General features: G+C 40.7%; 2 protein-coding genes across 2 annotated transcripts; both read left to right on the top strand.

Moving 5' to 3' along the window:
* Positions 1–34,001: 34,001 nt before the first annotated feature.
* On the top strand, positions 34,002–83,782 carry dlg4a (discs, large homolog 4a (Drosophila)). Its single transcript, XM_073479318.1, has 22 exons — positions 34,002–34,103; positions 47,812–47,973; positions 54,950–55,006; positions 65,719–65,772; positions 67,289–67,339; positions 67,521–67,645; positions 70,773–70,942; positions 71,108–71,244; positions 72,733–72,877; positions 73,412–73,547; positions 73,717–73,873; positions 73,983–74,085; positions 74,551–74,665; positions 78,704–78,880; positions 79,520–79,562; positions 79,653–79,683; positions 80,284–80,331; positions 80,419–80,520; positions 80,732–80,904; positions 81,527–81,639; positions 81,765–81,856; positions 83,676–83,782. The coding sequence occupies exons 1-22, from the start codon at positions 34,002–34,004 to the stop codon at positions 83,780–83,782; spliced, it is 2,400 nt and encodes a 799-aa protein (XP_073335419.1).
* Positions 83,783–96,310: 12,528 nt separating this feature from the next.
* LOC141006940 (ephrin type-B receptor 4a-like) lies at positions 96,311–136,116 on the top strand. Its single transcript, XM_073479249.1, has 17 exons — positions 96,311–97,256; positions 117,307–117,377; positions 120,210–120,494; positions 121,869–122,259; positions 124,997–125,149; positions 126,610–126,945; positions 127,030–127,154; positions 127,827–127,992; positions 128,351–128,450; positions 129,684–129,748; positions 129,907–130,020; positions 130,419–130,666; positions 130,758–130,973; positions 131,166–131,315; positions 131,980–132,173; positions 132,639–132,797; positions 133,047–136,116. Exons 1-17 carry the CDS (start codon positions 97,175–97,177, stop codon positions 133,153–133,155), a joined length of 2,964 nt encoding a protein of 987 aa, XP_073335350.1. The 5' UTR covers positions 96,311–97,174; the 3' UTR covers positions 133,156–136,116.
* The last annotated feature ends 8,063 nt before the right edge of the window (positions 136,117–144,179 follow it).

Below are 144,179 nucleotides of genomic sequence, written 5' to 3'. Positions count from 1 at the left end.
AGAAAGGGATACTCTGGAATACTTTTCATTATATAATATGTTTTCAGTGTCAATGCAGTCAAAGCAGTCAGGCTGCCACTCATGCCCACCTGGCAGCAGAAGTAGAACTAGATTGGCCTTGATGGTGCAGACCTATTCTTGTGAATGAGTTAGTCAGAGTCTCACCAATTCAATCAAGGTGACGATGAAGTGGCATTTCAAGCACCTGGCTCAACACATGATTGGATGGCTGGGGGGCAGACGTGTCATCGTCACAATGTGAGCTCTCTTTTCCTTTATTAGTTCCAAGAAGCCATTCAAAAGAATTGGAAGATGTACAACTGACTAATCATGAATGTGCGAAGCATGCTGGTACATGTAGGCGCTGTGAGACAGGCTCTCTGAGCTAGAGAATAATAATTTCTCTGTCAGCATGAGTGGCAAAGAGGCAGTTATATTATACCCTCAATAGACTGCAAAGACTAATGGCACAGTCTGTACGCCGTCCACAGAATTAGCAGCAATCTGTTCCTTTAATCATCAGCTTTAAAAGGCCCAGAAAAACTCAGTTTCACAATCAGCTTCTTACTGTGAGCATTAGGAACCTACGTCAACACATTTTTTGCCAAAGTTAGTTTGGATTTTTTTTCTCCTGAGATGCCTCTAATGTGGTGCTTTTGTCTGTGCTCTTCTCACAGATTTGAAGTGGGAGGGGCTCCGTTTGAAAACAGATCTCACGTCACATCATCATTCATGTATGCACCAATCAGGATTCTGAAATATTTGAATCAAAATGTGACGGCCGAGGCGTTGTCTGTTGATGTTTCCAGGCCACCACAAGTCAAATTTGATCAGCACACACATATTGTACTAACGAACGAGATGGGCTGTGGTTTCCAGAGTGGAAGTCTTCACAAATAAGATTCTCTTCCAAACTTTAACGTACACTTTTTGCACATTGAATATCTGCATAGGGATGGAAAGATATAAGATATTATTGCCAATCCAACAGGATAAGTTGATTGTGGCAAATTTCCATTATTGGGATAATCATAAATATCCTCACATGAGTAACTTGAAAAGCTGTCTCGCCTGATAACATACAGCTTACCCGTTGTATCCCCCACAAAAGTGGAAATACTGTGGATTCCAAACTAATGTCCCCCATTTACTTATCCTTTATTTACGCAGCGGGGCCTAATGATTTATGATTACCTTAGATAAGATTGTTTGATTGTTTTTCACAAAAAGATGTGGGTCCTCTCTTTGATGCCGTAAAAATTCTTGTCTCTGAACAAAAATATAACGTAAAGTGGTTCCAGTATGTTTTAGTGCCATTTTAGGATTCTTAAGCATATTTTGATGACCAGGATAACATTGTGAAGCCAAATTATTTTGGCCAGGATAACCGTGACATGAAATTCTCATATATAACCAAGCCTATATCTACCAATATATAAGTAATACCCAGAGTTTTTAAAAAAAAATATACAAAAATGAAGTTTAAATGTATTCCAAAGCATTGGAAATGGGAAATGGGAACGGGAACATAGACAATCAATCGGACTATGGAATCCTCATTGGTACGTGGATTGGTGACGTCAATCCTATATCCAATGAGTGAATTACATTAGTATCAGCGCCTGATACAGATACTGGATCGGAGCTATTAAAAGCAGCAGAGAAAGAAACTGTACATCCTGTTTATAAAGTGACTGCGAGTAAAGACTAGAGGTAGCCTACAGTAATCCACATTATTAGGGGAATAAGCAGCTAGAAACACACAGTTGTATGGTTCTTGTGAGTGCAGGATTATGATCTCCTATTTTCACCTCCTGTAGCAGCTGAGCAGATGTACAGCACCACCACAGCATTTAACAAACCCCAAATCCCGCTTCGATGCATGTACACAGACCATGCAAAGGCAATCTGGTGGTGATATTTCCTTCATATTGCTTGGAAACAAATGTTACATACATCAGTGAACATCCGCCTTGGGAGACACAAAAATCCCAGAATCCAAATTGTGGCCTGTTTCTTGAGGAGCTCACACATGGTGCGTCGCAATCATCACCTGCACCAAGGATAGTTTAGTTTCAGGGACGCTGCAGTGATGTCCTGGCTACAGCACTGCGAGCAGACAGGCCCAGCAAGCAGCCGCCAAAATCTTCTCGTTACCCCTAAACAACACAGAAAAAGTGACACTTCCTCGAGTGAGCGTGCAGACACCTGCAGGTGTCTCTTGGCCTTGACAACTCAGAAATGGTCTCTCGGTCTTGGATGCCAGCTGAATATTTTTGTACCACTGGGAAAGGAAGATTCTGCTAGGTAGAAGCCAACAAGACGAGTGATATTTTTAATATTCGAATCATACCAAAAATAATTCAGTACCAACTGAAACCAACATTTTCAAGGATTTTAATCTTCTCTTCTGATTCAAAATACCACTTTCTTTATGTATTTTACTGACTAATTTAAAAATGATCATTAGAAAAATTCCATAAATAATATATCGTCATTTGAATGAAGCAGTACCAATGAAAATTGTGGCATTGGCCCCCTGCTAAAGATAAATCTGGCCACTTTTCAGTCAGCAGCCCCATGATCTGGATGTTCTGCTTCACTTTAGCCTGTTTAGATGACCAGCGCTTGTCCTTGGCCTACTTTTTGGTCAGCGGCATACCATACAGCCAAAAGACTATAGTCTTTAAGCAAAGCAGCACAGGAGGATGGAGACAACATATTTTTGGGTGAGTGCTCTTAACATCTAAGAAAGATTTATTATAATCAAGGATTGTAGATGTACATCAATGTAAAAGCTCTCAGTATTTCGTCCACGGGGAAAGGGTTTTGTCGTTGCTACCTCTAGCATGTTATATTTTTAACACCATGTGCATGTGTAGGTGTGTGCCTGTGTGGGTGGAAGGTTTGTGTGTTTCCCTCATTTACATAATTATCTTCAGTATTAAGCTGTTTTCCAGTAGCTCATTTCTTGTGACAGTTAAGTAACTTTAGAGAATACTCAAGCTTTGGCAAAGGAAATGTGAGTGCAGATCTTCTTGCTCACTCGAGAGCTGAATTATATAATCTTGTATACAGGTCAGCCATATTAGGATCATCTTCTGAGAGATGTGGTACGTACAGTATATGGCCCATAATGCAACAAACAATCCCTTTCATATTCATGCAAACTCTCATATTTGCCACTTCCTCTCTGAAATACATACACATACATAAACAGCTGTCATAGTCACCAGATTACCTCACACACATGCTGGCACACACATTAATTTCTAAAGTGTTCACATAAACATGATTTGCTCCCCAGATTCCCACTGAAATATTTACGTGGGCATGGAATGTTCTTGAATCTGTTTCTGCAATACACTGAAAATGTTTCCACCTTCATATAAGGACACTTCTGCTGACAGAGGTTTTTCATTTTGCATTTCAGTTTATGAGTTTAGTGGTTTAGAGGAGGAATAAGTCAGCTATGAAGGCTAAGGGTACATCAAGTGCTGCTGTACCAATGAACAAATAAAAAATAGAAACCCCACATCATCAGAGCTGTGATAAGTGGGTATACTTAATTGTCTGTGACATTTGCAGGTGTTTTTTAAAACCAATTTCTGTCGCATTTAGTCAAGACAAGTGTAGTACAACAGTACACAGTAAACTGCAGAGTGGAGCACTGATTATAGTGGAGTTTGTCGATTTTTCAGATTTGTGAGTGATTAATTTATAGACAGAAAATTAATTGGCAACCATTTTAAAGGGTAGGTCCACACTTTTCTTATCTCTGTCTTAAATCAGTATTCACATGCTCACTTGTACATTGAAACAGTTTTTGCTTCCTGTAATCATTCCTCTCGTCCACACTGGCCATGAAGAGAATCTTTTCCTGATGAGCTTTTTGGTAGAAGTGATGGGGATAAAATCCTGGTTCTGCCCAAAAATACATGACAAAGTTTATGTGAAGTTAATATGAGCCTTTAACAGTCTTAAATCAAATGAGTATCTTCCTCTTCTTTGAATTTTTTAATTTGAAATTCCCTTTTTGTGCTAGTATCCCAGAAAAAATTGTGGTAAATCATATTACTGTCATTTTAAGACCATTTTATACCACTGATATAATCATGATATGATAGCATAATAATGCCAGTCCACCCTGAGAAATGCTTTGAAACTGCTTTGAACTTTTAATGCTTATTATTTTGACATTGGAATTGGAATTAGAGCCAGTTGAATACTCAATTGTTGGGGCCAGTGCCAATATATGGTAGTAAAGCATTTTGATATCAATATTTTGGTACTGAAACAGTAAACTTCACTGGGAATTTAATGGATGTAAGAAAATATTAGAACATCTTAATGAATAAAACATAAATAGAATAATACCCCACAACAGAAACAATAAATAAAATGTACCATTTTAAGTAACTAGTAAGATTAGCAAATATTTGTGGATTCTAGTTTTCCAAATACAAGGGTTTGTATATTTTCTCACTCTCATAATGATAAAAATTACCTTTTGATTTTAATTACTGACAAAATAAGCAGTTGGAAGCAACAGCTTGGGGTCTGAGAACCAGTATTATAACCCAACGGACTCTGGATTTTTCAGGCCAATATCTATATTGGAAATGATATTGGGAGTTTAAAAATATGATAACAATATATTCACCAATAGTACTTTTCTAACATGAAAAACAAATAAATCTTGACACAGATCCCTTAGATTTTTTGTTTTCAAGTGGGACATTCTCCAGTTGAAAACACAACTAGTCAGTGCTCTCTGGTGGTCAAACAATGCCATGGTGACACTGCATCTGTACTGCCATTTCTTGTTACTTATTGGCCAGCATACACTGACACGGACGTATCTGCAATACGCTGATATCAGCTGTTTTATCCGTCTCGCTCTACTTATGATTGACATTTGTCCCTATTGGAATGAAAAAAACTATTAGTTGCATATTTCGAAACAGATAACTCCTGAAGCAAAAATACATTTAGAAAGACATAGTTAGTGTTTGAAGGAACATTAAATTACTAGTAACTGCAAATAAACAAAGCAGCAAAAAGTAAATCTTTCTTTACCTTTTCAAACAGGCCTATGTCCTGAGATATTCAGTCCACGTTTAGACACGTGCATTTCCTAAAACAGGTTGTATAGGTTTTCATGTAAAATGTTTTCTGTGAGGTTTAGCCTTTCCACAGCCACTCAATATTATCAGTAAAAAACAAGACACGACGTACACTTGCTTATTATATTGTTAATTGGATTGAAAAAAAAAATCACATTCTAAACACTTACTTCCTGAGAGGTAAAGATCATCTGGTTCTTTTAAGGGATTCCCTGCAATCACATTTTCTTTTTCTCCCTCTATTCATTCATTTAAACAGAAAAGTACTCTCTTAAAAGATCAATCTTCTCAGAAAAAAAAAACCCTTGGTTACAGCCCTTTAGTCTAAATGTATAATAAATAGAGTTGTCGGAAGGCATCAAGAGCTAGTGGGAGTTATTAAATGTTATATGATGGCAGTGAAATATTGCTTAACTACCTCTGCTGGATATCTCATTAAACTACTGTCACATTAAGCTGCTGTCTCTACCAAGTTAGGTTTGTAGTTAACCAGTTCAGTATGAGTCAGATAATGGTGATGATAAAGTGCCAGCAACACAGCAACAGCTACTCTGAGTGTAGACAGGTATGTAATTGAGTCGAAGTGGAGTTATTAAGGTAGCCCATCTTTGCATTTAATTACACAGCTTGAGTGAAAGCATGACTGCGAGTGTATTTATAACAGCGGCCATCTGTAGGATGTGGCCATCTGTGGATGTTAAGTGTGTGTGTTTGTTGTACTGCGCTGTACATTTCGATCAAAGCCTCCACTCTTCACCCAGGGCTATAAATGTGTGTTCATCATTTCGAATTGCTTTATTGCTGCACCATTGCTCCAGCATTGTGGGGAGCTGGAAAGTGGGGTGAGGGGTGGATTTGTACAATTATAGAACTGATGATGCAAAGACACTGAAGCACACATTCCCCCTTACACAACCCTGAGTGGTACGGTCCAGAGTCTTAAAGGCAGAGTGTACAGCTGAGATGGGTGCATAACTTTCTTATTTTTTTATTTTACATTTATTCAACCAAACAAAATAGTTGACATGATGATAAAGTGTACAAGAAGATGAAGATGATGATTACTTATCTAATTATCACTGTCCTTCATGCTTCTCAGCCCTATATTACTCAATGTAAAATCAATGAACACAAATGCACACATAGCCACACAACTACACACACATAAGATTTCAGGAGGTAAAGCAAGGGAAATGTCATCCTCAGTGCATTTGTCACCCCCAATTAAAACATAAAAGATTGTTGACTCATAGACTCAACAATTCCTCCAGTATATTAGGTGATGGCAGCATTCAACTTCAAATACAATGATTGCAATCTACCATTAATAGAAAGGAAGAAGAAAAAGAAGAAGCTATCCACAGGCTATAACCATGGAGAAGCCAGGAGGAGGTCTGATTTTAGGACATTGTTCTCAAAAAGTTGAGAGGTGTGATGGCAGCTAATGAGCTACTAGAAGAAGACGTTTATTTTTAGAGGTTTTGTTTGCTAGTTTGCAAAGTTATCTCAAGATGATGTTGCCTGTCTGTAATTGAAGGTTGCTAGCTAGTTAAGCTCGTGGCAAAAAGGCTCGAAAGCTTAGCAGTAGCTACACAACAGCTGTGAAAAGACAGCCAAAAGAACAGCAGCATGTGATTTGATGACAGTGTGGGAGTTTTGAATTTTAATTTCTTCGATTGGAGTTTACATGTAGCCTGAAAATTCATACGACAGCGTTAAATCATATATGTTAGGAGAATAAATATTTAAAGGCAATGCAGAATGCTTGAGAGGCTCACTGCTCGATATTCCATTATATTTTAAAACCTGAAATTTTTGATTTTCTACCATAGATTCAGAAAAGGTACATGTGAGTGCAGAAAATTCAAAAGAATGTCGAGTTTTTGATGCTCAAAACGTCCTGAAAGAGGACCCACAGCCTAATATGCATCCTCCCCAACGTTGAAGTGAAACCTACGCCCCTGTATACACACATAGACACACAGATTTTGATGCACCGGTCCTACTTAGTCCTCAGCACTACAACGGTGATCATATGACAACAACAAGCCCCCCTATTGCCATGGCAACAACTGCACCATTGCTAAGGCAACAGCTGCAGAGGGTTACAACAAGCAGAAAAACCTTCATGCATTTTCAGTCTCATTATTTCATCCGGTTAATGCAAACTCCTGTTTCCTTTGTGTGTGTGTGTGTGTGTGTGTGTGTGTGTGTGTGTGTGTGTGTATGAATCTGTGCGTGTGTGTGTCTGTGTGTGTGTGTGTGTGAGAGAGAGAGAGAGAGATTTGGTCTTCTTTAAGTCGCTCTCGCGGTGCTTCGTGTTTTCTTTTTCTGTGATGCATATGTAATTCACACTCTCCTCCTCAACACATTTTCTTTCGGTCTAATTCCTTCTGTCTTAACACACACACGCACACACTCACACACACACACACACACACACACACACTCATACACGTACACACACGCACTCACCCACTCTCCCTCTCCGTTTCTCTCTCCTTCACTGTCCCCTCCCTCAGTTCTTCCTCTCCATCCTCTGCTGTTTCGCTGTCTTATTCTCTGTTTCTCTTTTTCCCTTTCTTTCCACAGTGTGAACCTCCCTCCCTCCCCCTTTTTATTTTAATCCCCACCACCTCTGCTTTCCATCTCCATCCTCCCCCTTCCTCCATCTCCTTTCATATTCACCCCATCTTTTCGCTTTCTTTTCCGCTGTTTTTTTCTCTTGCCTCGGACAAAAAGGAAAACGGATGTACTCTCACCTTCCCCTTTTCTCTCTGCTCTTTTTCTCTCTAATACTAAATTCCGAGACCACCCTCTCTCCTCTCCTCTCTCTTTCTTTGCTCACTCTCTCTATTTCCCTGTGGCCCTCCCCCTCCCTTTTCATGTTTCCCCCTCCCTCCATCCTCTCTTTCCCTCGCTGGTTCAGTTAGTCAAAGAACAGATTCACGGAAGGAGAGAAAAGGGGGGAAAGGCAGGACGAGAGTGAGAGCGCAGGAGTGGGGCAGGCTGGGGAGAGGGGTGTGGGGTCTCAGCCCTCTGTTGTGGGGGGTTGGGGGGGTTGAGATACACCCCAATATTTTGTTCTAAGTACCATGGACTGCCTCTGCATTGTGACTACAAAGGTAAGCCAATCTGTTGTTCCTTACTTTAGCTCTGTGTGTGTGTGAGAGAGAGAGAGAGAGAGTGAGAGGTGCCACAACTGTATCTGGACACACGAAGAAGCTCTCACCCATACATTTATAAAAGCATACATGCCATTTCCTCTCCTGTAAGACACAAACATGTTTCTATCTTTGGTGTCTTTTTTCGAGATTTGAAGATGTCAGAAAAACCTGAGGGTGAGCTGGGCTACCTGAGCGAGCGGTGTGTGGACAGAATACTCTTTGATATTTCCCTCTCTGGATGACCCTCTCTCCCACTCTCTCTGCATCTCCTACTCTGTGTCATGCATTGCGAGCGTATTAACAGGGGCTGGCTGACCTGCATGGATGTAGTAAAAAAGCGGGAGAGAGGGTTACTTGTGTGGGGCTTTGTGTCATGCCGGAGCTGCAGAATATGTCAGGGAGAGACCATGGGAGGGCATCGTGCATGCTAATCTCCTCCGATTCTCAGCTGCTTTATCTTAACCTCGACCGTATAGCTGCCCAATGTGCATCTGCGCACATCTGCCTCTCTCACACACAGGATGTGAGCGATGCGTTATATCATACACATGTGCTCAACGTCAGCAGCACTCAGCCCCGGCGCTCCACAGAGGCAGCCCCCTGTCATGAAATTGGCTGATAAAATGAGAAAGAGCTTTAATGCAGTCAGGACTCCAGACACACTCTTGTTTGTTCAGACGGCTACAATCTGTTCCTTCAGAAATCCTTGTGGACACACTTACAGGTGAGCAATATACTGGAGCAGCTGCACCTGGATGCAAGAAGTGGTGACAGAAAGTGGGGAAATACACAGACACACAAACACACACACACAGCAACTCTGAAGGTGGAGATCATTTGGAAATTAAACTCAGACTCAGTGTGAGTAGAGGAGAATCGAGTGCAGCTGGTCCTTTCAGATGTATTACATAAATTTGTGCTTAACTGTGGCACATTACATTCATTTGCTTATCAAGCTCTCAGTTTCCTTGGCAACTGAGATTATTGGTCAGTTAAACGTAGACAGGAGGTAGATGCAGACAGATGAGCAGTGAAACAGATTTTTACCCTGTGGAGGTTCACATTAAAGAACATTCAATATATTTACAGATAAAAATAAAAACTGATAAGTGCCTGTTGGTTCTACAAAGCCTGTTGTTGTTTCCTATCACGACGCAGTGTGACAAACTCTCCAAAATGAAAATGTCAAGGTACCTCTCTTTGAACATCAGCCCCTCATGCGTCTTATTTGTCCTGAGTGTGACTCATTGAGTTACTTAAGAAGAAAAAAGACAGTGTAAGTGAAAGACTACAGTTGGTAACAGTAGATATTTCACCAAACTTGTTCCTGCATCGCTATCAAAGTGAGAAAAGACGTACTGTAAAGCTGGCAAAGAAAACACGACTATTGCCAAGAGACTGTGAGACAGATGGTCAGTTTATAAAAGGGAAAGTTATAATAATATAATATAATGGCTGGTTGGCAAGTCCTCGATCAACCAATGAGATGTTTGGTTGCATGTTCATTGCTTTGCTTACATGTGACTTCAAACACACTAGGATAGAAATTCACTAAACCTTTGGTATCCAATAATATCAATGCAGCTATAGGTCGTTGGTTTGGCTAACTTCTTGTTTGTTTTACAATTAGCAACCCCTGCCCTCGTCTTTACGTCAACACATGATTGCGCAGGGGTAATTGCCAGACATAGCAGCAAACAGGAGGATCCTGCTCTCTAGACAGGACCACCTCTTAATGGAGTTCTCTGTCCTGATTGGATAAAGTGGACAGGGATACCAGAACATTTACTGCATGAGCAGGGAGTGGAGAGACATGGGTTTCTGACCACTCTACAACACTGATTACTGTTGGACTATAGAGCTATTTAACACTTATTTTAATAAAAATATATTGCTTACAGCAGCTTTAAGTGAAATAAATATAACTGTACAATTATCGCAATATAACTGAAATCACAATATGGTTAAGTGCAATATCCAAATCGCAAGGTAAAATGTCTGACAAAACAGCTTTATAATGAAGTGCTGTAGTGCTCAGATGCCTACAAGTCTTATTCTACAGATGTAAGACAACATGTTTGTTTGGTCCCCACAAATCATGATCTTAGTTTTCTCAGTGAAAATGAAAATTGTGATGCAAAGTGATCATTCCCACTAATCGTGAATCACATCACAATCATATTATCTGTCAAAATAATCTTGAATAAAAACTGGACATTGTTTCCACTGTGCAAATTTAACTTGATTGATCAAAAACCTTGGTGTGTCCCTTTAAATGTGTGATTAAACATTAATGGAGGCTGGCTGCATTGCAGGTGAGGACTGTGGCTTGCCATCATGTAGCAGATGATGGGTGAGCAGCTCCCTGGGCGAGCTGTTCCCTGGGAGACACCCACATACTGTAGAGCAGGTTATGTGAACAATGTTGCTTCCTCATGCAGGTCTGTGCACGAAGTTTTGCTGTGTGGGTGAAGCCACAGTAAGCCAGCGAGTGACAAATATCTGATAACACACCGGGTTGAACTTAAACACCACCGTGCTGCTCAATGCTGCCTTTAGTTTGAAGAGTAGCAGCCTGGGCAATACCTAACATTGTAATTCAAGCTTCTCGCAGCCATCTTTCAGACTGATCGGCCACCGAAACCCTGAATATCCAATGAAATATAATAAATGGACCTATTTTGAAAGCAATGGAGGAAGATTTATTGCAATTCTGTGATAAAATAAAATAAAGCACTTACAGCAAGTTCCTTTGTACTAAAGAGGAAGTTATTATCGTTATTATTTGAATAGTAGTTTTTGCCCTTTTCAAGTATTTCTTTTTCTTTTACAATACTAGTATTGTCTTTACACATCTATCTAATACTGACAATCTCCAACATTGGAGCCTCTTGGATAATAAGTAGCTTCTAGCTACAAAAGCCTCCAAAACACCTCAGAGACATGTTATGTGGAACATAATGTTTTGTCTGTATGCTACGTTGGCATCAATCGTTTAAAAAATAAGCTTTGAGAGGAGACTAACTCTGAAAACACTCAAAGTAATTATGAAGTGATATCTTCAAGGCTGGAATACAGTATAGGCTGCACTGATGCCACCTTGAACAGCTTACTGTTTTATCTAATTGATAAAAAAAAACACTTAAACACTAGACAAAAGCCAAAAAAACACCCACTAACATTTGGCTTTTGTCTCAAATTGGAAAGGGTACAATCAGTAGTACCAGGTATTTACTGGCTCCAGCTCCGATCAGCAGTGACAGAAATACAGTATAAGACCTGGGTGGACACCCTTTTAACCCCTTTTTTGGCTCAATGCTTTGAAGCATGTTGAAGTTAAGGATGTTGGCATGTAAATACTTTTCCATCCATCTCCGTTCAAGCAGTGCTCACACAACAGTCGGCGTTGAGTTTGACAAAGGGACTGATGTAAAAGATAGAAAATAGTACCAAAGAAACAGAAGTGAGGGCTACAGGTTGGGCTTAGCGCCTACACTCAGGCTTTTGAAATTTTGCAAAGCAGTATGCCTTGGTATTTTTTGGTTATGACTTATTGATCACAAAGCAAAGTACAAATCCAATCTCTGTTTTTTGGTTTCATGAAATGCCCTTGGATCCAAAGAGCACCTGTTTTTTAATACCTGCATTTGTGATGCAGCACTACTTGCCAATCTGACATTTGATCTTTTTATAACATAATAACAGATGTAACATTATCACTGGCTTGCAAGCTGCTTTCTACTGTTTCCTGTCTTCCAGCATGTTTGTAACGTCAAATGTTACATACCAAGAAAAAGATAAAGAAAGGTAAACTATGGCGACGGGAAAGGAATCAGCTATTTTTATCAGGTTAAGCCACGTTTAAAAAAAAAAAAAAAAAGACTTGCATATACGCACAAATGCTGGTGTAAAGATTGTAAAAGAGATGAGCCAGGAACACTTTCAGTTCCTACCAAGTAACAGATACTTTTTCCTCCTGAGCATTTCAATGGCTTATGTAATTTTCTTCTTCCTACACTCAAATCTCAGACAAAAATAAATAACAAATTGCAACATATGATAGCAGTGCATCATACAGAAGTGTCATTACATAACATTTAGAATATTAGGGCATATCAGCTCGAGGAGACGTCACAGGATTTATATTTGGTTGCGAGCTTGACAATACCTTTGACTCTCCCTCCCTGTATGGCACTGAGTCAGAGAAGGATGATGTTTGATGTTTGAGAGGCGAGAACAAAGATGGTGCACACAGTAAAAGGGATTTCAGCTCTGAAAGCAACTTATCTTATTGCAATCGTGATGTGTGATGGAAAATGATTGGGGTGAAGAATCACGTATGTATCTCCCGTGAGGAAAGGAGGACACACTTTATATTTCTGCTCGCTCTTACTGCCTTCCTCCTGCTTTGCTTGTCTTACACTCCTTTGATTATCACTCCTCTCCCTGTTGTCACCCTCGTTCCACTTCTCTGCTCTCACATTTCCAATTCCACATTTTTTTTGTCCTCTCTGCCTCCTTCACCTCTGTAATCCCTCACTCAGTCCTCTCTTCCAGCTTCCTCCTCCCTTTATCTCCTTTTACCCCCCCTCTACTTACTCTCCCCTTTCCTGCTCTCTACTCGCTAGCTTACCTTCTGCCCTCCTCTTCAGCACTTTCGAGGCTTCCCTAGTTAGTGCTCCTTCAAATAAATTATACATTTGACAAGATGTAGTCAAAGTCAGCAGCTCTGTGTGCACATTACTGGCTTCATGTATGGCTTCGTGCTCCAACATGAACATGCTCTTGCAGGGAATGGGTCTGAACACTCACATTTGTAATTTTTTTGTGCTGCCAGCTGTTCTTATGGTTCAATATAAATGAATATTTATGCGTGTGTGCATACAAGGATGAGGAGCTTATGGCTGCTGCATCCTGCTCTTGTCCACAGAGTCTCCAAAATGGAGTTAAGCTAAACCCCCCGCTCACAAATCAAACAGAGCCTCCTCAGTATCCACTCAGCTCGTCCGCAATTCTGCTCATCTTAACAAGTGTCCATTCACCCATACCCTGCGATGTGTGTCTGCACGAGTGTGTAACATACAGTGCAGTGTGCTGTGGGTAAGGATTAGTGATCCAGTGGAGAGCTAATATGATCTCCGCTCAAGGGCACGAGCTTCCATGAGGCCTTTGTATGCAGCCACAGAGACACTGATCCTGCCAAGTTGCTCCCAGGGCACAGTGAGCGAAGGAGCAGGGCTTGCCCCGGTGCAAGACTGATGCCATGACTGCACAGCACAGAGCATCTCTATTGTCCGATGGAGAGGACGGCAGTAGTTCTATACAGATGTTATTTTCTCCTTTTCCTCCTTAAATCGAATGGCATCGTGGTTTTTATGCTCATGAAGAAATCTATCGCAAATTCCGCCGTTCAGCTACGGTTTTGTTTCATCTTTAAGTACATATTGCAGCACTCACCCACACATTCCACCGCTTTCCCGAAAGAAAGCCACACACACCTACATGATCAGACAGAACCTCGCACAAACTGCAGAGCTTCCTGCTCCATGCACAAGTGGCTTTTGCACTGTGGATTGTTAACTGCAACCTTTGCTCGAGTGCGAGTTCATGTCTTAGAAAACTTGTCAGGTTTAATTAAACAGGAGGAGAGACTGGCTGTGCTGCTGGTGCTAAATCCAAGCAGCTGTAATTGGGAATGGTGTTGTTGCAGATCGAATCGTTTTATCTCTGATAAATATGGTCTTGACTCAGAACATCAAATCACTGCCTGTTTTCAACATATATGTTCGTCAATCACACTGTTTCAACCAAACTATGATAATACAATGCCACTGCAATGCTAACCTCCAGTCTCTCAACTACTTTATAATGCCCACCACCCCCACCAGGAGCCTTAGCCAGCAAGGAGGCTGCTAAGAGCTTCTCTTTGTCAAAAGCACACAACACAATCTGTGCTCCGCTCTTCAGGCTGTATTTCGCTTCCCTCGACTCTACAGTTTCACCACAGAGAGGATGAGCAATGCCTTATCATTTCTTTTGAATCTTACCTTGGATGTTTAAATGTTAAGGATGTTTCAGGATGCCCCAATGTAAAGAGGCCACAGGCTCAGTCAGTATCTTATTTGCTGTTTAGTTTGAATATATCTTTCTATCTATTAAATAAAAAGGCTAATTTCTTCTTTTGAATGAACAGGCTTTCATTGAGCTTTCATTTAAAACCCTTATCTATGGTGCCACAGATTGATCATCCTTTTGTTGCTTTGACATTAATGGAATGTAATCAAATCTTTTATTTTGGTCTTGATTTATTTAAAAAAAACACCCCACTTCCTGTCCACCAGCCTGCTTTACAGGCTGTGCTGCTTAATTTCAGTGTTTTGGCTGTCAGCATCGCTGTCCGTCCTGAAATTGTCCATATGACAGGTGACAGATTTGATCCATCATGGGTTGTTTGAACTGGAGACTTTGTCATCTCACATTGAGCGAGAAGGCTAATGGCGAAACATGAGCCTGCTAGGGTGGACAAGGAGGAGGGACTGCTGCTGATGGCTGTGCTACACTGTTGTATGCACTGACTGGACAAGAATCACAACAAATTGTGATGTAATTCAGTAAATATGACTGATAAAGTAACTAAATCAGTGGCGATGATGGTGATGTTAATTTAAACATGTGGGTAGATTCAACAGAAGAGGTCCTGTGGGCCTCATTAGGTAGGTCAAGGAGGGTCAACTTTTCACCAGGGCCTCTGTAATAAAACTACACTGTAATCACTTTAGTTAAAAGAGTCGACTAACTAGCTTATGTTATGTAATTAGAGTGTGTTTATCAATGTGTGGTGCTTGTGTGTGTGGAGAGTGGAACCGGGGTGTGACGAAAAGAGGAAGGTAGAAGAAAAATTACAGAAACAAGAATGAGAAGGATGGTAGTGCTGATATCATCGATATGAATAGAACTTGCATTAGCCTTGCAAATAGGATCAGATTTTCTTTCAGTGCCGTGATGATGTTTTTCAATATAGCACACAATGACACCTTGTGGCACGTTGGTAAACTACAGCACAGGAGTCCATGACAATCTGGCTCAGGTATGTCGTCAAATTTGAGCTGCTTGTGTCCATACTGGATGCTGAACGTTATGCAACCTGAGTCCTAGAGTACAAACGTGGTCTGCCTCCACTGAGGTCGAGGCCTTGTGTCGTTCCTCATATTTAATAGGAAACTGCAGGACCCTATATCAGCTATTCACGAGCAGTCTCTTGTCACAGACCTTTGTAATGTTCTCATCTAAAATTCAGGTCATGGATTCAGAGGCTTTTAACCTCCCCATTTGGCAAAATAACAGAAGACTGCCCCGAGTACCAGTCATACTTGAATTACATGCTTTTTTAACTCTGATAATCCACCTTGCTGCCAACATGTGTGGCTTTAGCACAGAAAAAAAAAAAAACATCTGAATGAAAATCACGACATGAGCTAATGACACAGTGAGAGTTCAAACACAAACGCACGTTCACACTCAACACAGTCATGTACAAGCGCACATATTTTGTGTGATTTGTTTGTCTCTGGCTCCGTATCTTCATGTTCCCCTTATAGGTGATGTCAGTTGCCTAGCAACCAAGCAATCAGGGCCCGATTGTTGCCATGACAACATGGCAGGGGTATCATCATCATGGAGAGAATAGAGATGAAAAGAGGAAGGGAGGGAGAGAGAGAAAGAGAGAGAGCGAGAGAGAGAGAAAGAGAGAGAGCCCTGCCATTGAAGGGTGTTGATAATGTGAAGCCCACAGTATCCAGGTAGGAGGATGACCTCTGTGTAGGCGGCGGCAGAGAATGCTCATGAATGCGGAGAATAGAAAATTAATGTTGGGTCTTATGCGGCTGAATCCACGGGTTACACAGCGTTTGACAACTGCTCTAACAACGCAAGCTTCATTCCAGATGGAAATGTCACGACGTGCTCCAGTTGTCTTTAGTCACAGACAGCGAGGCTGATGCAGAAGCCGCTGCTCAGTGTGTCGCTGGGGTCCAGAGGGCTTCAGGCCTAACCTCCGTAGGTGTCATAACCCATCCATCACCCGACAGCAGTCCACTGTAAAACAGCCCAATGGGGTCATGGTGCATTGACTCTGTTTATTCCCTCGCTCAACCCTTAATACAGCCATGTAGCAGAAAGTAACGGGGCCTGAGAAGGCAGGAGCAGGAACAAATACACCCATTATGATGCAGATTAAGCTACTGCATGGATCAGAGTGGACGCAGAATTACATTAGGTGTCAAAATGCTGACAACATTGATTTAATAAGTGGTGTGACCGAATGAAGACTGATCAAGCATCACTAAGCTAACATTAGTGAAGATAGTGTACTGAAAAGCTTTGACTTCTGAATCATTATAAAACTACATATTCTACGCTTGTGCTGTGTGACGTAATCGTCCACAAAATGTCTGTTTGTTGACTTCATAAAATAATTGACTGTTAACAACTGCTGTCATCCTCATTTGATAACTTTCACACTTGTTTTTATACATTTTTTATACATACATGAGAATTTCATGGGAATATCAACTTTCACGGTCGAGTCAGGGACTATATTGTTTCGCTTCAGGAGCACACGCCACAGAGGAGTGATTGAACTCCTTTGGTTAAAGAGTTATCATAAAACATGTAATGAAATGCCTAGTCTCAAATTATTGCTCAAACTGTAGACAGGGACTTATGTGGCCTTTTGTTGAGGATACAGAAATTATTATCATAGCAATTTAAGTATTATTGTCTTCATACAGGAATTCTATGTTAGCTGATACCTGTCTGATACAGTAAACCTCGATCATTGTAGTTTGAATTAAAAGAGTTTCTGAATATTTAAAAATAATCTAGACACACACTAGTTGAAGTGGTTTCTATCGACTCCAAGAATAGAAACTGTACTGTACATCTAGAGAAACAGCATATACTTTAATAGTGCACTGGGATGTTTTTGGAGAAATAAATATTCTCTTTAATTTTAAACCATGAATACCGATTGTAACACCTGATGTTTAAATCGTTTCACTGATACGACTGTGTTAGGCTGAAGTGAAGTGGTAAGGTACAGGAGGCTGTATAAAGATACTATCTGACACAATTTGAAGGTGCATTATATGTTAAAAAAAAAGGAAAATGACATGAAATATGAACTTCAAAAATACAGAGTGCAGTATGACTAATTCATGACCTTTAGAGACTGTTTGATGGATAGACAGAGGAGGCACACTGCCCAATTCACCATCGCTAAATTAGCTTAAGATAGCCTTAAAATAGTATTGTGATATTTTTAGGTTAAATATATATCTCGATATTTTGAAATCTCCTCAAAAGCACTTCATAAATTCTAGACCTGGGTGACAAAATCAACTATCATGATATTTTTTTACCAAATACGTCAATATTGTGAGGCATTTTGTCGGGATGACAATCGGTACTTCACAAAATATTAACACAATGAGATTTTTGATAAATAATCAGTAATATGAATATGGTGGCTAAGTGGGTAAAGTATTGGCGCAAGTACAGAACAGTCTGGTAAGCTCAGAAAATTACACCACTTTACTGTACTGAAGCCTTTAAAACCAGGAAAAGAAAACACTTTAACAACTTCTGAATATAATTTAAAAGGGCCTCAGGATTTGCTCATAAAACTACAAATGGGAAATAAGTTACTGTTAAAATAGTTGTGTAACAACGCAAAATGGACCAGAAATCGTTTCCATTGTTATGCTGTTTAAAGAAATTCAGGTCCTCTTTCCCACAGGACAGCCTTTCTGAACATTCTGCATCTACTGGGGCCTTTTTAATGAACAATCACTGACTGTGTGCAAAGTGTTGCTATTCGTTTCAAATCAATATTTTTTCTCTTTTCTGTGGTAAGATGACATAGTCCTCTTATAGTTGGCTATCTGCAGGGACAGATCTGTAAACGTATTAAAAAACATATTTCTTTAAATGTTTCATCAATAGAATATCACAAAAAAGTGAAAAATTCCTGGTATAAGTTTCCGGAGCCCATAACAAAGTCAAATTACCTGTTTTGTCTGCCCATGGAAATCAATTTAGAATTTAAAAATGAGAAAGAAAGCCAAACCTCACGTGTGTAAAAGCTAGAACCAACAAATGTTTGACAAGCGATCAATTTATTCTCAAAATTGTTGCCAGCAAATTGACCAATTAATCGTGTTAGTGATATATGGGCATGAAAGTTTCCAGAATCTGCGCTGACAGGATTATTATGGAGCATCATTGATAAACAATATTTTATACTCACAGTCTTCCAGTGAGAGAATTTGTAGGTCAAGACAGATGTGACGGCAATGACGTGAATTTGAACACTGGCAACAGTAAAAACACTAACGGAGGGGGATAACTATGTAATTATGTAATGGTTGCATAACAGAGATATCTGTGTCGAACTGTTACTTATTTTAAATCATCTTCATATTATTTAGCCTTTACTTGATGTGTGTGCTATGTACAGTAATGTGTGTGTGTGTGTGTGTGTGTGTGTGTGTGACGGACGGTGTGTCAATGAGGGAGCAAAGAGCAACATGGACGGACGCATATTGTTCTGTTTATTTCATAAAAGGAGACAGAAAAATGATATATAAGGTTTACTCTCCGTCCCTACGTCTTCCTCCTCTCCCCTCCCTCACTCACCAGCAGTGACAAACATATTTTATGAGTCACGGCTGGAGCAGGCTGCCGGTCCTCTCTATTCAGACCCTTGCCTTTAACATCAAGATATATCCAACACCAACAACTCTGGCTTCCAGGAAAACTCCCTCTCCTCGTCTGCTACGACAACCCCCCCTTCCCCTCCCCTCTCTCCCCCTCCCTCTTTTTTATTTCCCCTTACCCTTCCCCAGCCTCCCATCTCTCTCTCTCTCTTTCTCCCCATCCCTCTCCTCCTCTACTGCGGGTGTCTGGGAGGCTGTTTTTCCTCTGTCTCTCGCTCATGAAGGGCCGCACTAAGCTCCCTTCTCTCTGCCCGTGTGTGGTAGGTAAATTCACCTCTCTGTTCGTGTCGTTCTTCTCCTTCCATCTCTCTGTTGCTGCCTCTGTTTTGCATGTTAGCTCAAAGTCTGCTAGTCGCTCTGGCAGGCTGAGGGGAGGTCTGCATCTACATCTGTGCATATTGCATCGAACATGCTTGCATCCTCCTCCACTGTCCTAGAATATGTGTGTGAGGATTTTTTTTTGCTCTCCTTGTACATATGCTCTCCTGGGTAGGTTAATTCACGCACTTTGGCTATTACGTATGAATGTGGCCTGGCACATGTGGGTGTGTATGTGCCAGTGAGCATGTTTAGACACGCAGGGGGAGTCAAACTCAAGCAGACTTGTTGATTAAAGCGTCATAGATTTCACGTACGCAGTGGTGTTGAGCTATGCTTGGATGGGTTTTTTCTAAATATAAAATTCATATTTATCCTTGTAAGGACATTAGGACACAAGCCCAGTGGTCTAAGATTAGAAAAATCCTCCAGTTGACAGCAAAATGACGTTCGTCACTTTGAGAGAGGTCATTTCATTTTGAGGGTTAAAGGCTTAGGATCAACATGAGGGACGGAGATTAGGGTAAGAGAGAATGTTTTTTTTTGTCACACATCCAGCTCCAATATGTGAAATACAGTATATATATATATGCAGTTGTTCGTGTTTGTGAGAATGAAAACAGTGAGCAGGCGAGAGAAGTCCAGAGCTCCTCCAGCCTTAATTAGCCAAGCAGACATGATGAGCTTGTACTGGCCTGGTTGACTGTTGTGGCACCAAGATGCCACTTAATGCAGCTCCACAGCCAGAGAGAAATGCGTGTGTGCATGTGTGTGTGTGTGGTCTAACAAAGCTATGCACTGGTTATTATCTCGCAGTTCACTGTGCAACAGATGTATACAGTAAGTGGCTCTGACGGAGGAGAATCATTATTTTTGTTGACTGCATGATTGGAATATACAGTGCAGTCAATAATTTATAGGACATTGACACTTCATTGTTGTTTTGCCTCTGTGGACCAGCGTGCCGGATTTTCAAATGAAACAAAGATGGAAGTTAAAGTGCTCTGACTCTCGCCTTTAATTTAAGGGTATTTGTTCATGTCAGATGCGACTAACAAGCAATTTGTGTCTGTTATTGTCTTTCAACATGAAAACCAAAGATTTCAGTCAGTGCCAGTAAAGTAGACCAACATGAGGCAGGAAAAAAACAGAATAAATCAGTGTTGTAGCCAAAACATTTAACAAAAGTTGTGTTTACATTCTGTGCATCATTGACGTCTGGCACACTTGTCAAATGCATTTCCTTCCTCATAAAACACTTTATAAGTAAGCATGTTTACTAGCAGTCTTCTTCTTTCCCATCTATGTTGGTGCAATACAGCCGCCACCTGTAGATCAGGAAATGTGTGACATCATAGGAAGGATGCATCATGTAATATGTACACATATTAAAAAACACAGACCCACTCATAGAAAAACAGCTCTGTAGCACTACCAAACGGCTGAAAACTCCTACTGGATAAGAAAAGACCAGTGTGGTGGATGACAGAAGAATCACAGAAGTTTGAAGAAAAGCTCCCTTACAGCTGTCCAACAGATCAAGAAGACTCTCCACAGTGTAGGCGTATATATGTGTCAGAGATAACCATCAAGACAAGACTACACCAGTATAACCTCAACAGGTTCGCCACAGGATGCAACCCTCAGAAAGGCCAGGTTACAGTTTGCATCAAGTGCTCCAGGAAACCTGCAGAAATTTGGATCAAAGTGTTATGGACAGATGAGACAAAGATCGACCTGTGCCAGAGTGATGGAAAGATGAAAGTGTAAAAAAATGGAGGCACCTCATAATCCAAGGCATACCTCATCTGTCAAACACTGCGGAGGTGATGTCATGGCAGAGGAAGAAAGTGCTCGGATCCAAATGAATACATCAGAACTTCTTGAACAATGTGTCAGCAGCAGGACGACGATCCTCAACATACAACCACAGCAGGGAAGATTTTCAGTCTTGCTCTTGACTGGCCAAGTCAGTCACCTGAACTCAAGTTCACCTCACAATGTGTTTAATTTGCCGAGGATCAGAGTGAGGGCAAAACACCCAATACAAGCAAGAAGTAAAGATGGCTGCAATCCAGGACTGTCAGAGCAGCACCACCAGCGAAGAAACCAAGAGTGCGTTGAGGTCTGTGGGTCATAAACTTGAACCAGATATTGACTGTAAATGAATTTCAAATGATGCATTTAGTTAAATTTGTACATTTGGTCCCCTAAATTTGGAGGACTACGGAAAAATAGTTCCACAGTTCTTACACAGTTGATCTGATGTGGATTTAAAACGCCTGTTTAACCTCAGTGATTTCAAATCCAATGTGCTCACACACTCAAAAAATGAGTCTGATTAAAACAACTATTACGGCAACATGATCCTCCAATGATCTTGTGAGAAAGGCTAGAAATAGAGGTATTAGCTTTATATCTTGAACATTACTACTTGGCTGCACATAGTAGCAACAAAATAATAAAACCTTTCTTTTTGTCAGTTAAGGTGTGTGACATTATATACTCTCCTATAAAATACAAATAACTTGCGCTGTATTTGTGCCCCTGTTGTTTTTTGTTTGTCCTTTCTCCTTATGAGGAGCTGACTGTAAGCGATGTTTCAACGTCCTTCTTATTCCTTCAGCATTATAACAAGTTTCATGGGCCATGTGATTGGTTGATTGGTCTATCCTTTCACCAATTAGCTAAAAGGGGTGGTGATGAGAGGACAGATTAAAGTCTATCTCTTACTGCTCTACCTGATCAGCCAATAGGATGGGCTGATGGTATTAGCACCAATCAGGCTTCTGCAGAGGTCATTTTGAACATTTGCAGAGCTAAAATCGAGCTGGAAAACAGTCAAACCTTTGACATGACATGATATTCATCAGATCTGATGGAGTCATGGATCATGATGAAGTGCCAAGGTGTGTTCATTTGTTGAACACAAATTTAAGAAAACAGATAATGCCAGTTTAAAATGAGGCAATGCCTTTTATTGTGGGGCTCTCATCCTCTTTTATAATCAATCAGGCATTGCTTACTAGTTAGCACGCTGGGTAATTATGGTAAGCTGTTAATTACTACTCTTAAGTTAGTGCTACCCAGGCAGTGTTCAAGTGCCCAGTTCAGCGTATTCTAATGGTCCATGCTGTCCATTAAAACTAGACTTTACTGTCGTTCATATTATGAGAGGAATTAGTGTTTTCCTGTCAAAAGAGCCTGTACGTGCCAGTAGGCATGTGAAGTCCAATAATGAAACACCCTGTTTACTGCTGTCAGCTTTGCTATTTATGTTTAGCTATCACAACAGCAAAAGATACATAATATTTTGTTGGCTGTATAAAAACAGTGTTGCGTTACTGAAACATTTACTCAGTTGAGTCAACTGCATAAATACTGCCAGTCAGCTCTACCTGTTGGCACCTGGTGGCTCTGTTTTTATCATCTTGGCTAGAAGCTTTGCCGTGGCTGACCAGACTGGTAGCCCGCTGTGCTTGGTGTATGCCGAGCCAAACCCATCAGTGGTGGTCTGCGCCTCTCTCTCGCATTTCATCAGAGGTGGTTCCAAAAAAAAAAATTGCTTTTACTCCGTTAAAAGTGTGAGGAAATTTCTAAATTTGAGAGAGCGCACGCAGCGAGGTGCGGACCAGTTTGAGCTTCAATGCAAACCCATCACAATTAAAACACGTCACACAACTCTGCTCCAGCACGCAGCGCTTCATCCATCAAATGTTTTTGGCTATCTTGCCTTCATCAATGAAGCAATATTACTGGAGAGAAACAACATGGAGAAAGTCCCTCCCTTCTTCCTAAGTTTCAAACACAAGTAGTGTGAAATGTAGTGAAACTTGTTAAGCCATCCCTGAGGAGCAGTGGGCAGCCAATGTGCGGCGCCAAGGGACCAACTCCAGCTCTAAGCCAGAGCCTTGGTCAAGGACACTTCCCGGAGAATTAACCTAAGATACATGTTTTTGATGCTGGGGGAAACTGGAGCATGCAAGCACAGGGACAATACGGGCACAGAAAAGCCTTGCCCAGGAACTTATTCCAGTGAGGCAACAGTGCTAACTATTACACTACCATGCTGCAATCCTATCTTATCTTGTTGTGACATTTAGGATTTTTGGCATTACAGAAACACGTTTCCTAACAGCATTTAGGGGGAAAAAAGTTAGGATGGCATAGACACTGTCCTAAATTCAAAATAACTGCCAACAATTGCAGCACCACTGATGTTAGGTCTGTAAGGCAATGGCACTGAGGATGGGGAACAATATGAGCATCGTAGTATTATGACTGAAAAGCTGTTGGAGAAGCTAACATTGATGTTTGCCTGTAAAGCTAACATTGATGTTAGGGTATTGGAGAGGCAGGAATTGATATTAGCCTGATGGAGAAGCTAACACCAATGGTAGCCTGAAGAAGCCAACACTGTTTTATAGCCTGTTGGAGAAGCTAAGATTTGATGTTAGCCTGAAAAGCCTGTCCATTATAGTAGCCAGTGACAATCGAAGTGAGACAACCATGTACAAAGGATACAGGAAGTCTCGTGTACAGTACGTTCTAACCATACCGATACAGGCATGACCTGACGAGTACCAGTTTGAGTTCCATTTAGTCTGGTTCAGAGTTCTTACGTCAAGAAACAAGGTCTGAGCAGCAACTTAGAGCAGTGAGGATTTTTTTCTCTTACGAGGCCCCTGATCTATAGCTTAAGTGCTTCAAGTGTGTAGCACTTCTGTGACAACCAGTACCAAGAACTGGAGCTTTATGATACCAGTTCATAAGTGTGGCCCTAATGGAAGAAATATCATGGTTTGTATATAAATAAAGCCTAAATGTGAGGGGGCTCGCACCCATAGGTGAATATTATGTAATGATTAGAAGTGTAGTGCCCACGAAGTGAACTGAGTCCACACTGTGGTCATGCTGAAAAACTTACACAATCCCACAATGCAAATTTCATGTCTAATTATAGACTCAGCTGACCACCATCTACTGCTATCAGAGTATTTCAGTGGATGGTAGAAGTGAGCCTCACTGGCAGAAAACATGGCAAGGCTTGTCAACAACTCTACATGGAAAAATAGCTCCATTTACAGGACATTTGGCTGGCGCTAGCATCTTAGCCGAATCTGTCAAGATACACACAACAGATGCCTTGTTTTTTTAGCTAAGGTTCATGGAAGCAGTTATCAGATTTGGTAACCAGTCCATAAGGGTCAGGATCTACTAAATGCAGTCGCATAACAGTATAAACAGCAACATACAGTATTTTAAATGGGCCCATCCATAGAAAATCTGAACTCTTTTTGTATGAAAACCTGTCCCATATTTTAATCATGCTGCCCGATTATGTTTTTCATTATCGAAAAAAAGAAATGTGTTCAGACGCAGCTGTGTTTATAAAAGATAGTGGTATTTGAAGCTTTATTTCTTTTTGTTTATTCCATTGTGCTGTAAACTGAGTTCATTTAACCAGAGAAACCATCAAGAGTTGGAACTGAAATGAACGCATTTCAAGTACTGTTTATTCCAGTTTTGATTTGACGTTGAGCCAGTTAGACATGAAATAAGCTGAACACAATGCAAAAAATGAAGTACTTAGAGAATTGAAGTCAAGTGTCGTATTGTACAGCGATTGTACAATACATTACGGCATATACAGCACAGCCAGTCATTGTTATAGCATGTTCGAAGGTTAGACATGATCTGAGGCGCATGCTTTAGCTCAGAGAAAGCTCTTTAGCTCGTGGGTGGTTCTGGTTTACAATAGACAGATTTTGGAGATGGAGTCCACAGTCCCTGGCATCCACATTTTTTTCACTTCATACATGTTTAAGTGTTGGATGGAGGACAGCTGGCAGAGGATCGTCTCAGTACTGTGGACAGCACACTGCTGTTGTCTTTAGTGTGGGAGGAGGCACAGCAGAAGCACACTGTGATAGAGGAAGTGAGGTGATGGCTATACAGAATTAGAGCCGTAGTTGGTGTGAGACATTCATTCGCTTGTCACAGGAAGAAGATCATCTGTTAGGCTTTCATGATTATGGTGTAGATGTTCTCATCCCATTTGAGGGTAGTGCAGATAATTATCCCCAAGAGCGCAATTGAACCATTTATTAAGTGTCTCCAAGCATGTCTGCAGATAGCAAAAGCAGAAAAACAAGTGCATCCCAGGGCTAATCGATTTTATTTTTTCTTCTTTTGGCTTTTGAAGTGGGTTTAAGGTGTATCATGCACACCATACTTCATGCATAATGCATTGCTCCAAGTCATCACCGTTGGTTATGACTCCATTCTGGCATGTTAAATTTACACAGCTGGATGGTTTTGCAAGAGACAGAAGCAGGAATATCAGATGTGAAACGTTACAGTGTGCCTGTAGAGCAAACTCTGAGTGCTGCTGCTTCACCTGCAGCTGAGGTGAGCTCAGGCTCTAACACAGGATCCAGGGGACGTATTTGTGTATGCAGAAAAACCACACGTACGCCTTTTCCCACACATACACTGGTGTTCGTACAGAAGGACTGTGTGGTGGGAATATGCTTACACACAGTTGTCAAGAGATAGCTGAGGGTGAAATGATGAGATGGACATGAAACATAAGGTGAGAGATATTGTGAAGCACTTTGTAAAGTCTCTTTCAATAAGAGCTCCACAGATCATTGATCAGCCTGCAGACATTAAAGCTGCTGTAAGCGTTGTCGTCGTTTTAGCTAACTTCCTGTCTGATTTGCAGTTAGCGATCCCCTCCCTCGTTTCGACATCACCACATGTGAGATATATTGATTGCATTATATTTCAATCTGTGGTCCATTTTAATACTTTCACTTTCAATAGCCTGTATTTAACACATTGCTCAGCTACTGTGTTAAACTCTGCCCCCTTAACAAGCGTCTATCAGGCTAGGAATGACAACTCAAAGAAAGCTACTGGTTGCATGGCAACGAGAAGCTCCCGTTGATTGTCATGGAATGACGTTCCATCATCAATGCTAGTCCTGTTAGCTTAAGTGAGCAATTTCAGCAGTTTTATATGGATGTGAAAAAGGAAAAGGAGGTTTCCGAAAAAATGCATCAACTCATCCTTCACTGGACCGCGGTGGACAGATAAAGTGATGTGCCTTATCTGCAAACAGGGGGAATGCAGTACTGAAGTAATTTAATGGTTAAACACCATCACAAACCCCCCGAGAAGTTCATGGGGTTTCCTGTGCGGCCCTCAATCATATGCTGTCTCCCTAAATTGGCACTCAATCATTCAAAAATTTGAGAACCCCTGGTTCGCAGGCACATGTGATGAATTTGTGGTATGGGCTCTATAAATAGCCACAGCTGTGCACAATAGTTGCGCATAATGACAGCTGTTCTGATCCTGTTGGAGACACAGTGTGTTAAATTTCCCTTTTTCTTCTTTGCTGTTGTTCTCATTGACAGATCTAGTGAGTAGAGAAGCTGGCGCAAGTCTCAACATGCAAACAAATGTTGAAGGGCCTTTCTATCTCCATTTATGGAGAGAACTGTGGGAGTGGAAATGAAGCACATCCACCTGCACCTGTTTGCACAATGATTGAGGTTTTAAAACTAAATCAGGTGTGCATACACACAGTTTAAGTCATGAATCTACACATATTTTCTGCATCTGGCCAAAGGTTTTGGGTGTAACATAGTTTTGGAAGAGGTTAAGGTTGATCATAAAGACCAACTTATCTTTAGTATTACTTTGTTGCTAACATTCCCCTGAACAACAAATATTTAGCCAACCATGCCTTGTTTGACACACAAATATTTGCTCGTACTAACAGGTGAAATCAGATTCCAAGCTGAGAGAAATCAAATATAGCAGGTTCTGTGTAGGTGTGAATACTATAATTCTCACCTTGGGTGTTTTCCTAGTCAGTGGAGCTGAGGCAGCCTCAGAGCCTCAGGAGATTCCCAGTTGTGTTTGCACTTTAGTTCGACTATTTCAGTGTCAAAGCTGCTGGAGTGCTGGAGGTAATAGAAGGCTGAAGACTAGAGGCTTGTTGTGCAAGAGTTATCCATATTTGATCCTCACACCATTTACATAAATTTAGATACCCCACTTTCTTTACATGGCAGTAGTTATAAATGGCAATGAATACAATCACTGTAAAATGTTGCTCTCTGCAGGTTTGCCTACCAACACAGCGTGGGCTTACCTGGTTGTAGCTAAAGGGCACAGAAGCTTGAAATAAGGAAGACCATTCTGTGGGAAGCTTGAATGTGCTGTGCAGATTATAGGGTGAAGACATATAATTTAAACATCACAGTCATATGTGTACGTCAATTGTTTAGAGAAAGAGTGTGTCCAGAAAGCAAATGGCACCGTCCTCAACTGACATAGGGTCAGTCTAAAACTGCTTTGCCTGTTGTTTTATCATTTCTGTCAGGACTGGGATGAACCTTTAGTCTTAAGAAACACTGGAGGAGGTGGAAAAAATATGGGATTTGTAATCAATATCCTACTGTACAAAAACACAACTTTATATCTTTATTCACTGATATGGGTAGAACTTTGTGGCAAAATTCTGGTTTTCCATCTCATGTCCTCCGGCGGCTCTGCCTCAACTCTTGACAGATAGATGTACTTGTTGCTAAAGTAACTGGTAAGTCTGTCCCTGGCTGCCAGTTTTTACAGGAAACTTATAAATATGCTTCCAAATAGCACTCCACTAGACTTTTCATGGTTACTTTAAAAAAGCTCCATGAAGGTAGTAACAAACATTTCAGAATACAGTAACTACATCAATTTTGTGTTGCTTGATGCACGTAGGCATGGTATTGTCTGGGAGTGATCTTATCGTTTATTTCTACTTAAGCAGAGTTCAATAAAGAATGGCTAGTCTGACAAAAAGATGTTGTAATTCACACAGTGATAAAGAATATGTACAATCCGATCTAGCATGGGCAAAATGGCTTAATATGGTGTGCATATTTTGGAAAAAAAAGTAGGTCTAATTCTCTTAATAGCAAGGATATTCATTTATTTGTGACACGTTATATTATGAAATCACTGATGTTAAATACAGTGTAGTTTATTACTTTAGTAGCAGCTATTGATCCAACAGCTCTAAAATCATTGACATACAACATTCAAACTGCATGCAGAGGCGTAAGGGATGCATCAATTAATTTCTCTGACTCAATCTCACTCTGTAATCACATACTGCAGTTTGTGTACACTCAAATATGAAATCTTCAGTGTTGGGCCTTTGATAATTTCTTCATTCATCTTTTATGTAAAGATAAACCATCAATAGTTTGTGTTTTTCTCAACCACAGGATAAGAAAGAGGAAAAGTATGCCACATCTGGCTCAACCCACAATGTATTCAGCTTAGCACAATTTCTGGTAGTCATAGTGAGCTGCTACAACAGCCAGTGGTGAAAAACATGAGCACTAGCAGCTTGCTCTTAGAATCACAGCGCTCCTTTATATTTTCTGCATTTGGGAAAACACTGGCATGTAAGCACCTGCTTTTCTGTACACAATCACCCGTGACAGAAGCAGTCATCTTATAGATATGGTGACCAGGAAGCTGCTGGCAAGTGGACTATTTGTTAGGGATCTGCCACCCCCTGCAGATGTTGTCATGGAAACACTCCGGCTCTTTTGGGTCTCTCGCTCTCTCTCATACACACACACACACACACACACACACACAGACACGCACGCACAATGCAGCATTAGGATGTTAATGCTATACTCAACACTGGAACACCACAGTTCAGGTTTCCATGTGACTCCCACGCTTACATAACACTGTAGTGGAAGGGGGAAGCCACTTACAGTATAGATCACCATGGAAATTATACTGTGTATCTATGATGATTATAGAGGGCATTACAGTCATATCCATCATTATGTATAGCCAGCCTGAAAATGCTGCTTGAATCAAATCTGCTTAAGTACATAAAGATGTGCACATTTTAAATCTAGAATAACATCTGTTTCCACATGAGGAAACTGCGTATGAACGCATGTAATTCACATGTGAAAATGTACATTTTTTATGTATGAAAAAAACCTATCATGTTATTTTCACATGTTAAAATTTTAGTCTACATGTTTCACTAGTTTCACATGTGACATTGTCGTAAGGGTTGCATAAAGTACGATACAGTGCTAGATGCCAAAAATATACCAAAAAAAACTTTCAATGACATTTCTGTGAAAGGCATGGTTACACAGTCATGCCTGAGCTGACATGGCTTCCCTCCTGCTGTTCTAAATGCATGTCATAGCTCAGTGGACTGAGAAATGAAAGGGTTTTCTCTGTCAGCATTTATTCTAAAGGGTACATATTATGCTCATTTTCACATTCATAATTTTGTTTTGTGTTATAACTAGAATAGGTTTACATGCTTTAGTGCTCAAATAACACATTGGTTTTCTGATACTGTCCAGTGCTGCAGCACTGTATGCCCCATTTGCCTAAACGCTCTGTTTTAGCTCCCGTCTCTTTAAGGCCACCGTCCTGAATACCCAGTCTGCTCTGATTGGTCAGCTCACACACGCCTGAGCCAGCACCATTAACAACAGAGTGGCTATGCTAAATGTATTCTTATGCCATACTGGCCGCCGTTGCGTTACATTATACAAATTACAAATCACATTATACAAATGTGTGACATAGTGACATAGTGTGATGTCACAAAGTCACAGAATTAAAGACGGGTCTACTGACGAGGTGTTTCAGGAGTAGTGTTTTCTGTGGGAGAGAGGAGCTTCCAGGAAAAAAATTAAAAAGCATAATAGGTCTTCTTTAAGTCAAAGCAGAACTAAATGACTACAACTGAAAAATAAGGTACACATAGTAATTACTGTAGCAAAAAGATGAAAGTTACTTCATATACTTTATCTCGAAAATTTGAATGGTGACTTAATATTGAAGTTACTAAATTGTTTTTTCTTTACAAAACTTTCCTTTCTTCATTCCATTATTTTATAAAGGGTGAATCCTCTTTGTAAAAGCCACTTGAATTAAAGCAAACTGTTGATTAAATGATGCTATTTTTGATGGTCCTACTTTCAAGCCGAAGGAACTTGTATCAGGAGCTCAGTGAGTGGAGTTGGATGTGAGGGGAACAAACTGAGAAACTGAGTAGATGTAATTTAAAGAGTAGAGGAAAAATGTGTGAAACCACCCATGTGTGATTTTGAAGAGGCGGCCTACTGCAAGTCTGTTACTCATCGTTTTTCAGTGTACAGTCAATGCCAGTCCCTTGTTAAAACACATTCACTGCTGCATTCAAGGACAGAGTTATATTTTTTAGAAAGCAATATTCTTGTAAGTGGGTTTAAAAGGTCTTCTCAGCACTCTTACGTGATCAGAGACAAGAGTCAAAGTATAAAGTTAGGCCAACTGCAAAAAGAAACAACGTCATAGTTTTAGAGTACTAAAAGAAGAATGTGAGCCAGGCTGTGCCCACACACTGAAACACATACACACACACGCAATAGCTCAAATATTACGTGATCAAGATTGAGGGCTGTCTAGCAGTATAGATTATATCACATTACTGCACAGGGTGCTTTCTTACATGGTTTTACATTAGTTGTATTGATCTGTTGATTTATACACAGCTTTCTCTGGTCCAAAGACTATTCCTCCTTCTAAAGTGACACTAGTCTACTTCACACTGTGTTGAAATTCATGACCCCACTCTGAAGGCCTGTGATAATCCTGCTGATGTCTTTAGCACATTGCAGATTTCCCAGGATATCCCCTACTCTCTGGCAGGGTGATTGGGTTCTTAAGAGGAAGGGGGGAAAAAAAAACTATCAGCAGCACACTGGTGTATTTGGAAGGGCCTGTGTGTTCGATTTAACGCTGACGTCACCCGGGAGCGTTGAGCCCTGCGCCGCAGTCGGTCCTGAGATGAATGCACAATATTTAAATCTAGCCTACCTGGTTCTCTCGCTCCACCCTGTGGGCTCAGCATGTCAGCACAATCACACACAGGAGTGGAGATGAACAAAACATAAATGAGAACTACAGGAGACATTCATCTTGAGAAATATGTAAAGACATAATGAAGGTACGGTATGAAAGAAAGAAGGTTAGCTGCTATTGATGTTGCTGTACATAGTAATACCTTCTTTTCAATTACTGCTATTCAAAAATCTCTTTATTTCAATAATAAATATGAGGCTTTATATTCACATCAGTTGTGTAACTAATTCTATTAACATATCTTTTAAATGTTTTACTTCCAAAGATCAGTAACCCCAAATATATTGTAGGAAAATTGTTAGGGCCAGTACCAATACTGGTTATTGTTTATCAAGGAGACCAATACCCGATATTTGGAACCGACATGTGCCGTAAAAATGAAAATCATACAGTCAAATTTTAGAATAACCAGTGGAGGAGGTAATAAACTACAATTTACTCAAGTACTGTACTTAAGTGCAATTTTGAGGTACTTTCCTTCAGTTTTTCCATTTTCTGCTACTTTATACTTCCACTCTACAACATTTAGGTCAAAGGGCTACATCTCCGTTCATCTACAAAAACTGAATACGACACATTTTAGGAAAGAGGATAAAAAGGAGAGGAAAGAAGAAGAAAAAAAAGAATTCTCATTGTAGTTTAAGCATTCTTATTACTTTAAGGAGAGCATTAAAAGGTATAAGTTAGATGACACAGATTTGTACATACTTGACATATATATATACATGTATATCCATACCTACACACTTATGCATACACGTACACTTACTGCATGTACTTAGACATTCAAATAAATACAGGCACATATCTACACACACCTACATGTACCTTATGGATATGGATATATGCATACTCCCACACATGGTCGTATTTTGGTGACTAGTTACTTTGCAGATTCAGATTATTCAGTGTTGATAGGCTATTACTTGTGACGTGTAACCAATCAGATGGGACCACAGACCACAGAGTGATGACTACAGACAGAGAGAGGCAGCTGCGTCAGAGCCAAAGTGGCACATTTCTAAATCAATTTATTTTATCGGCAATTGAACAACAAAAAAAACAAAAACAATGGAAACCAATAATCAGAAAATCCCCCCGATAATCAGCCAGGCTGAGAATCGGTCTATCCCTACTGTTTACATACATATTATTTAGCATGGAAGTTGCTTTTATACACTAATAGCTGAGCAAACTAGTAGCTTTGAACAGCCAACAGATGGCCATAGCAACCCTATGAGTGAACAATCTATTTGCCACTCAACACTTGTCTGTTCCAAATAACTACTGCCACTGCTTTAATCAATGAAACTGATTAAAAAAACAAAAGCTGAACACTTGACTTTAAACTGTGTACTTTCAGAGAAATATATCAGATTCTACTCAGCTAACTTTTAAACAGTCTGTCTTCATCTAAACTCTTTTAACATCTCCTATACGATAAGTACGATAAGTGGCTCTGTATTTACCTGAATTGCCTGCATAAAACTGTCAGGGTCAAATTAATGACATGCCGTGATTAGTAAACAAATTGAAAACAGCACTTCTCAATAGTACTAATACATCTGCATTGTAAAGGTAATTTTCAGTGTGATGTTATGTCACTTGACTTCACTTCATTGTTTGTGTGTATGTCTTTCTTCACAACTATTTGTTTGTTGTGAATCAATTCTGGTATATGGGCTCACTTATAAAATGCTGCAACATAACAGAGACAAACACTCAGGCAATAACTTCATGTGAGTGTGTTGAAGAGCGGCACTCGCACAGTTTCTTTCGGCTCAATCATCAAGCAGATGAGTGAGGAGGACATTTTGCAGCCATCGAGCGCGCGTGGCCACTGATTTGAAACATTTCAGCACCTTGGACAGCTCCACCGGCACTTCTTCTGGATGTCCAACAGGGGGCGCAGTAATCACACTGAAACATGCGGTGGTGGTGAAGCAGGCGGTTTGTGATGTGTGGCCATTTAATATTTCTCAGCCTCCACTCACTGCCTTGAGATGTGTGTGTGTGTGTGTGTGTGTGTGTGTGTGTGTGTGTGTGTGTGTGTGTGTGTGTGTGTGCGTGTGTGTGTGTGTGTGTGTGTGTGTGTGTGTGTGTGTGTGAGTGAGTGAGTTTTAACTTTAATATTACTACCAATATTATTTTCATGCTGCAGCCTTTGGGCAAAACAGATAAACCAGATCCCCTCTATTCAGTCTCTTCACTGCTTCCTCCCTTTATGATTCCAGCTGCGCGTTGAGTACAAACTTTACGGCCAATCAAAGATAGCGAGGGGGGAGAGAGAGAGAGAGAGAGAGAGAGAGAGAGAGAGAGAGAGAGAGAGAGAGAGAGAGAGAGAGTGTTAAACCTTTGGACAACATGGCATTGTACAGCGACAGACGGACGCTTTAAACGTGACAGACATGCATGATCTGAGGTCGCACAAAAACACGTCTACTGGACCCGAGTGCCGTCACGTTTCAGCCAGGCAGCGCGCCTGTTAACCGGCACCACCGACCCGACCTCCCCCCTCCTCTCCCTCCCTCCCTCCCTCCCTCCCTCTGAGTGTACCGTGGCTGTGAGTGAGTGGCGGCGGACCGACGAGCTGTGGTCTGTGCTGTCTGCCTGCCTGCCTGCCTGCCTGCCTGGTGTGAGGCTCTGGACTGATGTCTCTGCCTGTCAGGAATTTAAAGTGTCTCTCGCCGGTCATGTGCCAGTGTAAGGTCATCTGCAGCAACCGGACCCTCTCGCTCATGTTCGGGTGCAAGGTAAGCCTGGGGTGCACGCTGCGAGCAGCCGATGGACGCGGCGTTTATCCAAATGCGATTACTTAAATAATTAGAAATAACAAGAATGAACTGTGTGTGTTGTAGCCCTTTCTAAACGCGCGTTTCCTCGTTACAGTAATTAGTACAGTGATCACACTCACCTACTGCTTCCTCTGCTCTCCATATGCTCTCAGGTAGCAGCTCATTCACAGTGTACTACCTTTTACATCACGCGGTTTTTTCATGCTCATAGTGTACATGGCCGATTTCCATCTACACGGAGCGAGCGGGCGACAGCATCCTTTGGCAGGCTGGGTTGTGTTTGGTGTCTTTACCATAAATGTTAACTGAGATTTAATGAATGGAACATCGACCCCCCCATCAGGTGCCTCCTGCTCATCCGTAGGGCTGCAGGTCAGCGTTAGGGATAACCATATGCTGATTGGTTCAGATCTGGCTTTGAAGCAAGCTGGCATGGCACGTTTGTGACCTTGGAGAATGCACTTTTAGTGCCCAGGGCCACTTAAATATCATTCATCATGACAGAAACTGTTACTCTGCCAGAGAGGCTTGAAATCAGGTAACATGAGTCGAGCCCCTGCTGTTTTCTATGGATGAATCAGAGCACAGCTGCTTATTATCAACTAAAGAAAACATGTTATTATGTTCAGCAGTATGCTTTTTTCTGTCACTCATTCATCCATCCAGCCCCTCCCTCCCAGCTGCAGGTGTTTCCAGTATGGAAGCCAGCTCAGTTTTCCCTCCACATGGCTCTCTAGTCTGTTAGCTTTTCCAAGCCAAATCCGACTACACCGGTCCGCTCTGGCCAGGCATGGTCCCTACACGTGCCAAACTGATGTGTACATGTGTACAGAGCTCCAGATAATTTGTTTGTTGATTCAGCTCCGACATTTTGGTCTGTGTTCTGTCTCGCTGCTCGAATCTAGTTCACTTCCTGCATTTTGATTAGTCACACATCATTAGGTATGAAATAGGTGGATATTTTTGCAATGTTTCATTAATCGGGATTATTTTTAACATTTTATCTGGTAAGACGAGAACAATTTCTATGTTTGTAAGGCACCGCTGGTAGAATTAATGTGGGTGTTTGCTTTCTGGGTTTCTGAAGGGGAGGTCCTGCTGTGCTCCATGTTGAGTATTACTAGCACAGATAATCCCATGTGTCCCCGCTCCTCACTCCATCAGAGACACAGCGCCTTCCTGGTGGAAAACACATTAAAATTTCCTCCCACAGACTCAAGTTGCCTCTAGAGTCATCATGACCGACCAGTGAAATGCAACTCCACAGCAAACATCTATTCTGTAATAAGAGAAGATTTCAAAATGGGATTGACTGCTCAATTTAAATGGATTGTAATTTGTTTGGTAATGCTGGTTTAAACAGAGATATCTTCTTCATCATCTCGAGCACACATTACAAGCAGATATTAGATATATTTTGAGTGTAAAACTTTATTAACAATAAAGTTTTGCAGTAGAGCTCCAATGATAAATTGTTTGATTAGTCTACCGAAAGAAAATGCCTAGTTTCATTGTAGCCATCTAACCAGGGACAGAGTGATATCTGGGACAGTAGGTGAATGCAATGATGAGTAATTAACCAACTGGAAACTGTAACAGACTTTGATAACAGAATGGGAAAGCATAGGATAGGATAGGATGGGATAGGATAGGATAGGATAGGATAGGATAGGATAGGATAGGATGGGATAGGATAGGATAGGATAGGATAGGATAGGATAGGATGGGATAGGATAGGATAGGATAGTAGGTGCTGCTTATGATTATAACATTTCCTGTGAAGTTTACTGTTTCAGTACACTGCTATCGTTTTAATAAATAATACAAGTTTATTTTTAATCTATAAAACATCCTGCCTCCATTTCTTTGTGTGTCTCTAAGCGTCTGATAACCACATTGGAGGGATCATTGCAAAGAATCTGAGGATATCGGACGATAAACCGATACCAGAATTTTTGACTCCCTAATATCAGTATTGACATCGGCCCCAAAATTGGCTACTGGTCGAACTCTAATGAAAACAACCGTAAGTTGCAGCCATAAATTGCTATATTTGCATCCTTCTATCATGCCACAATTCATTATTTTCTATTTATTTTCTATTGAAACATGCTAATAATTTCTATATTGTTCTTTCATCAGCATATTAATACTGAGAGGTTATCTAGTGTTTACCCTACGTTCATTCAGGAGTGGTGGAGCCCACAGTAAGAACACTATCACCATAGATAAAATGGGGAATTGAAAATTATAATCTAGACCACAAACCAAAAACAAAAAAACACCAACAAGCATCAGGCCTAGTGCACAGAAGTAGAAGTAGCCATGTTTATCCCAACAGGGATTGACCTGGAACAAATACCAAAAATTAACCACTGCTACAAAACAGTTACAGACACAGTTATGTAGTGTCATAGCATATCCCTTCAACATGTCCGCATACCTTCTCCCTGCACATACAGTACATATTTCCAGCAGGTTCAGTAGCCCTCAAACAGCTTGTGTCCATCTGTTTCAGTCTGGTGGTGGGTGGTTATCGGTGGGATTTTATTTGGCCGGATCTTCTGCAGGGAGATGCTTTCAACGTTCCCCCATATCCTGCCCCTATTGTTCTGTATATTTCCAGCTTTACCTCTTGAATTTACTCCAGGACTGCCATGTATTTGCTAAACATCTATGTTAACAATAGCTACCACGTGACTGGTCATTTCCCAAGGTGATCCTCCAAGGTTATTTGTTTGCATAACCTTTGTTCTTAAACAAAGCCCAGCACAGAGTCTCTCAGTCATCTTTAATTCAGGAACTTAATTAAAAGGGTCTTTATGTGGTTGGAAGCATTCAGCAGTGCTTTAATGTGCTCTTTTATGCTTAATGCTCATTGATGGCCCCACAACATTTAATCGAGACCGACTGCCTCCTTCAAGTTTGTCTTTAAGCTACGACTCAGTGCAGTGCTTATACTGAAGGGCGTACAATGTAAACTAGCCAAAAGGATAGAGATTAAATGGAAAAAGAGTATTAATGTAATGAATGATTTACGACTCAGGGATCAGGGTGCCTTCATCTCAATATCAAGATCGATGATCACCTCACCCTGAGAATCGATGCTCAGACGTCCTTACTGGAAAATGGACGGGAGAACGACCTGCTGTCACTCATTACCAGCCGACCAATCAAATAGTCAAGAGTAATGATGTAGAAAGTATCAGCAGGTGATATCAAAGCAGAGGTGGTTTGCTTTGCTGCACTGTGTCCCTGTGTGTGAGGCACTGGTTTCACATTACACATCTTTACTGGAACTGCTTTTATAGCCTTGCAGACACATGTTTCCTCCTATGGATTTGACCTATTTTATCCCGCTGTTTGTGTCATCTTGCTTCATAAAAAGGAGCGAGCCTCAGCTCTGACAGGAAGCTCGGAGTGTTGCTGCAACAACAATGTGCGGTCGCGGATATTTTCTAATGCTCTGTTCAGGTCTAATATTGAACCATTCGGGGTCGCCTCTACCTTACTAACTCGCTCTTCACAGCTTATCTGCTTTCAAACACTGCAGCTGCTGTTGTGTGAGCAATGAATGTGCAAGTTGTAGGAGCGAGTAGCACACTCGCGGTATCGCAACTAGCGCTGTACAGAAATGGCCCTCACTGTGGCTATCTATAATCAGAGTAATCAAGTAGATGTTGCTCATAAAAGCAAACAGCTTCTGAGTGATGGGATGACAGAGCAGAGCGTATGGGTTTTCTGCGAGAGACGGCTTATTTGAAAGAACTCAAATATTCAAACTTGCCAACATAATCCTTTACAAATGTCAAAACCAGCAGAATTGAATCTGCATATTATTGCAAGATGAGTTGCCTAGTTACATGGTGTGCCTCTGAAATCCTTGAGCTGCAGAAAATGGTGGTGGTAGTTAACATCATAGATACTTTTATTTATAAGGAACAACACTAAGCACAGATATGCATCATCAACTTTTAAAACCAAATTCTGTGGTGCACACACAGAGAATCAGTGAATAACTCACCCTCCATGATATTAAGACACAGAAAATCACATGATGTACGATCAGACTGACGAATTGTAGATGACTGTGTGTAACGTCACAGAGAGACGCGAGTAGGTGTGAACTGACAGTTTTAACCTAACTGACTGATGAATCGGCCTCATAACGTCACAAACTCACACACACAGTCCCACACACGGCTGGTGCATATGTTAATTGTTAGCTAGCTACAGCTCTTTGTTTTCTGTTTGAACACACCTTAGAACAGCATTTTTCTCCAAAAGTCTAAAAGAACTACAAAAACCATGCTCAATATCCATATTGTAAATATTAATTTGTCCATTTCGATATGGGGAGTGGGGTATTATCTGTATTCTGACACATTTCTCAATACTTAAGATAATCTTCTGCTTTCCCAAAGCATTTGTCCGAGCTGATGTTAGCTCTAACAGCAGCAAAGAGAATACTCGCTCTGCACCAAAGAGCTGCTTCAGGTTTGTTTTTGTAATAACGCATCGGCTAAAAGAAAATACCCACTGCTGCAATTACTGCACGTTTGTTTCTAGTGAAACCATTAATCTTGCAGTGCTGTGTGTTAACATGGCCTCTGCTGGCATGTTTGTGTGTGTATGTGCTGGTAACAGTGAGGCTGGGGGAGGGTTAATACCACAAGCCCCGAATACAAGTGCAACATACGTAAAAATGTATGTACTCAGCATAAAAATGGTGTGTGCATGCTTCTGTGGGAAGAGGGGGAGGGGTAGGGGATGAACGATCAAGACTACTGAGCTTTGTTTGAGTGTGAGACCTGTGAGGAAAACTGAGGGGAATAGGTTGCACCTGACCTGTAAACTGAGAAAATAGTTCAGCATTCAATTTAATATTTTTTTAGCTAATTAAGTGGTGCTGCATGTTAGACTATATATCGTCTTAGAGTCAACAATGTTTTAAAAGGCTGCATTAACGTAAAGTGATGTAATTTTCTGAACCTACCAGACTGTACTTGCCTTAACTTACTTAGACATTATAGCCATCTACATTACAGATGATTATTTATAAAAAATCTCATTGTGTTACTATATTGTGAAAGTACCAATAGTCATCCCTACAATATTATCTCAATATTGAGGTATTATTATTGTGCTTTAATTGTGAAAATGGAGAAATTCACAGGCTATTTCAAGTACAGCCTGACCATGTATCACTTGACCTGTAGTGGTATATGTAGCCCGACATGTGGTGATATGAAAACTCTTCTTTTTTTTTTAGAGATTATAATACAGAACAAGATACTTATGGTGACTTACAATTATTAAATTCCCAATATGTTTACTGTTTCAGTGCCCTGATGTCAATGTAGACAGTTTATTGGTAAACTGTAAAGTATCCTGCCTCCTTTACGTATCAAGTGTTTAATAGCTCATTGCAAAACATGCATGTGTTTCAGCAAATATATTGATATTGAAATTGAAATTGAAATTAAACAGTATTAGCATTGAGTATTGGTTGGGCTCTAAATTTTAAAATTTGGCAAAGTATTTGTTGTTTTGGGTCAGTATTACAGTCAGTGAGGTACATTATTTTGCAGGGTTAGTGTAAGGTGTTCCTCATGGTTTCTTTTAGTTTAATGTAAGCACTGGGCCTGTTTAAGTCCACATGGTCTGCAGTGGGGCTTTATGTTGACAGCTATTAAGATATCGATTCACAATTTGTGAATTTCATTTTTACCGATAAAACTATTAAAATCATGATGATGTGACATTTGTTGGGGTCTGTAGTGAACAAACATGTTTTCACGTTCTGGGGAACAAGATTCGTGGGCCAGGGCATCTCTGCAGCACTACAGTACTTGAACATAACACTGTTTTGTCACCCATTTTACCTTTATCAAAAAATTGCAGATTCTTGCGATTTGGACATTGCACTTGGCCATATTGCAGTTTAAATAACAAGTCTGCAGTTTTTGTTACATATTATATAAATATTCATATTAATATCTTTTTTTACAAATAAGCAAGACGTTCTTGTGAACAGGCTCCAGACAAGATGGAACCCCCCTCCCTCCCATCGCACTACCCTCAGCAGAACAGAAGCACTGCAGCCAAGCACGCACTATGGCACCATTTACTGTATCTATGACTCTAATCTGATTATTAAATTTGAGGATGATGCATCTGTGTGGGTCTTATAAATGATGACTCATCCCACAAAAATTAGATTCAGAATCATCGCATTAATTTGGGTGAGATGAACATAAATTAACAAGTGAATATTTAAGCACAAAATGTAAGGGAGACTAAACATGTAGAGTTTCTAAAACCATGCTCGGCATATATCTCGGGAGTTTATTTATTTTTTATGACTTCTCCTGTTTCACTGTAGTGATATCAGCCTTCTGGCGGTGAAGAAAGCCCAACAGCACCTCAGGGATTTTTATTTGTATTTTTAGAGAGAGTCTTAAGTTGGTTGGGACAGTAATGAGCTTCAAAACATGCACCGCTGAAAGTATTTTTACATGTTTGATCAAAGTTTTAGTTGGACAATGTAAATTGTGCTTCCAGGCAGAATGTGCACCTAGATTATCTCCCTGTGGGAGATGCATGTACTGATGCAGTGGAGGTGATGTTCAATATGAAACACCTTCAGTCTGCAGCCCAGGAGCTCCTCTGTATTCAATAACCACCTGCACAATGTTATCATACACATTTATAACACAAATGGGCATGTGCTGCTGCGTTTGGAGTTTGATTTATATTAATAAATTAAAAAATGCTGGAAATCATAAATAAGTAAATACATTTCCGCTCTTCCGTCTTAGTCTTAGTGTCATTTAGAAAGTATTTTAGACTCTTAGAAAGCCATCTTTCTTGTGATCGATGTCTCGTTCAGGTACAGTAGGAGCTTTGTATTTGATGTTAATTTTCAGTATTACAGAGAGTTTAGAGTGATTACACTCAACGGTTGACTTAAATTTAGGTGAAAAGGGTGAATCTAGAGCGTCTCCATGGGGGGATAGGAAACTCTTCTTTACTGCAGCCCCACTTTTTGAATTAGGCTGGATGACTTCCATTAAAATCCTTCCTGGTGCAGCTTTGAGCATTCTGCCCCATGGTAAATGTAAAGTATGTTGTTGTTGTTGCAGCATACATAGCTACAGGATACTAACACTTGTCAAAGTGTTGCGCTGAAACACCTTGGAGAATAAGTTATCACTGGCGGAAGATGAGTGAATCTTCTGTCTTTGGAGGCTTAGATATACACAAAAAAAAACAGTTGTACTGGTAGGTGTTGGCTGGCGACAACAGCCGTTGTGATAATGCAAATGAGATGAAAGCTGTGTTTGGGGTTTGGCACTTGAGAAGACACTTGGGAGTGAAAATCAACTGAGAAGGCAACAATGATTGTGTTTTGATGGGCTGTAGTAGAAAAGAGAAAGTTCAGACAACCATCAGAGACAAACATGGTTCTCTCATCAGAGGCTATTCACACCGAGAGGCGTCGCTAGAAATGCGTCGCCAGCAAAATCATTGTTTTCCTACAGTACAGTGCTGCTGGCAAGCACTCCTCTCCTGTGATGCATGCCACATTTTTTTTTAGGGTTTTTTAAAAAGTTTAAATACTTTCAACTATTCAGTGCAAGACACGTCACTTTTCCTATTAATTACATATGATGGCCAGTTGCACACACTGCCTGCCTCCACAAGCACACCATGCTGTCCAAATCATTTTTAAAAGTGGCCGTGTCATGAAACATGAAACTGGTTTTGTTCTGGTTCATGCGTCAGAGCACTATGGCCAAAATAAATTGGCCTGGAAACCAAAAAGTTGGTTCTGAGCTGGAACAAAAAACCTCCTTGATCTCCATTGTGAGTCCAAGCATGCGTGTCAATTCTACAGATGCATCATGGGTAATAATGGTTCTCCTTAAAAACTGTTGGAAACATGAGCCGGTTTGCTAGATAGCACCAGTTCCAGGAATCTTGAATGGAACCAGTTGAAGAACTAGAGCTAATTTGGTGGAAAAGGGGCTAACGTGTGATGATGTTGTGGAGCTAATGCCTCATTTTTCTTATATGTCGTCTGTTTGAGTTTAAACCGACTCAAACTTCAGAAAGTTGTACGATGTGAGATGTTGTATAGGTGGCATATAATATGGTTATTTTTTAAACAAACTGTCTGAATGAGTCTTGTAATTATCTACTGATTGCATCAGGGATGACTGATGCAATCAGTAGATAATTGCATGACACATGTTTTTCTAATAATATTCTAATAAACGACATTTATGTATATTTTACACAATGAGCACTGACTGGATGATTATTTGAATACGCTGTTTGGTTTCAGTCAATGTATCATTAGCAGTTGCCTGAATAGGAGCAATGTGGCTGGTCATCATTAAACATCTCTTTAACAAATTGATTCACGCTTCCTGTCCAGATTTACTTATTCATTGATTTATTTATTTATGTATTGTACTGCACATAACTAAATTCCAGCATATAGTTAATTCTGCCAGTGCTGTGAAGCATCACACACACTTAGCTCTCGGCATAAAATCCCTCCGAGTTCATGAGAGCAGCAACTGTTCAAATTAATCCAAATACTGAAAAAAAAATGGATTAGTCATCATTTAAGAAAATGCAAATAGATTAACTTGCAAAAGCTTAAATTCTGTGAAGATGCAGTGAGGATTTGCAACCTTTTAATTACACCTGAAGAGCTTCTCATGGTTCCTGTAACACTTTACACATCAAATGTATTCGCAGATAACGCTTCTTGGAAATTATATGCCTGAGAGGTGAGGTTAGCTTTCATTCCATTACCTAATGCACAGTCATTTAAACGCTTGGTCCTTGAATTACAGACTCAGATGATGGTAGATATTATTTGACATTTGCTCTGCATTAAGCTAACTCATTTAACCATTAAAGGAACAGCTTATTCAGCCACTCAGTGTGCACTTCTTATAATAGCACAGGATGGCCAACAACTGCAACTAAAACCTTAGGGACGGTCCTTATATCGTCCTTTACAGCCAAGTAATTCCTTAAAAATGTACTGGATTCCTTCCATGGTGATATACTGATACAATAAAGCCAGAGAAACTCAGAGGTATTTTGTTGCAGTGGTAATTTAGTGGGTTCTTTGTATGGTTAGAAGCAGATTTTAATTGCTGCAAGCTGTTACAGACCCCCTGAGTGTGAATGTAAGAGTCCCAGGAAAACAAGTTTTATTGACATGATGTCTAATTATGTTTATTAAAACGGTTGATATTATATATTGTGATTATTTTGCACGTATTAATCCAGCTCTGTGTTCATCCTATAGTGGACATGTTAATGCATGATATATGTATTAGCAGAATAAAGGAAACATCGACCTAACAGTTACTATACCATGCACGCTTAATACCCTTTAAGTGTCTTATATCCATAAACCAACTAGACACAGATCATTCAATTGTATATAAGACTGTAATACAACCTTAAATTGCAATGACATATTACCTTCAGGGTTAGGGTTGGTAGTAAAACAAAATGTGTATGTGGGGTACAGAAATAGTGTAAATGAATGATGCATGATTTTTAGATTTTTAGATTTATTACTTAGATTTATTTGTAAATAAGTGCTTTAACCCTTTATTAGGGTTAAGTTTTGGGCTTTGTTTTTTTTTTTATATGTGACTTGCTTACTTTTTACCTGTGGTGCAACATTACCTTGTTGAACAAAGCGTTTTTTGTTTGTTGTTTGTCAGCTTACACCTGTGCTGATGTGAGCATCTGTGCTCGATCTAATGTGGGTCCTTCAAAGTGAAACACTTTAGGCCTTCAGATATAACAATCAGACAATACTGTATTTCATGATGCATAAAAATTGAATGGCCTGAAAAAGCACAAGTTCATTGTCTTTGCCCTCAGGACTCACAGCTGCCTGTTTTCATTTTAGCCATCTAATCAGGGGCCGATAGATATCTGGGACAGCAGGTAAATGCAATGATGGGTAATTAACCAGCTGGAAAACTGAAATTAACTTTGATAATAGGATAGGATGGGATTGTAGGACAGTGCTGCAACGATTAGTCGATTAATCTATTAGTCTGTTAGTCATTGTTTTAGCCATTTTGAGCAAAAATGTCAAATGTTTGCTGTTTCCAGCTTCCTTAATGTGAGGATTTGCTGCTTTTCTTTGTCATTTTTGAGAGAAAATGAAGAGTCTTTGGGTTCTGGACGAAAGAAGCAATTTTGAAGACTTCATTTTGGGCATTTTTCACAATTTTTTGAAGGATTAATCGATTTAAAGTGAAAATAATCTGCAGATCAATCAATAATGAAAACAATCGTGTGCAGCCCTCACCCTGGAGTTGTACTGTCCCTTGGCTGACCAGAATTAGCCTCTCGGTTATGCTGTCACTGTGAGAAATGTTTGAAAAAACCTTTAACTTCATATGAATTTGGAGTATTTGCATTTGACATAATTCAGCTCTTAAATGTGTTCCAAAGGAAGCTTTAAATCAAGATACCCTCTCCAATTGGACAAATCTCAGGCTCTTAAAAACTATTTGTATTGTAGAATTATGTTTTTGTGCTATTGCGCTACACTGAGCAACGATCGTGTATTTCACTGGCCAGAGGAAATGCACCAAAGCCCCTCTCCAGAAGGACAATTTGTAACATATCTTGAGCGTTCACATCCCCCACCAGTGGGACAGAAGGCAACATGGCAGCATGAATGTTGGTCATGCAGGAAAGGGGGGAGGCAGTGGCGACCAAAGTGCTGAGGGCTACTTTGAACTGTGATTCATGTCATTTACAAATCTTTATGTTCATATTTCTGTTATTTTATGTGAATCTTGCTTCACAGAGAGGGTGAGTTAATTAAGCAGCAGTTGTTCAGTTATGTATTACACTGTATATCAGCAGTTGGTAGTATACAGTTACATAATATTTAATCTATGTTTACATGTAGCAGTAGCCGCCTCTGCAGTGCTTAATAAAGAAAAATCAATCGTTTCCTGCTTATCAACCTGTAATTATGGAACGGTGCTATCAACAACTACTCATTCTCTCTCAGGTCCACCCCCGTGCTGTTGTTTTCTGCTTTCCTTTATTGACGCTCTCACTTTTGTCATTTTTACCCTTCCCCCACAATTTCTCCTTTATCTTCATCTCTGTTTCACTCCCTCTCTTTCTTGCTGTCTCAGTGTAATGTGATCCAGGACCGATGCTGGCAGCCCCAACTGTGGCACTGCAATCTCTGCTCTGCTCTGGTTGCTAGGCAGCCCGTCTGAGACAGGGTTCGGTGATGCACCTCCCTCTCCGTCTGCCTCCAAAAAAAGAGAGAGAGAGAGAGAGAGAGAGTGGCAGAGCTGGCCATCAGGCCATCAGCCAAAATTCAAATGATCCCTCCAAAATTTCTCTGTTTTCAGAATGGGCTGCTTCACATCTGCAGTGCAGCAGAGCACATTGTGAGCTTGGGGGGCTTCAGGGGAGTACGGATTTGTAGCTAAAACACAAGCATTAGCCCACAGGACAGCTCGGCACATCTCCACTGTGATGCTGCCCACCTTCTGATGTGTTTGTGATGGAAATTGCTGTGTGCAGATTTTGTGTCATCACGCCTAGAATGCAACCTACCATGTGTGGCGAACACAGTGGGCTGCTGGCAGCCTGCCCAGGTGTGGGCTATCGGTAGGGGAGGAAGGTTACTAGGAAGAGCCTGCATGATCTGCTACTGTAGAGCCACTGTGAGTCACGGCTCTGGTTGCTCCATGTGGTTGTGGAGGACGATCGCTCTGCTCAATGCACAATGGCGATCTTTGGAGGCCTCCTATGATGTCTTCACTTTGCGCTTGTAGGCGTCACACATGTTATGTGATATACCAGATTTGCATATAGAAAGTCTGCATTTGGCTAAAGATGAATCTGTGATGGAAACACTGCTTTGTGTCCTTGGTGACGGCAGTTTTTCCATTTACACCATTTTGTGTCCATTAATAGCTGTGTGTACATTGGCCCTAATATTCCACTTATAATTGGAATAATAGCCCAATCGGAATGTAAATGCCTAATGTAAACACCTCAGTCTCAAGAGACTAGCAGCATTTACATGGAGCCTAATATTCTGATTACAGTTGGTTTAAAAGCCTAAGCTCCACTTACCAAAGATGGCGGCTTCTAAGGAAAATACTGTGCGATAGTTATCCACCTTTAGGACAGAGAGCTGATCAAACGCATGTCAAAAGACATAAAATATTGTTGAAGAAATCATTCAAGTCCTGTTGAATAGTTTGCTGTGGTGATGTGTTTAATCAGGGTCTACTGGTAAACTGGTGAACCAACAGGCACAGAGTGGATCTGAGCCGGTGAGTGAACCCAGAGCAAATGAAACTGCAGCATTTTATACAGTAAGAACAAGGAAGACAAATGGCAGGTTCAAACAATAGGTAAACAAAAAACATGCTAAAACGGGGGGGTCTGCTCTTTGGAGAGTGTATGGGGCACACATTTAACATAGTGATAAAACCGGGTCTAGACGTTCTTTGATTAGCTGGTGTTACGCAAAAGCAGGGTTTAGGAGACAGACAGGAATCACCATTTACGTCTGGAGATCAGAGGGCTCTTCCCAGACGTCACTCCAAATGTGTATTTTCTTCCTCAATATCCAACGAGGAAGAGGAATTCACAATGCACATGCCCATGTCACAAAGCTCTTCTGATTACATTTGTTGTTGCATGTAAACACCAGACCCTATTAATCCCACGCCATGTAAACTGTTGACCTGAAGTCTTCCATCTGAGTGAATATCGTCAGATATTGTCCATGTTCAGATTTGAACACTGATCAGATCTGGCCCGATCTGAATACATTTCAATCAGATTAAGAGGAGTGGTGTAAACCTCCAATAATCCATTCAATAGGAAATTATTAGCACCTAATAACCATGTAAAGAGTTAATCTGATCGCTTCTCTCTGGTTGGAATACATATATATGTTCTGCACATGTTGGCCTCATGTAGGGGAAACATTAGGTGATGTTGCCTCTGGGGACAGAAACATGTACAGTAAGAACTGGTCTTTAGCCAACACAGCTTGTTTGTTAGAGATCTTAAAAGATTTAATGATTGTTGAATGTCTCAATGGTGTAAAGGCTCAAAACGATTTGTTCAAACTAGTGTTTGAGAAGATGAGGAAAGCCAGAATCCACTGTACCAGAAATGTAAATATTGGTCCTTTGACACGATGTTGATCTGTTTTGAAAATTACAGTAACAGAAAAAAAACATAAAAAAAATACATATATTTTCCTTCTTCTGTTATATTCCTGGCAGATTAGATGCTTCACAGCTGGCGAAACCCCTTTGCACATGTCAAAAAATGTATATTCTGATTAAATATTTTGTGCATTGGTCACTTTATTTAGCCTCCATGTGGACAGTTTAGTTGTAATATCTAATTAGAATTACTTCAATCAGATTATAATAAGATAAAAAATATTGTCCATGTAACCACAGCTAATGAAAGGTTACAATAATAAGGCTGACAGACTCTCTTTGTGATTTAAACATTAACAAACTTTAAGATACATTCAACTAATAGCTGCTTCTCATGAATGAGTCCTGTTGGAACTAACAACCTCAACTTTGTGTGCGTCTATCTGCAGAAGTACAGGTACCAGGATGAGGAGACGCCCCCCTTGGAGCACAGTCCAGCACATCTGGCTCCAGGGAAAAGTGCCGAGATGCTTCATATGAGTGACAAGAACCTTGCTGCCATGGAGGCCATACATGGCTACACACCACACACGCATATCTCTCCTGTCAAGGTAGGACACACACACATGCGCACTCATTTATGTACACTGTTGATGTCCTCATTTTGACCTGACATTAAAATAAATAACTAAATAGAGATATTTTGCATTTGTGCTGCAGAAAAAAACAACTTCTACAATTAAATGTAGCTGCTGTAGAAGTGGATAATTGCATTGATTGGATAAGTGAGGATGATAACCTTCAAATAAAAGCAAAATTAGACAAAGAAATTATATCACTAATTACTCACAATGCATTAGTGTGCTGTTAATACGAATACTTGGTCTGAAATCCTGAGTTCAATCAGCAGACAGATTTATAGTCATTGTAATGTGGTTTCCCTCATTCTAATTTTCTTCATTCAGAGACGTAAAATCCTCTAAGCTTGTTGAATTTATATTAAGAGTTTCATTTAGCCCAGACGCAAGTGGTTCATTACAACACATTATCTATTATAACTCTGCACTTCAAATGATGAGTTGTCTGTTTTGAAACTCTTCTACATAAATACTTTAATGGGAACATAATGTGTTTATGAGGAAATATGGCCCATGGCATCTGTAAGTGCCAGATCAGCTTTACACCTGTATGAACGTGCATACTGGGTAATATGATATCGGAGCTTAACAGCATGGAAATCAAAGTGCAAGTGGACCCAAGATGTATTGAGTAATGTGATTGCCTGAACCATTTCAGGATGTGGTCACAGATCAATCTATCCTGATAGATTATAACATGAAACAGTAGTACTGATTCCAAGTTACACATTGAAATAAAATCTCTCATGATTAGTTTTGCAGAGTAACATTTATATCAACAGACAGCCTGATCAGATTTAGAAAGAAATGCCTCTGATTCATCTTGTAATCCAATGAGATTTTAATCTTCCATCTGCCTCAAGAAGACTTTGACACTGGAAAGATACACTTAGATTTTGAAGTGCAATCAGCTTTGTAGACGTTAAGGTGATACCATTTTTTCACCTAAATTAGGTTTTTCTTGAGCGTGGGCACACCTGCTAAAAATAGGCGATTGACTCCCTCTCCATTGCAAGTAGATGAGCGTGCCATGCTGCTTTATTTTCCGGTGTGTCATTTTCAACGTCACAAACACGCCTGACAACAGGTAACAATGCAGCACCTCATCAGACTGACGAGGACCTGTAAGTCGATCTGAAGACAAAAGCCAGATGTTAGTGGGTGTTAGTGTTTGTGTCCACTGGGATACAATTGAAGCAGCTCCCAGTACAGACATTGAACTGCCTCATTTCAGAATCTAAGACACATGTCTAACAAATGCAAAATCGAATGCAGAGAAACAAAGGAGGAGTCATTTAAGCAGGCGACACATCAACTTCAGGTCCGACATTCAAAAGATACAGCTGACATCAGTGGGAATACGAGCGGAGTCACGTTGCCTTGAGTGCATTAACGAATACATACTGTAACTACTAATGCAAGCAGGTGTAAGCTATAATGCGCACTCAATAACGATCCATCTCATATGCCCACACATGTTATTTAACAGCCTCAGTGGCTATTAAGACTTAAGAGTTCCTGTATTTATTTGCTCTGAGAGGGGGAGTGTTTCTCTCTTCCTCACATGGGAGTACACTGAGGTCCCAGAGGAGCAGATATGTCCATTAAAATGCTTTATTTTAATAAGCAGAGAGGAGAGGCTGAGTTATAGAGCTTTACCGCTGCTATTTAAAACACACAGAGCCTGTTCAGCATGAGCTGTGGTGCCCATGGAGATTTGTGTGCTGAGAAGGTGAAAGTTTAGGAACACTGTCAAATTGAAAAGTAGCAGTAGAGTAAAAATATGAGGAAACGCTGTGTATGTCAGTGATCAGCCAAAGTTGTTTTTAATGTATTACAATCTGATTCTACATCACTTCTCTCTGGTCATTTGCATCTTAAAAAAGGACCTGAGCAAACTCAATCAGAGAAAGAATGATGTGCTGACAACTTGATTGTTCAAGAAGCAATAAACAACACAGAGAGAAGCAATTATTTGGTTGTAGTAGTTTTGTCTGTCACAGTATTCATATGTCTCTAACTCTTAGCTGATTTGTCAAATCAGTGTGAATCCAGCAGCATCTGTAGAAGAAGAAAGGTGGTACATGTCAGTCTCTGTTAAACCTGATTGGTGGGGTATTTCAAGGGTGATGTACCGTAACAATAAATGAAATGTATGAAAAATGATAAGTTTGCATTTTAATTTACCAAGACATCATGATAAAATATTAACAAAACAGTGTGAAAACATGAAATTGTTTGCTATTACAAAAGGGCAGACGTGCGATCCTTTCCTGACCTTTCTTTCTGGTATGATTAATTCCCTTTGTCCCTGTGGAGTTTGTCATCCACCAGCACACGCCAAGGGATCAGTAATTATTCACAGCTGATGGGTGCACGATTTATTACGGTGATGGGGGAGGGAGACTTGCTCCTTTTCCCTAAAGTCCGCCATTGTGAGGTAATTTAAGTCTGTTTAAGAGTAATTTTAAAATGTGATGTGAGCCCTCCAGTGGTGCAGATCCATTACATGACTCATTCAGTCATCTCCCAGAGGCTTGTGGTATCAGGAAGTATGACTACCAGTACATCTGGGAGGTAACATTCAGGAAATATCATTTTATTCCAAGTAATAATTACATTCTAAGTAAGAAGCTTAGTATATGAAATAAGTCTTGTTAAATTATCAATAAATGATCATGTCATCCTGTTAAAACAACAGAATGTCAGATTAGTTGGTGAGTCTCATTACTAGATCGTCACGCACTGTAGCTTTGGGAATGGTGGCTCAGGTCCGACGCCAAAACATAGTGCCAATATTTGACCATCTAGGGATGAGACATCAACTATCTTCCTCCAGAGAGTTACATTTTGTTGAAACAAATGATCATGTCTCTAAATGTGTCTCTACAGTTGACTGAAGTTTATTTGGAGTTACTGTTAATCCCACATAATGTGTCTGCTGCCATAAATACTCACTACTGCAACAATGTGTATTAATCCCCAACTGAAAATAGTCCCTAACAAATGTACCATTTACTGTTGTTTGAGTAAGATTTGCTAAAAGCTACAATGCCTAGCTGTTTTAGGAAATTACTGAGCCTTTTTTGACAAATAACTCTTTGTACTTGTGGTAAAGATACTGAATATAAACGTTGTCAGTTTAGATTCTTTTTTTTTATAGGATTTGTTGTCTGAGAAAATATCTTGAACTTGTTATATGATATAAACAGGATGTGATATTTAGACCGGCCTGCAGTGTCAGTTATAAAAGCGTGGGCAGTCTCAACTTCTGAATCAGAATTTGTTAGTAGGAGGAAAACACTTTAATCAAGGACCTTCATCAGACATCAAAAGTCAAAGAGTCCTCAATATGCACAGGATGCAAATTCCCTCACAGGATGTTAATGTCACGTCTAAGCACAGCCACATCATTTTGCTGGCTGTATTACAGGTCTGTGTTGTCCTTAAGATTCTTGACCATCAATATCTGACCAGTGCATCTTTTAGAAGGGACAAAGCGCGTTTTGCTGTATAAGTGATATGTGATAAAGGAGGAGCACAGTCATGAAAACAAGGCAAAGCCAAGCTGAAGAGTAGGGCTGGGCAATATATCAATATTATATTGTGAAATAGACTATATATCATCTTTGATATCAGATATCATTATATCGTGACACTTTTGTCCAAAGCGACTTACAATAAGTACAAGTACACACTTATATATGGTATAAGTCTATTATTCCTGGTTTTAAAGGCTGTTTCACAGTAAAGTGATGTAATTTTTGAACTTGCCAGACTGTTCTACTTGTTTGAATACTTGCCTTTACCTTACCCACTTAGTTATTATGTCCACATTACTGATGATTATTATACCAAAAAGAACAAACTGTTTTTGTGAAAGTATCATACTTGATTTTGTCACCCAGTCTTAGCATTTCTGAAGTTCTTTATAAATGTCAAAAATATAATGTGTAATATCTTGATACTATTTTAAGGCCATACTGCCCAGTCCTACCAAAGAGGCTGCAATGCAACTTTTTGGCTGCTCCTCATCAGTCTGTGGTGTTTCTCTGACATGACTGTATTATTTATGTATGCATCTCTTGGGCCCAGGAGCTTTCTCATGTCTTGATGTTGTTTTTCCCACCTATCAGCAATAGGTAGCATTCAAAATAAAATAAAAAATAATTCATATAAAAATATTATACATCGCCACACTTACAGCTGAAACCATGCTGTACATTTGAAGAATCAGTGTCAATTACCATTGTTGTTGTGTGCTGAGAATGTTTCTCTGTCATGTACTTGCTCTGGGTTTCCTGTCTTTTGCACAATTATTTTGATAAATTAGTTACAGAATTTGCTCCCATAATATCCACATTCTATTTGGTTTACTCTAAGTCCTTTATTGAGGGATGTTTCCTGTTTTTACCAACAAAGTGGGAATGCACCTCAGACGTTATAACATATTTACCTTATCCTCATTTTATCTGCGTTGCATGTATCTGTTTGGCAAGCACACTGTGTAACTAACCAGAGTTCTAGCATTAAAGCACTACACTCATTCACAAACAGATGAATGTGACACAGAGAAAACAACAAACGCAAACTACGCCTGCACATCTCTGACAGTGACAAATTTAAGATCTATAAGAATACAGTACGGTCGGTTCCTCGCTTCTTTAGTTTCTTTATACCATAAAAGCACTTCTGTCTGCGAGCCTGCAAAAACATTTTCTTTATATCGTCCCTCCAGATAGAGCTGCTCTAGATAATACTTAAGTGTAAAAATACGCCTACGACCCAAGCCTCCTAACAGAAACTGATGATTTCAAAAGTTATATTCTGGTGCTCAGTATGTTCGCGGATAATAATGAATAAAAACTTTAGAGTGGGATACAAAACTGTCTTATAAACATTAACAGGCAATACGTGAAGTGGTGGGGAGAAGTAACTGAAATTAAAATTACAGCAACAATACAAATGTTATTAAGACACCTACATTGCAACAAAACTCTCTCTCGGTCTTGAGGATATTTTTTTCCTATCACATGAAAGAGAGCATGTTGATGTTGTTCATAGTGTTTTGGGAACCAGGATTGGCCCTATTTCTATTTCTGGAATACTGCCATTATTTATGAAGTCTTGTGTTTCTCTTCAGGGAGGACTGAATGCACTATTAAGTATAAAGGTCTGGGCTCACTTAGTTTAAAGTGAATTGTTTGCATCATGTTATAACAGTGGTCTGCATCCTTGAATAGTTGTAAAAATCTATATTTATCTAAAAGTAACTCCATCTCAGTCTGATGGATGACTCAACCACTGTTGGAGCCATTTTGTTTTATTAACTGTGTGAGTAAGTATTAACATATTATATCTTATGAGTTTAAATGACATAAGTGTAATAGATTAATAAATCAGAGGTAATGATCATCATGATGGTGATGGTGTGGATAATGAGGGTTGTTTTTTGCTCAGTGTTGATTATGATGACAATGATGTTAAGTGTGATGATGATGACGCTGGTGGCTGCTTTATCTGCCTTCTGTGTCGCCCCTTTCACTAGTATTGCTTCCTTACACAGCATCTCAATGACCTCATGGTGGCTCACTCCTGATTTTTTATGGTTTTGTAACCCTGTTCATTACTGTGTGACATGGTGAGTGACTTCAGTGGATACTCTGCCTTGCATCGATCCCATTTTCTTGTGTTTTACTTTAATAAGTCTTATAAGTTGAATGCCTCTTCTTCCCTTTTTCCCTTACTGCACTACCCCCTCTCCCTGCTTGTGTCCGGGTGCTGGCAGCAGAAGGGTTAAGGACTTGGAAGCACAAGGTTGCCTTATTGAAACTATTCACCTGCAAGGAAAGTCTTAATTGGGGGAGTGTGGTTAAATAAATAAATGCCAGTGAGAATAACTTCTGCTGGTGTGCCATTGAGCAAGGGGCTTACATCCAAAATGTCCCCATTGGAGCCATTAATAGGAGGCCATGCCTGTAATAGGAAAGCAAGGTGCACAGATAGTATCTGTTAATATCAGGATCAGCGGCAGTTCTACTTGGATCAGCAAATACAGCTGTCCCAACATTCATATTTTAATGACGTGCTTTGCTGCAATGTAAAACTTTTCCAGCGGGAGGCAAAGTGTCTCCTGACATGTGAAAATGCTGCACTGCTGCTGTTTGTAAAATTCATAGGCATAGGGTGTATTGTTCAGAGTAACAGCTTCAGCTGCGGAGGGTAAAATAGATTATGCTATAACTGAATAACAAACCCACTGTTTTTGATTGGTTAACCGATTCTGAATAAGCTGTCCATCAATAAGATATGTATGACTAGTGGGGAAAGAGTATATTTGTATGTATCATAAAAAGCATGTTTTGTCGTGAATTTTCTGTTCTACTGTGGGCATTTTTTTTCTTAAATTTATGGCTCACTATGTAACAGTCCATGCATAATAGAATCCAAGTAATACATAAAGGATTAGTGACTCATTTGTTGAATTCATCTGGAACAGTTTAGGTGGTTTGAATATCTTTAAATTCATGTACAAAAACTGATCTAAAGACTGATACATTTAATGCATTTATATGCATTGAGTCAGTGTTTGTAGTCTTTTATGCAGATTTACGCAAAACTGTCCTACATGCTTTCTATATGGTTCACTGCTGAATGTTCCCCACTTAATTACTTTAAACACAATGGTATAATTAAAGTATCAGCTGTAATATTCAAAGTACATAGATTTTTATTAGTCACATACTTCAATATCAGTATTTGTTGGATCTCTGCTGTGAACCCAGGAGTGAATGTGTGTCAAAGAACCTGTCAGCGTCCTACTGATAAAAAAATAAAATAAAAATACATGACCAAACAGAAGAATAAACAAAGTGGTGCCAACTGTTCTGCCCCCTGTACCCATCCGCATGCCGTGCACAATTACCCTCTCCCTTCTGTTGTTTTGCAGCCTGTGTTGATGTCTACGGGACACACTCCAATGTACACCTCCGCTGTTTCCACACTGGTAAGAGCACAGCGATCTGCGCCGCACCGTCACCCTGAGAGTTACCAGCTCCATCATCCGTCATCATCAGCCGTCTGATTTTGTGTCCTCATTTCCTGTATTAGTTCGATTTGACATTGTTCAGCGTTTTGCTGTCTGATCTCGGATAGACGGCTGCCTGTTAAAAGTCATTTTATCTGGACTGCCAGAGTATGAGGTCATCTGTTTTCTGATGATATCAGTGTGTTCATACTCATTGTCATTCAAATCTGATTTGAATGACAGATTTGTTCTGCTTGTTGTACTAAGTGACTATTTTTGGGCCCAAATTGACACAGCTGGAACCGAAAAGATTTTAAATGTTGTGCTTCCATCACACTTTCACCATAAATTCATGTGTTATATTCATATTTCTAATCAAACATTCCTGCGCCTAAGCTGCTGTGAACGTATCAAGAAACATGCATTATGGATCCAGATTCAGTGTAAAGAAGTGTAAATGGTTTTGTTGAAACTTTTTCTCAGGCTACAGTTTATACCCACTCAAAACATCTCCTAAAATCTGTACGTCAATAGTAAAGTACCCATGATGCTGTGAGACATCTAATCCTAATGTGTGTCCCTGTTAAAGCGTCATATATTGAAGGTGTCATATTGCATGGGGGTTTGACGGACAGATAATCTTTTTGCAGGGCAGACTGAGACCTGTAGGTGTCAGTGTTAGACTGTGCAGAGTGACTTCCATAACCTTGAAAAGATGGCTCTGCTGCTTCCTCAATAAAACACTTTTATGATCAGACAGGTTGCATTAGCCTCATGCGCCATGAATTGCTCAAAAGATTGTGTCTGTTGAGCAAAGCATGGGAAAATACAAGCAAATTATCATTTATCATATATTACATCTGAATGCAAAAGCTTGTTAGAAGTGTGCTTGATTAGAAAGAATAGAAAAGATAGGATCATTGGAGGGAGAGGACAATAAAATCAGGCTTTCAGTCTCTCCGTCTCTGTTGAACAAGTAGTTACTCTTGTAACTATACATCATTTCTTGTCTTTGTCTGCTTGCCCCGACCTTGATCACCGCCTGCCTTTTAGTGCCTGCTTATAATTAAAGTGTTTAACATGTGGGACATCCTGCAACCCTCAGCATAAAGTCGTCTGTAAGAGGAATGTGTGTGTACACATTCCCTCAGACACATACAGAAGTACTTCATTCTGCATATGCATGAATCAATTTTCTACACTGGTTGGGTGAAGTATGCACTATCTTCAAGATGCATTGCAGTAACACCTATGTGCGTGGATGTCTTTGCAGCCAGTGTAGTGCCCGTGTGGTCGTCATTGATGTGTAGGTGGTGTCGTCAGTCTGTCTCTTTATTGCTTTAATGGTGTGGGGTTTGCCAGTAGCACTCCAGGCCCCATTGATTTATGGGTAGGATTGTCTCAGGAAGCACTGCAACGGTTTGGCAAAGTAAGAGGAGGTCTTTGGGTTATGTACATGATTTAGCCAAGAGGTGCTTTAGCTTCAAATGACATCTATTTTTTTTAAAACTGAGCTCGTAATGTAATTAGAAGCGATTTCTTTTCACACTGCACAGAACTTTTGATATTGATCAGTGCTCATATTAATGAATCTTCCTACCTCTTCTACTCTATATGACCCTATAACTCTGCTGTGCCGTGTTCTCCTATTATGTGGCTACATAAATTGTTGTGACATAATGTGCTGGGTGTTGTGATTACATTGAAAGTTCATGTTCTGTCTAACAGCAAACACAAGATCCAAATTAGAGCTGGACAATATATAAAAGTTACATGGTTATTGTGATATGAGACTATATAACGTCTAAGACTTTGGCTATCATCATATCATGACATGACATGAGTGATTTTTTTCCCCTGCATGTTATTTTCTGAATTTACAAGACTGTTCTGCTTGTTCTTACACTTGCCTTTACCAGTTTAGTCATTATATCCACATTACTGATGATTATTAGCAAAAATGTGATTCAATTAATATTCAGTGAAAGTACCAGTTTTCATCCTTACAATATTGTCGCAATATCAATAGAGGTATTTCGTCAAAAATATCATAGTATTTGTAAATAAAAAAGGAGAAAAAAAAGAAAATCATAATATTAAGATTTTGTCACCCAGTCCTAGTATTTATTGAGCGCTTTGAGGAGATTTCGAAAATAACAAGACATATATATATATATAGTAGTCTTCAACATACACATGTGATTTAAGGCAATGTAATTGGGGGATCAGTGGTGTGATGGGAACATACTTGGTTGTTTAATAAAGTGCTGGGGACACTTCCAGTGTGCCCTAATACAAAAACATGCTTTTATAAATCAAATTGTACACAACATGTAACACACAAAGATTTCTATACAAGGAGGCAAATTATTTGCTTTCTTATCCTGAAATAAGAGTCAAGAAATGGGTTGTTAAAAGGGTTGTTTTATAAAAAGCTAATGAGCACACAGTCTTAAAGCTCCAGTGTTGCAGAAAGGGTATTTCCCTCCCTTTGCAGCCAATCCCACAGGCATCTAGTTATTGAGCTAAGCTTGGCTGAATTCAGTATTCAAGCCTCACATATAGACATAAAAGAAGGCATCCCTGTGTGTGTGTGTGTGTGTGTGTGTGTGTGTGTGTGTGTGTGTGTGTGTGTGTGTGTGTGTGTGCGTGTGTATGTGACTCTCAGGAAGCCGTAAAAATACCACAATTACCTCAAGAAACATGTCTATGTCTATGTCTATGTCTTTAAAATTCAATTAATTCTCTATATTTTAGATGTTAACTAGCTTCAAGGCAGTGCTTTGACTTCATTCACCAACAGAGATCTGTCTCATGGAAACTCGTGGTTTCTTTTACAATGAATACGCTACATTTATCTTGAGCTAGAAACGTTGCACAACACATTTGCATTTATCCTTCACCTGATGAGCAGGGAGTGACAGAGACCCCCACCGCCCGGTCTATGTTACACTCTGTCTCTTCTAATGAAAAAGGATGCCTATCACTTTCACCCTCCTCTAACCACAGAACTGTTCCTATATACATAATACTTTTCACACAAATCCTCTTCAGACAAAACAGCCAACCCCTCTAAGACGTACTTGGCAAAAAAAAACCTTTTTAATGTAAGGATTCAATTACTGTTTTCTGTAGTGTTTCCCCAAGAGCTCTCCATTATACCCTCCCCTTCCTGCTCTGCACTCTTATCTGGTTGCTATCTGGTTGCTATCTTCATTTTCTCTGTCCTCCTTACTTTTCTTTAATAAATGTTTAAATATGTCCCTGCAGCTTCGGTGTAATTACAGTGCAGCAGCAGCTCAGCTCCTTCGGGAAGGAGAGGGGAGAAAGAAAAAAAAAATATGCATGCAAAAAGAGGAGGAGAGAGCTGTTCACACTGAATGGCGGAGTAAGACAGATAGAGAGGGCCTTGCAAATGGAAGGGTAAGAAAATGAGATAGGTAGACGGAGGAATTTTATTTAACAAAATGAGAACGTCAGCTGACAGCTTGTCCTTCAGCGTGTCCTTACATAAGTCTGTTCAGTGTGCAAGCCTTTGTGTGCCTGTGTGTGTGTGTGTGCATTTATATATTACACGCCTGTCGATCCATCTGTCTTACATAGAGAGAGAGAGAGAGAGAGAGAGAGAGAGAGAGAGAGAGAGCTGTGAAAAAAGATGTGGATTTAAAAGGGAATTTGACTCTTTCTGATAAGTAGCTGTTTGCCTTCATACGGCAACATCCACTATTTAATCATTTATTTGAGGTTGTATGGCAAGTATACGTGCAATGTCCTATTCAAACATCTCACTTTATTCTTTAACCTCACTGTCTTTCAAGTGTTTTGCTGTCCATGGTGCAGCATTCATTGGCTGCAGAAGGGCTATAAGGCTTGAGCAGGACTGTAATGGCTGTTCTTATTAAGGAACATTTGCAGGGCTCAACAATAAGGATTACCAAATTGCCCAGTCCAAGAAAAATGTCACGTTTGGCTTGTAAATCTAGCAACTTACTTGCCCAATTGGGCAAAGGATTTAAACACATCATTTTTGAGATGATGATGACAGTAGCTAAAGAGTGAGCCATCTCGCTTCCTTCTCATCTCTGTTAATAGTTGCAAATGTGCATTAACAATCGAGATAATGGCAGCAAGTAAAGGTGTTTATGAAATAAAGCACAAGCCAGCATTTCAATTATCCTGGAAAAGAGCCGATATGCAAGAATGTTGTTATTTGATAACCGCTAATAAATACATTGATTTGTATAGGAGCATGTACAAATTGACTCAGGGTTAAAGGTGCACTTTGTAGTTTGGGGAAAGAAATTTTAATCAGAAGACTATTGACTAATTTTTTCATAGCTAAAAACAAACTTAAAGAAAACAATCTCTTTGTTTTCTAGACTGAATAAACAAGGACAAAACGATTTCATACTGTTTAACTTTGTTTATATTTGGCGGACCCTGCCACCTTTCTAGCTTCAAACAATGTTCAGTGGACAATTTTTTCTTCTGAGAGCATCTTGTTTATTCAGTTATGGAAAAAATAAATATTTCGGTTTGTTTTAGTACCTCATTAATATTGTAGCTATTAAAATTCTTCTTCAAAACTACATAGTGCCCCTTTAAGGGTTAAGGTTTGTAGGGCAAGTACATTTCTGACCCACTTACCCACCTGGATAAGTAAAAAAAAAAACATTAATGTTAAATTTGGATGAGGCATGTGGGCGTTTAGCTGACTAGTCAATTCAATTTTGTTGCTCTTGCTAGTCGACAGCAGACATATTAGTAGTTAAACCTATATATTTTTAATGTACAGATTAATTATTGACATAATTTGCACCAAAATGTCATGTCAAATGTTGCTTTGTTAAAGACAAGAATCCCTTACTATGTCAACAACACCAGTTTCGTCTATGATGTATTTATATATGATTACGTTCACCCAATAAAAATGTTTGTCATATAATATAATGTGCAATGTTCATAATGCCAGCACAAAGCACCAATTTTTTTCAGCAGCATTTAAAATATGACTTGGTTATTGTAGAACGTGATTAACAGTTTCAAATGACTCTTGGCTGACAATGTTTAAGATTATAGATTATATTATGGTTTTCTGTGTGCTTTCTTACTACTAGACTAGTCAACATTTAAACTGTCTTTAAATGTCAGGAAAATTAGTCATTAGGAACTCCTCATAGATGTTTAAATTGGAGCTAGACGATATACATCTCAATATTTTGAAATCAAAATCAAATATCACAATAATATTTGGCCAAATACCTCAATAATATAATAACAATATATCAACACCATGACATTTTTGAGAAATAATCATCAGTAATGTGGAAATAATGAGTAAGTCAGTTAAGGCAAGTATTACAACAAGTAGAACAGTCTGGTAAGTTCAGAAAATTACATCACTTTACTGTAATGCAGCCTTTAAAACCAAGAAACACAACACTTACTCCATATTGTGATATAACAATATCCAAAATCTAAGACAATATATGATCTCATATCATGATAACAATATAATATCGATACATTGCCCAGTCCTGATTTCAATCAAAGCATAAATGCTGTCATTTGCATGTTAGAAACAGAAACCTTGCTGCTACTACTGTGTTGAGGTTTCACTATTCTGCTTGACTGTAGAACTGGGACTTACAGGCCTCCAGCCTCCTCTCAGTCTCAAGTGCTCCCTGGGACGAGTCAGGCCAGTTTGAGCTGCTTGTCCTTCCAAGTTCAGCCAAAGTATAATTCCTGCCCCTCTCACATCACCAGCGCTGACATTATACAGAGAGACAGCTAAGTAATTGCCATCAAACTTTGCTGCTCGCTCCTCTTTCCCTGAGCAGCGGGGATGGGAGGGGTATAGTACAGTAGCAGCAGAAAATATGAACTGCGTTCTCACCGAGCACAGACCAGTAGCAGGGAGGCAACCGCTATCCACAGCCACAGAAGACGAAGAATGGGATTATCTGTTTGTAAATGCTCATTTTCATTCTGGATGGGTGATTTGTGAAGACAAGACGGCCGTTTCTCAGATGATAACGAGCCTCATCGGCGATGAGTAATTTTTATGACTCGAGCCTTGGTTTGGGGGATTGTATTGGTCTTGTTTGAATGAAGTCTCCAGCACCGACTAAGCAAGAGGAGGACACTAAATGGGCCGTGGTCTTTCTGTGATTTTTGATTTATAATTGTGCAGATGTGTATCCTGTGTATACAGCATGCTGTCTTTGATGAAGATTGAGCGGGAGGCAAAGCTGAAAGATCTTGTGTTAGGTTAGAGTAGATCTTTTAGATGAGGCAATCTGGACACTCCGTGGATTCTGAACAACTGTTATGGCCGGGCCTAGACCTAATGGTAATAATGCTGTTGTGGTAATGTTGAAAGTGGACACTAGAGACACACTTGGTGGGTGTGTGTGTCGTTTTGGGAGCTGAGGAGGGTCTGCTCCCGGCATCAAGCACGATTTTTTATATTTCGTCACTGAAGCAGAATGTTTATGTCCGTGTGGTACGCCAAAAAGATGGGCTGCCGGTTCCTCAACAATGTACGGAAAGCCAAGAAACATCGTCATCATAAGATGGTAGGCATGTTTTTAACATGTTTACGCTTTGCTATTATGACTGTACCTCAATATATTCGAGAAATCTTTATGAAAGAACTGTGCTCAGTGGCTTTGAAGTGAGGTATGTTGATTATGTTATTATTAAGATACAAAGGCTTTGTTTACCTGCACAGATAGAAAACTCAGGTCAGGGCAATGGCTGCACTTGAGGCCTATGATATACAGTATATGTTAATCACAGTAAAGTAATACTAATCAAATCCTGCTCAGGCTGTGCGTCGCAGAAATAGATGTTTGTGAGTCCTCCTCTAATGGTGTGAAGGTGCCGTTTATCTTGTTTAATATCCAGCAAACGAGCTGCAGGTCACCATCACTTCCACACCCCCATAACCAACACACATGCACCACTTTTTCCTGCACTGCACAGATATCTGCATGATTTAATAAGGAGCCATTAAGCGAGCATTGTGCATAATGTGACATCCAAATTAACCTCTGTCACATCCTGCTTTAAAACCCACACACACAAGCACAGAGGCAGCTAAATCACCAGCCATCAGACCTGACACGCAAAAAAATCACACATTACAAAAGACTTCACACAAGTCTTGTGCTCTCATTTCCATTTCTTTAACAGCCTTGCACAGCCCTAAGGTAAGGTTGAGTTTGGAGCATATGGTACTGTTATCTGTCTGTACCTCTTTCTCTCAGCAGTTTAGATACAAGCTAAAATGCTTGCTTGCTTAATTGTTGCCATCAAATAACACTCTTCCTTTATCAAACACGTACCAATTCATAGCTTGACATTGCGTATTTCAGTAAAGGTCATTATCTTGGCTATTGACTGGATGGCTTTTACGTGTTAAAGGCTTTCCAGCTGCTGCAAGGTGTGCAGGACACGCAGCAGTAAAGCCTCTCTAATGCAACCTTTGGTTTGTATCCAGTGCCAGCTCACACATGACATCATTCCCTCTGATGATATTGAGGTATTCTCTGAACAATTAATATCAACAAGAAAGGCAAAAGTAGCAGTATTATTGGCGTTATTTTACCTCCTTCGACTTAACGAGCCCATCAGATTGAAAGCGACTGGCGTGCAAAAAATGGGTCGTGAGTCTCAGATGAACGTGCATGTATGCAGGTACACGTGCACAGAGCAGGAGAGATTGATCAGATTAGTCTTGTGATTCACATATTCAGGAGGGGGCATGTGCAGTACAGCGTGCAGCTTCAGTTTTAACAGAGGCTGAGCGGGTCCCCGGTGCTAAACGTCCAATACTAGCTCTATTTATTCAAGTCTTAATGGAGAGAAGAAATTGATTTAAACACAAACTGCTTCATTCGTTTGGCGCTCTGAAGAGGAAATGATGAAATCAAACGTTGCACAAAACACTGTAAAATGTGGGAATCAGTGTAATTAGGAGCGAATAAAAATAAATCTGTTTCTGCTGTTTTATTTGGCTTTGAATATGCATACTCTGGCACTTAGCTTGATGCATATAAATCCAAAAAGAGGTACAAGTGCGGCTGTGGATGGGTGGTGGTGCTGAGGATGGGTTAGCTGAATAGGTGGTGCGAAAATATAGGTGGGCAAGAGCAGCCAAACAGTGTAAATCCTGACAACCCCAACGTCGAACGACTTGACAGAGCAGAGAGAGGCAGAGAGGGCTCTGTCAAAATCCCTGCAGGGAAACTGCTTGCACTGGGCTTAGATTTCTGCTGGCTATACTCATTATTTCTGTCTCCAGATAAGGATAAATTTGACGTAATGTTCAGCAGCACGGCCCGTTGGACACAGCTCCATGGTAAAGCTCTGCACAGGCGCTGTTATAGTCCAAGAGTGTGCTGTTAAAGCCGAGCTCTGGCGTTTTGTGGAGTGTGGGGGGGTTTTATAGCCTGTACCTCAAGTGGATGAGTATCTGCTCTGTATAATGGCAGCTATAATTAGTATCATTCAACTTGATTAATAATGAGTAAAGGGGGATTGGACAATAGGATGGTAGTGTTGTGTAAGGAACGGGCTTTGAGGTGTTTTCGTTATTTAGCCTACACTTATTGATATAAATGGGGTGGACAAAATAATGGAAACCTTTGTCAATATTATGCATAAAAAAAAAACATGATCATACAGTTGATCAATACCTCTCTAAAACATGACAGATCTGCTTCAGGACTGTTGTATAAGACTGCACTAGTTTTAGCCAGGTGTACCTAATTTACTGCAACTGAGTCAATGCTTGACATTAATGGTCACTGCCATTGCAACCATTTTGAGAACTGGAAACCAATTATTTGTCTTGACATGAGTGGCCATTACTTTTTAACATGTAAAAAATACGGTCAGCAAACAGCAAAATATGCACCCAAAACACTACTTGTGCATTGCTGCATTAACTTTAGCAAATTAAGTGGTTTGACAGTGGGGTAAAAATTTCGACTAACACATCAACATCACAAACGAATGTGCAAATTGATTCAAGCACATAAACCTGATGAAAAACAAAAAGAATATTTAGGATGTTTTGGGAGGCAACATGAGCAGGCAGCTCGGCAGCATAATGAGGTGGAGGCTGCAACTCTTTCAAATTCCATATCAGTATCAGATGAAACACAAACTACAAAGATTTTTTTTTGGTACTGTAATAAAGCCTTTTAACATTCGTTTACATCACATTTTCATTATCAAGTTGACGTATTCCTGTATAGTAGCCAAACTATAAGGTGAGAACCATATTTGCAGTTTCGGCACTCAAAAGCCGATGCCTAGTTGCCAACCTGACAACCGCTTTAGAAGTTAGTGTTGAGCCCTGTGACTGTATATAGACTCTATAATCAATGCAGTAGCAGTCAGTATTTCTTCTTTGAGTTGGATAACAACTTACATCTCTCATAGAGAGTAATAGACTTCAAAAAATATGTTCTCATTGCATCACATAAAGATCACTGTGTAAAAGAATGTGAAATTGTTTCTCTTAAAGGCTGAGAAAATGTGGTTGGGGTTAGCTGTGTAGTTATTTGTGCGTGTCAGAGCTGTCGGGTCTGTGAAGGTCAGCGGGCTGATTTTATGCTGCTGCTTGCTGCTCTGTAAGCACTTTGGACGCACAGGGTCTTTCCCATGCTAATCAGCGTGGTAAAGAACCATGACAGAAATAAATACAGGAGCTCAGATGGGGGAGTCAGACCGTGCTCTCCAAAGAGGACTGTGCATAATGGTGTATATACATCTTCCAACATCAGATACCTCGATGATGAGAGGAAATCCTTGACAGAAGCATGAAAGAGTGAGATTATAAAGAAATGGGATTAAAAGAGAAGAATAAGAATAGAGTGGAGAGGTTAACTGTCACACTTTAGATGCGCTGACAGAAAAAAGTCCCTGTGGGTAAACCCAAACCATATCAATGCCAAAAATCCTGTCCTCTCATTGACTTGCTGTCTTTTCTAATCCTTTCTGTATCACTTTGTTCCTGATGATGAATAATATGTTGCTTTACACTTTGCACAAACCATAATGGATGCAGTATCGCTCTGGATAAAATCTTGATAAGAACAACTGACCAGCAAGAGAGCTGACATGACACTCCTTGCTGATAAACGGACTATCTTTGGTATCTGTCACAGCCTTGTTACCAAGTTATTGTTTTTTCCCCCAAGTGTGCTGACAGATTGTCACTATGTGCCACCACAGCGTGGCTGTGCATGAGTCACTGACAGGTTTGTTTTGAAATGATCGTTGGGCAGGAGGCAGATGCCTATGTTCACAGTAGTAACTAGATAGCCATTCACAGCACCGGTAATACACACTATGCTCTACTTCAACCAGCAGCTTCACCAAGATGAACTAAAAGACCAATCATTTGGAAAAACCAGGGGTGCTGGTATGAATCTGTGTCCATCATGGGCGAACAGTAACAACTGGCTCTAAAGTGGTGCTCTCTATCCTTTAAGCAGAGTGACTGACAACCATAACAGAATGAAAACATTGTTATCACAGCTAAGAGCTAAAATGGCCATCAGTCTTGGCTGTGACGGTAGGTTTCAGCGATGTACCGAGAGCTGATCCAGGAGCTGCTTCATCTTTGTGTTTCTGCCATTGTTTCTTCATAATGTTTCTTCTCTCTCTGCCTCCAGGGAAATACTCCTCCAGTGGTGGTGAACACTGACACACTCGATGGCTCCCCATATGTAAGGATTATGTTTAATCTTCCCTTTATTGTATTATTATGTGAGACTCGACAGCATGACTTCATATTCAGTCTGTATTATCAGTAATTCCATTCATTTTTTCAGCATCCAGGTAGGTCTTTGCTCATTGTTTCGTAATCTGAGCGATAACAGTAATTAATTTGACTCCTTCTTAATTAAAATGAGGTTTCTCTCTTTGATATACATTTGACAGAACAGAGAAATTACATAATTCGATTTGAAGTTCTTTAATGACGCCATTTCTTAAATGAAAGCAGCGAAGTACCTTGACCACATTGTCATGAAAAGGATTAGAAAATGAGGCTTCTCTGAGAAAAGCCTCCCATCACAGGCTAGTATTTTTGCACCACTACAGCAGCACTCAGAAAAGTTGTTTTCTAGGTCAGCACCAAAACAGGGAAGTCTGAACTTCTTTAAATTCCATCTTCCTCTGGGACTTGCTTAATTGCAGAGGCAATGCTAAGCTGTTCAGCCAGAAGGAGAATTAGACAAAAAAAGAAGAGTGTTGCTTTTAAAAATAAACCAGGTACCACACTGGGCCACACATACAGTAAGGCTGTGCGCTATGACTAAAATCTCATATCCTGATTTAGGTACTTTCATATCCAGATAACGGTACATACCATATAGCACATTTTTTGGCAAAGTTGATGAATAAATAGAGAGAATTAATAAACACATGACAGACCTATTTCGAACCTATTTACGTCCTGCAATGTGACTGTTTTGCATGTGCAAATTGCAATGACGATGCTGAAACGATATACTGTGCAGTTTTGTGCAAGCAAAATAAATATGAGCCAAAATGGCAAATATAGTCAAAAATATCAAAAACAAACAAAAATACTCAACACTTAACATCAGAACATTTTGAATTGTAGTAGTAAACGAAACTAAAAACAGCCTAACATAAATACTATGCACAAGCTCCTTGTTTTGCCTTGATTGGTCCGAGTCTTTCTTCTATTCAGAATTACTCTTTTGTGTCATGTTAACTCTCCATATTTGTCTGTGTTGGCTTAATGCAAATTTTCTGCCTGCATCCGTGCAGTACGGAGGAACGCAAAGCTTCAACTTAATGAAGAAAAAAATGGTCTTAACGAGTGTGATTTGCGACACAACTGTATAAAAGATAGAGCATAATATGAAATCATGGGAATTTTTCTACTGTTACATGATATATATTGTCCTATTGCACAGCTCTAACAGCAATATACTGTATGGTAGGGCTGTGTGACATGAAAACAAGAGCAAAATGATTTTGGTTCAAATTGAGTGCACATAACTTCCTGTTAAGGAATGCTATAGTAAGATTTAGGTGATGATCTTGATGATGATGATGATGATGCTGTGTTCAAGAGCTGATGAGGGCAAATGTTCAACTTTCATTAGCTGACTTAATGTTTTAGACAAAAAATTTGTGTAACTGTTTCAATAAGAGAAATTAGAATTTTCTCTTAATGATACTGCATGAACTCACATCCCTCTCTGACAGGTGAACGGGACAGAGGGTGAAATCGAGTATGAGGAGATCACACTGGAGAGAGTGAGTCTGAGAAAATGATCTTTTAAACAAATTTGTGAAAATATATTTACAGTATATGCTTACTCCTCTGCAGTTGTTCTACTATATTTATTATCATTGTTGGTGTGTCTATCTCCTCTCTCTGCAGCCACAGTCAAAGCCCCTGGTGCGAATCTTAATGTGTTTGTTTTTGCTACTGCAGGGTAACTCAGGCCTTGGCTTCAGCATAGCAGGAGGAACAGACAACCCGCATGTGGGCGACGACCCCAGCATCTTCATCACCAAAATTATACCTGGAGGAGCCGCAGCTCAGGATGGACGGCTGAGGTGAGACCGCACACACTAAGCTACCATAAACACAATGCCGGCCCGTGTGCGCACATTCATATTCCCCCATTCCAGGAAATCAAAAGCCCATGAGGACACCAGGCCGACTCCACAATGCTGCTGTACCAGCTCAAATTACCCTGCCCATTCTCTGCACCTTCCTACAATTTTTCTTTTGAATTCACTGATACAGACGCTCAGTCACTTTTCTACCGGCAAACACAATTACAGAAGAGAAACCTCACCTCTTCATTTTAAGTCCAAAGTGCTGTAGCACAGAACTACAGCCTATTGACTGTCCAGCCTGTTCAGCATCAGTTACATCACAGAGGACTGCCTGATCTGCCTCAACCCAACATCTTTTATAGGGCTTTTATTTACTTTAACGGTTTGTATTAGGGCTAAAAACAAGTAAAAGATGTATTTATTGCAGTGTTGTTGCTTCTTTGCTGTTTTCACGAGGTTCAAAGAATGCCTGTGCAGTATTTCTGTGTTAAAAGAGATCATATAAGCACATCACATGGAGTCAGGACACCAGGTTTAGTATCATTAAAAAACTATTTTCACTGTATGTAACTTATCATTGCAAAAGAAAAAAAAATCTGTAGACGCTAACAACAGCATTTCATATTTTAGATGAAATATTGAATTCTTACCACATTACCAGTGTCAAATGCAAGAATATGTTATAATATCACATTTTTTCGCCCAATTTCATCAGAGGCTGTAGTGCAGCGTTTTCCTCTCTCAGTAAAAAACTGCACTTTATGAGCCATTTTCCCTATTACCCTGCAATAAATAAGGCATGCACAGAGGCATCCTCCTCATCCTCCTTTTTACAGTTGACCTATAAACGTCCATCCGGAATGACTTCAGCGTTAAAGCAGGCCTGGAGAGAATATATTTGCCTGAATGCATAGTTTTCTTTCTTGGCCTTTACTGTCTGCTATGAGCAACATATCTCTAATCTCTTATCTTGAGGAAAATACTGTAAACCTTACTGCCTATAGTTTCTAAAGAATGGAATTCCTCGAAAACCTGACAAAACCTGCAAGTCATGTTGTTTTCAGATGGTTTGAAGTCTCTTTTTGATGATTCAAACAGAAAAACATTCTGTCTGGGTAATTCTTCAACATCAAATGACTCAGTGGTGTCTATGACTTATTTGAAAAGTCTTTGAAAATCAGAATAACCGCTCTGTGAGGTTTGTGAAAGTGAAGTTTGATAATGCTGATCTGGAGCATTTCACACAGGAGGTACACAAGTTGTTCTTCATAGCTTAATGAAGGTTATGCAAAATTCCTATGCTACAACAACAAAAGAGTTGCACTAGAATTGCCGACATTAAAAAATGTGTTACTGTATGATAGAAATATGCTCTTCTCTACATGCAAAATATATATAATACTGCCTCACAAACAGTATGCAGCTCAAACTGTGTCAAATCCTTTGTATGAAGATGTCAGCAGCCATTTGGAGTTAGCTGTAATGATGTATCTCAGTTTAATCAGGAGAGACTTAATTGAAAGAGAGGCTTAAGAGTAATTAGATCAAATTTTCTGACATAGTGTGCACAATAGGAAATGTTGAAGAAATATGTGAGGAGTCTTCTGCGAATAGACCCCATTGAGATGTCATCATTGTACAGAGGTAGTGATTAGGGGTGTAAATCTCAGGCAATCTCACAGAGCAATTCACTTCCAATTCTTGGGTGTGGAATTTAGAATCAATTCTTGACTCAAAACTGATTCACGACTGAATCAATAAAAAAGAAGGCTCTATTTTCAGTATACTGTGTGCCAAACCATTAACTGATGTCCTAAATGCATTGAAATACAATATGAAACTGGCCTAGGAGGTTAAGTTCAATGATACACATTCTTTTCATTTTAAAAGTTAACAGCTTAATGTCAATAACAAAACTGACTGATGTAATTGTTTTGCTGACAGAAAAACACACTGGAATCAATCAATCAAACTTGCTGCTGGAAACAACAGTTGCAATGATTTTTCTTACCAAATTTTCATGGTAAGATAAACATTAGAAAATATCAAGGTTTCACAATATCACAGTGTACCATATTACGTAATTATCATGATTATTATCATGATGATGATTATTTTAATAGTTAAAACAGTCCTAAAATTAAAACAAAAGGGCTTTTTGTGGAATAAATGCTTTATTCTTATCTCACAAAATATTATATCCTGACAGACATGAAACTTGCCACAATATACTTCAAAAACGGTATATCACTGCAACCTTCCTGGAAGCTTGCAACAAGAAGGACAGGAAGAAACGCTGTACAAATATTATCTCATTACATCCATTTTAGATGACAACAGACTGTTGCTAGAGCTAACTCAGGCGATAGCCAGCTCGACTGAAACTGATCCGAAAACAATAAGGAGCTGATAAAAAACACAACCAAATCAATTTGACAATGAAATGACAGCTGACAGCAGCAAGGAAAGGACTGGCTCACAGAAGTTGTGACAAAATCTGATTGGTTTAACTGAAACAGTGACCGTCCACCGGTTGGACAAGGAATAAAGAGACAGAGAATGTAAATAAACAGAGTGAGCATGAACATAGTCTTCCTGACTATCTTTCGCTCTTGCTAAGCTTCATTTGTTAAAACTCTTGCAGCCCTCAAGAATTATTTCAGTCTTACAAAATTTTACACACTATAATTTACTTGGCCATAAAAATCCATTTTAAACGCATGAATAGAATAGTGATAAGTAGAGTTTTTAGGCCCTTGGAGGAAGAACGTGAACGCCTGAAATAGCAATTTCATCAAAATCTCCTTGCTTGAAAATCAGCTTCTCCTCTGCACACAGGCTGTCACTTGTACTTCACATATCAGCTTCTCATCACTTTCAAGACAAAGAGAGTTATACTACAACCAAGCCTTATTCTAGATCAATAGCAGAAGGGTTTTTACCCTCTTTAATATTGTATACCAAGAGTTGGGGGGGAAGGGCCCCATGTCATTGGTGAAACTGGATCCCTACAGCTATAGTTGGAGATTGACTTGTCCTGACCTCCTCTGGTGGAGGATTAGACCTGATTTCATGCTGTATTCTCCCTTCTTCTCTCTCTCTCATTCTCTCTGCTTCTTAGTGTGAACGACTGCATCTTATTTGTGAATGATGTTGACGTAAGGGAGGTGACACACAGCCAAGCTGTCGAAGCTCTCAAGGAGGCAGGTGCTATTGTCCGCCTCTATGTTCTCCGCAGGAAACCAGCTGCAGAGAAAGTCACTGAAATCAAACTCATCAAAGGGCCTAAAGGTATGTGGAAGTGTGGACTGGTGTACAGCATCGTCGCTTTTGTGTGGGCTTAAGGATCCTTTATACCCAGCTAAGCTGTGCCCTCTGGATTTAGCAAATCTGCTCTGTGTTAACCCATACCTCCTTTGCTCACTCTCTGCCTCTCTCATTGCTCCCTGTTCACAGGATTAGGTTTCAGCATTGCTGGAGGGGTGGGAAACCAGCACATACCAGGAGATAACAGTATCTATGTCACCAAGATCATTGAAGGCGGGGCGGCTCATAAAGATGGGCGTCTGCAGATCGGGGACAAGATCTTAGCGGTTGGTCACTCATGTGTAATAACTAGTAGCATGCAGAGATGTGTGCCAGCACAAATACACATCACTGATAGCCTCAGACTCTCACCTTTGGAGCACACAGACACACATTCACACACACGCTGACACATTTGTGTATAAGCAGCATTTTTGTATCTCATGCCGAGATAAATTACAGCTGTGATTTAAGGCCTGAAATGACTTTCATTAATATGTTAATAGACATGTAGGATGGGATAAATGTTAGGCACGATGCCACAATGAGTCTCAAGCAGCAATACTGCCATCTGCTGGAGAACAGAGAGACTGTAACAAAGCAGCTGATGGCAAGCTCAGCACCAGCAACCTCAAAATGGTGCTTGGTTTCTACTAAATGGTGTCTGAGCAAATGCATTACCTCTAAATGGGACATGACAAATGCTTCTGCCTCTGTTAAAAATTACATTTATCATCAATGGCTATGTTATGTCAAAGGTAATAATGTTCTTTTTTGTTATCTTCTTGACAAACAGTGCTTGTTCAGGTAAATATTACCTTTAAGGGCTCCCAATGTAGAGGGGACCAGTAGCTTTATTGTAGTTTAGCTTATTGGAAATAAGCAACTTAGTATTTAGTACAGCGACAAATACTATTAAGTGATGATTTGGACTATGATACTGCAGTTTAAATATCTATCTAATCAAATTAATAGCAATTTCTCTTATGAATTTAAGGGTGAGCAAAGAATTTCCAGTCAATTTTAGAGAAATTTTCCAGTACCATTTTTTCCTTCCTGATTGCGACACCTGAACTTGCATATTGGCCAGTCCCAATCTAATACCAGTGCATTAGAAAATATATACATTATTATTATTTTTAACCTATGCTACCAACCCTGTATGGATGTGATATGATTGCTATCATTTCTGATTGGCCTGGCAACAAATACATACAGAGAATGAATGCCATTAAACTTAATATCTTATTATCTAGTTTGACAGTCATGAATGAAAAGAACAGAAATATCAACTAATCTAAGTTTGATGACATGCCTGAAGTTACACAATTTGCTTGTCATTAACTTGTGCAGTTAAAAGTTGCATAGAGGTGTACAAAACACTGCTAGGAAGTAGGAGGGTCCAGTTTCAAGGCTAATAAACTGGTAATGGTAAGATTTGTACATAGACTTGTGCAGGATTTTAGGCTTTATCTGTGGCATTTCCAATACTGGTATCAGAACAACCCTACAGTTTTACCTTGTGCATAATATAAATTTAGGTCTGTGCTATAACAAATCATTGAAGTTTTGAGGCCTCAAAGTCACTAATTCTTAACAGACCAAAATACATTTAAATTTTACTTTCATCCCCAAATTTTGCTGCTAAATCTAGAAATGTTGATCTGTTGTCTGATTATAGATGTTGAGCACCTTTGTAAGTGAGCAGTCACCCTTCCTAGCAGGTCCCTTTACACTGAATCTGATTGTGTTTCCCTGCTTGACATTAACATCAGGTGAACAACGTGTGTCTGGAGGACGTGATGCACGAGGATGCGGTGGGGGCTCTGAAGAACACAGCCGAGGTGGTGTACCTCAGGGTGGCCAAGCCCAACAACCTGTTCCTGACCAACTCCTACAACCCCCCAGACCTCACCAGCAGTAAGCCCCCTCTCTGTGTGAAAATCTGCTCTGTGTGATGATTGGCACATTGGGTTGTGCTAAAGGTGGCTATCAAAAATCAGACCAGAAAACTGCTATCAAATGTCCAGCCTTAGAATGTACACCCACAAAAATGAGAGATTTTTCTCCAGACCTGAGTGGAGGGATTAGAGGGCTTTTCTGTCTAAATCGTTCGAGATGATTGTTGGAGTTCTGTGAAAATTCAAAGCTGAGGTGTACAAGTGCAGGGTTTGTTTTTTTCCTCACAAAAGCGCAGAAATGTACTTTGACCCGAGTCCGCTTCTTGATGAAAGTCTGCCCTTGTGACAAAAAAAAGGTAATTCACTTGTTGCAATACGCTTTCATGAGACAATTACAAAGAATTATTCATACTAATCATAAAGAAAATGTCACATTTGACATGTGCACTTAGAAAAGCCGATAGCCAGTAGTTTGAGCTATAATTCTACACATATGTGTACAATTCCTGCCTGTTATATTATACCTCTTTTGGTTTCCTGTCTATTTTTCTAGCATATTCCCATATGGATACGGAACTCAGCCACCCCAACTATCTTGGGTCAGATTACCCACAAGCCCTCACTCCCACCTCACCTAGTCGGTTTTCACCGGTTCTGCATGGCATGATGGGAGATGATGACATCCCCAGGTGAGCAATGATCTTTCAGCTAAACATTTCTCATGTACTCTTTACTGAGTTATTAGTAGTATCATTCATATTACCAGTAGTAGTAGCAGTATTAGGGGGATTGCCATTAGTATAATTGCTTATTTTTAGTTTATGTTGTGCACAGTCTCCTCCTCTATCCCTTCTCCAGGGAGCCTCGTAGAGTTTTGATCCACCGAGGCTCCACCGGTTTGGGCTTCAACATTGTTGGAGGGGAGGACGGCGAGGGAATCTTTATCTCCTTCATCCTGGCAGGGGGGCCAGCTGACCTTAGCGGAGAGCTGCACAAGGGCGATCAGATCCTCAGCGTAAAGACTCTTTTATCTTTATAAAGTTCTCACACGCACACATTAATGTATTCCAAGGTGTCACTAAGCGATTTCGCAGTTGTTAATGGTCATGCTGTGTGTGTGTCAGGTGAACGGCGTGGACCTGCGTATGGCCACACATGAACAGGCAGCTGCAGCATTGAAGAACGCTGGCCAGACAGTGACCATCATCGCTCAATACAGACCTGATGGTAAAGCCACATTAATATTGTAAATATTCAAATTCTGAGTTTGAATTTTGTCTCCAAAACTACATAGTGCCCCTTTAAAGTAAATTAGTCAAACCTATTTTAAATTATACATTTTTCTAATCAGCTAGAAATCTCCTTGTCTCAAATGTATTGATGAGGAGACATGTGAAGGTTGATTTTACTTTGTTACCTCTGTCAAGGAGTTATTTTTTTAAGTCCCGTTTGTCTTTGTGTCTCTTTTGTTGCTAGCAGAATATTTCAAAAACATCAGTTACATTTTTTAAATTACAGATTTTAAATTTGGAGTGCACTAGCATTAGATCATTGCTCTAAGTTGAGGTATAAGAATTGGTTTTGGGAGGGAAAGAAATTATATTGGTGCATCGCTATCAGTTTTTAGCAAACTTTTAGTGTGTCTGAATGTAGGCCCAAAGATCTTTATGTGTTTTTATTTCTGTGTTTTAGAGTACAGCCGCTTTGAGGCTAAGATCCATGACTTGAGGGAACAGCTGATGAACAGCAGCATGGGCTCCGGGACCACAACGCTAAGGAGCAACCCAAAGAGAGGCTTCTACATCAGGTCTCACACATCAAGTAGAAATAGTACCACTGGTACAAACAGGGGCTAAAAGAGACCGTTTTTAGATGCCTTTGACCTCCATACAGCCGAGATCCCCAGCTATTGGGCAACAATAATTATGATTACATTTTTATGTTTGCAGTTTGACTATTTCAAGGATTTTAAATTATCTGGGATTGGTTTAATTGAATGCAGCTTTTCATGAGGGAATGCTGTGTTGACTGGTTTTGTAGATAATCAGCCTGTTGGGTAATGTTAATAATCTTGTGTAAACACATCTAAATTTGCACACTAGTCAGCATTGTTATGCATATTTAGCCAGAGTAAATGTCTACCAGCATCAGGCATTAGCTACAAAATAAACAGTTGTTTTAGGTCCAGAGGAGTTTATATAGGACATTACTGGAGTGCTCGGCACTTACAAAACTGAACTGAATCTTTTACAGCATTGTTGAAGTGTGGTCACAAAACTGTCATTTCTAACTTCAATGCAATACCTTGAAAAGTATCGATACTTGTGCATCTGCAACACCATTGGGAAAAATTGACACAACACTGTGGCCATTCAATTTTAGATGTTCATTCACAGACAAATATAACACGGCTTCTGTACTTTGTGTTAAGCACAACAGCATCTAAGTTAATTTACTTCTAACTATAGTCAGGAGAGTGGGAGGAGGTGGGCCTGTGTGAGAGAGTGAAAGCGCAGCTTGTACGGGTGTATCGATACTGTGGAAAATGAGTATTGAAACTGCTGCAAATATTCAAAATCGATATTGATCTTTCAACAGTTTATCAACACTACTACTATTACTAATTAGTCATGATTTGAGCAAAACTACTCATCCACTAAAGCACTGTTATGGTGCCAACTGTTGTTTTTGTTTAAAATTCACAGAGCTGGTGCAAAGCCTCAATAGAGCTGAAATGTTGAGTTTTGAAAGTGAGAGTCATAAGGACGAATTTGATTATGAGAAAGATTTATGAACTATATGGCATGGTAAGCTGATATCAACCTTGTTGTTTCATGTTCACCATCATGTTCAGTCACTGGAGCAGTACTGCACAGTAGACAATCCTAAGTTGCACAAGTCGGAGACGATCTGAATTGTGTAAGTGGAAGCAAGGACAGAGAGATAGAATGACAATACAAGGCAACACTTAGAAGAAACAATACACTACAAGAGAGAGGAAAATGTACACATGCGATTGCAAATATTGTCTGAAGCCCAGAGTAGAATGGCAGTGTCATAGTCATTCAAAGTGTAAAAAAGCCCCGAGTGGTCCATCCATCTTATTAGCCAATGAGTACCATTTTATATATTTTGGGCTTTTTCATGTTTGCTATTTTAATAAGGTCAAGATTCATGTCTTATGCTTATGCTGGCTCATGGCTTAACATTTAATAAAAGGTACTGGCTGTAAAAGTACAGATAACAAATTTACATAATATGGTAAGCCTATAAACAAGCTTAACTGCCAGGTTATACAGTCCAACAAAAACTGAGGACACCATGTACCAAAATATGACTCACTTTGACTTTTATGTGTTAAAGCAGATTCAAGGGAATCACTAACCATTCTATACTTAATGCAACTACTAGTAAAACACAGCAGCATTACTGTGTTAAGTAGATTTCCTTTGTATAATAAATAAAATGCTGTAGTTCACCACTTCAAAACGCTGACTTGCTGTATTCCCCTGTTTAAGAGCTTCTGTGCTATAATGTTAGATAAGAAAAATAAGACATTGTGCATATATAAAATTATACTTCAGTTACACTACAAGGCAGCACATGTGAGGCCAAAATGCACAGCTGCTACAGAGGAGGCTGCAGGGATCATGCCATCTTTCCTGTACAAAGTTGTGTAAACACAGATAAACTGTGACTGCTGCAGCTCACCACTGTTTCAGCACCCTGAACAGCACCTCTCCACTCATCTGTACTGTCAAAGAGTAATCACACCAACCAATCAAGCCAAGCAAGCAGCGACAGACTACAACATGATGACGTGACTGTAAACTAGCCCTGCTACAATGAGCAAACATCCGGTCGCAGATCACACTGCACTGCGCAGAGTCAAGTAAAGGCAACATGCGTCTTACCTTTAGGAGAAACCTCGTCGTCGATCTCCTGTGTAAACCGGTGACTAGTGAAGTTCGGGTTCAGGTGTAGCTCATAGCCAGCAGCGACAGGAACATGAGTATTCAGTTCAAGTATTAAGTCAGATGTATATCATCCTGTTTTGTCCGGGAAACCGCTGGAGCAGGAAGACTCTGGACTGCGTCTTCACTTACCCAGAGCAGAGCTAACGGCCGATAACATAACGTTAACGTTAAGCTAGCTTAACTGCAGCAGCGATGGTACTGCTGTAACAGTAACGTTAACATTCAGGTTGGATTGAGGTGTATGGGCTGTCGTCCTCGAAAGGTGTCGGCGTGTAGTATGTTGATAAAGATTCTGCGGAGGCAAGGCTGGGTGGATATGACAGAGCAATCTTTATTGAAACAGATTTCAAGCCAGCGTCCGAACCAGAGTGTGCACTCCCTGGTATTCTCAAATCTCGGCAAAGTGATGCCCAAAATACTTTTCCCTCTGCTCTATCCGAACTCCTCTCTGACCCTCAGTCTTAGGAGATCAACCAAAATCCCCCCCGTTCTCTGGTGTGTGTGTCTTTTTAGAGTCTATTCGCTCAGGCCCGCCTGTTTCTCTAATTGTTTACTTTGAGGAACTGAGGGGCCCTCTATCCTATTAGAAAAGGATGGGTCTGCATAACATCTCTCTCTCCAGGGAATATGTGTACATGGAGGTGTGTGCGTGACTATGTTGATGTTAGTCTCTATCTACTTAAATGGAAATGTGTACATTAAATCAACCCTGAACCTCTTCCTGTCCTTAGATGGAAATGTATACATTGAACCTCTGAATTCCTCAGTCCTTGGTGTGGGCCTCTTCCTTTAGCTATTCTCTGAAGCACACTACAGAACTAATGTGTTGTTATCCTGAACATGAGACCTCTACATTGTCTCCTTCCCAAATATACTTAAAGGAAAGCATTTGATCCTGTCCCATCCTGTCCTGTCACTCAGAGCTCAGGAGGTATAAGAAACACTCAGACACTACAGGATACTGTATGTTAGCTAATCCGACCGCGAATAACAATGTGCTTGAAATATATATAATTATTATTATTATTTTAATTTTTGAAAAAAAAAAAAATGGGGCTGGAACCAGAGAAGAAGCAGGATGTCTCCGTGGTAGCAGCTTCATGGAGATGGCGGGAGTTTTGGTGGGAAGCTACAATAAAATGGCAACGGGACAACTAACCATTAACAGGATTATAATAGCATACTGTCTTTCTTCACATGTTGAGGCATGGGGAGTGGGTACGGGAGCTTTTTTGTTGCTGTCAGTACAACTTAGTGTTACCTGTCACGGTCCTGAATGGCTGAATGACAAAGGCACCTACTACAGCTATTCCGTGCTGAATAAAAAGTTGCTTATCAGATAAAAGCTCGAAATAGAAACAACAAGAGGGCAGCTGAACTTATCAGCAGTAGTTCAGCGGGGTTCACACCAGTGTCAGGTGTGTGTAAAGTAATAAAAACAGGACTTATGCGAATGGAAAGCAGGAGACACCGAATGTATAAATTCAAGATGGCGCAGAATTTCTTCCTCGTACAGCTTCGATAGTTAATGGAGTCCTGCCCGGTGCTCAGTGCTGCCGCTGGTGGCCGAAAACAAGATTGCAACTTTATTAATGTAGCAGGATGTTTTCCTAGCTTCTGACTGCAAATCTTTTCTTTGTGAAAAGCTTTGTTACACCTTGAATTTTCTAATCAAGGTTAAAATTGTTTTGTGTGTCTATTTGATAGAAAAAAACAAAAACAATGATATTTTTAAGTAACTTACACTTACAAGGAGCACTGTAAAAGGCATACACAATATACACGTCATGACTGTTTATAATATTGGTTGAATATGATTTGAAGAGTTTTTTCATGAAGTGACTGACTATAATCCATTAATCACACAGGGCTCTTTTCGACTATGATAAGACTGCGGACTGTGGCTTCCTCAGTCAGGCACTGGGCTTCAAGTTTGGGGATGTGCTGCATGTGCTGGACTGCGGAGATGAGGAGTGGTGGCAGGCTCGTAAGGTCAGCCCTCAGAACGAGGCTGAGGAGGTTGGCTTCATCCCCAGCAAGCACAGGTCAGACACACTGTGAGTGAGCATGGGACAAGGACTTTTCTTTTTTCTTTTTTTTTTTTTTTACAAAACTAAACTTAAACTGGATATGAAAAACATGTAAGTCAACCCTAACCCTAACTAGACTTTAGTAGAAAATGAATAAGCAACCAACTGAAGACCTATGGAAACTAACTAAAATAAAATAAAAACAGGATGTGTCTTTAGTTTTAGTCTTTGTTAATTTGGTCAAATTTGTCAACACAACAATCTTGAGGATGCATTGGTGCATATGTCTATTGGGAATGTGAATCAATTTCACTCACAAAGTTTGTATTGCAATACCTTACTCCTGACTTATACCCCCTTATCATAATAAAAAAAACTAAAACTAATACTGAAACTAATTAAAAAATATCTAAAACCAAACACTTTTAAAACTGTAACTTAAACTAAACTAAATGTAAACTAATGAAAAATACAAATCTATTGATCTTGATTAAATTCTTCTACCCTATGCGTGACTAAAAATACGTGTATGGGAGTTATAAGGTTAAATAACCAGCTAAATATAATTTACCTAGTAGCTTCTTAACCATTTTAGCTTGATTGTTCTGTCTACAAAATGTAACATTTTTTTCTTCTTACTCCTCGTCATTGCAGGGTGGAGAGAAAAGAGTGGTCCCGTGTGAACACCAAAGAGAGGGTAAGTTCATTCACCAGAGCTGTTTGACCGAGGCTGCTTCTCTCAAACTGTTTCACAGTGTGTAAATCTCTGCTCTCGTTTCTGTCGCAGGACCACGGTCGAGACAGCTTGAGCACTCAAGGTAATTACAGTGACGCATAAATGTACTATTGACACTGCAAGCTGCCATTTACACATGTTACTAGCTTTAGCTGATTACATTTAACACTGCAGTAATGGGCAGGACACAGCAACATGGGGACAAGGTTTGCTGACACATGCACAAACAACATCTGAATGTTTATTTGTATACACTGAATATAACTGTTCATGTCTGTAAATAGACACAGGCTCCTGTTTTGTGCATCCATGACAGGATTAATAGCTCAATTCAAGGTGCAAGTAGCATCCTGCAAATGTGTTAACTGCCAATAACTGCAGTCAAAGAGCAGGCCCTTTAGTCTACTTTTTGGCATCGCTGTCATCCATTTGTGGACACTACAGACTGCCAACTCCAAACACAATCAACCTTCTTCATTCACATTTTCGCCAGACCTCATCTCCTAAAGAGTCACGTGTTTCCTGTTCTTGTCAGTGACGACAGCTGATGTAATAGCTGCGACATTTGAAAATACATCACACAAAAAATATGGACACGAACACACATGCGGAAAAATCTAAATGTCATTTATAATTGCAAAAAAAGAAAATTTGGTTGAATGCTTGTCTGCTCTGTCACCAGGGAGAGATAAGACCTCACACAGTTATGAGACAGTCACCCAGGTGGAAGGTAAGGTCATAATTTTAAGGCTTTTGTATTAGGTTTCTTTTTTGTTTTAAGTTTCCCTTGTGTGAATGCTCTCTTTTTTCTCTCTAGTTCATTATGCGAGGCCCATCATCATTCTGGGCCCTGTGAAAGACAGGATAAATGATGACCTGTTGTCTGAGTTCCCTGATAAGTTTGGATCTTGTGTCCCACGTAAGTAATTATGCTGCCAGTCACATAGACTGATCCGTTCTCAGATTTTTTAATTTGATGTCACTGCTGCCACCTGCAGCCATTTTAGGGTGATGTCTGCATAATACATCCGTTCCAGAGAAGTTGTTGATTGAAAATGAAAGAGATTAAAGAGATTCAAGGAAGGGTGAGTGTGCGTGCTGCTTTAATTGTTTTGTTCTTCGCCTGACAGACACCACACGGCCCAAGAGGGAGTATGAGGTGGATGGGCGGGACTATCACTTTGTTTCTTCAAGGGAACAGATGGAGAAGGACATCCAGAGCCATCGGTTCATCGAGGCGGGCCAGTACAACAGTCACCTGTATGGCACCAGTGTACAGAGTGTCCGCGAGGTGGCTGAACAGGTGTGCATCGACATATTGTACCAGGAATTAAGATTTAATATCAATGTCAGAATTCCTTTTTAGTAACCAGCTTAAAGGGGCATATGTAAGAAGTTTGGTTGAAAACATTGTAAAATAAAATAAAAATTGTCAACAGAATATGATTAACTACCAGATAACAGAGATATTAGCATGCTAACCAGCTAGCCCCAGCTCGTCTCAGCCCAAAACTCCTGTGCTAGCAGCATTAACACAAACACTTCCCCGCTGCTTTGAGCTTCCAGTCTGGGCTGCTAGCTGCATGGTTATCTGAGCTAACTAGGTAAAGGCAGCTGCAGTCAGCAGGTAACTCAGGTGATATGCTGCCCCCCCCCCCCCCCCCCCCCCCCCCTTTTGTTCTGCCTTTGAATTAAACTGGTGGCCTATTCTTACATAATGCACCTTTAAAAAGGATCAATTTATTAGTAATCAAAAGTACTTTCTATTTCAATTCTATGTTCGAAATGTTTTCTAAAAGCCATTCAAGCAGTTACAGGTCAGTTTAACCTCTCATGGCTTGTTTACTAAAAGTCGTTACTAAAATAACAGGTTTTATTTATTAATCCTATATCCCTTCTTCCCCCCTGCGTGTGTGCACAAGCAGCAAGGGAAACACTGCATCCTGGATGTATCGGCCAATGCTGTGCGCAGACTACAAGCAGCTCAGCTCCATCCCATCGCCATCTTTGTCCGGCCCAAGTCACTGGAGAATGTCCTGTGCGTACTGCCAAAGTTTCTTCATAGCCTACATTTTAAAATGCAGGGTGAAAGGACACTGAATATGCTGCACATCATGGAGCCATGTGTTTTATAATGAATTTTTTTCTGTATGATGTGAACAGAGAGATCAACACTCGCCTGACAGAGGAGCAGGCCAGGAAAGGAATGGATCGAGCCCTCAAACTAGAACAAGACTTCCTAGAGTGTTTCTCAGGTGAGAGCGGAGAGTTTGCGTCCATGTGACGTGAACACACAGAAATGATGAGCACACAAGGTTACACGCAGAGCATTGGATTTCTAGGTAGCAAACAGGCACCCTGTACTGTCCACTCATGGATTTGGGTTTGGATTATTGCAGCACCAGATGGTAAATGTAAGCAAATACAAATGTGTTTGCACTCCACTGTACGCTTTCTCATAATCTGTTTGATGTGGAGTGCCGATCATAAAAATCCTCCATTTTATGATTACAAAGATTTTAGAAACAACAGATTGTCTATTATTTCAGTTTATTGCTGGTGCTCATGTACACACTTCAAAGTAACACAATGTGCATTTAACTTTATTACTCTTTTTCTCTTTTTTTATTGGTTAAGGCCAACAAATGCCAATGATAAAACAGGCCTCCCCCCACAAAGATCAACTACACTCCTTTGGGTTTCTGGCAGAATTGAATGAATTAGATGAGAAAACGAGTGCCTTTTGGGAGGACTTGGGGCATTTTAACATTTGAGACACATTTGGGGCAAATCACAGCAGTCAACAGAATATGCATGATTGGTTTCCTCACAAATCCAGTGCTGTCTGCAGTCTATGACAAACGAGAACAGCTGTCATATGTGACATTTCATCAACCACTGAAGGATATCTGAGAGACTGAATAAATATGTGGAAGGTTATGTTGAAATAGGCTACATACATGTGTGCATAATGTAAAAAAAACATTTTGACAATGCAGGTGGATCATATCAATTCTGCACAATATAGTGTGACATATATCCGTTTTACCATCTGTGTACTTCCTGTCAACTCTACAGTAAGGTTACCTTCGCCTCCAACTTTAGGGATCACAGTGCTTTTTCATCCTTAAGTTCATAACTTCACCTGTCACCGTTTGCTTTGTACATATTGTAAACAGTATTTACCATTTACCAAAAGCCTGAATACACATTAACATGAATCCAACATTAGCCTGCTGGCTAACCTCGCTAGTGAGGTGATTATCAAAATGATCAGAAATGCTACAAACGCTATACACACAAATGTACACTTACACTGTTAACAATATGTATAAAGCTAACTGTGACAGCTGGAGTAACTAACTTGTGTAATAACTAACTAGATATAATATGTCACACTAATGCGTTAAAATGTCTAAAAACAAGTAGACCATTGTTACATTCTGTATTTGATTGAGTTGTGTACTTACATTGTCTCAAGCATTTGACACAACTTTCATAACTAGAGAAATCTTGATTTTATTCACGGTAACGGTGCGTTTCATGTCGCTATGACCTACGTGAGAGACTCAAAGAGTGAAGAAGGAAGTTAGTGAACATGATGAAACAAACGTGAACACTTCTGCCTGCATCACGTAGACAGATTTTCATTGGCAGTGGTGTTTGTACTGTAACAATGCAGACAAAAAAATCCCACGAGCCCATGCTACTTACGTCTTTTATTTTGTTTTGATTGAATGACTCCGTCTAGCAGAAACGTGCGTTTAAGGATGAAAAAGCACTGTGATCAGTAAGGTTAGAGGAAAAGGTAATGCTGCTACAGAGGAAGTAAACAGACGTGCAGATTGTAAAACGGACATACGTCAAACTACATTGTGCAAGTATGGAATAGTATACAGAATAAATTATTCGCCACAATGATAAACATCCTCCTTTCCTCTGACTCTTTTTGTGTTTTCCCCCTAGTAATTCAAATGTTTCTTCTTTCTTCTCTTCACTCGCCACTGTCTGTGCCATTTCTTCCCCTCCATCCCTCTTTGTTTTTCCTCTCACACATCCTGTGTCCTGCTGCAGCTGTCGTGGAAGGGGACAGCTTTGAAGAGGTCTATCACAAAGTAAAGACAGTGATCGAGGAGCAATCAGGGCCTTACATCTGGATCCCCACTCGGGAGAGGCTGTGATGCTGCACCCGCCCTAGCCCCCTCCCCCCTTCCTCACAACCACCAACCGACACCACCCTTCACCCTCACAGCCAAGCGAGCCTCGCCTGCCTGTCTGTCCTCCAGCAAAGTCAGTGCTTAGGCAATCACTGAGAATGACACAGAGAGACAAATGCATACTAAGACAAACACAGAGACAAACACAGGAAGTGACACAGCAAAGGCAAAGAACGATACCAAAAAAGAGACTCTGAGACAGATGTGAACACAGTGATGTGTAATTGGACTGAAAGAGACTGAGAGAAAAGACTTAATCAGTATTCCATTTTAATGAGCCAGTGAGTATTGGGGCCCCGTTCACACTAAGCATTAAAATGCATCTTGGCCACCAGTGGACAGCTCTAACTACAGCTGTGACTGCATCCAAACTGGGGATGAAAATGTCCTAAACACAGTTTATTTAGCGCTGCCAAACAACTCAGTGTGTAATGTGTATTTTTGTAGATGCAGCTTTCCAACAGATAAAAGCAAATCGGAAGCGAAATCCAATCACAAGTGATTACTTGAGAGATTTCGGATGCATTCTGGTGCCAGGTGTGAACTGCAGTCCATGTCATCTGGAGCTCATCAAAGTCTGGATATATCTGGACACGTTAGGTCTGATCAGGGCTTGAAAGAGTGCAGAGGGTGACCCAGCAGGAACGGACCCTGAGGTAGTATTAAGACCACCTCGCCCTCCCCACCTACTCTTGAGTCCCCCCACTGAACACCTGAGAAGGAGGTGACACTGGCCACTCTTTTTATATCACCTCCTGGCTTTCTATCCTCCTCCTCCTGTCAGCTCTGCCTTGTTTCAGGACAGGAAAAGGGGGGAAGACTGAGAACGGGGCGCCCAGATCCTGCTGAGTCCCTCTTGACGAGGAGTCTTTTCTCGGCAAAGAGTCCTTTTTCTTGTGAATCTCCTCTCGGTTCTGAGCGTGTCCTCAGAATCCAACCTCAGCGGCCGAGGCTGACATTTGCTCAATCACCCCATGTTGAATATTGCGAGGCATTATTTAAAAGCAGTTCAAATAATTATAATGATAAAAACTCATATGCTGAATTTGTGCATGCATCCTCAGAGACAATGGAGACAAAACTATGGAAAAATCTGACTAAAAAAAAAGAAAAAAGAAAGGCGAGGAAGTAAGGTGTGTTCTCCTTCTGCACCTACTTATTGTGGAGGAGTTTTTTTAGCATGTCTCATGAAGGAAGAAGAGAAGAGAGACACGGTCCATGAGATCTGGTCATATGGAGAGGCCAGTCCTGACCGCAGTAGATGCTCTGACATACAGTTTAGCCTCTGCTCTCTTACGCACACACACGCACACAAACACACTCTCACACCCATCCACTGGCACACACACACACATACACGTAGAGTTGTAACCTCAGCTGTAACCTAGCACACTCCTCTACAGGGGGACTGGCTGTTCTGACCTGCTAGTCAGAATCCAGGATGAATGTTATCTCTCTAGGCACAAACAGCAGAGCTGTTAGCTTCATCGCACCACGGCCGACTCACCGACCACTCTTCCAAAAGAATCCCTCAGCCGCAGACGTACACACTGTTTTCAGTGGCCGCAGTAAAAGCCATGTGTGTGTGTCTGTGTGCGTTTGCGTGTGTGTATGTGTGCGTGGGTCTCCGTGTGCGTGCGCATATGTGCACATTCATGTGTGTGGAAACTCCTCTGTGTGGGAGGAATAGGTCTTCTTTTATTCTCTCTCTTCCACTTTTTCTCTGCTTCTTTCTCCCTCTTGTGTCCACACAAATTAAAGCTAAGTCATGTTTAACAAATAAATGGCCTATATATAAATATAAATATGAATATAAATATATATATATATATCTTTTTTATGACAATTTCTAACGGGACTAAGTCTGTAAAAATCAACATCTCCAAACAATATTCCATTGCTTTCTTTGGGTAATATTGCAGTTTGGTTGTTGAATTTACTCACGTTCCCATTTTATTGTTGTAAAACGCAGCAAAAAGAGACACAGAGACAACTGAACCGTCCGAGTCGATGTAAAGCAGACCTCACACCAGAGCTTTGAACTGACACATTTGACCTGGTCTTGTGTAAGTTGAAAACAGATCGAAAAATCACATGTACAATGCAGCCGCGTGTGTCTGTGTGACTGTGTGCGTGTGCCTCCGTGTGTCTGCTGCTTGTGTGTGTGTGCGTGCGAGAAGATGTGTGTTGTGTATGAAATATTAAATGATACTATATGAGAATATCTATCCTTTATAACATCCACTGGTGGTTATAATGTATAATACATAAATGGGTGCTGTGCGTATGTGTGTGTGCCAGAGCGAGAGAGTGAGACACGCACATGAAGATGTAGTGCAATACTGCTATGATGTTATGCAATGAAGATGGTTTAACGTGTGTATAAGATGAAAAGTATTTATAGTTTGCACTGACAGCATTATATGCTACAGGTTTCAGCAGGAAAAGGACGGCGAGCGAAAAGCAAAAGGACTCCGAGGTTTTATGAGCATGTGTTTGTATTTACTTATAATTTGTCCTGAATTATAAGAGTGAAGGTGGAAGTATTGATGGAAGTGACCATTCATATTTATTGTTTGTTTATTTTTTTGCTCACTTGCTTCTCTCAGCTCAAGGTGGAACAGCTGAAGCGTGTGAGTGACAGCTATCAATTTCTGTTCTTGTTTATGATTTATTATTTATTCAGAACTGTCACCGGTTCCATCTCAAGTCTGTATATTTTTGTATTTTTTTTTCCACCTTGAGAGAGCTCATGGGTCTCGGCCAGAAATGCTGTAAATATAATAGAGATGTTGGAGTGCTGTGTGGCTTTAGATTTAGCCGTGCACACTGCTGATTTGACGCGAGTACAGAATCCATCAGAGCCACAGCCCAGTTTTAACTGCTCAAAAACACACAAACAACATCTGCACACCCCGGGTGGGCAACACACACACACATGCACACACAAAGATAATCAGCACATCCACACATCCATTTACATTTACACATTGAGAGAATCACAGAAACAACACATCCATGAATGGAATACTATGTTTTCAATTTCTTTATTTGAGGGTTCAATGTATTTCTTAATATCTCTCTCAGCCATCCGTATCATAGTGTGATATTCCTTATAAAATATATGAATTTTTACAGAAAAGACTGATTACAAAGTTACAACAGAGTCAACTGATGCAGAAAAATATATTTAACAATGACAATATCAAGCAAAATAAAATGTTCCAGTTCAGTGAAGCGCTTGTTGTAAATTAGCTATAAAATAATAAAATGAATTTAAAAATGCTTTCTGAAAATGGACTCAGCTGCCTGTTTTTTTTCTGTCTGCCTGTGTTGATGACTTGATGCTTCACAGTTCCACAGGCGAAGGCTGCAAGAAACCACCAGTGCGACCAGGGGAGGGCACTCATTCTCCATTTTCAGCTGCTTATACAAGCTTCTCTGAGCTGCATTTGCACATACTTGCTGAGGCTCTTATTCGCTGAGCCCTCCCTCCCCCGCCTCCCCCTCTCTCATCAGGGGAACCATTTTCTCTTTAGAAAAGCACACAGTGAGGACCCCTTCATTTGATTGCATGTGATGCTATAGTGTGAGTGTGAACTCACAAATATTCACAGTGTGAATGTGGCTGCCATGATGTTGTAATCCTGTGGTTGCCTCCGGCTTGTAGCAATACCATCATCTGTCCAGTTTAATGCCCACACACCTGAGTCTCATTTCACCCTATTATCTGATGCTGTGGTTAGACTTTTCTCCTTTCAGTATTATGTGTGTAATAAAAGGGCAAAGTACCCCTAAATCATGAAGTGTGATTGGTTAAGGAATTTTTAAAACAAAGTCTTTCCGTTTCTCAATGAACTTCTAATTTATAGAGTCAAAGAATTACATACTGCTCCTGGCCATTGAGGAAAATGGCTCAGTTTACAATCTCATACTTTACAGCCACTTTATTTTAAAGGTCCAGTGTGTAGGATTTAGTGGCATCTGATTATGAGATTGCAGATTGCAACCAACTGAACACCCCTCCACTCACCCCTCTCCTTCAAAACATTTAAGAGAACATACAGTAGTCGTGAAAAACTCGAAAGGCCCTCTCCAGAGCCAGGCTGAGAGAAAGAGAAAGAGAGGTGTAATTGTCCATTGTGTCCCCGTGCTGGTCAAAAAAAACAAAAACAGCCAAACCTTATCATAACCCCATCATATTCAAACCATTCAAGGCCATTTATAGACCTAATTACTAAATAGGCCAACAAATGTTTCTGAGTGATTACAAAAGCACATTATATATTTGGTGGTATAAATTTCACATTTAAAAAATATATGTTAGAATGGAAGTGTAAGACATAACAGTTAAAATATAATATCTTATTGTATTCACTTGCGCTGTCTGAGACACATATCTATAATCCAAATTATGCAAACTCCAAAACAAAGATACTGATGGTGTAGAATTAGCGTTAATTAATTTAATAAATTTTACCAGGAGAGACAAGTGAGGAGTCACAAAATGTTGGCAAAATTATCATGATGCCCCCGGACCCCCCTAGCATGGAGGGGGCCCCAAATTTTTTTGTACCCTCTACTACATAGCAAATTTTAATTTTGGATCTCGGTATTTCTAAAATCCTGCATACGGCCCTGACTTCAACCGGTCAGATCAACAGTAGTTGAGCTCTACCACCTGTGGAGCCCATAGGTAAATCACTCTTTGGTGCTGTTCTTTGGTCTTCTTTATATTAAATACACCACACTATGCTAACCTCTTGAGGGACCATCTTTTTTTTGTTTTAAACAGTTGCTTCTGATGCCGGTAGCTGCCATCTCTAACTGTGATTAACCTCTCAAAGGATGCTGATTGGTTCAAGTCCTTTGAGGCAAGTCTTGCCACTTGGCAGCCATCTTGGCACCACCCCCAAGCAGTTATTTCAGGCTAAGATGACCAGGTCCCTATCTAAATGAATTGAGAGAGAGCCATAACTTCACTTTCAATAGTCACTGATACATGGAAACTACATGTGTACAATCACCAGTCAAATCTGATAAAAAAATGATTGAAAGGTTTGTTGACTTTGCCCCAAAATAAGGGTTGATATGCCAACAGGTTCATGTGCATGGTTCCACATCAACTTCTTTTAAGGCTCGTTCCATCTGTCTGCACCAAATTGGTTGAAACTGTCATGACTCAACTGTGCCAGTGTCGGTGCAACAACACAAGGTTTGCTTTTGGGGGGAAGGGCGGGTATATGTGTCATACAACCGCCATCAAAATGCTTGAAGCGGTTTGCTTCCCCTTTTATAAAGTCTCTGGTTTGAATCCTGTGTGTTCAGCCACAAGCGCATAGCTTTAAGATGGATTTGTGACTGAGATCACACCATCACGTGACCTCAAACTATCTGCCGCAGAACATAAGAAACATGGAGCCTTGGGCGTGATATCCCTCTGTTTACACATAATATAGCTTCAATATGAGCCCTGAAAAAGTTCATTTAATGTGGAATAAGATTATTTTCCTACCCTTAAACCTGCTTAAAGGGAACATTTGAAATGTGTATGTTAAGGGTTTAAATGACTGAGGTAAAACATTTGTCTATTTATCCATTTCAACCACTTGTTCAAGGCTGAGAGAGGCTGAGGTATTTCACTCCTGACACATCAATCAGCAGTTTAACCACAGCCTGGCCTCTGCCGCATTGTATCCAACTGAAAGTGATAAAAAGGATTTGACAGAGAGAGGAGGGAACATCCATCAAAGGTCATAAACAGGACTTAAACCTGAGAGCTGGTACATATCCAAAGCCTTACAGCCTTCAAGTTCTCCCATCCACATGTTTCTGTTATCCTCCTATCAGCCATTAACACGTCCACACAGGGCATGTAATGCATCTACCCACAAGCTGGTGGAGGAATGCACAGTTGGATCCTAGAGCAAGACAGATGCCTCACAGATGGATTATTGAAAAATTTGCCAAACTTATGCGGTTACTTCAAAATTAGAACTTGAAAATTTCCTCCTGATTAAGTCACTGAACTCTCTCTTTAATCATTAAAGTGATTCATGTTTGTGGAAATCTTGAAATGAATGTCACAGATGTACCCACAATCCGACGCGAGCGTGCCGTTTCACTGCCAGGGCGGACAGTCATTTCAAACTAAGGAGGAACGAGAAATGAATGCCTCCAAATGGAATAATTAAATCAAGGCAGCGATTAGAATCAAATATCACTCCAAACACGATGAAATGAGGAAGTCGGTGGAGGGAAAATTAGCGGGATAATTGTCAAACTGTTTCAAAATCGCACAACTCTTAGTGGGATCAAGGTGATAGTCATTACGCACTGCAAGTCGCTCCCATTTCTGTATCACCAGCAATTACTCGCAGCCTGTTTCACAATAGGCCGATAATGGAGTGGTAGCTCTTAATGCCTGCTTCAGAGTCCAGAGCTGCAGTGACAGGGCTGGATTTGGATGAAAGAGCAGCTGACATGTGTGGTCTTGTGAGTGTCGGGAAGAAGACTCAACTGAGAGTTATCTCAAAGCAACCTCACAACTGCTCATATGCCTCTGAAGCAGTAAAGCATTTCAGGGCAACACAAGCTTTCACACGACCCAAAGCACCAGCAGACCTTGAGGCACACAGGCTGGGGTATTTCAAGCATCAAGCTGACCTGCTGAAGATAATGGTGGCCATGAAAGCTTTCAGTAAATAGGTTTTATTCATAATTTCTCTGTATCTTTCCATCGCGTGAGATATCAGATGGGTGTGTCGGTATCCTTCTGTACAGATTTGAGTCTTTGGTCGAAGTAATCCTCACAGATCCCGGATGATTACACACCAGACATGTTTCTATCCAGAAGTTTAGTCACAGACTTCACCATAGACTCCACATCACTCTGTCAAATGTCACACAGAGGAGGCTGTCAGCATCATTTGTTACTTTCATTACAGCGCGGCAGCTACAGCCTGGAGTAGAGAATCAAACACAGATCCTCTCCATGTTCTTATTTTATTATTCATCTCGGCCTGCTGTGTCTTCTACTCACTGACTCTCCGTCCCCTCTTTTGGCTCATCCACCCATGACGTCCCAGCTGGCGCCCGTCAAACTGTTTGTGTAGGACAAGTTGAGTTCAACTTGTCTGTTTATATCTTCCGCTGCCGCGTTAGTAAATCCGGATGATGTCACTGGCTGTATATCAGACTGACTGCTTAAAAAATCAAATGATTCATCCTCAGATTGGTGAGCGGCAGGGTGTGGCACGCTAAGATGCTGTTACTTCCTTTAGGTTTATAGCCTCAGATAATACTGACTCCCATGGTTTTGTGCCAGAGCTCTCACAGCACAAAAGCTGGATTAAATCTAATGTGCTCTTCTGCCTTTTTTTGTGACACTTAAAGACTTATTATTATAAAGTAGCAAAAAACACTGTAGCCAAACCTACCACAGAAGATATTTACCTACGCCAAGGAGGTTATGTTTTCACCCTTGTCCATTGTCTTTGTTAGTCGGTTGTTTGGTTCGTAACAGGGATTACACAAAAACTACTAAATGGATTTCCACAGAATTTGGATGGAGGATGGGTCTCAGCCAAGAATTGACCCAATTATCTTTTGGTGTGGTTCCCACTAAAGGGATGGATCCAGGAGCTTTTTCTCATCTTATTTAACAAAGCGAGAAAGGGTTTATTTCTTCAACATTTTCATTAATTTCTCAGGAAATAATGCTTTTAAAATTTAAGAATTGGCCACCTGTGCAATATAAACCTAAAACAAATCACTAAAGTAAATGCTAACTGCTGCTAACTGTGGCTGCTGCTACTGGTAGCACAGGAGCTTTAGATTGGTATGGGATGGTGCTAGCTGGATAGCATGGTTTTCAACACAAGACATACAAGTGATAATGTCAAAACTGTTCTCTCACATTCTGTTAATTCTGTAATTTTATTTCTGATAAGTTTTGAATGTTTTCAACTTAAATTCTTACATACTGCACCTTTAAGCAGTTATGAGTGGTTTAACATTTAGAGTGATACAGGGCTATGAATTTGATATTAACTAAGGTTTGATTAATTTAAAGAGGATTGTTGGGCCTTGGTGGAGGTATGTGCTCTACTGAGTGCCATTCAAGTTCAGTACATAAATTATATGAGAAGGAAACTAAATGAAAAGGATTGTGAGAAGTGTTTTGGCATATCTAATTCTGTTGAAAAGGAAAAAAAACTGCCCAATGCCCAATCTGCTCATTAAAACTTGTCGTGCTGGCTTCAAAGGAACGTTACCTTCCACGGCTAATATTTAAGAACCTTGAAACTTAATTGAAAATGACAAATGACAAAGATTTTGGTTTTGCACACTGAGGTTTTACAAACGAGAGAATGACAGCAATTTTAAAATACAGTTTTCTGGTGTCACTTAATAAGCTGCATCTGCAATGGCAGAGCTTAACCCATGAAGGCTTATAATGTCACCTGGGCCAAGTGCACACTTTCCCTCTGGAGCAGCAATTCTGACATATGAGCCCAAAATTATGATGATGGCATACAGGAACGCCAGAATTAGCATTTTAAACAGCTTTGGCTAAACGCCCATGTGCCGGCTAGAATAACACAAAATACCAAATACACATTTAAGGAAGAGTGCACCAGATAGGTGCTGCAGGGAAAGAAGAGATAATGCAAACAAACACTCTGAAGAGACTCTGGAGGATATTGGAGGCAGTGCTTCTGTTCAGTCTCTGTGTAAAAATGACAAAACAGAAGCAGAAATGGAAATCCCTGTCTCATGATTCTGTAATGAGAAAGGAGCTCCTGCATAGTTCCACAAGAAGCTTCCCAAAGAGAATGTCAACATTGTTTTTTTACAAGTTGCTCCTTGCGCGCAAGTAGTTTACTGTCAAAATACTGTCAAAAACAAGTGTATATGTAAAAGTGTGTAAGTATATATATACACACACACATATATACATATACATATACATATATACATACAGTATATACACACACACATACACACACATATATACAGGCTCTTTATATATATTTTTTCTTTTTTATCTTTTTAGCTCAATGCATGCCTTGTACTGTTCAAAGGTGTTGTGGCTCTGAACCGAAAAGGATGCAAATTATTCAGTGAGCTTCTCACTGTGTTGCTACATTTAAACAGTCACCTTTTTATGCAATAGGGAAGGAATACATGGATAAGTAGTTGTAAGTAATTGTAGGCCCATTGGTGGTTACATCCCTGCCTCATCCTGTCCACAAGTGAGTGAGCAAAAAACTGAATTCAAAAACTGCTCATAATATTTGTATACTTGAGGAAACAAGTTTGTTTCCTAGCACCTCTGTGGGGCTGTACTCAGGCAAAATGGGGCTGTACTTGCGCACAATGACAATAGATGGTGACCACGAATGTCTGTACAAATAGTCTTGGCAATACATTCAATAATTAGTCTTTAGCAAACCGACGGACCAACTTACAGACCAAAACTGACATTGCTATAGCAACACAGCCATGGCTAAAACTTTAAGTCTCTTTGGATTGCCAGGAAAATGTAATGTGATCAACTATCATCATATGGTTCCATAACAGCAGTTAGAGCATTTGGTGTAGGTAAGGATTGTGGTTTTAGTTACTTACAGTCATTGTGGTTTACAGCAACTCCCTCTGCTCATTTTCTTCCTCCAACATCTTCTTCCTCTAGCAGGAGAGGCCCTCCAAATCCAGCCAAACCAATCTCTCGAAGTTGCGCTTCTCACAGCCTTCAAATGTGTGACAATCAGCAAAACTGGGACGGCATTCAGGTGTCTGGCAACACCGCCTCTACAAAAAAGAGGCATAGTATGCACAAACAGTTGACAAATAGCCTTGTTTTCTCCCATTGGTAGGTCACTCTGTTCCCAAAGCTCTGCTGTCTTACGCTCAAGGGGTTCTTCAAATTATAGACATAGTGTGAAGAGGAAAAATGGAACCTCCCAAGGACATTTCTCAGTCGCGTTTACTCCAAAATCGTTTCCTGTTGAAGCTCCCACTGCAGCTTGCCAGTGCTGGAAGTGAGAGCCTGATTAAAGCAGAATTTCATGCACAGCACACAGTAAATGTGACTGCCTTGGTGAGTTAAATACCCCTAAGCATCGCCCTTACGCATGCTGGTTTGAGTTTCGATTCACTTATATAACAAACAAACATATGGACAAAAGGAATGGAAAGGAGGAGAAAAGACAGTTGCTGCGGAAATGAGAAACAGGCACATGATGGTAGAACTTTCTTACTTACTTAACTCATTTTCTTGCGCCATTTCCTGTCTCATTATACTCTGCTTTTATGTCATTTTAAAATTCCTTCTTCTGTAATTTTGGGAATTGCACCATCGCAGCGCCTGTGGTGAGATCAATAGCAGGAATAAATTGAATGCAACTCAGAGATTCAAATGATTATTCTGCTTTATAGACAGTGGAAAAAAACGTCACAACTGTTGTTGAACTGCAGAACAAGAAACACTGACCCAACCCTGCCAAAATTAAACACTGGTCTGGCCTTGTTAGTGAGCTTGAATTGCTAATGTCTTATTTACATTTTGTCATTTAGACTTAAAATTTGCATTTCCTCTTATTTATGCCGCTGTCTCTCGCAGATCTTCTTCAAAAAGTGATTCCATTCAGCTCCCCTTGAGGAAACCCCCCATTAATTAAATAAGAAAATAGGCTGCGCTGCAACACTGATGTAATGAATCGGTAATGTTGTGGCGCTCATTAAAACATGCTGTGTTCAGATATTGCAGAAAAAATGTGCACAGTCTAAGAGAGCACTGTCATAAAACAGACAGCTTTGAAAATGGCCAGTGAGGTGGCACAAATGCACGATAGCTCATTTCTAATGCTAGCCATGCTAATTATGCAAAATCTATATTTTCTCACCAGGCTGCAAGGAAAAAGATGGTCTTATCTGCGATTGGCAATGTGGCAGCAGGGTTGCATCACAGTCAGGTGATGTAATAAGTTGGTCTATCTGCATTTTGCAGACTTCAACGTCTTTGACCTTAGCTGGAAACCCGCACATAGTACTCAAATCCCCAGTGATAGAAGTTATCAGGCCTGCCGAGGTGCCCTTGAAGGCCTGTGTCCCTCAGTGCTGCTCTGTGGCTCTGAGTTTCTTAAAGGTGGAGTCAGTATATTTCAGTACATGGTTTTGTCAGCATAAGAAACGGTTACACAATCTGACTACTTTCGCTAAAAACTGTACATGGGTCGGGCCATGTTCGGGCTAGGATCAACACAACACTGAGCCCCACTGTGATGGGCAGGGGCACCACAACCACCGCCACCGCTACCCACCTGCAGGTTTCATCTGGAGGACAGTTTACTGAAACAGCATGCCAGTACTTGTAGATAGGACATACTTAATTGTTGTTTTGGAGTCAAGAGAGAGTCTAAATGCCACCGGAAGTCGTGTGAATCTTTTGTCAAAATAAAAGCATGCATGCTTCCTTGGCCCATTGTGTTTCAATCTGATATCCATTAATGTAGATGGAAACAAAGAAGCTCCATATAGGTTATAAAACTACTGAATCCAAACAGTGAGATGAACAAAAAGGAGTGGCTAACTGGCCTAAGGTGGATTTTTACCAGAAGTTTATTGGTGCAGAGGCAGGAGAGTACCTAAATGTAGGCTACCCCTTGCTAATGTAATTATCAAACAGGTTACAGGAAAAGTGACTTTCCCACAGTGCTGTACTTAAGTAGATGTATGAATAATTTCACAAGCAGATGTTGAGCATAGAGGGCCACTTTGAAAATATATAACCAATGGGTTTATCAGAACTATAATGATAATTATGGTTTAAATGAAAAAGCACATGGATTGAAGAAGATATTATCAAGACAGTATGTAGTGTTCCAAGCTGCTTGTAGCATAGGGATTGGTGGTATTTAAATTATTGTATGAATTTTACAGTTGTTTGTCATTTATCTAAAATTCTCATGTTTGTATGAGTTGGTGAAGCACAGCTGGTTTTCGTTATTATTATTATTTTGTTAGGTATAACCATGTATGATGTAAATAGCATTGGGTTGCTGTTTCCATCGTTATTTTATTGCTTGTCTAAATATTAGATGTGTATAAAATTCCGTAGTTTTATTAGGTTACGTCTTTTAACTATACATTTTTTGTGTTTGTGTACTTGACACTTTAATTTCCATGTGAGGAATCAATTAAATGCATCTTATTTTGGCAAATTGTCGCAATTTGTAGTAGCTATAGCCTAAATATCATATATCATATAGTGGGTCAATTAAAGAGGTTTCTTAAATGCTTATTTGGTGATAGTTAATACATTTCAAACGTTTGCTCTGTGGGTTTTATTTTGAAGGCGCTCTCCGGATGTTCTGTATGTTATCGCGTGAGATTGGCTCCGCTGTTATGGAAACGGGAGTGGGCGGAGCTAACTGCTGCCATTCGACTCCGGGTTTGATGCGGTGATGAAGTCCTCGGAGAGCAGCTCACTGTTGTCAGCCCGACGAGCTACTTTAGCGCACAACTTTTAATATCCGCCGTGAGACCGGTCTGCAGCTGACCGAGGGAGAACAAACTACATATTTTCCCTCAGTTTTTGGTCTAGTTTTTGCTCTGTTAATCCAGGCCAGGCTAGACGTGTCGCGCAACATCTCCACCACCTTTTGTGGATTTTTTTCCCCCCTCCCGCAGCCAACAGCGAAATAGTCTGGTGCTTTAATTAAGAAGAAAATAAGGAGAAGAAAACACACTTAGGCTTGGATTGTTTTCGCGAACATGACGAGAAGATGTGGAAGCAGGTATGATAATGAGGATTATCTCTAACAGATATGCAGTGAGGTGCCCTGGTTGCGGATTCAGGCTGCTCGGTCATCGAGCTGAGGGGGAGATTTTGGGAGAAGTCGTGTGGAGCACAAAGAGCTTATTAAAGCCGAGGACACAACAAGTTTCAACCATGCACCCCCTGTGCTGACAGAGGACTGAGGTGGGAGAGGAGCTGCAGCACCGTGCTTTCATTCCTCACTGTTGTTTTCTGGCCACACTTTCACCACAACACAAAGTTGGACGGATTGAGAGAAGTTTCCAGTCTGTCGTAATAACACTTAGTATTAGATGAGCAGTTAAACGAGCTCTTCATTCACTCTGGACTGATAACCACACGAAGCCAAAGTGTACATTTTCTACTGCAGTGTTTTTGACCACAGTAGGAGGCTCAAGTCTGAACTGAAGTCCACTTTAAATGCGGAATGGTTTGCGGTCAGTGAGTGCACAGCCGAGCTGCCAGTGCCACTTGATTTTTGACTCGAGGCAAAACAAAAGTCGGTTCATTTTTGGCCATTTAGCACCAGCACCATGGAGCTGACATACTGGTGGAGCATTGTCCTGCTGGGGTGCATCTTCCTGGACTGGGCTCTTCTGGCTTCTGCAGAGGAAGGTAAGTGTGGAGCTTTCCCTTTTAAATGCTGCCTAGACATGTTTTTTCTGTGGTTGTATGGCTGAGAGAGATGTCCAATTAGTATCACATCCTGGTGCTCACCAAAAGGAAGTGCAGCAAAACCACAAGGTAATTTAAAAAGCATCCTCAAACAAGAATTCAACCTAAATCTCAGAGGAATAATCATGGACATGTAATGCCAGGATATGATGGCAATTGTTGTATGTTACAGGCATACAAGTGTCATTATCTTATTTGGAGAGGGTTTCTTCCATGCCATTTCCAAAGAAATAACAAAAAGTGTTATTACCCCTTTGTAAGACCTGCTCTCTATTAGTTATCACTTTCAAGTCTTCAAAAGGGACCAAGGCTGCACCCTGGGGACCCCTAACCAACTCACCCTAAGATCAATAAAACATTCAGGTGCATTGAGGCTAACACTGGGCTGATGTGCTTTCTGTGGGTTGATGTAGAGATCCAGACGAGGCATTTTAGCTTTGAGGGAAAACATCTAACACCTTGTATCAAATGCATAATCTGGATCATAATTAATATCAGCTTCTGGCAGCAGGCTTGACATTAATAGGGAAATTATCCTGGATCAGCTTTGTGAACCCTGGGGGGACAAACAAGACAGCCTTGAAATTAGCTGTCTTAAAGAATACGATGGTTTAAAACTGTCTGGTTTCACAGGCGAGTATAGCTCGGCGTCATCAGCATAACAACAGGGCCAGTTTCTGGGTGATTTGCTTAACACAGGGGTGAAAGACTGAGCCACATCAGAATCAACTATTTTGCTGGGTGATTATTTATTTTTGATCTCCTGCCACCTCTCTGTCTTTCTGTGACATTAATGGGGACATTTTGGAGCTGTGGAGTGAACTGAAAGCTGATTTGAGTTCGTTAAGAGTGCTGCTTAGACAACTTTGCGTTAAACCTTTGATAGAAAATGGTCTTTTGAAATCACAGGCCTGTGTTTTTACTGTGGATCAAAGGATCACAACTGGGTTTCTTTAAGAGCTGCTGAACCACAGTGTTTTTTCAAAGCACCTCACTGCTGTGTAGGCTGCATGCTGTTGTGCCACTCTTTATTCTCTATAGTGCTTTTTCTGTTGGTAACCTTATACTCTACACTATATTGCTTGATTGGAGCATAGCTATCATGTTTTTTAGATGTCATTTCCCCCTCAGAATGGACATATACAGTATACCCACAATGTACATGTACTTAAAACAAAACTGTTGGCCCGATAGTCATTTCTCTGGCTGATTTCCAGCAAAAGAAAATAAATTAGCCCTGAAAACAATGGGCGCTTTAACAATGCAACTTTTCCCGTAGTATGTTCGCCCCAATCAGGAGTTGCTGTAAACAGGAACACCATGAACATGCATGACCAAACATATTCTGTGGCAGGAACATGAATCTGTCAACTGCCTCTGGTTTGAGGCTGGACACCATATCCGCTGCTATTAAATGCTCCTTCTTGGAGGAGTGGACTTACAGTAGAGCTGCAATGCTGAGTCGATTGAAAGAAAATTGTACGCCAACTATTTTGATACATGATTAATCGTTTCAGTCATTTCTCAAACAAAAATGTCAAACATTCGCTGGTTCCAGCTTCTTATATGAAGGATTTGTTGCTTTTCTTTTGTCAGTTATGATAGTAAATGAAGAGTGTTTAGGGACAGTTGATTGGACAGGGAGAGGCAAATTGAAGACGCCACTTTGGGCTCTGGGAAATTGTGATGAGCTTTTCTCCCAATTGTGATTGACAGAATAATCAGTAATGAAAACAAGCCTTGGTTGCAGCTTTAATTTACAGTATGGCTTCTGCTGTTGACTGTATAAACACATAGATGTAGTACACAGTATGTGACATCACCCGAGGTTTTCTTAGGGATGATTTGAAGCCTGGCTTTACCACTTGCGCAAACACAGCCCTCAAAAGAAGATGTGAAATTACCGCAGCTACTGAGACACTGAATTCTTGCGGGGAGAAACCATGTTGACTTTGTTTTTCAAGAGAGAACTTTGGGATTTTCCCAGGCACTTAGAGGAACTGTAGCTTCTTCTCCAGCTGTGGCTGCAGGTTGGATAGCTGGGTCCCGGCCTCTGACTCAGCTCTGAGTTCTATTTTAACCTCAGATCTATGTGTGGGAGGCGATATCCAGCAGTTCTTTTGGTGGCAGAATCATCATGTCCCCATTAAAGAAAATCAAGAATCCAAAATCAGTCGACTTGGCTCTGTTTCCATCTTGCTGGTGTCCAAACAGGTGCAGCACAGGCTGGTTGTGGAGGACAGGCATGTAGTCGGGAGCTGAGGGGTCGAAGCGTCTTGTCGACCGACTCCAGAACATCTGTGTCTTGCCAAGTGTGAACAAGATGTCTGGTTTCCGTGTCTTGGGTAATGGCCCGCTCCTCTGGCAGCGTACTCTGGATCATCCTCCCCCTTGTTCTCCACCTAGTTGGGAATTCTATAATGAACTGATGGGAGGGTAGATGAAGCTCACAGCTGCCAAATCTCTCCTCCTTTTCCAACTAAAGGATAAATGACTCACTTACACACACCACTTGCTCGCTCAGCGCATGGATCTCTATTCCTTCTGTCTCCAGGAAGATTAAAACACGGACCTCTTGATCAGATAATTACTTTGGCTGGAAATTAATAGCAAGCTTTGGGTGGAAATTAGTAATGAGGATGCACACACACTGCCACATACACACTCACACAGTAAAACTAACAGTCTCTCTCTGCCTGGCCTTGTGTATAAAAAATGTATCATGTACAGAAAAGTAAAACCAAGACCTTAAACTGAAAAGGCGTGAGCTTTTTGTCCCGTATTAATAATTCTCACTAATGTAGCCCTACAACAATTTTAAAACATATTTGACTTTATAAATGTAAGCTATAAATGTTCCTTATCCTCCCACACTCAGACTCAACCTATGAAGAACCCATTTTGTTTCTCTGCCTGCCCCTCGTTATTCCTCGCACATACAGTTTCTCTCTCTAACGGATAGCAAGATGCAGCCAATGACAAATGCACTGCAGTTTTCTCCACCTGTTCTGGTCCAGAACTTAAGTGATGCAAACTCACCCAGACTCTTAGGACAATTTTCCACCCAGGTGGGCGACATATTCTGTTGTGTTCTGTCTCATTTCCATGGCTTGAAGGCATTTGTTGAGAGCTACCGTTACTGAATCACCTATGTGATCATCTGAGGTGGAGGAAGTTTTGTAGAGTCACTCTTGATATCAATAGTCAGGTTTCCTCTCAAATGTATCACACATTTTAACCAAATTTCTAGAAAATTGCAAAAGAAAATGCACATTTTCATCCATTACTCTTATGCAAATTAACAGTTGGTAGCATGAAATCTCAGAAAGAGAATGCAGCAAGATGACTTAATTAAAAGAGCCTCAGTCAAACCTCAATCCAATAAAAATAATGGGGAGAGTGTGATGGAAATATATTAACATTTATGCATATTTTGTGTATTATTCTGAAGAAGGTTAGTCCCCTGATTGGTCCACATGGATCTGTTGTTCTCATCTGCTGCAGTTTTTCATCCCTCCAGTGGAGAGGAGGTTTCAGTGACATATAAATCCCATACTTCATGTACGTCATGATTAATTTACTAAGTGTATTTACATCAGGGTTGGGCCAATGTACGCTTTTTTAAACCAGTTTGATATGAAGCCAAATTCCACACTGAACTGGGAATACGAAATTTGACAACTAGTTGTCGCAATTGAGTTGAACGTAAACTACAGCACCACAAACCATCAGGACATCATTTGTCACAACAATCATTCGACTTAACTTTTCTTCTTCTAAAGCTTAACATCAAAATAATAAATAAAATGAAACTTGGGCCTTGTGCAACCAGAGATGGATTCGAACAGTTGGTATTATCGGCAAACCTCACAACTCTAGTTAATCACAACTACACAGAGGGAGGCAGCACTACTGTTTGGTGCTGAGCTAATATGCTAACTCAGCTCCTGCTTACTAGCCTCATACTGCTAGCTCCCCAACTCCAGCTAGTTGACATAAAATCAAACTGTTATAAGCTTGTACACGGGACCTGAACTGAAAAACCAAAAATGTAAACAATCATTAATTGTTCCGTCTAAGTATAAAGACGTATTTACAATATTTAATCTTTTTTTCCCCGCGCTTCCAGATAAGGTGCGTAAAAACAGGTTGACGGAAATGCACTTCAATTTGCTTTGAAATTGCTTGTGTTCATTCAGATCAGTTGTGGTAGAGAAATAGCCAAGACTCTGCAGTGGATGTATGATTGTCTGCTGAACACAAGTACAGGCAGTGTCTCTTTAGCAAAATTATTTATATTTGTCTGGGAGGCTTGTACTTGGCGCTTATAGGTTTTACAGCACTATAAATCCTTCTATATACTGGCGATGGGAAGTATATCCACTGCAATAGGTCTGTTACTCCATCTGTCATCTCCTTATATTTACAAATCATCTCTTTACATAGTGTGCAACAAGAGAGTGCATCTGCCAGTGTCATGTGTTTAGCAGAAGCCTTTCTTGTTGTGACAGCACTTTTTAGCTTCTGCTGATGGAAAGGGGTTAAGTGTCAGCCTGTCTCTTGCAAACTTTACACACAGCAGCGGTGGTTTGTTCCATATCGCACTCTCCCAAACCAAAGCGGCGCTATACAAAAGAGTTGACATTAACATCTTTTGTCTGGCGCTTGAAATGACACGTGCAGCCTCCAGTCTGAACAATGAGCTCACACGGCTACAAGTAGATGCGCCAGGGGCCAAGTGGGAGTAATGAGATAACAGAGTAATAAATTCACATTGCCATTAGTGTTACATGATTTGAAACATATTGTTAATTAAAAAAATATTTCTCCATGCATATTTTATGTGGAAAAAAGTCCTGAAAACTGATATATCGTGAGTGGGTTGCCCCAAATATTCACAGCAGCACAGGCTCACTGAAAATCTTTGTGCAGTGCTGCTGATTGATAGTGGTTGGGTGGAAACAGCGAGGGAAGGCTCATTCACAGCTGTATCTTGCCTAAAACAAATACTGCAACACTCACCAGTTGCTTCTATCCAGTCATATTTGTGTACCCTGCTGATAGAAGGCTTTAAGGAGGAATGAAAGATTTGCATCAACCCTCTAAAAATTCCCGCACTTTTTTTGTCCGATCCGTCTTCTGTTTATTCTTTCACCCCCTGACTCCTCCGTGCCATAACTAGCATAGTGGATACCATAATGCCTCTCAATCTAAACTAAAACTCAGACATTTTAAATGCAGAAAGGATGTTTTATCTAAGAGGCCTAACTTGAGCCCCAATCCCTTCTTTCATAGACATGTAGCCTTTTCTTTGCTACTCTTTCCACGTCCTCTGTCTCCTTGATGTTTGACTGGTGCTATGCTGTTTTCTCTTGCTGACTGTCTCCCCTGCCGTGGAAATGTGGATCGTTTCCCAGAAATCCTTTTAAACGGAACCGATTTTTATAAGAAAGGGATTTGCATTTAAAGCAACCTCCCCCCCTCTCTGAAAGCCTGTAGCCCATCATCCTCAGTACCTCAATCCGATGATTAGCTTCCTCAAGAGTTAAACAGGCATCCGAGTGCCACAAGTACTCTCAGTCCGTGTCTCTCCCTTTTCCCCTCTCGCCGAGAAGGATGCATATGGCAGCGGGGGAATTGCAGGTGGATGATAGTTTAGCTCGCTGAGAGGATACACCCCCAGCCCATACATCCATGTCAGGCATTCACTTTGGAGAGCAGTCTGTCCTCCACCCACACGCTTCTCTCTGAGAGTGGGACACAATGGGGACAGGCTGCAGCAGAGAGGGAATGAGGCCACAGCCTATCAGCCATAAGCGCCAAGGAGAATGGCACTTTTAGAGGGATGGGGGTTCTCTTTGAAGTGAGTCAAGGAGAGATGGGGAGACTGGCGTGAGTCGACGAAATAGAAAGAGCAAGAGCAGAGAGGGCAAAGAGGGTGCAAGTGTGTGCACGTCTGCACACTGCATAATGAGCAAAGTAGGTATATTGCCTATTTGCATTCCATAATCACACGCACCTGGGGCCAGATATGTGAGATATGTGCGATGGGCTGAATATGCGATTATAACAAAGGGATTAAAAAGGCCGTTAATTAGACAACAAGTGAGAAGGAGCTATTTATCTCAGGTCCATCTCTCCCATTTATCTTGCACTCTAATCACAGCTGTTATTTGAAGCATACTGAGCATTGTGTTGGGAATAAAATCTTTTGTGAGGCGTTTCTGCACGCCATTGTTGCCCTGCGCCGTGTGATGTTTTTGTCGTTACACACAAAAATAGAATGAAATCTTGCAGGGGGAAGAGCAACATGAGGCTAGTGAGCCGTCTGAGGCTGGATGTGCAAGAATTGATTTATAAAAAGCAACCTTGATTTAAAAAAAAAAAAAAACTCCTCAGCTTGCAGCGTGCACTATCAGTAGACTTGATTCGATTCGAGTCTGGGATATTTCTCTCCCTGCGTCACAGGTTGACCTACATCTTCTGTTTGATATGCATGTTTTAAGTTAAAATGCAATTCACTTCTCGGTTCGACGCCGACCTACAGAGCACGTGCATGTTCGCTTCCACCTTCATGCCTGCACACGGCTTCGGCATGTCTCCCAGGGCCTGCTTTCATATACCCCACTGAAGCAAGCGGGCTCTGTGCTATGTACGGCATAACAGAGACATTCCTGTGCGCTAGCTGCCCTCCTACAGCTCGCACACAGCTTAGAGCTTTAAGAAGGGAGTCATGCTCCGAAAAGGAGTGGGTCAGCTCAGTTAAAGAAGCCTTAAACACCTTTTTTGGCAGCCTGGTATCTTTTTTTAAGGAGTACTGCACACCAAATTTGCTTTTCCTCATATTCCTCCATATCACCATTGCTTCAACGATAACTGATCGCTGTATCTGCTCAGAGTTGTTGTATTATTGAACGCAGTTCGATTTACAAAAGTGTGGTTTTGAAATCCACAAACAGTTTGTAAACTACTAATTTCACTCCTTTATGAAAACACAATATGGCTGGCTGAGGAAGGAAAATCATGCTCTTTGTACTCTAACAAATGGCCTCACATCTAAAGACGAGACTATCTTTATTGTCGATATATCGGTCACCGCCACACAAACACTCGGTCGCAGGCTTGTTGGAGCAGTGCGTGCGCTGATGAAGAGAATCAGCCCTCAGTGTTTCTGTTGTTGCTTGAATATGAAAGAGCGTGATGTGTCAGAATGAAAGGGAAAATTCTCGCAGAGAATCTGTTTTCTGGTATCTCGACTTAGATGTGTCAATCCTTAGATGGTTTATTTAGCTGGAGTCTGCACTGTTAGCTGCAAGCTGTCCACCTCCCACAGCAGATTAGTCACTGAAAGATCTGTGTGTGTGTGTGTGTGTGTGTGTGTGTGTGTGTGTGTGTGTGTGTGTGTGTGTGTGTGTGTGTGTGTGTGTGTGTGTGTGTGTGTGTGTGTGTGTGTGTCTTCCGCAAGAATTTTTTATTCACCCCCCAAAATGAATTGTACATTCTGCTTTAGTAAAGGCTTTGATAAGAGCTCTGTTTAAAGTACAGCAGTAGACATTTTTGGGACTCATTGAGAGTTCGTTAGATGCATCACAGCAGTAGTTGGAGCTATGTGGGTTTTTCATCAAAGCCAGATTTGAAATAAGATAGGTCACCTGTCATACAGTATATTACTTTGTAAAAGTTCACATTTCTATGCTTTTTACTCGCTGACAAATGGGAGTTAATTTTGCTGCTGCAACTCTGTAGGGTAATATATCATTCCAGCTACATTACAACATTTTGGAATGGATCCCAGTCTTTTGTACTGCTGATCAAATGACACAAACATGCTTATGATTAATCTATAGTTGTCTGTAGGGCTGACCTGAATGCTTCGAAATTTTGAAGTTGCTACCATTGCCATGGTAATATTCTTTTTCTTTTTTGAACAGGAAGCAGATGTTGCGTTATTTGCACCGAAAAAGGGGTAAAATGCTGATAAAGAGCGAGAAATGACGTTTAATTTCTCTCAAATCCCGCGCGCATTAAAAACCAGAAGCGTACACATGATATGAGTGCACAGAACCGTATTCACAAGTGGAAATCCATATCCACAAGGGAACATTTCTCAAACTACTCAACTCTTGTAGCTCGTCAAGTTGACTTTTGAGACTTTGGAGACAATGACTGGCTGATTATCTGGGCTGATATTCAGCAGTTATCCCATTATTGGTACAGGTGGTTTTTGCCGATAAAATAAATTCATTATGAAAAGTGCTATTTTGGCTCTGATGCAGCATCCCTTCTCTGTCTGCAGTCACCACTCGGTGGTGTCACCCAGTGTCCCGCCCACAACACTATTTGATTGGTTACACATCATGAGTAAAAGAATAATCTGCAATTGCAACCAAAGTTATCAAATAAATGTGGAAGGAGTGAAAATGGACATATTCAAATAAAGTACCTCAAAATGGTATTTAATTGCGATACTTGTACTTAGTTACATTCCATCACTAGTTATTCTTAATTTTGACGCCAAGATTTTTATGTTTACTGCTAATGTCGGTTCCGAATATTGGTTATGGGTCTTCTTGCTTGCTAATGATCAATCTCCGTATTGGCCATGAAGAAAACATATTGGACGTTCCCTACAGCTGATGATTATTTTTATTGTCAATAAATCTGTCGATTATTTTCTTGATTAATCGATTGGATGTTGCGTTCATAAGATGACATAAAATGGTGAAACATGCCCATATATGTTGTTATATATGTTTCTCATAGCCCAAAATGACATCCTCCAATGTCTTGTTTTGTCCACAACCTAGAGATACTCAGTTTACTCATAGAGGAATAAAGAAACCAGAAAATGTTCACCTTAAAGAAGCTGGAATTACAGAATTTTGACTTTATTTTTCTTAAAAAGTTAGTCAAACTGAATAAATTGATGAGCAAAATAGTTGGCAATTAATGTGATAGTTGACATCTAATTGATTAATGGTTGTGGCTCTAGCTTAGACAGCTTTGATTATTAGCGGGTAAATCTCACTGAAGCTTTAACGCCCCCCATAAAATGGTACTCAGGACAGCTCTAGTTATCCAACTGGCAAGTTATCTGGTCTAATTATTGGAAGACACTGCAAACACGATGGTGGCACAGTCTCCTGCTGGTTAGGAAGATCATCCTGGATTTCTCCACCCAGCAGGGGTGCCATCTATGAGTGACCCCTGACCTCAGGCCTCCCTGAGGACAGGAGAAGACAAGAAGATGAATACCCTCTTGAAGGATTGAGAAAGTGTTTGAAAACAAGCCCATAACCTGCACTTTCCCATGGCGCTTCTGCTGTGATGACACATAGCTCAGCTTGGCTCCCCGGCATCACAGAGGATTTCAAGCCTTCTTTAAAGGAGATAGCAGCTCGAGGCTAGTTGGTTTGTGGAGGGCAGCTTTGACCACAGAAGGACGATGTGTGATAGCTCCCAGATACAAAGCAGGAAGTGTCTTTATGAAGTTGTCAGACCTGGATTTGGTTCATGAGGATCTTGGTGCTGCTGTAAAGAAACACAGATGTATTGGCAACTTTCTGTCTTTGTAATGCATAATTCTCCTTCGAAGATTTTCAGATGATCTTTACATTTTCTGACATTTGTGTGTCTGTGTGACATTTGGCTTTTTGCAGTCGAATATGGAATTGTGGCACTTTGTTCTGCCAACACTGATCACAGGATCTAGAGTGCTTGCTCTGATTTTGATGAGGACATCACCCAGATGAGGAATCAATGAGCAGAGGATCATTTCCCAAACGTAAACGTCTTTCCTTGGCAGTGTGGCTTTTGAGCTTTTGTGTGGTTCATTTCTCCTCTACTCTGCAGTCACACAGACTTTAGCCTTTGATAGCACCTCACAAAGTATAACCTTTTACCAAAAGCATTGGGTGAAAACAGGCACAACAGAAATGTCTTTTTAAATACCAAAGTGCTAAAATGTGCTGTGCAGTACACGTCTGTTTACTGAGGCACTTGCCTTTCAATCTTGTAGAATCAAGGTCGCTCAAAAAAATGATGCACGTGTTGTATTTTTCAGCTCAGAAAGGTTATAGCACAAGTTATAAAAGGTGAGGCATGTTTACAAAAAGAAGGCATCCTACGTCTCTTCATGTTAGTTATATTTTAGGATTAAGGCTGTGAAAAATATTTATACTATATCATTGTTGTGATATGAGCCTATACATTATAATTAAGCAAAGGAATTATTAGGTCATAAGTGTTGTCTTTTCCTGGTTTAAATGCTGCATAACAGCAAAGTGATGTAATTTCCAGACTTACCACTTGTTCTAATTGTTCTACTTGTTCTAATACTTGCCTTTACCCACCCAAATCATTATATCCACATTACTGATGATTATTTATCAGAAATCTCATTTTGTAAGTAGTAAACGGAATATCTTTGGGTTTTAGGACTGTTTCGCAAATTTCCAATAGCTGCAAGCTAGCATACGCATGCATCCATGTGATGCACGTTTGTGTCAGTTAATCAGCTGACCTTTGTCTCATGACCAACACCCACAGAATCTTGTGCAAGTCTGTAATCCGTTTGGAAGTTATGCGCCTTTTTGCGATAGTGCTTTTCCATTGTCATGCCCCTTTTTATCCAGTTTGCGCAACAACACACACACACAACACAAACACACACCTTCACACATACACACTCACACACACTTGATCTCCATGACAAATTTCAGCCCCCAAGGATGAAAACTGTGAGTGCCAAAGGGTGGGGACATTTTTGTGGAACGACAGTCAGAGCGACCTCCAGAACTGCTGGTGATAGTTTAAAAAAAAAACATTTGGAGCCATCATCTTGGCTGTAAGAAATGATATCAGGAAGTTTTAATATTTTTTAGTTACATTTCAAAAACAAATCAATTAACCAGATAATAATATGCGCATTAATCAATGTGTTAATCCACATTAAAGTGGAATAAAATATGAACGTCTACTCCAAAAAACAATAGATGGTTTGTCTTTTTTCTAATTTGGGCATCATCTCCAGTGTTATTCTTTATTTAAAAGTGGCACGGCTTGTGGTAATGCAGATGTTATGAATAGTGCAGCAATGATTTGATTTTTTGAGAAAAAGAATTTTTAACTTTTCCTTTGTAACTCATTCCTCCTCTTAAAGGATTCTCTATCAGGATGCCACCAGGGACTTGGTGTAGCCTGCAACAATGTTCTCAGGAAGCCTTTCAGCTTTTCACAGACTTGAGTTATTTTTGAAGAGGGCTCCAGCAAGTGGTGCCCATAATTGGAAGTAGCAGGAGGTGAATTCACTCAGTGGCAGATCAATATTCAGAAGACGCTGAAATATGCTGTAAAGTAAATCACTTTAATCAATCATACTGTATGAGATAGTGTGGGGAATTATGTGTTTAAAGCTCGTCGTCCTTAAATGTGTCTATTTAGAATTGAATTAGCAATTAAAACAGAAAAAAACTGTGTGAGATTTATTTTCCTTGCTTGCTTCCTGTTGGGAAATGAATGTTAAAATCTATTGCTTTCACTTCTTTTTGGCAATATTAGTCAGTTCCTGTTATACACAGATGTCCAACAGCAAACACACCCTATAATACCAGTCTAATCTGTTGTCAGACAGCCATAGGTGTCACCTCTCTGTAGATAATGTTCATTTTTCATCTCATGTAGTCTCCTAGGGGGATGTCTCACAGCTCACAGCTATGTGAGTTTTGTTTGTCTGACGGGAAAAAGGCTGTTTGAGTCCAAGATGCACAAGTGCTGTTCAGCTGTTAACACTACAGGTCAAAACTCATTACTTGTAGGCGGTGATATAAAAAGGCACGGCACCAAGTCGACGTCTCACATCCTCTTAACCTTAACCTCTCATTTCATGTGAGGCCCCAAACTTTTTATACCACTGCGATTAAGTAAATATTCACTTTGAACTGGTGTGACTTGAATAATGCAACAGCGTTTCCCTCCACTTTACCACAATTAATTAAAAGAGAATGCCAGTGAATCATAGATGCACCTTTTGGATGCCTCTACCTGCATTAATCAACATTTGTTTTTGTTCCAACACCAGAGAGACACTTTTTTTTAATTTCACTCTTCTTTTATGATACACAGATGAATTCATATTTAACAGTGAGCAGGAATTAGAAAAGATTAAAAAGGTGATTTTGCCCGGGGATTAGAGCGTACAGTATGTTCAGCTGAATAACAACTAGAAATTACGGCTGGGCGATGTCTACCAAATTGGCACTGACTGATATACCCAATGGTTTGTTGATGTTGGGGGGATAGTAACCTCCGCTTCCTACTGTGGCTCTGACGGCAACGTCCTACTGTCTCACCCAGCCAAGAAAGCTCTGGCTCCAGTCACCAGCGAAGGGACCAGGAAAAATCAACTCGCACATGCCGACATATTTTCCTGTGCTGCGTTTAAATGTGTCTTTGTCTCAGCAACACATGTCCGTAGCTTTGCATTCAACCTCTTAAGCTTGAAATAAAGTTAGTCCACTATCTCTACTGAGGAGATAATATAAGACAACAGTAGCACAAATAAGAATGGCAAGATTAAAAGAAACACTTTATGCGGCTCGTGGAAAAGAAAAATCGCTGCCACCGATAGAACCGAGCGTCCTGGGTTCGCCTAACTGGGCAGATTTAATAAAGCAGGACATGGATAAGTAATGCATTGACCAGCAGCACTAGATTCTTTCTTTAAATCTGGCTGATAAATTGTCGGCCCAATTTTGGGAAATATATGTATGATTATTTGTTGTTATCAGTGAAATTTTAGCCAATAAACAGAGCAAATAATACAGAGCCAATGTAACTGATCCAAAGTCCCGCCCCCCTTAGTTGCTGTAGCTAGGTCGGACAAACTTGACAGTAAGAAACATGGTGACACCGTTCACGTTTAGCTGTGTCCCACAGTGTTTATTACATAGTTTAAGGTAGTCAGGCAATAAAGCTTCAAGAAGTCGACAGCAAGGATTACAGTTACATCTCAGCCTATCTTACCCTGTGAATCTAACTGTTGTTGTAGCTGTATCAGCCATGAGAAGCAGGTAATTATTAGTTGTTGTGTTGGCCGAAAAACATCTACATCGTGCATCCCTAAGCCCAACCCTACTAAAAATCAAAATAGTCTCAGTGTTGTAGTGAATTTATTATTAGCTAAGGAAGAGAAAGTCATCTGACCTCTCCAGTGTGAACCGTGAGACTGATCGGGGGGAAACCCACTGGAGATGATTAATGTAATGATTCTGTCCAGTAAGACACTGTGTACACCTAAACCAACATTCAGAGGTCGGGTATCTGTCCTGCACTTAATCCTCAGTGTTGTAGGTCAGTCAGTATCACCCACAGTAGTGCATCTTTGGTTTCTGTCCAGTATGAAGCTTCCTCCCGATCTAGGTCACATCCTGTCCTGGGACAGAGACCAACCACAACATGTATTGATATGCGTCCCGACAGACGAGAAAGACAAAAAAAAAAGGGTCAGGCATTAACACCTTTTCTTCATCTCACCTTCGCTCCTTTCATCTCACTTCTCCGTGACACGTACTTCAAGTAGTTGAGCTGCTCCACACAGGATGCCACAGGAGGCCTTTGTTATACAGCAGACAAGGAGTTAAACAGTTTGGGTTGCTGTGCATGTGAATCCCAGACCAGGAGACAGGACGTGGACAGGAACTACAGGAAGCTGAGGTCTAATCTCACTAGACACAACTCTGTCAAAGACACACAAACACGATTCACACGCACACACAAAAACATTCAGTGTGAGTTTTTATGTTCTCATGTACGCACTGACCTAGACTCGCAAACACACCACTGGAAAGCTGACACATGAAGGATTTTTGCTTTAATTTGAATTCCTGCGAAGGACGTCCAAAATGAACTTTTTAAAATATTAAATAAAGTTATTCTCTGTAACATTTGGTCAATAATGCCTGGAGGAGAATCACCCCTAACATATAATGAATGTGATCTGTGAAATAATTACAGAAGACTCCAACAAACAACAAACTTTGTTGACTTTTGTAGTAGCAGCTGTAATCCATCAAACTAATGTTGATACAGACAAGCTCATTAATTGTACCTATGATTAGCCATGTATGAATATTGGCCTCACTTGAAAACATCTGCTAATGTTAATATGGAGAGAAAATGACCAAAATGAAGGACTTTTAAAAATGTGAAAGTTAATTATTTTGGGAAAAGCCACACACGTTTGCATGATAAGTATGAAGCTACAGCTTGTTTGCTTGGCTGAGCACAAAGGGAAACTGCTAGCTAGGATGCATGGATTTAATTAACATGATATAATATGTTAGCACATGTTAGCTAGTGAACTTTAGAGCTGTTGGTAGGAGATTTTCCCAGGCTAGCTGTTTCCCCCTATTTTCAGTCTGTGTGCTAAGCTAAGCTAATGGTGCAGACATGAGAGTGGTGTAGATATTCTCATCTTACTCCTGGCAAGAAAGCCAATAAGGATATTTCCCCAAATATTAAACCTCTCCTTTACATTAAGTGTGAAATGTGGAGGCCTGAAATTGCCCGAGGCTCCAGAACATCCCATAAGCATGTCTGATTTCAGGGTACCGGCTTAGCAAAATTTAAAACATGTGCTTGCAGTATTCCCCGAAACACATAAGGTTTTGAGTTATACCTTGAGCACAATAACTCTCCTATCAAAGACATGACTTCATACACTGAGAAACAGGGCAAAGCTTCATATGGAGCTTGAAATGGAGCAGCTTTAAGTCCCAAACCACTAAACAAATATTAGGGAAGCAGATGTGATTTCTTTGCTTCGCAATTCATTATTTATTTTTTGTGTCCTGTAATTATCAACAGTGTAATAATCAAGCTGCACATGTGGGACATATCAACAGTATTATTCTAAGTTGGGAACATTTGATTTAAAAACAAGGTATTGAGTAGAAATAACCAAGTACATAAAAAAAATGAAATAAACATTGAAAGCATGTAAATCAATGACTGTAGCTGTAATATTAGGAAACACACTGATAGGCCCGTCTAGTTTGAATACATGTGTCATCAGTAAATCCCAAACCCTCTAATATCTTCCCCTTCTCACATTCCTCTTTTTCATTATCCCTGTTCTTCCCCTCTGTCTCCATTTCTCTAGGTGTATGAGGGTAATTGGTACTCTGTTTCTTTAATTAAAATGAGGTCTAATTGTAGCCAAAGCAGGGCAAACGTTCATAGGCCTATAATTTCCCTATCACACTGCACAGCCACAGAGAAAGTGGAAAATAGGGAGGGGAAAGAGCAGCGCAAGGAAAGCAGTGAAGAATTGTCAACGCGGGTCCTGCTCTTGAATTTTGAGGTCAGTTGTCTAAAACCTGAAGACAGCTGTATAGAAAATGAGGGTGTAATATTCACTGTATGGCCCCCCCTCTTTGTGAAAAGTACAGGGTCGAGTTTTACATTTCAAAAGAAAACCATGTACAACACCCTCCATTGTTGTCTGCCTGTCATACAGAAAACTTAAAACCTTCTAATAGTCTGTGTTTTTCTGACATGGTTTGATGCTGCTAACACTGATACCTCAACACATCGACTTTAAACCTCCCTCTCAGTGTCTTTACTTAAGGAAATAATTAGCTAACAACATTTAACTTCAAGCGTTTTTTTTAAAATTCTAAGTCTTTGCCCTCCTCTTCTTGCCAGCGCCAGTATGAGTTCAGACTCCTCTAGTATCTCCTAATGTGGACGATTGTACTGTAATTACTGTACAATTGTTTGTTTTGGGTGTTAAATATGGCCAGATGACGAGTTTTCATTGTTCCTACATTTTTCTAGCGCTGGGGGCAATTTTCCGGCGGTGGGTGGCCGGCGCTCTTGTAAGAATGAAGGGGAAACGCCAGTTTCCTCTTACAGGGCTTAAGTCTGTGTCTGCTTCAGTGAAAGGCAATGCCGTGCATGCACGTAGTAGAAACACTCACGCATCCTGTCTCATAAACCTTAATGATAGAGCACGATAAACAGTGATTACCACGCCAGGGGAGGTGGTGTTTCTTCTCCACTCCTTCAAAACAAAAAAAAACAACAACAAAAATCTCCATATGAAACTGAGGCAGGTGTGCATATGAAAGGTGGAGACGGGGCAGCCTCCAAACAGAAGCCTGAGTGTTATGAAGGTTTTTTAAAAATTATGCCAGAGTGAACTCGAGGTAGACTAAATGCGGGGGAAAGCACCTTCCTGAACTTTGTCATCCAATTATCCTCCTCATCCACCTCTGTCCTCATTTTTTTCCCCGCTCTCTGCAGACTTCCCTTTCTTCCTCTCCATCGCCTCAGATTGCTGTTATAAAGCTGGCGGGCTTGTGTGGTTTTGAAGTCGAGGAGGATGAGAAGCATGTATGCTTGTGTTTCCTTACAGGGAGTTTGCATAGAGAGAGAGTAAAATTGAGTAGACTGCAAAAGAGAAGACGGTAATACAGGGGGAGAGGGTGCTGATTAAAAGTCACATTTGCCTCTCAGTGTGATAGAAGGACGAACCTGCTGCATATGCGACCCGGAGAATTAGTGGTGTCAAGTCATTGCTTTCATGTGCTGTGCATGAGACAGGTCACACAGAGGATAGGAGCGAGAAAATGACAACTGAGGTGGAATGCTATAAGAGAGATTTAAGTCATTTGGTTGTAAGGAATTGAAAAGGTGGTGAATTCTGCATTTGTGTGTGTGTCTGTGTATGTGTGTGTCTTGTTGTTTACTCAGAAAAATGTATTAAATTAGCACAAGTGAGATTAAATGATCATTGAAATCATTAGATCATCAGGAGATAGTCGGATATTTATAGATATCAGTAGCTGTTTTCCACTCAAAACACTTGTGCTTTTACTGTTCATTATTTTGTTTTAAAAAGTGTTGCAGTTGAATATGTTTTTTTAATCTAAAAGAGGAGGCAGAGGAGGATATATTTATTTAATGCAGCCATCAAAGCAGTTGTTGGTATTACTGTATTACCCTGTTGATTCACCCTGTTAATATTTCCGAGTAGAATTTGAGATGTAGGATTATTTATTTGTAAATGAGGGAAAATTAAAAAGTTATTACCTCGATCATCACAGTGGAACACTATAAACAATGTGCTCGGAGTAATATAATTTTATACTCTTTTAAACGTTGAGTGCAGTTATGGAAGGACTAAAAACACGTTACAGTCCATTCTGAATAGACAACACAAGATCTTATCTTTAACCAACAGTTAAACCCAGAGCTGCATTGATTAATTGATTAGTTGTCAGCAACCAACAATTTCTATCATCGATTCATCAATTTAAGTGATTTAGGAAGATAAAAAAGTCCAGATTTTCTGATTCCAACTTCTTAAATGTGAATATTTTCTGTTTTCTTTGCTTCTTTATGACAGTAAACTGAGTATTTTGGGGTTATGGATGAAACAAGACATTGTGGATGTGGAACTCATTTTATAGACCAAAAAAACCCAAATCCATTAATCAAGAAAATAATCGATATGAAAATAATTTTTACTTGCAGCCCTCCATGAGTGATAAACTATTTTAACTGTCTACGGATGGATTCAGCTGTAACATTTCATCTCAGTAGGAAGCATTTATACTCTGTCTTACATCACACATGTTTTTATGAGCCTTCATGTGTATTTCATTGGAATGTGGGCTGGTAAGTGGTAAATGAGATTGCCTCTCACTTTATGGAGGATCACAGAGATTAGTAACTGTAGGCGTTGCAGTTATTTTTGTAAAATACTACAAGTGTTGGTGCTGAGCGGTGCTGTGCAAAATATTTTCATATAGCTCAAGGAGACCCTGACAGGCTTCATATCTACATAATGTTCTGTGTAAAAGCTTTCCTCCTGTATACAGTGTTGCTCAGGAAATTGGCTTTGACTAGACACTAACTTGGGCATCAATATAAGGATTACAATGGATGAAGCAGTGGGAGGTGTGGTGATGAAACATGTGAGATGTAGGTATTTTTCTGTACTCTAGGGCCTCCAACAATGATTCTTTTCATTTTTCATGAAATCATAGATTTTTTGAAAATTGCCTGAGCTGATGTCTTGAAGTTGCTTGTTTTCACCAAGCAGCAACTTCTAGGGCTGAAAAATGAGCACAACGTAATAGTGCCAAATAGTGCAGTTCCTTGAATAGCCACTTGAGGCTGGCTCAAAAGCGAGTCAATAGATATCATATTAAAATGCTAACCAACTGCCAAGATGGATCCACCACACTGAGCTTCACTGATGGAGACTACTTTATGTTTTATACAGTCTGTGGTCATCACCAGTCAAATGTTCAAAACTGGGATATATTCAACTTACAAAAATATTAAACAGAGGAAACCAGGAAATTCTCACATTGAGGTCATGTTAGGCATTTTTCTTGATAAATTACTGGAACAATGTTTTGGTCATCGAAATTGTTGCCAATTTATGTTAGACATTAATGGACCAATCATTTCACCTCTAATTTGGGGTTTATGAAGTCGAAGTTCCATATGATTGGAAACCTTAACATGTAAACCAGTATTTAATAAGGGCAAAAGCCATTATTAAACCAGTATAAGAATATATAATACTGGAGTAGTACAGGGTCATCTAACCTCCACATTTGGATAAATACAGATGGAATCACTGAATCTGTGAATTAAATTAGTCACTTTGATTTTGACAGGCATAGAATCAAAGCAGATGTTTTGGACAACAAAGCAACATGTTGAAGCAAGTAGGAGGTGGAAACAACACATTTGAAACAGTTGAGAAAAACAACACGTTGTCCTCATCCAGGATTCAGAACGAAGCATTTTACACATCCGTTTTTTTTTATGACTGTAAAAATGTATTAAGAATTATCTTATGACACTATTGGTACTTAATGGTTTCAGTGCGTTTCAGACAACATTTATAAAACATTTGTACTCAAATAAATATCATATGATGGAAAAAACAAAACGTATACTTTGGGGGAAAATAAAACCGTAATAGATGATTTGAAAAAGATGTTTTCTTTAATGCAGGGGCTGATGTAGTGTTGTGCTTGTCTCTGTGTGTCTGTGTGTGTAGAGTGTGTAAGTGGGGTTATGGGATGACAGGCTTTACTGTTGAGTCTTATACTGGGAGCCTAATTCAACAAAACATCTTAATAACCCCAATGATAAACTCTCACTGAAACTCCCATTTCCTCCAGCATCCATTTTCATGCAGGTGCTCTCCTTGATCATGGCACCCGGGAGAGCCGCATTAAATCCTGTTTATTGGTAAAACCAAACTGCCTCACCCTTGAGATGAGCTTCTGCAGGGGAACATGTCGGGCTCTAAAAGCCGGTCTGAGACAGAAACCTCATCCCATCAGTATAAACACTAGTCACAATTCAGCAGAGACAGTCTGCACAGAGACAGTGAGGAGGAGAAAAAAATGTCCTCACATGAAAAGAAGTCCCTTCACCTTAACCTAACTCTGCAGCGAGTAACATGCAGTCACAGGTCCCGGATTTTATTGGGATGCTGAATCATAGCAGAGCAGCTCAGGTTGTGTGAGCGCTGGCAGCCTGCCCCTCAAAAGATTACAAAAAATCAATCCTATTGTGATCACAGATCGTGACTGGGAGGGCTCAAATCTTTATATACTCATGTCTGTGTGTGTAAATCTGGTCGATTCTCTTGTTCCAGCTACTTGTCCTGACAAAGGCGGACTCTTTTCACCAGTTTCAGTGTGGCCACAGGCAGGGTGTGTAGCTGGGAAGAGGAGGGAAAAAATTTTAGGGTAGTGGGAATGTTTCTGTGGATGTAATTGACTGGTGAAACTCCATCTTCTACCCTAATCCCAGTATAAGCCATGGCTGATACTTGGCAGAAAGCTTGGGACTCGAAATATGTTCACTCTGTTTCTCTGAATGTAAATGAGCCTCAAACGTGCCATTTTTACATTTCCTGCTGTGAGTGATTTGTTTTACTATATTTTTCTTACAGAGGTCCTGATGAACACAAAGACAGAGACCTCTGATCTCAAATGGACCATCTTCTCAACTGCCAAACCCGAGGTACGTAACCCCAGCTTCACTATGTTATCTGTATTACTAACACGGGCCACGTAGTGAGTGACTGGGGATTTTTGGCTTCCAGCTGTTCCTTTGTTACTTTGACTATAAAAGAGTCTCCTTATATGGCAGGTAACTGACAGAATAAAGAGAACGCCAGAGTGAACGTGGGATTCAAAGTATATTGGAAGCAGATGCTTTGATATATCCCATCAACCTTGGAGTTGAAGTCACTGGCTGCCCACAATTTTCAAATCCTGGAGCCAGAAAAAGACATATTTGTAATTTGATCAACTGAGGGCTGGTTGCTAGGGTATTTTTGCCAGCAGCGTCAGTAACCAAAACTGCTCAACTCGCTGATGTCTCAGATGGAAGACGGCTACAGTGACGCTGGCAAGGGGAGAATTCTGGAACTGGACGGAAATACTCGACAAATCTGTCTGTGCTTTGCTTTTGATTAAAATGCAAAGAAAAAACAGACCAGCAGTCTCTAAATAGTTTGCAAAGGCACTGTCATCTAAAGCAGTGTATTAAAAGCTCCACATTGTCAAAAACATGGCTGGATTATGTTTTATGGCACAGAACACTAAAGAGTATACGACAGTGAGTTAGCTGATTATGACAGGCAGCAGTGAGGAGATGCCATGAACGGTCTGCATCAAAAGTTACAAATATAAAAAGCTTTACATCTGCTTATTTATTTTTATCATGGATAAAATGTGGATATTTTTGGCAACTTCCAATTTTGTCAGATATAAATTAAGGCTTTTCAATGTCAAAAATACTTCACACATCATTGCATAATGGGAGGTGATGCATTCACTTTTTTCCCCCAGAGGATAAGTAAAGCTCATACTCATGTTAAACCTCCAATGTAATCATTTTTCTGCTAATAAACCAATAATGTACTTTTTACTTCACTACATTTATTTGATAACTTAAGTTCCTGGTTACTTTGCAGAACAGAATATTAAGACTGTATTATTATTTAGCCCCAGAGCCAAAGTAGCAGATTTTTAACTTATTTATTTTATCAGTAATCTGACAAAAATCCCCAATTCAGATAATTAGAAAAAATATGAATATCGGATCTCATAATTGGACAGGCGGATAATTGGTCGATCCCTAGTGATGTGTATTTGACTACAGTCACAGACAACTGTGATTATTCCTGTTATGTGTATTAGTACATGTCATGTACCTCGCTCCAACCTATGTTTTATACAAAAATGAATACACCAAGCGAACACAATTCTGTGATGTTAAACACTAGCAAGCATTAGCTAACTTCGCTAATGTTAGCTAGCAAACATTAACGTTTCTTACGCTAGCAAACGTTAGTTTTAGTAACACTGGCTAGCTAAGAGTAGCTGAGTTCTATAGTATGTTGGACAAATACTAAATAACTCAGCTATTCTTACTTTTTTCACCATAAACTGGCAACTAAAGACTAATCACTGACAAAACACAGATATAATATAACACCAACTGTGTTATACTATTGGCTCACAAACCTTGTATGAAGCTGGAACCAACCATCAGAATTGTTACACAGAGAAAAACAAAACAATCATTTTGGACCCAACAAAATGTTTGAAATTATTGATTCACAATCATAATGATGTTTTTAAGGAAAAGAGATACCTTTATTCTGCACATTTCTACAAGCTCTGTAGATGTATTATTTGTAATGTTTAAGTTGATGTGATTGGCTTCACATAAACAGAACATGAGTAAAGTAATGTACTGACTTACATTAACACCAACATGTTACAGTATGTTGTATGATATGACGAATTTACAGTGTCTCTTAAGATCTCATATGGCCTATATGACTCTATCTCACAGCACTTAAAGTGTGAAAACACACATCTTTATATTTGTATATCTGTCTGTTTTGCTTTCAAAATACATGCTTGCCAATTGCTTTAAATGATTTTTGTCATATCCCGATGAGCCCTGTGGGATATTTTGCACATCTTTATCAAAGAAAACATTTTGTACACAGAAAAATGTGCTGCCAGAGTCCATACGATTTATTTTTTTGGGGGGATTGAAAGGGAAATTCTCCCCTCAAGAGATGCAAACCTGGCTCTCAGTGCTCTGCTGCACTGTAATTCATTCCGACCAGTATTCTGCCTCACTCAACACATCATCTGCAAATGGATTTTTAAAGATTTACATATTTACATAACTGAATTTCTGAGCCTCAAGTTCAGCAAATCTGCTAAATTCTGCCCCGAGTATGTTAATTTCTTGCTTGTTTCCCACTCTTGGGAACATGGTGATGGCGAACATGTTTGCTGTTGACTCAGAAGTCAAACATTAAAGCATTTCTGTGTTGCATTTGGCTCCCCAACAAATGCAGATTTCTGTGGAGGGGTTTCACTTCATACATATTTGTGATATCCCCTCTGTATTCTTGTATTTTAGTCTAAAAGCGTGTTTGAAGGTTGAGAGCTGTGTCTGTCTCGGCTGCTGAGTGCAGTAGTGTGCTCTGTTTGACAAGTGAGACTTGTATTCCCACAAGCTGGGCTGCAGCTCAGCAGGAGGAATGATTTAACAACCCAGATTCAAATTCAGGCTGGATCAAAATCCACTGCTGGCCACATCTGTCCCACGGGCCTCTGACAGGTTCACTACAGCAGAGGGCCAACAAAGAACTGCAACATTATCATGATGAATAGGACTTTTAATGTGACTAATCATATAAAGACCCAAGTGAAAGTCTACAGGAGAATAAATGTACCAAAGGCTCACAAAAAATGTTTTCTGGGTCAAACATCATTGTAACTTGGAACCTGACAGCCCTTTGTTTCTCCACTTTGCTCTCAGTGGGAGGAAGTAAGTGGTTTAGATGAGGAGAACAACAGCGTGAGGACCTATCAGATCTGTCAGCTGACTGACAGCTCGTCCAGCCATTGGCTGCGCAGTGGCTTTATCCAGCGTCAAGGAGCATCGCAAGTTTACGTGGAGCTACGATTCACCATGATGGAGTGTTCGTCCCGGAGCACCCATCACCGCAGCTGTAAGGAGACCTTTAACCTCTACTACTACCAGGCTGACTCCAATGACGCAACGACCACATACCCACCCTGGATGGAGAACCCGTACACCAAGGTACATCCACACACACCGCCTGAGGTTGTATGTAGGTTAATCACAAACGTTCATGGTTATGGGATATCTTATCATTATAAGTAAAGGTCGTTGTCCTCTCCTGCTGCTTTTATAATCACATTTTTATGATTTTATCACATTAAACATCTGCATTAAAGGCCTACTCCACCCATTTTACATATAAAGACCACTTTACTTGTCATGTTAGGTACCTCTCAGTCCATGTAAACCACTTTATGATGTCATATTTGGCTCTAGAAGAACTTTTTCACAACCAAGAACACATCTTCATTATCATTTAGAGCAACATTATGTAGAAAATTGGCACTTTGTGCAATTGAAAAATGCCATTCACAATTCCTTAAAGCCTACAGTGGTGACTTTAATTTGCCTGTTTTTTCTGACCATAGTTTTGGAAGTTTTAATCACACTGATGGCTAAAGGTGTGGATAATCTGTCTCTTGTGAGTCCCCCAAGTTTTATGGAAATGCAATATTAAATGACTAAAGTACTCTTTTAATGCATTCTAGAAAAACGCCTAATGAATTCAGAAAGAAGAACAGCTGTCCAACTCATTTAAAAAAAGGGCACCATTAGCATTAAAGATCTTGTCTTACTTTACTTAAAATCTTCTAAACAAGAACTCTCAAAGCATACCCTGTATTTTTTACATTTTTAGATTGACTTCTTATTTGCATCTGGCTTCCATTCATTTCTTTACAGTTCAGCTTTTAGAGAATAACAACTTGCTTTATGTATTTATTACAGTTGATGTTGAATCACTTTTTGTTTTGGTCTAAGTTATGTTATCGTCTCACAGGACCAACGACAGTTTAGAAACCTCTCCCTGTCAGTGCATTTGATCTGTTTGGCAACCTGCGTGTTTGTTTATTTTTTAACCTGTGGGTTTCATTTTCCAAACACACAGCTTATGAGTGCAGCGCTGTTCTGCGTCATTGCAAAACCTCAGATGTCGTAGCGTCCTTGAACACACCGCCGAAAGAGAGGTTTCAAAAACAGTGCCGACTCCTCGACTTCATTGCCACTTAATAATGTAACATTGACAGAAAAATAAAAGTGATGAAATGTTCACTGTGATGAATTACCTTTCTCCCAAACACGTTTCAAGTCCCTGCAAGTCGAGGTTCAAAGCGTACTGTAACAAATGGCTGCCAGGAAGGTAGTAAATCAATCTAAAATCACAGTGGTATGCTTTGGAAAACGTTCAATAATGTAAAACATATGTGATGTCTACTTAATGGGCTAAAATGGATAAAACATGCAAAATCACCAGTCTGGTTCTCTTTAAAAGTGAATCCTGTGTGTTGGAATCTGACCATTACATAAGATCTTTTCTCTTTCTTCCTGTCCTAGGTGGACACAGTGGCTGCGGACTTTCTACTAAGGAAGGGTGGGGAGCGGAAATTTAATGTGAAGACCTTAAGACTCGGCCCTCTCTCCAAGAGAGGCTTCTACTTGGCTTTTCAGGCTCAGGGCGCCTGCATGGCCCTGCTGTCTGTCAGGGTGTTTTTCAAAAAGTGCCCTCCCCTGGTCAGTGCCCTCTCCTCTTTCCCTGAAACTGTGCCCCGAACTCTGGTGCAAGAGGCACAGGGTGTGTGCGTGGAGCACGCCACCCAGCAGGGGCCCCGACCTCGGCCTCCCAAGCTCTTCTGCGGGGAGGACGGCCAGTGGGTGGGCCAGCCGACGACGACCTGCGCCTGCCTACCAGGATTTGAGCCGGCTGAAGGACACACAAGATGCACAGGTAAGAAGGAGGCCACATATACAAGTATGTATATACAGTAGACGACACCCACATAGGCAGCAGAGCAGGCAGACTAAACAAGAAAACAATGGTACGACGAGGGCGGGGGTTCACTGAGGGTTGGAGAGGAAGTGTGAGGCAGAGGAAGTTAATGAAGCAGGGGAGCAGCGGTGACATGGTGGGGACAGAGAGAGAGGTCAGCGGGAGCAGCACTTATCTCTGAGAGGATGAGCAGGGTCAAAAGCTTACTGCTGCGACAGCTCTCGGTTCAACTAACATTGAAGGGAGCACAGGAGGACTGGAGAGGTGAAGGGAGCGAGAGTAGGGGGGAGCGCTCGAGGTAAAGATCATATCGCTTTAAGAACATCAAAGCAATGCAAGACCCAAAAAAAAGAAGCAAGACGCAGGAAGATTCTCTCAGGAGCTGTGCAGCAGCTCTGTCTAATGAGTCCAATTAACAAGCCTCGTGCATGAACACCCCCCACGCGCTCACTCACACACACACACACACGCTCCATCACACCAACACGGATAAATGTTGAGCTCTAAAAAACAAAGAAACAGAAGATGAAATGCTACGTTTTTCTCAAGAAAACGCGTGGTCGTGTTTGGAGGCAGGGTTCAGTTTGATCTCTGTGGGAGGTATAATGATTTTTCATAACAAAAAAATCATTTCCGACATTTTGCTTCTGGTGAGGTGAGGTTGACATTTGTAGCGTTCTGTCACCAAAGAGAGCTGTGTGGAAAAATACACTCACCAGACCATAAAGGGAAATTGCCTTTATAGCGAGATTGAACTGTTAATTTGCTTCATAGGCCGGTCATTTCAGGAAATGAAATTGACGTGTGGTTGAATTAATTTAGCTGTATTGCCATTATCTGCCATAGACAATACACATATTTTCTGGGTCAAACACAAGCCTTTAACATAAAACTTATGAATCCCCTCAAGTTGATTTAGTGTTATAGATGAGCATCATTAGAATATTTAAACCACGTCTTTGAAGTGAAGCTCTAGCAGGCTATAAATACTGCACCATGGGAGGGGTGTGTTTCCTCCTGTGCAAGTATAGCTTTACAAATGTTGTGTAATAGAGACACCCTGAATATTCCCAAATAGTTTTTAAGCTACGACGTAATTTTAGCAGCTGTCAACAAACTCCAGAAATGACTAACATCAATAAAGGTTATAATGAAAGGTTTCAGCAGTATTTTGATATCATTATTTATTCCAGACCCTCGAAAAATATTCTTACAGCTGGTTGGATTTTAAAAAACGCTGTTCACTGAGAAACAGTAGCAGGCTGTTGCTTGAGGTGTCACTTGTGTTATCTTGTAGGGAAATAAGAGCTCAAAAACACTCATAATTCCTTCTTCTGACAGCCGCTTGCTTTTTTTTTTTATAAATTATATATTTTACCAACCTTGAACATGTGTGATATGCAGCCGCACTCAGTGATACATTTTCACACGTGGGGGATTTCCCGCTGGCAAAATGTCAGTGGGAGAAGAATCGTCCAGAGTGTGTTGACCCTGCAGAAATTAGTTTTGGCTGTAACAATGCTCCACTTGGTGTGAAAGTTTATTGTTTTATTTTCTCTCACTCAGTAGCTGCATTTCAACCGCTACACTGGAAAAAATATTGAAAAACGCTACAGGTTTTAGTCACTGTGAGTGGCGTCACAATGGTCTCTAGAAGTGTCGATGTGTTGAATCCGGTGTGTATCAAGAAGAATGCATTCGTAGGGCTGCAACCAGTGACTGTTATACTTTTCAATTAAAATGAATGTTGTTTTATTTAAATTTTTAATTTTATTTTTTAATCAAGTTAAGTGTAAGTCCATGAATCTTACACATTAAAGTGTGTTTACAGGTCTATAGTATAAACAAGTATAAAGCCTTTTGTGGCTCCAGAGGAAGCTGTATGTGATCTGATACATTTCCTTCAGTGATGTCACTCAGTGGCTAAGTTGCACTGTGGGTAATGATTTTAGATTTTAAAAGGAATGAAGAATATTAGGAATAAAAAAGTTGATATCTCTGGTTCTGATGAATCCTTTTTTATCATTTGTTTTGAAACTGTCCACGAGTCCAACAGTGTTATAGGAGAACAATGCTCGACCAGAGGACTGCTTTTCAAATTGGTGCAGTTAACCTTTAAATGTCAGAGACACATATTCAGTGATATAAAACAGAAAAGCAGTAAATCCTCACATTTGAAAAGCTGCAACCAGAGAATGTTTTGCATTTCTTTGCTCTAATGGATTAGCAAAATTGTTGTCAATTGATTTTCCGTCAGTCAACTAATCCTTTCACACTCACCTCACTGTTTTTTGTTTTTTTGTGAGAAGACTTGGAACAATATTTGGATCAATAAGCAGAGGCAGTTCTTTGTAAGCAGTCCCACATGTTTGCTCTTGTTATTTAGATAAATTCAATGATAAGCAGCAGGCCAATGACAGACAGGATGCTCACTAAATGGACCTTTACTACCAAATTCATTACTGTGATTGTCTTCAGTTTATAGCTCTCATTACATGGTTCTGTCTGTCAATCTGCAACCATCTGGCACCCGAGTACCCTGACAAAAAGACACAAAAGTGTTTGCAAATTCAGTTTGACCCAGGTCTGTCTGGGACACAGTGGGTGTGAATGTTCTTCAGTATTTTCAGGTCATGCCCAGAATCAGAACTTGTGATAATTTGCTTCATTTGTTTCCCCCTCCTGTCCTCCTCAGCTTGTCCTGTGGGCCAGTTCAAGTCGAGCACAGAGGGACAGTGCACAGGCTGTCCAGGATTCAGCCACGCCACCATCAGGGGGGCGTCCGTGTGTGCGTGTCGCTCTGGATACCTACGTGCGGAATCAGACTCTCCAGACATCCCGTGCACTAGTGAGTATGCGGAAAACTCATGCAGAGATTCACTTGCAAATATAAAAGGTGCTAAGCAACACAAGCATCCATTTGCTTGTTTTCACTCTTTACCTCCCCCCTTCACTTCTTCATTTTGTTTTTACCGTCTCTGGTGCTATTTCTCTTTCCCTCTGGTGTCATTTAGCCAGACTCCTCTAATCTGCCTTTGTGTCCATTGTCCCACTGCTGGGCATTGAGATGCATGTCTTTTGTGACAGGTTGTTTGGGGGTAGGGCTCTCACTCCAAAGAGGAAAAGGCATTGATGGTCTCAAGTGACACCTCCAATGCAGATTCAGGAATTTCAATTCAGCCACATGTTGGTTGTGTGAATGGGAGGGACTTTTTAATTAGGTGCACTCTTTTGCAAAGGCCGCCAAGAGAACGTGAAACAATGTGACATAGAGTCGGCTGTTGACAGTTCCTGTTCCCTGCAGGTGTAACATCAACACCAACTAGAATTTACCAGTTTTATTATTATTGCTGATAACTTTAATTACAAAAGCTTTATCTTAATTATAATCACGTAATTAGGACATTCCTATTATATATTCTTTTTTTTTTGTACTAGATAGCCAGTGCAATTCTGCTCATCACCTATATTTTCAATTTGTTTGTGAAATTGCAAACCAGCCCTGCTATCTGTAAATCACGCGGACCTTTTCCCCTGAAAATAAGTGTTTTACATTACTGTGACAGCCTCGGTGATTTTAACAAAGTGCATTCTGATTGTAAAGCCATAAAATGTATCGCCTCTAAAAGATTCCCAAACGTTGACTGCAGTATGCATTCGCACCCAGAATGTCTATGATGTTGCCCCATTTGGGTTTCCAATGAGAACACTATTAGCACTTAAGTTAGCTGCAGGCTCAGTGACAAAGCTGTGTCTCCTTGGCAGGAACAGAAACTCATTCGCAGTGGCTGAGTGCTATTGCTGTTTAGTTATGCTTGGCTTGAGGCAATAGCTATCTTCTTACAATTTTCAGACGGTGATCATTATCATCCAGTTTTAGACAAATGTAATTGCACCAGTTAAATTCTGCAACACATATGCTCCTGCTGTGATGCAAAGCCATTGCGGGACCATTTTTCTGCTTCGTGACTTCATGTGCAGACTGAATAAAATGACTTCATGGAAAAATCTAAATAAATGATCTGTGTGGGTCATGGAAAGGTAAAGCAGCAGTAAAATAACACGGCAGAGATAATAATTTGAGTTGATAGAGAAATTTTATACACTATGATTGCATCAGTCTTACCGATACCTACAAATTAAACTATGATGACTTTTTCCACCGAATAATGTGACAAAATTTGGTGGATGACTACTGGTGCTTTTCGAAAGCTATGTAGTTGCAACAAAAAGTGGAAAAGAGAAGAAGAAGAATCTCAAATTAGTGTCCAGTGTAGTGAAAACTTTGGCCTTTTCTTATTTCTGTAGGACCTCCTTCGGCCCCGCGCAGCATCGTCACCGAGATCAACGACACCACGCTCAGTCTGGAGTGGAATGAACCCCTGGACAATGGCGGCAGAACAGACCTGACCTACTCCGTCAGGTGCTCTGTGTGCAGGTCAGCCAAAGGGCCATGCCTCTCCTGTGGAGACAGCGTCAGCTACCGGCCCCAGCAGCACGGCCTGCTGGGTCGTAGGGTGGAGGTGTGGGGCCTGCTGCCTCACACCACGTACGCCTTCACAATCCAGACGCTCAACGGAGTGTCCGAGCTCAGCGGCAAGGAACCTGCCGGCGAAAGTGTCAACATCACCACAATCCATGACGGTGAGAGGCGGAGAGGAAGAGGTACAATGGTATAAATAGTCTGAATATCCTGTGGTATTTATAATTCTTCTCCCATCTGTGCAGTGCCATCGCTGGTGTCTGTCATTCGGAAGAGTGACTCCACAGAAAGCAGTCTGACTCTGCACTGGTCAGTCCCAGCTCAGCCACACTACACCATCCTGCAGTACCAGCTACGCTACTGTGAGAAGGTGAGCGCTCCATGACAACATCTCTCAACTGTCAGCCTTAAAGGTCACATACCATTCAGGGTTCCAGATTCATGTTTCATGATGACACTGCATTAGAAAAGTCACAATAAAGGAAATGTAAACTTGGCAGTTAAAGTGTCTGTTGCCTGCAGGTCATCTATACTGACTAACAATCTGCGCAAAGTGTTTATACAGAAATGTCATTGACCGCATACCAACACATTTGTATTAATATTAATATCTGTGCAGCCTTGAGCTGAAAATCTGTTTGTTTTTCTGTATTAATGGGCTCAATACTATCGAATATAGATTGCATATTGTTTTAAACACTTGATATTGAAAACGTATCAAAGTATTGATACTTTTGACAACTTATTTTGCAGCATGTGTTGCATGTGACAACTGTTGAGACAGTGTACAGTACACAAGGGTGTGTACTTCACATTTCTGTGGCTACGTTTGTGTTTTTGCTCCGACTAAAACAAAACACAGACTCAGACGCACCATCATACAGCTGAGACGGAGACGCTATTGTGTGAAAGAAAGAAATCTCAAAACATAACAGTTAAAATGCTTCTGAGTAAGATTGTGAAATGTAATTTAATTGAGTCTTTTTAGATTTTCCTGTTTAACTCTCTTCCAGTCCAGCTAATTCATGTTTTCGTGCTGTAGGAGCGGCGTAGTGAAGATCAGTGCCACTACGCAGAGAGTAACAGAAACCAGGCTGTGCTGACAGACCTCCGTAGAGCCACTCAGTACGAAGTGCAGGTCCGGGCGCGCACCATGGCCGGGTATGGCAGCTTCAGTCCTGCAGCTGTCTTCCGCACGCTTCCTGATGGTAAGAAAAGGCTCCATTTGCTCATGAGGTGGGAGTTTCACACGGATTAGTGTTTTTTTTTTTTTCACACATTTTCTTTTTTCATTTCCATTGGGAAGGTTTCGCAGATTCTTTCCTGCACAATCAGTTTCTTGTTATGACTTTGTTGCCGATGTCCTTGTATTGAGTTGGTGTCCTTGTATCAAGCCTCTTTGATATTATAGATTCCTGTCATGTTCTTTCTTCCCTTCTCTTTCTTTTCTGTACTACTAATGTAAACCTCCTTGTCATGGTTTATTTCATTACATTACTCTAACTCTCTCTCTATCTGCCTCCTTTTTCTTTCTTCGCCGTCTCTTTTGTTTGTCTCCTCTCTCAGGACAAGACTCTGCCTCCCAGTTCTTGGTACCAGGCATCCTTATCGCTGTTGGGATGCTGCTGCTTGTCATTTTCGTCTTTGTGGCCGCCTATTGCATACGGTGAGAACTGGGGACGAGGGGAAAAAGGGAAAGAAAAAGATTTGGAATGCGAAGAAGCTGGCAAAATAACAGGAAACGGGAAAAAAAAAACTGGGGAAATCGAAAACCAATAACAACCGTGACCCCAATTTTACAGCTTTGAACCACTTTGTTCTTTTGTTTATACAAATCATATCTTATCAACAGTGGATTTGCACTCTGCTACCGACACCATTTTTTGTTCTGTGTGAGGCAGACACAAAGCAACGCTCATGATTTCTTTTGCTTACACAGCTAAAAGTTATCCTGCTCATTAGCACGTTTTCCTTGGGCTTCATTGTTTGAGTAAATACTGTTGGATGCCATCAGAGAGAGTAAGGGAGAGAGTGTGTGAGTGAGATTGAGAGAGATGACGATAGAGGTAGAGGGCAGGGAGAGACAGGATGCAGGCGTCCCAACCCTGTTTCCACAGGACAGGAGAACAATAGCTGTGACCTTGTGACACACACACTTAAACACACACACAAAAACCAGTGGCTGAGGCCCAGATCTGCCACTAAACCGAGGGTGGTGCATTATTGCTATTTTAGGCTTATGAGGTGGGAGAGGGAGAAAAATGGAGGAAGGCAGGGATCCAGTAGCTACAGGGCTGTTACAGTCTTGCAGGGATGAGTTTGCGCCAGCAGAATTATAATGGAGCTGCTTGTGTCAAAGAGCACAACCATAGAGGCTGTTACCACAGGCCATCGTGTGTCGTGCGTCTGAGATCGCTGAGGATTGTTTAAGAACAACAAAAGCCTTTTCTAGAGCAGGCAGAGTTTTTTGTCAAAAAACATAATAGGATGATGGCAGGAAGAGAGTGTCCTGCAAGGCACTGTATCTCTGTTAGCTAGAGTGTATTGGTCTGTAGCTGAACTGACCTCTGACCTCTCTGTGCATGGAGTTTTCCCCACGGGGGGCAAAAAATTATCATATTTTTCTATGCTTGCTTGCATCTTAGTCATACAATGTGTGATTTTTTTTTTGCTCGTTTATGCTTTTTTAGAGTGTATTTCAGTCAGAGAAGCATCTTTATTTTTATACAGTTACTGCATTTCACCAGACGCATTGTAAGACCATCAATTTGCATCACATTAGGCTGATAAAGCATTAGGAATGCTTGAAAAAGAAAATACAGTCTAATAACTATTCTTCAGATAACTGCACTTCCATCCTAATCGTATTTTATTTATCTCCATCTCTCTCTGCCTGCAGCAGACACAGCCGAGTAAAGGATCCAGAACTGAGCGACAAAAACAACCAGTACCTCGTCGGCCAAGGTAACAGATGAAGGACGTGCACATTAAACCTCAGCTTTGATTAACTGCTCATTCACATCAAGAAAATTATTTTTTAATGTGAACGCCCAGTGCCGCTCATAGTGCGCTAACATTTCTGCTTTTCCTTTCCCACGACTCTGTTTGTCTTTCCCCTTCAGGGGTCAAGGTTTATATCGACCCCTTCACCTATGAGGACCCTAATGAGGCAGTGCGAGAGTTTGCCAAGGAAATTGATGTTTCCTTTGTCAAGATCGAGGAGGTTATCGGTGCTGGTAAGCCCCTCTTCTTCCCCTTATTCAAAAACGAGTAATGCCGGTCAAATCTCTCTCTGTAGACTCACAGACTGAATGTACGTGGGTTTTTTCTTTAATCTTCCTCTCTTTCAAAACAACATTGTTAAAAACATCTACATTTACAAAGTTAAATTGATTGTTTGACATTTAAAACAATTGTCTGTATTCGTCTTTATCAGACAAAATTCAATATTGCCTCGTAAGTAAAGCAATTAACTGATAAATATGTTAGCAGCCCATATTGAAAACAAAGGGCACCTCTAGCTGCAGGCAAGCTTTAGGTTTACCGAAGACCACTGTTGTCCGCTTAATGTTGTAAACACCTGTTCAAGAAAACTGCCCTAATGTGTGTTTATGTGTCTGCGTGCGTGCGGCAGGAGAGTTTGGGGAGGTGTGTCGAGGACGGCTGAAGATCCCAGGGAAAAAAGAAAACTACGTAGCAATTAAGACACTAAAAGGAGGCTTCACTGACAAGCAGAGGCGAGACTTCCTGTCTGAAGCCTCCATCATGGGCCAGTTCCAGCACCCCAACATCATCCACCTGGAGGGGATCATCACGGCCAGCTGTCCAGTCATGATCCTCACAGAATTTATGGAGAACGGAGCTCTGGACTCTTTTCTACGGGTGAGTGTGAAACAGAGAACACACATGTTAAAAACACTCTGTCACTCACTCTTCACTGATTCTCCAACCAAACTGTTTCTCTCTTCCACAGCTGAACGACAGCCAGTTCACGCCCATCCAGCTGGTAGGTATGCTGCGCGGCATCGCCTCCGGCATGAAGTACCTGGCAGAGATGAGCTACGTCCACCGGGACCTGGCTGCTCGCAACATCCTGATCAACAGCAACCTGGTGTGCAAAGTGTCTGACTTTGGCTTGTCACGCTTCCTACAGGAGAACTCCTCTGACCCAACCTACACCAGCTCTCTGGTGAGATGACAATCCTCTTGGAATAAAGTGTTAATTAAAATAATCTACAGTATATCTGCCTGTCAGATGGTATTTATATATTTCTGTATCCAAAACACTTCCAAAGACCCCTTCAGTATCTTTGTCCGAGCCCTGTGTGACCATGTTTATGTGAAGTTTTTTGCAGAGCTCACCGTTTTCTTTTCTGTGCAGGGAGGTAAAATCCCAATCCGCTGGACAGCACCAGAGGCGATAGCCTTCAGAAAGTTTACCTCAGCCTCAGATGTCTGGAGCTATGGCATCGTCATGTGGGAGGTCATGTCTTTTGGAGAGAGGCCGTACTGGGACATGAGCAACCAGGATGTAAGTTTAAGCAAAATCCCATTCTAGATTTTTAGGATTTCATCAGGCACAGCACGGAGCCAGGCTTCTCCAAAACAAAGTTTAACATCTGCGTGCTGAAATAAAGAATAGTTTGAACCAAGGAGTCAGGAGCTGTGTTTCCATCAATATCTTTACGCGCAATTTGAAGTCTCGATTGTAAAAGGTTGATGGAAACAGCAAACGCCCTCAATTTCACAAAAAGGCTTTTACACTCACTTGAGGGGGTTTTGACTTTGTTGAAAACAAGTTAATGGGAGAGAGAGGAACGCCTTTTCCAATTAAGTTCTGACGTTGTGAACATGTAACTTATATGACTGTGATCAGCTGATTCTGAGAGAAGAAGCTGTTTCCACTGTCACTGTCCTCCCCGGATATTCCCATAACGTGTGAAACCATGGTGCATGTGGACGGATGAGGAGATGAAATAATACCTCAGTGGCGGTTGATTTTCCAAAGTTTGCTTTACATTTCCTTGACAATTAGATGGAAACACAGCTAATGAAGTGGGAAATTTAAGTTCAGGATTTTATATTGTTTTCCTATTCTTTATTATTTATTTTTTCCTCCTGTTTGTCCCCTCCTAGCAACTTGAGATTGATTTTAATAACATTGAGGTTTGAATAATAGTTTTTCTTCCTGTCAGGTAATCAATGCCATAGAGCAGGACTACCGGCTGCCCCCGCCCCCTGACTGCCCCACCCATCTGCACCAGCTGATGCTGGACTGCTGGCAGAAGGACCGCTCGGCACGCCCTCGCTTCGCAGACCTCGTCAGTGCTCTGGACAAGCTGATCCGCAACCCCGCATCGCTGAAAATAGTGGCTCAAGAAGGAGCAGGGTGAGAGTAAAACTGTGTTTCCGGTGATTGACAGAAATCCTGCCCCAATAACGTCTCGATGACAGTGAATATGCAGCTTGAGAGTGCACAGACAAAAGAAAGAATGTCTGTCCTTTCAAAACGTCTGTCTCTTAGTGTCCGTTTGGTTTTCCAGCCGTCAGAGGATAGACATTAGCCTCCTACTGCCCAATCTTATGTACCACCTTAATATCCTGCTGTGACCTGTCAGCCTCCTGCTGTGCCCATTTCCCTTCCTCCACATTCTGCCCGTCAGCTGGTTGCATACAGCAGAGGACACTCCACCCCTGACAAATCCCATTGTTTGTCCCTGTCAGTCACTCAGGCTCAGATTATACCTCTGCCTGTCGACTGGAATGTTGCTGCAGGATATATATAAGTGCCTCACTGTTTTATTGATGACAGTGTTTGTAAGTTGTCCCTTTGTTTGTCCACTCTGTCCCCCAGGCCGTCCTACCCCCTGCTGGACCAGCGTGCACCTTTAGCCCTCTCGTCGTGTGCTTCAGTGGGGGAATGGCTGAGGGCCATCAAGATGGAGCGCTACGAAGACAGTTTTCTGCAGGCTGGCTTCAACTCAGTGGACCAGCTGGCCCAGATCACCACACAGTGAGTTCTTATCTCCAGTTATTTTTAATCTTAACTGATACTTTTCTCTGGAGAAACATTTTCACTATTCCATTCATATTTCCTGGCTACAAGGTCAAGGAACTTGACTTGTAGCCTTTAGCAGTGATAGCTGCAAACAAGCTAAATTAATCCTTTAAAACTTTTAAGTATGAAAGACTATAGAAGCCCAGAGACCCAAGAATTATTATTTTCTTGTCTAATTAGTGATTTTTTTCATCTTTGCTTCAGGGATCTGCTGCACATGGGAGTGACTCTGGCTGGGCATCAGAGGAAAATCCTTTCCAGCATCCAGACAATGACCTTTCAGAACAAGAGCACCGCGACTGTGACCTTCTAGCTCACCTGTCCCCCAACCTCGACGTGAACACCAGCACACAGGTGCAGCCATGTACTGAGAGCACTCTGGATCCTCTCCTGGGACCCACTTTGAATACAAACTCCAAGAGAGATCGGAAGAATTTATCAATGACTAGGAGAAAATAAAGAAAATAAATGACTAAAGATGAGACTTTCCCATCGGGATGAGACGGATGTCCAGAGAAAAGCGAGTCTCTGTCATCTACAGTGAACAGAGGACAAAGCTGACATGCAGACGGACTCATTTTTACAGTTTGTTGTCAGTGTTTTTATTTCAACACAAGGTTAGGACCCAATAAATGTGCTTAACCATGTTAGAGAGATCAGAGTTTACAAAGTGTCTGTAGTATCATGTCATTTTGAAAACTGGCAGTTGACTGATTTGTTGTCAAAATAAAACGTCACTTCACCAAAGGAGACAAAAGAAAGGCCAGTGCCAATCCAAGGATTTCACTTTCCATATCGTTGTGTAATTATGAATGAGAACTGCTTTCACCCTGGGTGTCTTCCATTAAATCCATCTGGATTACTTCAGACACCTTTCACATCAAGACCGAACATTTTTGCTGTTGGATCTTTTTTTAATTTTTTCTCCCCCTCTTGATTTCAACATTACCTCCTCTTTACTCAGGTGTGATGTGAAATGCAGACTTTGGAGAGTGCTGTTCTCAACCTAATCAGACATCTCTCACCTTCCCCAGTCTGGCTCTCCCCTCACCAGCTTCACGTGTGAGGAGAAGAGAGGCACAGAGACATATCTGCACTTTTGTCATTTCAGAGTGACTTGTATTCTCCATGTGCTTCTCTTGGAGTGTGGTTGGTTATCTCTACTGCCTGTGTTTCTGCTGGCAGCTCAGTTTTAATATTGTCAGACTGATCAAGGACCAAGTGGACTCAGAGACCAGAGATCACTGTAGAATTGGTTTTCTTTGCAGAAATTGACCAAGGAAGCTATCTGGCCTCAAATTTGTTTTTCTTGATATAACTGATACATTTTTAATTATCTTATTCTGTATTCTCCATCTTCCAGTGCCATTCAGTTGTCTTTGTGGACTAAAATGCAAATTTTATAAAGCAGAAATCTCTCATGAATGATTTTTGTCTCATTTAAATGTACCTAAGGTGTACTTGGGTAAGGGTTATTTTGACATTTTGGAGTTGAGTGTATTATTTTCCTTCATCATACTAGTTCTGTATTTGGCAAAACACTTCTGATTTTGCTCCAAAGCTTTGCAAAAGAAAACACCGTCTAACAGGCTAGCTTGTAGCTAGTTGCTGTTTCAGGGGAGAATGCTAATAAGTGCTGTTTGATTGGCAGAGCAGGCCCCTTGCCTTCTATGTTAAGTGTGTTATTTTATTTAATCATCTGATTTTTGTGTGGTTATTTAAAATGTCAATGCTTTTGCCCCAGAACTACAGAAAATAGTTTCTAAACATTACGCATGGAAAAACAGTACCACAGCTAACAGGCTAGCTCGTAGCCTGGAGCTGGATTCAGGGTAGAATACAAATAACTACTGTTTGATTAGTATAGCACAATGCTGGTTGTGCGGTCAGTAAAATATTTCTTGTTTTGCCCTAAAGCTACACAAAAATAGTTTCTTAACATTACACAATACACAACATCAACAATACACCCGCTAACAGGCTAGCTTATAGCCAGTAGCTGGTTTCAGGGCAGAATGCTAATAACTGCTGTTTGATTAGCAAAGCAAGCCCCTTGCCTTCCATGTTAAGAGTGTTATTTTCTTTTATCCAATGATTTTCGTGCGGTCAATAAAATGTTTCTGCTTTCTGCCCCAAAGCTACACAAAATAGCTTCTTAACAATCTTGACATTTAGCATGAAAAACCATGCACAGCTAACAGGCTAGCTTGTTGCCCCGATATCCATTGTTTTCAGGTTAGAATGCTAATAATGCTGTTGAGCTGCTGGTTAATTAGCAGAGCAGCCCCCCTCCCATTTTAAGTCTAGTGTATTATCTTCCTTTATCAGATGCCGGTTGAAGAGTCTGCCAAGTGTTTCTGCTTCTGCCTCAAAGCAAAAAGCATTTCTCAGCACAGCTACTAGCTAACAGGCTAGCTCATAGCCAGTCGTATCCATTGGTTTCAGGTTGGAATGCTAATAATACGGCTCAGCTGCTGTTTGATTAGCAGAGTACCCCCTGCATAATATTACAAGCTGTTGTTGAAGAGGAATAACAGACTTGAGTTCAAAATGTCGAAAGTATTGCTCAAAGACTGTGCACCTCTTGAAGGATAATACCAGCCTTTTTGACATTTAGGTCGTGTATAATTTTCCCCTCGGTAGCTCACAGACCTGCAGTGAAGCAGGAAAATGAAGCGTACACAGCTACTAAAACGTCTATGTGGAATACAAAATACATATCAGTATTTCCAAATGGTTTTACCTCGGTGCCAACGTGCACTTTTATGAAAGATTTTCTTCTTTATTATTTGGAGTTTGTTGTATTTTTTTATTTTTCAGTTGGCATTTGCATTTTTTCCTGTCATCTGTGTTTATATTCTGGGATTTAAAGAGGTTAAAGTGCAATTTGGCACATTCAGAATCCATTCACATGTGGTAATTGGGTATAATAAATTGTATTGTAGTCTGGTTAATGTACCCCATAAATATGGCGGTGATAATGGCTGCACAGTGAGTTACAGTGGTAGTCGCTTGAGAAAGTGTGGTTGAAACATCAGCGATACCACACAAACTCTTTTCTAACATATACTGACGTAAGGCCTTCATCAAAAACTCTGGTATTGTCATGCAAGAGTGAAAGATTCCTTTTAAGCATTGTGGGAAGTGTGGTCTTCATATTGAAGATCTCAATAAAACCAACAATGAATAGATAACGTATGTTTTGATTACCATCCTGTGTGTAGGCTAATCTGTATTCAGTATTCATAATAAAGATACACACCAGTGTTTACCATCAAGGACTCATCTTTCAGCTTATTAACATATCCGATGGCCTCGCTAGATATCCAGTCTCATCGAAGTCATTCCCTTTTCAAGTGGAGCGTGAAAACGGCACTAACATAATCGGATGTCGCTGTGTGGACCTCACAGGAAGTTCCTATCTTACCTGAAAGCGCAAGGCCACATGATTTAACCATGTCGGGTCCAATGACGTGCTGTTCTGTCCCGGTGACCCGGATGGCTTCTGTCCCAAATTCAAAGTAAATCAGCACACAACAAAGCAGCAGCCCTTTCACTAAAACACAATGTTTCTGGAGTGTGTTTTATTTTTTGAGTTGTTATTTCAGTGCTTGCAGACGTGAGGTAAATAAATTGTTCATGTTGCTCTTTGTCATCTGTCTTTGGTTAAATAATATGCCGTGTGAGTTGTCTGCGATCACAGCGCAAAATGTGCGAGTACAATGTCTAATGGGGTATGCTTTTCTGTCTTCTTTGTGGCTCTTGTTGCAAACATTCCTCTCATCTGTCCCCGTCGTCTCTTTTTAATAATGAGAGAGAAACTGGAGACTGCGAGGGCGTGAATTGAGTCTCACTCCCCCTACGTCTCCCAGCTTTGCTTTCTCGCCGCCTTTCCTCTTTCCTTCTGTTTCTCCAGAGTGTCTTTACCCTCGAGGGCACGGCGCTTGTCCTCTCCTATGTTTCCCTTCCTGGTCCTCGGCCCTTTTAATCACGAAGAGATGTTCTTTTCTTCTCCCGTGCCCCGGGCTGAGAGCAGCTTATAGCGCAGCATAAGCTTAAACTCTTACTCTCATACTACATTTTTTTTTCTCTCTCTCCTCCCGTCTCCAAAGCTGCCGTAACCAGGCGAAGCTGCCAGGGCTTCAAGAAGCATTTAGGTTCATTGATTAATGTGCTTTGATTATCTCCGTGTTACTGACTCATTCCTCTTGCTCTACTGCTCTCGTGTGGCCCGTAAGTACAGACCCGCGCAAGTGGAGCTAAATTACGATGAGTAACGGTTCTTGTAAGCATGTTTTTTTCAACCCCGCAGTGTGTTTTGGTGCGTATGAATCTCCGCGCTGGTGTGATTCAGCGTTTGAAAGAGAGAGCCGAGCATTCATCTCTGGTTTCTACTTCTGTCAGTGCTTTGCGTGACCTCTGACCCCGCCGTATAGCACACATCTAGCCCCGGCTTTGTCTGCGTGCCTGAATGGCCATTCACGAGGGCTGCTGTTGGGCAGAGAGCGGACCAGGTCGACCAGGTTTTAGCATTTTTGTGGATTGTGTCATTCCCCTCGCATTCCTGTGTGCATTCAAGTGTGGAGTGTGTGGTGGCGGGTGGGGGTTAACCAGTGGGACAGGTACATGTGTGTTTGCAAGCAAGGGGGGAGGGCAGGGAGGCAGAGGGATAAGAGACAATCTGAAATGGTTTCACCCCGTCTGCTGCAGTAAACGGCCGAGAAAATCAAAGTGTGATCCTGCATCAGATGCGCAGCGTTAATGGTGTACTCAAGCGTTTTACTGTAGCACCTCTATAAAGTTTGGAGACTCACAGGAGAGAGATTGAAAAAAGAAAGAAGTGTGAAATTCGATACAGCTGAGGACGAAATACCCTGAATTTTTACTTCTGGTGAGGGTCAAACTCCAAAAACACTCCTCTCCTATACGATTCCCAGAATGCATCTGAATCACATCTTTCATTAGACGCTGTCACTTCTTTCAAACGCTATACCTCCAGCTTGTGATGCAGCCTGATGTCATCAGTGTTAACAGTGGAAAAGCTCCCTCCAGAGCCTCCGAAGACATTAGAGGTGACAGAGGGAGAGAGAGAGAGAGAGAGCAGTGCCTCTCTCTAAAGTTTTGTTTTCAGTACACAACTGTTAATTCCTGTGTGTGCAAACGAGTGCAACATTGTGAAAGACAGTCCATTGTTCATTTGAAACGATCCTGTTACCTGGATTTTGGTGCCCAGTGGTACCTCTTTCTGTATTTCACCCTCTCTGTCATAACAAAAAGTGCATAACAACAATATTCAGTTGTAAAAAATTAGAGAGGTGAAGTCAATGGAGACAAACAAGACGGTGGAAGTGCGTCATCATGAAGACTACACAGCCAACAGCTACGCAAGTGACGGCTTGTTGAACGCTCACACAAAAACCCAAGACTGAAAGCTTGTAGAGTCGGTCCTGCGTGTTGACAAACTCTCCCTTCACACATCTGCAGCTGTGAATATGGGCAGACTCCTTATGATTGTCACCTTTCAACTTTTTTGGCCGCTGGCTGCAGGCGCGCTAACGTTAGCTGCAGCTGCTATAGGGAAGTTTGGCCTTCAGGCTATAAAATACGGCACACTTCAGCTTTTAGAGGTATTTTGTGTCCTCAGGTTGGATGTGTTGCCCTGGTGAGCTTTTGCATCAGGCATAACAAATACTGCAGCGAGAGTTGCCTGTGTCGAGTTTCGACAAGTGTAACCACACATGTGACTGCTTTTGGCTCGCCGTTGCCATCAATCTCTGTGACTTGAACAAGCTGCGGGGGTGACGTAGTCTCAGGTAGTGAAATTCAGCACAGATTGATTTAACATGAGTTGGTACCAGCAGGCTAGTACTGATTAAACACTGTCGGTGCATTTGAAAGTATCGAATTCAAGTATCGAGTCCCAACCCTAATGATGTCCGTATCTCAATCCTCATAAAGAGGTTTAGTTCTTCACCCTGTGTTTCACTGCGGCCAGTTGGAACAGCTACAAACGTCTTGCTCTCCACGATGCATCAAACAAACCGGGCCGTTTGGAGCCCTGATCAGTATTCTTTGTGAAAAGTCACCCGAACTTCATGCGTTAAATTGGAGGAATTCCCCTTTGACATGGCAAACTAGATGGGTTGACTACTTTCCTTTTCCATCAGTCTTCTCGTCGGATCTGTGGAATTGCTTTGATTTTCCTCAACTTCACCAGAAAGTTGAAGATGGAAAGTTGGATTTGACATTGTCATTCCTGAGCCACTCCGCTTCAGGTGCCAGACTTCCTCCCCGAGATGACTTGCAGACAATTTGATCGAAATGGCCCAATATTTCTGAGCAAATCCACCGAGCAGCCAGCTAAGATTATTTTTCACCTGTGTACGCAGCGTGATTGTGGTGAAAGATGGGAGGCACACTGCTCGGCAGAGCGCTTCCGCTCTGTCTCGTATTAGATCTGATCACTGGGAAAGTTGTCGCTCCCCGCTGTTCTACAGCATGTCTGTTGACTTTGCGGGAGCTTGTGCCAGGCCACGGCTGCAAATAGGAGTTTGTTCTTAGCTGACCCACCTGGTCAAATAAAAGTTGTAAGAATTTAATCATACGTAATCAGACGTGGAATTAGCTTTGTACTTTTCATTATGCACTTAATCCAGTTAATCAATGTAAACCTTTAGACTGCAGGCCCCTGCTGTCTCCCCACTGCTATTATTATTATTATTTGTTGTGGCTGAGTACTCAAATATTGTTTTATTATCTACTTCCAGGCTGTCACCTTCAGATTTAATTTATTTAGGTGTTATCTCAATTTATTTTGAACTTCTGGATTACTAATTAAAAACACATTTGGCCCCAGCTACAATCACTATATAAATCCATGACCAGCCTGCTCCTTTCTGCATCTGTTTGCTCATAAAAATTGATCATTCATAAAGCCAAATAGTTTTTCAATACATATTATGACGCCATAATGACTGGTATCCTCTTCTCCTTCAGCTTCAGACTTCAGAGAACAGATCGTGTGTTCGATGGAGCTGTTAGCGGGATGAGGTATGCGAATATTAACACCTTCAGGACGTGCGAGCGAGCGGCCCCTCCGAAGAAAGGTGTCCGCAGGTTCCTGCTCCGTCTCAGCTTTCAGCACACACACAGCAGCCATCCGTCTCCCCTGTGGCGGCCTTTTGTTTTCCACTCCGCTGAGATGTGCTCGTTGCCTTCTGCGAGGAAATGAAAGGAGTGTGACCTTCCCTGCTTCTTATCCTCTCACCCCATATTCTGAAACTCAATCCACATGCGTCAAGGACCACTGTGCTAGGGGGGGATTACAAAGTAGAGGGGGAAAACTATCAAATTGCTCAACAAGTCAGAAGAAGAAGAGCTTTTCTCAAAAAGGATTATGAATGTGTGCCATCAACATGTCCTATTAGAGACGTTTCTGATCAGCGTGATTGATTTCCCTTTTGAACTCCTGCATATTGAGCTCAGATTTATGAGTTTACTCTTCGCTGTCGTGCTTAACCTCTACCTCAGTCCTCACCTCAATGTCCTAACTCAACCCAGCTCCTCCACACCTCTGAACCCCGCTGGTATAAATCCTCCCCGTCAGCTGAAAAATGCGTGCCCACCAAAAACCAGCACGCCTCAGACTGAGTTAGAAACACAGACTTCTCTTTACCACCAGACATTTCTGAGGTTTGAGTTACGGTAACCAGATGAAACTAGCAAAACACATCAGCTTAAAAAACGTCTAAGGTCTGCTTTCTTTGTGCGCTGCAGTGAAAGCCTTGGCTTTGTCTGTTTGTTCTGTTTTTCATGATTACAGTGAAGTCTGGTCTTCGTATTTGTATTGCGGTCATGGCTGTTTACCGTAACTTGATGTTCCACCTTCTTTTTCTACATTTAAATTAGATAGTTTGCTGCTCAGCGTCCAATAGCCTCAAAGAAGTATTTCCATAGATGTTTACAAGGCAGACAAATGAGCAGTAAACACTGTAAATCACATAAACGCTCATACACACGCGAGTTGCTGCTTTCGCTCTTAAAGGTGCACTATGTAGTTTTGAGGAAGACACGATCGTCATGGACTGACTTTTAAAACAAACTCTTTGTTTTCATGACTGGATAAACTGAAGGACAACACAGTTTCATACTGTTTTACACCCTTCTCGCTTCAAACGGTTTTCTGGAGACCTTGATTTTCCTCTGAGAACAGCTTCTTATTCAAGTTATGGAAAAGAAAAATATTTCTGAGTTTGAGTCTCTTCTCCAAAACTACATAGTGCCGCTTAAAAGTCACTTTTTGGGGCCGCATGAATGAAACTCCTCACAAAGCAGGCCTACAGATTAAAGCACGCCCCCCCTTTTCACTTTTCCAGCCTGGTGTGGATAAAGGACATCCATCACATCTGTTGATTATACTGTAAAAACATGACCACTCACGTTTTTTAGTGACCCCTAGAACAAACCGTGTTTTCTGGGCTCGCTTAGTGACTATCTACTGTGTGTGTGTGTGTGTGAGGGAGAGAGAGAGAGAGAGAGAGCCCTTGCACCCTTGTTCACTATGTTAGAAATCTGAGGACGGAGCATGTGGTTATGATTTCACCAGCATCTGGATGCAATACAGCTAGGTTTACCAAAAGTGGTTGTGTGTGCTTGTATTGAATGTAATCAGATTACAGAAATGAAGTAACTGAAATAGGCACACTCTGTCATTTAACACAGCTTGTATGCAACAACAGTGACCACCACCCCTTCTCAAGTACACAACACACTCAGAATAGAAGAGCTCACCTCAAAACAATGCACTGGCATCGTTTGAGCGCCCTCTAGTGGGCCGAAAGTATACTTTTCTGTCTGATAATGACAGGAAATCATTACATTTCCTCACGTTTATGTTGACTCGTGTAGACAAAAATAAAGTTAGACGCTTGATTTATAAGAAATGCATCCACAGCCTCTGCGGTCAGACCTGGATGGAGGCTGTGGAGAGAGGAGTTGGGCTGTGCGTGCAGGGAGAGTCTGAGAAAAACACGCCGCCTCGATCGATAAACTCGTGTCACGCACACAACGCAGGATTTTAATGCCTGATTATTTCGCGTCTGCAGCAGTGTGCGCACGGTGTGCAGCCAGCCGTCGGCTCCACGTGTCTGGATGGAGGAAGACACAGACAGAGCAGCATGAGGAGCCCTCACAGGAGCGGTCCTCGCTCTGCGTGCGTCTCCGCCGCGTTATAAACGTGCCTAAATGTTGAGTCTTCAGGGTGGGGCAGTGTCAGCGGAGGAGGAGTGCTCTGCTGTGTCAAACCGAGTTTAAATGTGGCGTGTTATCAGTCCCGCACGGTAACTTTGAATCTGCGCTGCTTTGTCGCCCCCTAGCGGCGGCGGGAGGGAGTCGCACCCCGAAGGAACAGCAGAGTCACGTCTCACTTGGTCGACCACAGGTGAGAGGAGTCAGAGCTGGTGGATTGAACCAGCGACCTATGTTTGTTTTAGGTTTTTTTTTTTTTTTACATTTTAAAAACAAGTCCCCATCTGCTTCAGTTGTTGAGGCGAACGCTGCTCATTTTTGGGTGAACTGTTCCTTTGAGCTGTTTCATAAACTACATTCAGTAGATGACAGGGTGAAGAGAGATGCCACCCCCCCTCTGCATCCCCTTGTAGTAGAGAGATAAAGCTGACGAGGGGTTGTTGTTTAGATGAATATATCAGTGTAGCTGCCTTCTTATTGATCCGTTATGTCACTGAGGTTTCACTGAGCTACAATCTATAGCCCCGACCATGAATCTGAAACCAAGAGAACCAAAACAGTCGCTTCACTAGCTAAACTGTGTCCATCCACCCTGTTAAAGTTAACCAATCACCTACCGCCTACATTATATAAAAAGACTTATTATGTATATTTTTGTAATTCTTCACCACTTCTAGAAACAATAAATCCACAACACAAAACAGTCATAACAATAAAAGCCTTCTTCCCCCTCGCAACAACATCTACATGCAATCACAAACACACCAAATCAATGCAGTGGGAAGAAAGTAAGAGAAATGTTAATCCAGTGCATCACAAAGAAAACCTTTTAGACCAATATATGAGAAATGAGAGGTGAAGAACAATACTATCATCAGCTCCTTTGTGAGGAGGAAGAAAGAGGTGCATTAAAGGACTGTGTGAAAATGATAAGGGAGCACTAGGGTTCAGAAAAGGGGGAGGATTGAGTATTATTTTCCCCGTTTGCTGAAGAGAAGGGAGCTTTTTTTGGGAATGCGAGGGAGGGTCCCTAGTGAGTTTTATCCCTCCAGAGAGCTCGTCATCTGTCAGCAGCTTCACGTTATTCAGCATCTTAATAAAAAGTTGAACTACAGTACAAGTTTGAATCAGAACAACACGATCTTAAATTCTTTGTGCAGTTTTGGTCATTAATGGCGTAATGAATTGTACCAATTCTACATTGTTATAAAACAAAGAGGAAGTTTCAGTTTTTCCCTGAGACAAGCGGAGAACACTACTTTCCTAAAGTGAAACAAATACAATAATTTGAGAGTGTCTGCCCACGAAGAAGGACAGCATCAGTAATTACAGCAAGTGCCCAAAATGACATATGGTTAAATATGAGTGACACAGTCCTTCAGCGTGCATAGTAATTATGACAGGAGCAAACGAGGAGGATGGTTGACGTTATTATACGTGTAGCAGGAGGTCAGGGTGGATGGATAGGTCAACAAAACATCACCCGGCTTAACCACAAGAGATTGCTGTTCATTTCCTGTTCCCTCCCGACAGTCAACAGTGTTGTTTTTTTAAACCATGACCACAGTTGTTCTCTAACCTTAATAAAGTAGCAATTTCAACCTAAACCATAACCTTTCCCTTCACCTGACCAAGTTGTTTTTGTGTCTGAAATTCACCGAATCTTATACAATATGCTGTCACATCAGAGAAACGGATTTACAGTCATTTGTGCTGCAACAGTGTGTAAAAGTGCTTCTGGGCAGTTACTAAGTACATTTACTAAGTTCTGTACTAAAGTAAAATTTTGAGGTACTTCTACTTTTACTCTACTTAATGTTTCCATTGTCTGCTCTTATACTCACACTCTATTACATTTCAGAGGTAGATATTGTACTTTTTTACTCCACTACATTTATTTGACAACTTTAGTTCCCAGTAATTGTCAACGAATAAAAAGATATGATGTAAAATTATAGATTAAGATAAAACCATTGACAAGAAATTCACAAACTAGCCAGCAGATAAACTATATGAAGTAGATGAACCACCTTTACCAGCTTCAACATTAAAGTGATGAACACATGAATTCATCATGAATTACAACAGAAT

The sequence above is a fragment of the Pagrus major genome, chromosome 13 (assembly GCF_040436345.1).
Source record: "Pagrus major chromosome 13, Pma_NU_1.0".
Lineage (NCBI taxonomy): Eukaryota > Metazoa > Chordata > Actinopteri > Spariformes > Sparidae > Pagrus > Pagrus major.
This window is presented reverse-complemented; position numbering and strand designations above follow the sequence as displayed.

What these genes read in the sequence shown, in the direction of transcription:
- dlg4a (XM_073479318.1), top strand. Translation starts at nt 34,002, where the DNA reads ATGTCTCTGCCTGTCAGGAATTTAAAGTGTCTCTCGCCGGTCATGTGC. An exon ending in TTCATCCCCAGCAAGCACAG is followed by an intron (nt 78,881 to 79,519) that starts GTCAGACACACT and finishes TCGTCATTGCAG; the next exon opens with GGTGGAGAGAAAAGAGTGGT. An exon ending in AGACAGCTTGAGCACTCAAG is followed by an intron (nt 79,684 to 80,283) that starts GTAATTACAGTG and finishes CTCTGTCACCAG; the next exon opens with GGAGAGATAAGACCTCACAC.
- LOC141006940 (XM_073479249.1), top strand. Translation starts at nt 97,175, where the DNA reads ATGGAGCTGACATACTGGTGGAGCATTGTCCTGCTGGGGTGCATCTTC. An exon ending in GTGGCCGCCTATTGCATACG is followed by an intron (nt 128,451 to 129,683) that starts GTGAGAACTGGG and finishes CTCTGCCTGCAG; the next exon opens with CAGACACAGCCGAGTAAAGG. An exon ending in CTGGCCCAGATCACCACACA is followed by an intron (nt 132,798 to 133,046) that starts GTGAGTTCTTAT and finishes TCTTTGCTTCAG; the next exon opens with GGATCTGCTGCACATGGGAG.